The sequence below is a fragment of the Lethenteron reissneri genome, chromosome 25 (genome assembly GCF_015708825.2).
Source record: "Lethenteron reissneri isolate LAM-NWPU_2019-01 chromosome 25, ASM1570882v1, whole genome shotgun sequence".
Classification (NCBI taxonomy): Eukaryota; Metazoa; Chordata; class Hyperoartia; order Petromyzontiformes; family Petromyzontidae; genus Lethenteron; species Lethenteron reissneri.
Genome location: NC_083803.1, coordinates 12,664,496 through 12,778,763, shown reverse-complemented (window position 1 = coordinate 12,778,763; position 114,268 = coordinate 12,664,496). Strand labels below are relative to the sequence as shown.

General features: G+C 45.0%; 2 protein-coding genes across 7 annotated transcripts; both read right to left on the bottom strand.

The window, feature by feature from the left end:
- Positions 1–387: 387 nt before the first annotated feature.
- Positions 388–24,676, bottom strand: LOC133347253 (calpain-9-like). Of its 5 annotated transcripts, none has more exons than XM_061559370.1 (21): positions 24,044–24,676; positions 21,887–21,956; positions 20,295–20,413; positions 17,091–17,224; positions 14,809–14,980; positions 13,832–13,900; positions 12,989–13,074; positions 12,366–12,440; positions 11,557–11,717; positions 10,835–11,010; positions 9,765–9,958; positions 8,551–8,590; positions 7,712–7,789; positions 6,934–6,991; positions 5,700–5,764; positions 4,747–4,815; positions 3,857–3,935; positions 3,636–3,752; positions 2,730–2,788; positions 2,330–2,385; positions 388–446 (listed from the first exon to the last, which is right to left on the bottom strand). In XM_061559370.1, the coding sequence occupies exons 1-20, from the start codon at positions 24,413–24,415 to the stop codon at positions 2,359–2,361; spliced, it is 2,220 nt and encodes a 739-aa protein (XP_061415354.1). In that variant the 5' UTR covers positions 24,416–24,676; the 3' UTR covers positions 388–446; positions 2,330–2,358. The 5 variants fall into 5 exon arrangements, with proteins under 5 accessions (XP_061415354.1, XP_061415353.1, XP_061415355.1 ...); XM_061559369.1 differs by lacking the exon at positions 388–446 and adding an exon at positions 538–1,456; XM_061559371.1 differs by lacking the exons at positions 388–446; positions 2,730–2,788 and adding an exon at positions 538–1,456.
- A 4,541-nt stretch (positions 24,677–29,217) lies between these two features.
- On the bottom strand, positions 29,218–97,924 carry LOC133347252 (calpain-1 catalytic subunit-like). Of its 2 annotated transcripts, XM_061559364.1 has the most exons (21): positions 95,622–97,924; positions 69,704–69,773; positions 68,531–68,649; positions 66,470–66,603; positions 61,496–61,664; positions 59,564–59,647; positions 58,605–58,637; positions 58,310–58,395; positions 57,354–57,431; positions 56,449–56,612; positions 55,316–55,476; positions 54,587–54,795; positions 53,672–53,708; positions 50,875–50,952; positions 45,075–45,132; positions 39,436–39,500; positions 36,183–36,251; positions 34,910–34,988; positions 34,478–34,594; positions 33,399–33,457; positions 29,218–32,993 (listed from the first exon to the last, which is right to left on the bottom strand). In XM_061559364.1, exons 1-21 carry the CDS (start codon positions 95,904–95,906, stop codon positions 32,967–32,969), a joined length of 2,181 nt encoding a protein of 726 aa, XP_061415348.1. In that variant the 5' UTR covers positions 95,907–97,924; the 3' UTR covers positions 29,218–32,966. The 2 variants fall into 2 exon arrangements, with proteins under 2 accessions (XP_061415348.1, XP_061415349.1); XM_061559365.1 differs by lacking the exon at positions 58,605–58,637 and having other exon boundaries at positions 29,219–32,993.
- Positions 97,925–114,268: the final 16,344 nt, after the last annotated feature.

Sequence of the window (114,268 nt, the reverse complement as noted above, 5' to 3'; positions counted from 1 at the left end):
ATGACCACTGTTTCATTGCTTTCATGGCTTTATTTTGGTGATTTTCGAAAAGTTTTTTGGTTTGGCCATGTTTGTTGTAGTACAGTTATACTGATGGCCTTGATCTAAGTTGTCTTGTGGTTGTTGTTGTTTGACTTGCATCCCACTGGGATTTTTGCACAGTGTTGGTGTACGGTGATTTTTCTGCAATATTTTGCTGTCTTTTCTTGGATTTTCTGTTTGCACATAGTCACTTTAAGATGTTTTCTTGTTCATGTTTTTGTTTTCTGTTTGTTGCGGTTGCACCCGATTCAAGAGCCGAATGGCTCACAGGGCTATACCTAATACATGAACTTGAACTTGATGGCGCAGAGCTCATGGTGGGGGCCTCGAAGGCTGCGTCGTGACTCGGTTAAATGACGTTGCAGGCCACTGTTGGGTGCACCAATGGGAAGCACAGCACACGACTGGGAAGCACAACACAATGGAGAGTAATAGGCAAGCTCCGAGGTTTAATAATATAACCGACCGCGTGGTCGCAGCAAGATCACGGCCAAAGATAACGCGACACGAGCGTCAGCGAGTTGTGGCTCTCGGCAAAGACGACGCTCTTCTGACTGACGCAAGGGAACTCTGATGGTGCGCCCAAAATTCGTTTTGGGGAAAAATCACACAGAAATTAGTTTTGGTCGAGCCTACATCATCGAAATGGTTTCGTGTTCCCAGTCCACACAAAAAATGTAAGGTTAATATCTCAAAGATAGATTTTTTTTTTAATAAGCCTTGGCAGAGCACACAGGGTTGATTTCCCTTTTTATCTTCCCTATGGGAGAGAGCGAGTGATGCTTGTGTTAATTGCAGGGTAGCGGATATGATTTAGACTGCTCCAAAGCGGTAAAGGATCCCCCTTGATGAAATGGATAAAGTAGCACTTGGTCGAGATCACCATATTTTAAAAGTGTTACCTACGGGAGGGGGTGCGGCGTGCTAATAAAAGTCTTATCTGTACGGTCAAGACACACCCAGCAAAGATACTGAACAGCCATTGTAAGCTCCTGCCATTAAAATCATTCGATTATGTTACCTTGTCTTTAAAACTGTAAAGCGAATGGACGTGGGTGCTGTTAAGATTGTTGAACCCATGATCTCAGCAGTGTCGACCAATTTACAAAAATTCTACACATTCAATAAACTGCCGTAACAGGTTCACTTTGTAGAAAGATATTGCATTTATTAAAGCTTTTTTCAGTTGTGTTAAATGGAGCCCCAACACATGTAATTTGTGTGAAGAAAGGTGAAATACAACTCTTGCTCAAACCACTTTAACTGAATGCCATGCATTTAAACTTGAAAAATTACATATTTTATCTGCGAACATTACTATACATTATATGGCGTTTTGTATATGTCGAGTATTTTTACATTTATACTCATTGTTTAGCAAAAAAGCATTTCATGCAGGGACATCCTGGAATGGCTGGAGGGTGAGATGAAGAAGAGTTTGCCTTTGTTAGTGTTAATCATTCACTTTGAAATCAGATCGAAATTTGCTAAATTATTTTACTGATAGTTAAGTCAAGGCTTCAAAAACGAATTCTCACAATTCAATTGAGCGGTTTGTTTACCAACTTCAATAAATACACAAACATATTTTTTATTGAAAAGACTGATGACAGTAATAAGGTAGATCAAGGTATGGAAGCGAGTTGAACAATTGTCACATTTTTTCCAAAGGCAGCTCATGTCCAGGGCTGCCAGATTTGTTCGTAAATAAGTGTCTAGACCTCTAGACAGAAGAACCTAAAAGCCCCACACAATTGCCAACATTGGAGCCCAAAAAAAGGGCACGCATTTTTAAAACGTTTATTTTTCTTTCCATTTCACAGCTTTAAAAGAAAAACGACGAATTTGTGCACGAAATTCAATCTGGCAGCCCTTCCCACGCCTGCACCATTTTCCGATCAGAACTTTAACTCGCATTGACAATGAAGCTGTAATGATCTGACATCAGCGGAAATTGAAAATAAAGACTCGCCACAGTGCGACTGGCCATGCAAACCAAACTATGGGCGATGCAGTAATCCACTATAGTATGTGCTCCTTCAGTGGAGGAATAGCAATGCGACACATACTCTCCTGAATCTCTCATGGGTAGCAGACCTCGACAGTGGCATTTTAGCTCATTAATATATTGTCACATGCAAGAATAGAATATCATCGGTAGTGTAAAGTGGTGAAATAAAAATCAGCCCAAATACTGGTAAAAATTGCAATCCAATTGGTAACACTCGTCTCCAACTGGTGGTCGGATACTTTTATTTGAACAAACTTTCCCAGAAACAAGACACACCTGGCAGCTGTGGGAGTGACTGTGCGAGATCATGTGTACATGGTACAGATGAGCCACTGGGGGGAGAAAAAACGTGAACATTAGGAGGGCTGGCATTTAAAACAGTGTTAAAATCGTGATCAGGAAAACCACTTTGTGGGCTGTCATCAGTCGAGAGTGACCTATGAGGAAGCCTTAGAAGTGTGGAATTCCTAACAAAGAGCTGCCAAACAGATACAAATATCACCCACGCTCATTTGAGAATGGAAAATATTTGGCTTTTCAATGCGCCAAATGCAAAACTTCTAAATATTCCCAACTTATGTTTGTCTTAACTTTGTGGCGTATAAAAAATGGGACTATACAATATATCCTTCAGTTCCAATGGAATGGCAATCGCCAATGCGTTAAGGTGTCATACCTGGGCAATCGTCATGGTGGCCACCCCAGCCTGTGCAGTCTGTAGAAACTGGAAAGCCTCTGCACACAACACAATTCAGTCTGTGACAAGCATTCACATCTGTATACTTTGCTGTCTAACATATAAAATAAGTGTGTTACTATATACTGGGTGTAATGGTTGGATACAATTAAAAATGTGACATTTGGTCTCAGGCAATGGGGCCCAATGGCCATAATATTGTGATAGGGCCACTCACATGAATTATAGTGGATATTGGCCTAGAGTTAGAATAGAACCATCGATACAAACTGGCTCAAGAGGGAGTGTGCCTAACATCAAGCTGTCCAGCCTCCTAAAATTAATAAACTTTTGTACACACATTGAGAGACTGGCTCCTTCCACAGCAATGTGGATTTTTCACCGTTGGCACAGGATCATCAACAGAGAAAATATGCCATTGGAACCTCATTTGCCAGTATATAATATAATTGTTTTTTTACCCTTTATCTGGCAACAAAACTGACACCTCTTTTTTTTACAAGGAGTCATGTTTGCATAGACCACAATACCTGTAGTCATAATGCAAACAAAAACATAACTCTGATAATGTATGCACTTGTCCAACACCATATGAGACTAGGCTCTAAGGAAAGCTGTCTCGGGTGTTGATCAATCAACTTCATACATTATCAGAGTTATGTTTTTGTTTGCATTATGACTGCAGGTATTGTGGTCTATGCAAACATGACTCCTTGTAAAAAAGGTGTCAGTTTTGTTGCCAGATAAAGGGTAAAAAAACAATTATCAGAGAAAATATGATTTACGCAAGGAGACGCTGCGATGTTGTTGATCTCGCATTTACATCCAGAGAAAGCTTCTAAATTACGTCACTATGGCTATGGCGGCATAGGATAAGGAACTCACTGCAGGTGGCCTCAATCTTCAGCAAGCAGCACACAAATTTGTCCCAGCAAAGCTGCATCGATTGGTCGGCGTATCGCAGCACCAGCACTTTGCGAAGTCGATTGTTCAACGGGAACCCTGCACGAAGAATCGTGAAGCGAAGGTTACGTAATGTGTCAGGTGAGCAGAAAGAGAGGGTATGCATGAGAACCACCGTGTTTTAAATTTGAGACACAGGCTACCTGCAGAATTGAGGGCAGTGTGCAGCTCGTAAGATGACATCATGCCTGATCCATCTTGGTCGAACCTCCTGAAAATATCCTATGTGGAAAGAACAATTGGACATTGAAAGGCATCACCGATGTGTTCTGCTACTCTGATGCTACATCAGGTACAAAAAGGCCATTTACTTGTTTGTGATGTTATTACAAAATATATTTCAGCACATTAGCTCATGTATATTGATGTTAATATACTACAAGAGGCCAGCTCCAGCATCTGTAAGTTACAATTAAAACCCTCTGATGGTCACACACCATTCATTAAACAATGATAGTATTTTTGTATAATTTAACAAAGGGAGGGTCAAATCTTCTCTCATTTACACTGATGTGATTATCAAATAATGTTTTTAATCATCCCTTTTCACCATGTGGTGGTTTGTTTAGTAAAATCTCTCAGTAGAAACTGATAACATAACATCTCCAAATGGCAGCAGTCTTCAATCCCTAAATGCTGTCAAAACGTCCAATTTCAACTTTTTTTGTGCTGTGAATAAAGGTCATTGTCAAACATATTAGCACGTTGTTTGTTTTTTGGGTTTAAAAGACAGTGATTATGAAAACAAAGTTGAGGTATTTTTAATTCATGCCTGTAAATCTATGTCAACACCACCCCTGTATCATCTTTAAATTGAGAATTCATTAAGTTATTGATGAGAACAGCGTTGGCAAGTCAATGCATGTGACCAGTTGTATTATCAATGCACGTGACCAGTTGTATTATCAATGCACGTGACCAGTTGTATTATCAATGCACGTGACCAGTTGTATTATCAATGCATGTGACCAGTTGTATTATCAATGCACGTGACCAGTTGTATTATAGCCCTAATCGTGGCCTCGTGTTCAACCTTCCAGGTCTTGATCTTGGCCCACAGAACCTGGAGCTCTTCAAAGCCCAACCGTCCTGACAAATGTGTCTGGTGGACACAGAGGGTTAAGGTTATATTTGTGGATATCCAGCAGGCATGAAATACTGTAAATGTCTGGACACGGTGGATGGCTGATTATTGATAAATTCTTAATTTGATGGAATCCATGAGCATTTCACGTAGTGCAACAGTTAAGTTGGTGAAAGCAAGTCTCTGCAGGGTTGTGTGATATGTATGCATGTGTGGCTGTATGTGTGTGCACGGTGAAGATTGGTGGTGTAGTGGTTAGTGTATTGGACTACCATAACAGATACCTGCTTGAACTGCTTGTCATGCACATCAGCAATAATTGTAATCTGGGCCTCTCATAAAGGCATATCTAGAACAGGATGCCACTATCAGCACTGGGGGAGAGATTGTGTGTGTGAGCATGTTGCTGGGAAAATCTCCCCTCTTGTGCTGTCTGTTTTCATAGGTGTTCACGAACAGAACAAGCTTTTACAGTGCATAATGTGAAAAGGGGGATATTTGAATCGTGTGTGTGTGTGTGTACATGTGTGAGATCCAGTCACAGTCCCTTCCTACAGACGAGGCTATATTGGCTGGGTTATGTGGCTCCCATGCCTAGTCCAACAACAACAACAGAGGGCGGAGGAGCAACGCTCACGAGTGGAGCACCGGCCGACTAAAACGGAGCAAGTTGTCACAGTGGGGGGCATAAATGGTGCCTTTGCTAGCCATTTCAGTCAGTCAATTCATAAGACCTGGGTCTGTCCCATGACCTGCCAGCGAAACTTCAACACTTCACATGGCCTCAAGGTGCACCTAGCCTGGCACAAACGCCATAGTGACATCACCACCGCTTAATGGTGCATTGCGACTATTGTTGCTGTGTGTGAGAGGCTATGGGGGGGGGGGGGGGTCGTGGATACATCCAGCAATGCGACCATGCTGCGACATGTCTCTATGCTGAAACTGTCTGTCTGCAATGCCTTGCCTGCAAACACACACACACAAAAGAACTCGTCACACTTACAATGTAAATAAGCCACCACTTTTATATTTCACGTGATGCACGATGAATGTGTATCGCCATCATCACTTAATGTTTATACCGTGCCTTCCTTGCAGTACGTCTCAAGGTGCCGAGGCAAGGGGGGTGGTGGCTGTCCCAGTGCAGCACCAGGTGAAGGGAGCACCAGCTAGCAAGTGGGACATTATTCTGCCAGTAGGTGGTGATAATACTATGTGGCTTCCCAAGAAGTAATTTGCGAGTAGTTTTGTCAAATTTGGACCATGATGCCAGCAGCTGTAGCCGAGATGACCTACTTTTTTAAATCCTTTATATTAAGTTCACTTGCTTGCTTGCGCGCTTGCTTGCTTGCGCGCTTACGACCGTGCAAATCTTTCGGTCGTTTTTTAACCCACTTCCTGTGATCCAATCGAGCTGACATTTTCCACACAGACTCGTTGTGCGTGACAATACATTTTCGTGAAAATTTTTTTCCAAAATGTTACACTTTATAGGACAAAAAAATATATATTTAATTACCAATTGCTTAATGGTGGCAGGCAATCATCTGACCCATAGGTGGCAGCCATCTCAAGCCAGAGGACGAGAGGACTCTAGCCGCCACGCATATAAAGGATTTATAGTGAAAAACTTTGTTTTTACGGGTTAATTTTTTTATACCAACACAGTATTAACCAGGACGGTCCATGGGCTCGACCCATGAACCTTTGCAACGAGCAGCACACGTGCATCCGTTGGGGCATGTCACTCGCCCATAATGTGAACAAAACAAATATTGCAATGCTCAGAGAAAGTATGTGTTCAAGTTCAGCTAGTTCAATGGAGTCATCTCAGGTAATGACAGTTGCATAAATATGATCAAATTGATCAACAGTTTATTTAATTGGATGTATCTCTTTACACTTCCTATTTAGATTGGTAGTACTGTTGGTGGAGTGTCAGATTCACAATTGCAAAGCTCTGAGCTCAAATCCAGGTCAGATATCAACTCAGTTCATCACCCGAACAGGGTCAGTAATATGAGCAGAGTATCGCTGTGCGGGAAATCAATAGCAGTGGCAAAAGTAGCTCAGAGCCACCATAACAGCTACGCACCACCCAAACACTCGTGATCATAGAAGCACTTAACTCACTTGCGTTTAAATGACTATTAAAAATCTTCAGCAGGTCATTTGGACGCACCTCCATTTCCTGCAAGTGAGAAAAATGTACACAGTTTAACCATCAATCCCAATAAACGTCTAATAATGTTGACTGTGAGCAAGTGACTGACATCAATTACAGTTATAGAGGGGCTAGAAACTGAAACTTGGCACAAATATAGATGAGCATGGCTATAGATATATAACAATCCAAAAACAAAACGTTTTAAATCTTTGCCCCCCCAAAATTGTGTGTGTGGGGTGGGGGGGCAAATTGAATAGTTTTGTTTTCAAATCTAGGCCTACAAAAGTTTGTATCTGGAGGTTTTAACCTACATTTGAGATAGCATTTCGAAAAAAAAATCAGGTATTTTAAAGAAAGTACGATGCTAAAGTCAATAGAAAGTGGGCAAAGCCCACTTGCAGTTTATACTCTATGTTTATCTGGGAATGCATCAATTTTCCAAACTCTTTTTCAGGGTCCTGCTTTGGGACACTTAGCTAAACAGTACTGACCAGCAATGGGAGTTTTACGAAGCCTAACACACTACAGTTGAAATACTTAATAGAAAGGCAGAGCAGTGTTTTGTGCCATGCAATTTGCAGGGCAGATATGTAGACCTTTAATTTATAATGAGCCAAAATAAAATAAAAACGAGGCTTCAGCTAATGAGAAATTATGGGGATGAGAAAATATTGTCAGCATATGACCACACGTGAAAAGCTAAAGTCATGGTGTTCAGTAGCGTATCTAGGTAGAAGATCCAACCTCTCCTGCCACCTCTGAGAAGACCATGAAGAGCTCCGCTTTCTCCTGCTCAGTGAGCTCCAGGGAGGGCAGTCCCATCTGCAGAAATACAATTATTGTTGTTTTTTATTGTTTTATTTTTATTAATTTTAATTTAATTTTTTACCTACGTGACTTTACCGAAAGAACTAAGAGTATGAATCCTTGCAGTCACGAAAGCTTCAAATCTAGAATTAATACAATTATTGTGTCCGAGCTTTAAATATACTCTGTAACATAACGCATTGAACAACCTTGCATGACCGACACACGTATTGGGCGATGTCCTTTTAACATGTATGGCCAAATGTCACAAACAGAAAATACAATAAGAGCTTACCGGGTGCCTCAAGGGACGAATGTTAGTGTCAGAGTTCACAGCCAATACTGCTCACATTTTGTTACGTTTAGCTATCGACAACAGTTGAGGCCACGTTAATTTGTGTGTGTGTGTGCGGTAATTGGTAACGGGACCGAGACTGTATATTCGCACACCAGAAAACCTGATTATTGCAACAGCATGCAATCAATGGCATTTAATTTGCATGGATTTTAAAGAATCAATTTCCATCCGTATGAGTTGAAGCATATATTGTGATCGTAACAATGGATCAGAACTTAAAGCTTTCGTGACTGCAGGAATTCATATTCTTGGGTCTTTCGGTAAAGTCACGTAGATAGGTTCAAAGAAAATAATAAAAAAATAACATAAAACTACAATTATTTTTGATTATTTTCTTTGTACCTATCTACGTGACTTTACCGAAAGACCTAAGAATAATGGATCTTGAATGTATGCGTAAGAATGTTTAAAACTGCACCTTTAAGGGAAGGTCTGCTGCTACTGTACTTTCGTCTTCACTGAAAAAACCCACACACACACGGTGTCATACCATGAAACAACACATTCAAAAGGCTATGAGCTTCTTAAGTATGCAAGTTTTACATAAACAATCCTTTTGGACATATAAAACTAATTATTTGGTAATGCTGCGATTCAGCCAATGGCTATGAAGAAGGGTTATTACCCAAAACATCACCGATTATATATTTTTTTTTATTTTAAGGCCGTGTTGTTGACAAGTGTGTTTTTGTAAATATATGCTGGCATGCCTACAACAACAAAACACTGCAAGGTCAACCTGTACTCACGTGAAGAATGGTTATCTGGTGAGAACACAGCCTATGAATGTAAATGGATGATATAATAATTGTCATTGTTTATTTGGTTACCCAGGAAAGATTAACTGAATGCCTGTAGGTTTTCTTTGTATGATGTTTGGCCAGTTCCAAAATAAAGATAATTGGTTAATCCAGAAAAAAAACTCGACGTTGAATATACAAGGGATGAATATTAAACCGCAAATGATTTCACAACCTAATTGTTGCACTGCCTCCTCCAAGCACCATCAAACTTAATCCGGCCCTGCCGACGGGACCGTCCGCCGATGCCTATTTTTATTAAATCCTTTATATTAAGTTCACTTGCTTGCGCGCTTACGACCGTGCAAATCTTTCGGTCGTTTTTTAACCCACTTCCCGTGATCCAATCGAGCTGACATTTTGCACACAGACTCGTTGTGCGTGTCAATTTATTTTCGTGAACATTTTTTTCCAAAATTTTCCACTTTTTAGGAAAAAAAAAATGACATATTTTATTTAAAATACCAATGTGATAAAAATGAAACTCTTACTCAAGAAAAACAGAAATTAATAATAAAATAAAACCGATGCCACGTATATAAAGGATTTATAGTGAAAAACTTTGTTTTTACGGGTTAATTTTTTATTTTACAAGGTAAGACCCACTGAGCTAGAAATAGCTCTTTTTCAGAAGCAACTTGGCCACAAAGTGGCTTATTATGTCGAATTTACAGCTGCCAAATACTCTCAATGCACGTTTCTATAAAGATGTATGCGACCGTGGGGAGAACATGCAAACTCCAAACGTACAGCCGTCAGGGTCGGGATTGAACCCACGACCTCTTGTATACCAAGAGAGGTAGTTAACATCTTGCCACTGTGGCACCCTTACCTCATGGAGCTGAGCTTCTCAGCGAGGATGCGCAGCACGAACCCGGCCTCGTGGTGTGGCTCCCGCGTCGATGGCACCACCGTGTAGGTGCCGGGCGGGAGACAGAACCGTACGAACACCTCCCGAGCCTCCACAAAGTCTGCCGTGCCGGCCACCGGGAGCCTTTCCCACCTCCGCTCGGCATCCTTGTCCTCCTGCTCAAACGAGTACTCAACTTCAACCAATTGTGGTATAAGTTTAATATTCTCGTGATCAGGGCCAATCATGCCAAAGCATGAACACCGTTGACTTTGGACATAGCGATACTGTAATTTTTTTCTCACGCGGATGGATAATGGACTGAGTTGTTCCCCGGATAAGGAATTTAACTTTGCAACCTTTCAGTTGTCAAATATTCAAAAGCCACATTGCCAAACAGACCTAATCCTGTAGGAATATTCACTTAGCTACGTGGACAGATGTGATTTATATTCAAATACCGAGAAACACTATATTTAGGTATATAGATACATATGTAGCAAACTATTAACTTTGAATGAGGATAAATACATTGTATTTGAATAATATATTTTGCACATATAGAAAAGACTGTAAAATATACATTGTAGGTATAAGTACATTTGGGGTAAATGGTCTGCGAACATGATTTGGATTGTTATAAACATAAGTGGCGAAACAAGTGGTGAAAAAAATACGTGTCAGTAAATAGGAAACATGTGGTGAGGATTAAGCAAATGAAAGCTTACTAATGGAATGTTTCAGTGGTCTGACACATACACAAAACTCAAAAGCACCATCACATCGCAGTATGGACGATAGATTCAGTTCAACTGAGTACGTCTAATGCCATGGCATTGTCTAAGCATTTCTCGCTGAACAAAAATAGACAGATTTATTTTATCTGCACTAAAGTCCAAATTTAGTGATATACTATGCCCAAGTAGATTAACAGCAACTTCATCATTATACAAATGATAGTCCACATATTTAAAGTGTCTGAAACGTACGTGAGATATCATGCAATTATCCAAGTTTATTGTTGCAGAACTGGAAATGTTAAGACCACTCACCTGGAAGATACTGAATCCAATTGGCAATAGTTGAGTTCTACAACCATGTGCAGAAAATCTCTGTGATCTTGTCTGAATCAGGGAGACAATGAATGAGCAGTCCACTTCACCATCAGTGGGGTCATCATCTTCTTTAAAGAGCTGAAGATTAAACTGTGGGTTGGTCCAGAATGTGCCTAGATGTGGGCACACACGCACACACGTCCCCAGTTTAGACAAAATACTGTTGAGGAATGTAATGTAAGAAAGTACCGATAAAGGCTGCCATGACTATAGGGGCAAAGTGGTCAGTGCCATGCCTGATCATCATCATCAATATCATCGGGATCAACACTGTAACTCTTACCCGTTTTAATGCTTTAATGTTCCACTTGAAATAGTTTGCCTAAGCTATAGACCCTGTGCACTCACCTTCAATTCAAGATCAAGTAATCGTCACGGCCAAAGCCATTGATGCCACTACACCTCACCACCCCTTTCCAATCTGCCATCTCCCACAGCTGCTGCACAGTAGACGGGCGACTTCCACGATCTGCCATAACAGCCTCCCACCATCTGGTCCTAGTTCATCCCCTCGGTCGCCGGCCTCACGGAGACCATTGGTCATATTCAGTTCTAATTAACGTAGACATTATTAGGCAGGTGTGCTTCATGACTGTGCGCTATAGAGTATGAATGGTATATTATCGATAAGGGGTGCACAAGGGAGATGCATGGGTGACCTGGGAAGGCAGAGCCCCCACCAGCGGAGCATCCGCGCACCCAGCAGCCCCGGTGCACAGTGAGAGAGCCTCTCTTGCATGTGTTCTCTCCCAGGTCAGCTGGGGTCAGGTGGCACAGTTGCATCTGTGTGAATGTGCTCCTGAAGTCCTCTAAAGACATCCTTGAAAAACAGAGGATTTGGGATGATGGGCAACCGGAAATTCTGTTAGCTGGATCCTATAATACATTTCTTACGAGCCAAGATAAAACAACCTCTAAGTCAAAGGTCAAAGCGTCTTCCTGCTCCAATGATTATGCAGCAGTGTTTATCTATAATGATGGCCCTGAGTCAGCGGTAGGAATTCCACATTCTTAAGAGAAGATGTCAGTCTTTCCATAGAATTGTTGATTTCCCACCAAAAAGCATTGTTGATTTTCCCACCAAATAGTGAGGCATCATCAGCCGGTACTCATTTTGCAGACCCTTGAGGATAGATGATGAATGCCCAAATTGACCTTAATAGGGGTTTTTATTGAACAAATCCTAAAGAAAACATAAGCACACTGATATACTGCAGAGACAAATGTTTATATATAAGGTTGTAAAATATCCCGTAACATTGTTTACAAGAGCAGAAACACAATGTAATTTCCAGACTTAGATCATTATTCATGAGAGCAGATGTTTATCAGAAACATTGAAAACTATGACCAGCATTCTTGAGGATGATTAGGAATTTATCCTGACCACCGTGCCAACATTCACCAATTGGCACATGGTGATGATGACGATGATGGAATTGTGACACATCCCCAAAATGGCACTCACCAAAATTCCTCATCACTGACGAGTGACAAGAGGGCTTTTCTCTCTGGTGCCGCTATCTGCCGCCACTCCTGTGAGCTGTCGACAGAAAATACATCGGGCACACAAAACACATTCGTTTTATATTTTTAGAAAGGTTTCATGTGATTCAATTAAGTGTTCATTATGCTTACAGGTGTACGTAATGAAAATTATAAAGAAGATATAATTAGCAGCTCTTTGGAAATCCACTCCTGGATGAAGGCCTCCCCACAGTGTCAATAATGGGAGTTGTTTGACCATACGGGACCGTAATGGTGGTCAGTGCGAGTTGATTAAAAGGGGAACTAGGACTGGTTGGGATCTTACTCGCTACTGACGTGAGCCGTGGCGACCTGAGTTCTATTTCTGGCCATGACTAACATCAGTGGCGAGTGATATCCGAACCAGTCTTGGAACCCCCCCCCCCCCATTCACCACCCTGCCGCCACTCTACGTGTAAAAAAAATATCATCAAACAACCTCCACGACCAACACGGTACGGCAGGCCTTGATCCATTGGGGTAAATTATTATTCACGTGTAATTATTAAAGAGAGGTTAGGGAAATCCTAAGCAGCGATATATATTCTGCAGATGCACACTCACCGGTGTCCCCAGGGCCCCTTCCAGCGTGACTGCGCCCATGGATCCTTAAGTAACATCAGCGGCACTTTCTGCTTGGCCACACACGCCTGGACAGACGGCACAACACAATGCGTGTGAATTACATATGCGCTGTCAAAATGCAAATCTGAATCTGGGTAACACAAACGACTTAAGACCCAGGAGGACAAGCACCATAATTGGTCAGCACAAGCAAGAAACCTGAGATGAATTCCTGGGCCTCTAAACCAAATTATCATATATACTGAGTTTTTGGTCACAGCTCAGGTAACAATAATTGGAGAAATACATGTAATTCTTTACGTGTAAAAATATATATAATATTAGACTATATTAGTTATACATATATGCAGGGTTTGTTCAGAACTCAAAAAATACTTTGAACAAGTGCCAAAAATCAGCTGAAGGTTAGTACATTTTCCACACTAGACTACACTGCAGTCCAAAATGTCACTTTGAATATATATACAGCCTATATATGTATTGCAAAATTTAAAGAAAAAAACTATTATCTGCATTGAAATTTCTACAGCTGTTTACGGACACCACGTGAATCTGTGGATAAACACTCGGTCACTTTCCCCCCTTTGGCTCCAATTCTGTTACCCGCATCATCCGTGCACAGGCGCTGGAGAGTAATTGAGCATGTACGCACACACGCTGCACAACAATCGAGCGCACGCGGGCGCGTATGTACCGCAGAGGAGGCGAGCGGCTAAGCACGTGTGTGTGCGTGCGTTGCACGGCAATTGAGTTCGCATGCTCGTGCTGCAGACCATCGTGGTGGGAGTGGACGAGGTGTACGCAAAGGTCCAGTTCGTGTACCTCCTTGATTCCTGTCACGAAGTACACGTGCTCCTTCTCCAGGCCAGATATGGGCTCGGGCTTCTCAACCTGCAAGAAATCACCGCTCTAGGGTGGGTTACTGGTAAATATGGAATTGGTGCAATTACAGATGTCAAGGCGCCGAGCTGCTGGTCATCCTCAATGCTTCGTCGCGTCATAGTTGTAGTGTGAGAGTATAGAGTGTGTAATATTATAGTACACTAAATCAATAATAAGATATTTCTGTGAAAACCAGCATTCATAGATCAATTATCGATGCAAATAAATTTGACTGTACAATATATGCACGTGCGTAACTTTTTTTTCAGTGAAGACTTTTTCCACTGGGTTGACAATAAAATGAATACCCGTGCTCACATTTGATTAAGCAACCAAGATGTGCAATTTATACCGTTATGAGATCAAAATGCAAACTAAACAACAGTACACACATTAGCGGACAATGCAGCCATGTTATATGCAGTTAAGTGAGTTGCAAGGTAGCCAGCAGATGGCAGTACAATAAATAAATGCTTGATCATTCTGTGATTACTTTTGTGTGTTCGCTTTTCATGTTTGTGGGGTTTCATTGGATAACCTGATTTCCATCCACATGAAAAATATTCATGAAGTAATGGCCAAACATCCCAATGTAGGACCCTCATTAACAATATTTTTTTAAATCAGAAAGCATATTTAAAAGTATATGATAGCGCTGAGAAAACTGACCATGCTGATGAAGTATGGTTAAACAACCCCATGACCGTGGAAAGGCCTTCATCTACAAGTAGATTTACAAAGGGATGAAAATTGCAATTTTTTCTAGTATACGATCACTTACATTTCTGGTAGGTATGATTAAGCACGGTGGGTTTACCTACACAGACGCGACAAACTGTACGGCATGCAAAGCAGGACATACAGCACGGTCATTGTGTCAATTGTCGTTCCAACGATTGGCGAAGTAATTCCCTCACGTCAACGGAGCAGGCAAGGAAGGATCCTCTTCGGAAGGCGGTCCTCATGTTTCGGTACAAGAGCTCAGGTGACTCGTCGGTCAGTGGCAGGGACTCCATGATACCGCCCGTGAAATCTTCCATCGCCTCCCACGCACCCACGTCTCTCAGGGCTTCGTACGAGCCGTGAAGCCTGGGCAAGGGACAACACATCAACGCGGTCACTTCTAGCCAATGCTCAATTACGAACACCGGGACCCACTAGCAGTCTCTCGACTGCACCATGAGTTTAAAAGATGCTCTTGTCATGAAAGTGAATATATGAGACGCGTTGAGATTAAATCATAGGTGGCGCTGTGATCAGAGTGCTTGATTCACATGTGGAGGATCGCTCGTTCAAATTCCTATTACGGGTCAACCCAGCTCATCTTCCCTAAAGAGTTTATAAAGTGAGTATCAACATGTACGAATACAACAGTGGTTTTCCCATTGGGAGACAGGTGCCTACTTTAGGAACGCTTCTAAATTTGTGTTCAGAGCCACTGTCGGAGATGAACACTGTCAACCAAAATATTTTGAGATATATACTCTAGGGCCTAAGCAGCTCAAAAGTGCTTATTGGTCTATACATATCAACTGAGTGTTGTCTCCTCTTATAAGCGGGTATTCTCCACTCATTTTTTTCCTACCTCACTTACAAAAAATTAACCCATAAAAACAAAGTTTTTCACTATAAATCCTTTATATGCGTGGCGGCTAGAATCCTCTCGTCCTCTGGCTTGAGATGGCTGCCACCTATGGGTCAGATGAATGCCTGCCATCATTAAGCAATTGGTAATTAAATATAAAAAAAAAATTCCTAAAGAGTGTAAAATTTGGGAAAAAATTTTTCACGGAAATACATTGTCACGCACAACGAGTCTGTGTGCAAAATGTCGGCTCGATTGGATCACGGGAAGTGGGTTAAAAAACGACCGAAAGATTTGCACGGTCGTAAGCAAGTGAACTTAATATAAAGGATTTTAAAAAGTATCAATGGTCAAATATCCCAATGAGGCTTTCTAGGATAAAAAAAATCTTGCAACATGGTTTCTATAACGTTATCCTCTATGAAATAATTATAATGAGACAATTTTGAGCTAGATCAATAAAACGATACACCGCCATTATTCAAATAATGAAACATTTGTCATACACATCCACGTCCACCAGGCATTGACGACACACATCATATCGGGAATTGAGAGTCCCACATGGCCACCAACCCCTCAGCAGTGATTATTTTACTGGTAGGAACCTCCTGGTTACACCAGCCCACATGGGATTATTGTGTCCGTCCGTCCGTCGTGAAGGGAGGGGCTGGGTGGGGAGGGAGGTGATGGGTGGGGAGGGGAGGGTGGGGAGGGGCTGAGTGGGGAGGGGCTGGGTGGGGAGGGTGGGGCTGGGTGGGGGGTGGGAGGGGTGGGGCTGGGTGGGGAGGGACTGGTCACCCCGTGGTGCCCTTATAAAACTCAACGTGTAACCTACTCACGCCGGCTTGTGCCCGCCCTCACGTTCGGGCATATTTGCGGAATACACCACGCCGCCGTTCACCCTGGCCATTGACCGAGCAACCCAACGTTCCTACCAGCTCCCTCCGCAAGAATGTGTTTTAATTATTCTGTTATACTCGTAATGCATTTCTCGAAGGGCCTGCACTCATTTCACACAATAACGGTGCAAGTTGAAATGCTTTTGTGAACTGTGCTCCGAAGAATACTGAGTTCCAATGTGGAATTGACTTTGAGACGACATTACATCGCTGCTTTGACATGTTCAACAGTTTCCCGAGACAGCGTGGTAATGCTAACATGTTATTTGATTTCATTTCAATGTGTCTCATAATTTTACGTTGATGATCGGAGCACAACATTCCTCACCATCCCAGCAGTGGTTTGCTACACTTTGGAACTCTCATTTCACATGAAAAACATGTCAAACCTAACTAGGTACACATTTTACTTTCTCTTGTAAGGAATTCCATTTTGTTGGAGGGTACTCATCTCACATCGAGCGGTACAAAAAAAACGACGAAATAAAACGCAAATTTTGTCAACATTTCAACCCCGTAGCTGAAACTGCTGTCAAATTAGAATTCGTCGGCAATCAATGATCCCTTTACGGACACTGTGTTTTTATGACGATAATAATGACTCATACACCAATGAGCAGTGTAATGGTTAATACATTACCATTAAAACGATATAACGAGAACTGAACGCGTTGACACGAGTGTGCCGCTGGCTGCACGCTTACTCCCGTACTTGGCGTAAGCCTTTTCCAGCAAAGCTGCCCAGAACTCATTGTGCTTGGGCGAGTGCACGAACACCAGCTTGTTGTTGTAAGTGGGGAGGCGGTCATCCACAACCACGTCCACCCACTCTCCAAACTGCCAGAACTGTGAAGAGGCAAGAGCGATGCACAGACAACGGCGAATCTTGAGAGGTCTTCGAGTGATCAATTGAGAGGTGTCCTACCGGGAATATGTGGAATTTTCGCAACCGGCCTAGGACTGCCAATGGAGGTGAACAAGGAGATGCTTTGATTTGTATTGATTTATAACTCCACTGGGGCAGTGTTGGGCTTTCAACGGGCTGCAAAAACAGCTAATTAAAGTGGATATTCGATCATTCATAGTCAGTCAACGATACCAGTGATCAGTGGCGGCTCCTGCAAAATCTCTCAGGGGGGGCAAATGTCTGGATGATTGATAAGGATAAGGTCCACCCATGCAATGAATAAATTAACAGCTTAAGCATGTAAAGGCAACTTCACTTCTTTAATATTAATGAAAAATAAAGTGACTCTTACAATACATCTTGTTTGTTTATATACTCACTATTAAAACAAACCACTCAAGTTTATTTTATTAAAGATTCCACTAGGTAGCGATAAATTATATTGTTGGATGAAACGTGCTTACGTATGATGACGTTAGCACGTATGATGACGTAAGCACGTTAGTGCATGCCCTCCCGGAAGCCATAGAGAATGCATTGGAGCGCCCCCGTTCGAAAAAAACATCTTTGAATGTAAGTCTATGGGGCCACTCGGGGCGATTCTCAGCCGTAGTGAAATCGCCCCAAAAGAGGCGGTACTCCACAGAACGTGACATGACGCTGATTGGACTATATCCAGAGGCTGACAGTGACGGCTAACGTGACTCTGTGGTTGAATGACATTGGTGGTGCGTCGCCCAATCGCCCTAATGAAGAAACCGCCCCTGCCAGTGATCAATATGTTCTGAAACATGGCCAGAATACAAGCACCAATCAGCATGCTGAAATTACTTTAACACACTGTGAACCACGTGTCACGTTATGGGCACATTGCAAATGTAAGTTGACGTAATAATAGGTTACGACTTTGGTTTCTGGGTGACATTACCGACAGTACCATTAGCGACCCAATCAGGGCAGTTTACCTGCTCCAATGAATGCCTCTGCCCTGCCCGACTCTCATTTCAAGCACTGTTGTCTTTCTCTTCCTAGTCAATTCGGCAGTGCAATCACTGCCAAATATCACCTTTTACGGAGGGACTTGCCAACATTCTAACGCTCAAAGCGTGGGGGAAATTTAGTCTCGGCAAGCATGACCTGCATTCTTGACCTGCATTTTCCCCTCACAAAATAGTCCAAGGATGCCACACCGCTGTTCGTTGGAGCAATAACAGCGCCACAAGACACCGTACGTGACCTTTACGAAAAATGCGGCAAGAGAACATGGAGACGGTTTGTGTGCTAAACATTGCATAGATTCGCAATATCCTGAAGACAACCTATCTGTCGTATCTCCATGGCCAGGAGAAGCATTGTTAGCACACGCAACACAGACAAACAAACGACCTAATGCATTTTTACCTTAACCTCTGGCCTTTAGAAAAAAAAACACTGATAAAAGACTGCAGATGCCAGCGATGGCTTTACAGTGTAAAATCACAATGGGCTCCAATCAGATTTCAAACACAATAACTGGATTCTTTTATATAAGTCAGCAAGCAACAACCCGTGCTGTGATTCTTTTTTTTATTAAACCAGATCCTTGTTAAAACTGCATTGCATGGGTGACCTGCATCCTAATGAGTCTTCGCCCTTCATCACCTAATGAATTAACACCATGAATGGAAGCTGCACTTTGCATCTAAGTGACCCCAATAATCCCTGTAAATCTTTACCTGTCAGTTAGGACGTGTTTTTTTTTCTCGCTAGATGCTACGAGTGGCAAATAAAGTGTTGAAGACTCCACAAAGATAATTTAGCGCTAAACCTGCATTCTTTGCAAAATGGTAAAAGAGTGACACACCACGAAGAGTCTGTGGAGTGGTAGTGGCAACATCTTGCATCTATTAGAAGTGACGTTACAGCTGCACAAAGCAGCCGAGGCTACAAAGCAGTCTCGTGGTTCCCAACCTGTGCTATGCGTTCCCCCGTGGGGTACCGGTACATGTGACATCGCCAGGAAGAATGCGAGGAAAAGTCACGGACAGGTAGTGGTCACATGGGTTATGGTCAGGCAGCGTTACGAAGCAGTGCTGCTGTGTGTTTGTCTGCTAGTAATTATACAGCTATATACCTTATACTGGTAGTAACCTCCTGGTTACACTAGCCCACAGGGGATTATTCTGTCCGTCCATCCGTCGTGTATCCAAAAATGGGAGGGGTAGGGCTGGGTGGAGAGGGGAGAGTGGGGAGGGAAGGGCTGGGTAGGGACGGTGGGGAGGGGCTGGGTGGGGAGGGTGGGGAGGGGCTGGGTGGGGAGGGTGGGGCTGGGTGGGGAGGGGAGGGTAGGGAGGGGCTGGGTGGGGAGGGTGGGGAGGGGCTGGGTGGGGAGGGTGGGGAGGGGCTGGGTGGGGAGGGTGGGGCTGGGTGGGGGGTGGGAGGGGTGGGGCTGGGTGGGGAGGGGCTGGTCACCCCGTGGTGCCCTTATAAAACTCAACGTTTAACCTACGCACGCCGGCTTGTGCCCGCCCTCACAGTCGGGCATATTTGCGGAATACACCACGCCGCCGTTGACGCTGGCCATTGACCGAGCAACCCAACGTTACTACCAGCTCCCTCCGCAGGAATGTGTTATGTTGTATAGCATTGAGATAACCTCTGCACTTGGATGCCTCAGCCATTCACACACTCTGCTTTGTGCAATTATGTCTTTAGAGAGGTTCATACATTTTCTTTCGTTATTTTACATCAAGTTTCTTTTCGTGTACATTTTTGTTGTTGCTGCTGCTATTTTAGTGGTTGCTTTAAATAAAGACTTGGCCTCGCCATAGGAATATGGAATTTCCACCACCAGTCCAGGGCCACCAATGAAAATGAACACCGGCCCCACCTTCATTCAAGTAGTCAGACACTTTGACCTGACCACAGTTATTGAAGCGCACATTTTCATCGTATCTACGTGGAAGCGATATCTACACGTGGGTGTTTTCGCCACGAGTGAGCCGTGTTTAAAGTGGACGTTGGCGTCACCTGGAAGTGGAAGATGCCGGCGTAGCCGTCGCTGAAGCTCTGTCCTTCTGGCACCACGCGAGCCAACAGCCTGGGGTGCAGGGTCAGGGATGCAATGGCTGCCAGCAGCCAGCAGTCGCCTGCTCTCACACATTCGCACATCATCTGACATGCTCTATCCAACGTTGGATAAAGGCCTCCAGAAGCTGTTTCCATCTCTCACGGTCACGCAATGCACGCGAGCTGATCTCATTGCGCCATCTCTGCGGTTGCTGCTCAGTCGTAAGTCTCAACCACCAGCCACCATCCCTTCTCGCAACGTATCCTACCCATACCCACTTGTATTTCTTTACAGTCAATTTAATCTTTGTATGTTGAATGATCCATGTGTTATCTTTCTGTCTCTCATTGCAATTCCACGAATGCAACTTTGCATGCTTCTTTGCGCACTTTTCAGCTTTCTGGTCCATTTTTTCTCAATATCTATGTTTGTACACTTTCAAAAATAAAAAACACAAAGATCCTAGTCATACATACTACATTAGCAAGCGTGATGAGTCCTTTCAAAGGAAAAAACAGTCCAACACAGTACACGAGAACGTGGGGATCTCACCACGTTGCGTGTGCCTGACATGGTGCACTTTGAAGCCAAGAAACTTCCTGGCAGGTCGCGGGTCAAACTCGGGTATTGGAGGTCAGCAGACACTCTGACAATGGGTCCACCATCTAGTCCAGGAGTGGGAAACCTTTTTTCTGCCAAGGGCCATTTGGATATTTATAACATAATTCGCGGGGCCATACAAAATCATCAACTTAAAAATTAGCCCGTTATATTTGGTCAAACATTTAATTAACTCACCCCTAATGTGATGGCTGTAACAAACCAAATGATTTTGCGGGCCTTATACGGCTGACGGGCCGGACGTTCCCCACCCCTGAATTCTAGTCTGATAGGCTATAGATAGAGGCAAGTAGCTTTCGCGAGCACCTATAAAAACCAGGAAAGCACACAAGTGGGCAGAGGGGTGAAAAGCTTTCCTGGGCATGCTTGTCTCTTTTGAGTGTAGCGTCACCAACCATGCAGCCATCAATGCAGAGTGCTAGCATTGACTGGCAGAGGGAAATACACCCTCTATCGATCTGTGTCTCTTTCAAAGTAATGCCTTCATCTGGCATGCACAGTTTATTTTCATTCTGCGTTGCATAATACATGAGTTCCTCCTGTACACTGGACAAAAAGGCTTATGTTAAGAGCAACTTTCGTCACTCTCATATCAACACAGTAAAGTATTAACAGCATCTACAGTGCAGTGATGTTGATATTCAGCAAACGTTTGCGGAGTGAAATCAATTTCGATAGGATTGTAGATGTAAGATCCTTGAAATGATTCATGCAAGAGCAACGCACTGTAAATTCAGAGAGGCTGTTCAATGCCATAGGACAAAGCGATGGTGCATGTATATGACAAGAGAATAAAATGATTAGAATGTGGCCTTAAGAGGAGTTGCTTAAACATGAATAAGGTTAGTATGTAGAAAGACAGGCAGATAATATTTACAAAGCAGTATCACTGAGAAGTTGTGGTCACGTCGTTTATTCTGGGTTTTCTTACCAAAATCCCCTTGCTTCATGTCAGTGCAGTCCAAGCTGTCGACCATAAACACTGCATTCTGGGAGATCTCCTGCCAGCACATTGCATCATTAGAAAACATAACTTTGTTGAAAACACAACATTTATTACTGATTTGCTAACAGTGCTACTGAAATAAACACTTTAACAGTGGCAAGCCCATCTGAAGAGTGATATTTTTCTCACTAGCAGAAACATCACATGTTGTGGTTAGTTAAGTAGCCTCCAACATAGTTCTGAACTGAGTGCTATTTTTGGCATCAACAGCGATGCTAAAAAAATATGGTGAGAAATTTAAAGCTTCCAAGTATCTTTGCACTCTTCTAAACATGAGTCATTGCTATGTTCCAATGGTGATCCTGAGCTACTGGTGGAATATTCACATTTCCTATTATTGGGGGACAATCTCTCTTTCAAGGGCTCCTCTGCTTAGGAACGTTATTCGACTTAGGAACTTTCAGAGATAAGACCAAACCTGTTCGTAGCGAGTTTTTCAAAAGAGTAGAGAGGAAACACGAATACCAAAGGGAGTTAGCATCCACATCTACACAGTATGATCAGGCAAGAGGCACCGTCAGAGGTCGCAAACGGGTTTTGATTCCTTACCCATACCCGTAGCCGGCTGGGTACGGGTTCCCATTCCCTACCCGTACCCTACCCGAAATGAGTAAAAAACGGTTACTCACCAGTGACTCACGGCCTACCCGTACCCGGCCGCACCAGGGTCGCAAACGGCTACCCGTACCCGTACCCGGCCGGGTACGGGTAGCCGGGTATCGGGTAGTGTACGGGTATCGGGTACCCGGTTGCGACCTCTGGGCACCGTGCAACTTCAGCCGAACTGTTTTAGCTCACAACTTGTGATAATGATATGCTGAGTCTCGATAGGGTCTATTCATGTCATGCTTTATTTCCAATGCAGTTATCCATCATTACTTATGGGGTAACATATTCAATTAGCCTGAGCGAAAACAAATAATGTTTCTGTTACATGTCTAAATGTGTTTAAAGTGATTTGCATTACAATTATTTTTTTAACATCCTACATGTAACATATTTATTATTTTTAAAATAAGGGGCCGTCTATAAATGACGTCACGCGATTTTGGACGATTTTTGACCCCCCCTTCGTCACACGGCGTCACAAAAAGTCACCCCCCCCCTCAAATATGACGTCACAAAGCTCTGCCCCCCCCCCCCAAATTATTGTCATTGTAGTGCGTATTTAATTTGGCGCTGCACTTTGATGTTGTAGGAGAAAACATTTATTAAAAAGTATTTAATTAAGTAGAGCGTGTTGTTTATTTAAAGTTGCGCATATTAATGTGACGTCACACATCGTCACAAATGTCTGACCCCCCCCCCCCAGGTGTGTGACGCCATTTATGGACGGCCCCTAATTGTATCAAAATTATAACATTTTCGTACCTATTACAAACAATATTATTTTCTACATACTTGTAATTTGAAGGATTCTGTTAAAACTGTATAAACCATATTATGGTATTAAACTGGCCAACACTATGCAGGCTATTGGGATTTGGCCCAATTCAAAGGTGAATAATTGATTAAAAGTTTACATTTGATAACAATTGCTGCAACTTGCTTAAAGCAATGCAGCCATGTAGTAAAGCAGCAGGCTCCCAATAACAAGACAATGAGTTTGAATCTCAGCTTGAGCCAATTCAGCCCATCATTTATCCACGGTCATAAAATAGGTACTATCCGATGAGAAACACTTTTCGGGAAATTTGAGGTTGTCATTAGGCAATGCCTAGTACCACTGAATTGTCCTAATTTGGTAGGGAGAGTGACTGTTCTAATTAAGGTTCGGGTCTACTGTGGAAATATCATATTGACACCATATGGTCCAGTTGTTAACAGAGGTCTCCTTACTCATACCCTTATGCCTGGTCACTAAACTCACTACCACAGGGATATACAGTATGTGGAGTGCTCACGTGATTAAAGAAAAGTGGCTCCTGTTTTTTAGGCAATATTTACATTTCCACCACTTTACCAACCCAGCCCATCAATGTCATCCATCTAGGCGCCAGGTACTGGTAGACAATTGTGATTTCTGTGGCAACAGCAAGTCAACGGCCAGGGCATTTTGTTGTTTTGTGTGTGTTCACCCACCAGTGGTCGCCTCCACATGACAGTCTTGAGCTTGCCCAGGTCCGCAGGCAGCCGCCCCGAGCCCAGGGATTCCATGTCCGCGTCGAAGAGCGGATCTTGGAAGAGGTCTCCCCGCTCCGTTGTCGCCCGGCGCAGGGCCTCGTAGTCCTGGCGTGGCGTGGCACCCAGCTCGGCACGGCCACCGCTGCCCCCGTGGCAGCCGTGACCTGGCGGACCCTCGGTTCCCATGACCAGGACCGACCCTGCCCCGTTTTGCTCCGACCTTGAACTCTGCGCCGAGACTTGACCTGGCCCTGACCCCGATCCGCACGCTCCCGCAGTGACCCCACGGGAGGACTCTGATGCCGCTCGCTGCTGCTGCTGCTGCTTCATCTCAGCAGCGAGCTACGGGCATCGAGAATCGAGGTGCAATCCCTCTCAAAGAGCAACCGCCACCACCATCACCATCATTATTATTGTTACGAGCGCTGCCTCGCCTCTCACGCTTTGCCTGCCGCTATCTCCGGTACTGCACGGCGGTGATGACGAGGAGGGTTTTGGTATGATCACAAATAAAGACGGGCAATGGCGATGAGAAGAATTGGGATAAAGACGACGACGTCGACGGTGATGATGGTGGTGCAGCCCTTGCTGCTTGGTGCTGCGTGAGATTCACGGATGTGGCAGTCGCTCTTGCTGCCTGCAGGGAGGCTTCTCCCCCCCCATCTCCGACTGCTGATTAACACTAAACCGCAACCCTGCTCTGAAATAGCATGATGTGTTTGAGTTTTGTTGTTGTTGTTAAATGTATACGTTCAAATATCGACAGTGTATTTGATGAAAACGTATTTAATGCATTCCCAATTAACGACGGAACGTTTATGTTTGATAATCGACAACATATTTACATATACAGGATTTATGTTTGATAATTATCTACACTATATTTAAACGCTGAATACGTATACAGTGTGTTTAATTTAACCTGACCTCGATTGTGAAGCATAATGTAAAACAAACGTAATAAAAAAAATGAAAATAATAATGAATTAAGAATCAAACAAATGCAACAAATATCATACCATCCCCGGCAAACCTCCACCATTGGAATTAGATTCGCAGGTTTAATGTACATCACTCGGACTGGTATTTTACAAGTTTCGTGGGCTTTGGCAGTGACCGACAGTCTAGAAAAAAAACGACTGCCGGATCGGCAGCCAAAGGAATTTAATTCGTCACTAGAGGACGCACATGGCGAGGAGATTGGAGCAAGGTACTTAAAGTTGGATTGCTAACAGCGTAAGATCGTGAGACTGTGGTGGTTTGGGGAGGCGTAGACCCAGTGCCTAATTAAGCTCGTGCGGGGTTTGTAGAATATGTTATAAAGGGGCCCTAAATAAAAAAAATATTAAAACACAAATTTGTAACTTGCGCAGTAAAGTAATTGTAATTTTTCATGTGCTATACAGCCAGATATGACAAATCGCTAACCTTAAACACCCAGTCGTTCATTAATGTAGAAGGCGGTATAGTACTATCGTATTAGAGCAAGTGCAGAATCACTGAACCGGAATTAACAGCTTGAAAGAATTTAGCACGGGGCCTTTGGAAGTGCGGGGAACGTAGCATATTTAGCGACTTTTGCTACGAGGATAATCCGTCATTGCTTAGAGCGGTGGATTTGCCGTGGAAGATACCGATGAGTATTGTTTATAAATTATCAGCATGGTCAGGATTGCTAACATAATATCACACCATTGTTGCCTGATATTATAGGCCACAGCCCATCTTCGACAAAAACGAGCCCTGGCAATCACAGAAGGCAATATTGTCCAACATATTTATCTGGAAAGCCCATAGAGACTGATAAATTGAAATCTGGTCTTTTTAAAAAATATAGAGATGACAAAGAGATGAAAACGATTGTATTTATTTATTACAAAATGTTCCGCAAAAGTATTTTTTATACCACTCGCTGCAATGTATGAAACTGACGGTCCGATTTTGATTTAAAGCTTTCGTGACTGCAGGGATTCATATTTTTGGTTCTAAGGGAAATAATAAAATAATAAAAATATAAAACAATAAAATTCTCACGACGTTTCGACTGCAACACAAGCAATCATCATCAGGTGTAAATCCACAGCAAGACAATTTGAAAACAGTGGCGGTTTTTGTGTTGCAGTCGAAACAGTCTTGAGAATTTTATTGTTTAATATTTTTATTATTTTATTATTTCCCTTCTACGTGACTTTACCGAAAGAACCAAGACTATTACGGCCCGATGTCAAATCGACTGCTGGGTGCAACCCTTCTCCTCTCCGTTTCGTGAAAACACTTCACTGCAAGGTTCCCAACCCTTATTCACGACGTATATCTCTCTTTGGCCTCTATGTGCCATGAAGAAGGGTGCATTTTCCCAAAACGTCGCCTATTGTATATTTATACTTCACTCGCTGATCAGTGCGGGTTAGTGAGAGGGGATAAACTGGTAGCGTTTCAGATATCACTGCAGCGAGTGATATCTGAAACGCTCCTGGCGAACAAACTATCTTTAAAAATATACTCAGCCCGCCCCGTTTAACCGACACATCAGGCAACCCAATGCCTTGTTGCCACCATCACTTGGATGCTCTTCCAATGTCATGCCTAAGGATGCTGCTATATCCTTGTGCACGGTTTGGTTCTAGCTCATGGTCGTGCAATTGCCAATGTATTAACCACAAATGCCAATGCACAATCTTACTTCCAAAAGCTTACAGCTTTTGGATCATGGGTTCTCTGTTACTACCAGAAGCCCAGATCCAATGTCACAGAGATGGGCACTCTGATGGGTTCATCAAAGTTCCAAGGGCAATTGCCATGAGCCTAGAAAATTACACTCAAGCAGGATTTTTAGGGGTCAATGGTAATGCCAGTACCCGAGTTGGGTAGATGAATACACAATATTTTTTCCCAGGCAAAACCAAGGTTCCTTTCAAGGTTCTAAATACAGACGTATTTCCCAAACGTTTTTTTTACCCCTTTGAATAGTAAATTGCTTATTTCACACGTATTACCTTTTACACAGACGTATGTGAGTAGGGTAGGTGCCAATACTTATCCATGTTAACACGGAGGAATTGATTTTACACAATTTAATGATTCGCTTACCATGTTAATATTTTTTCATGCTCTCATTACGCTTCACTTATGTATACAGCAGTGACTATAACAATATCGTGTAATGCAATAAAAATTGATAGTCATTGAATGCTGAAATGAAGGTAAATTGTACATTAAATCTTGACTTAAAGCTTTCGTGACTGCAGGAATTCATATTCTTTGGGTGTGTCGGTAAAGTCACATAGATAGGTTCAAACAAAAAAAAAACTACGACGTTTCGATCGCAACACAAAATGTTCGTGTGTTGCGATCGAAACGTTGTAGTTTTTTGTTATTTTCTTTGAACCTATCTACGTGACTTTACCGAAAGACCCCAAAAAAATGTACGTTAAAGCTTGTTAAACATACCTCTACCCCTGCACAAGTATAATGTGTGGTGTTACTAACCAAGACTGTAATGCTATAGCTTACTCCTGCTTTTAAAAGCGCCCCAGTGTAATTTAGGGAATTTAAATTTGGCGTGATGAACACGGACACCCAGCGCAAACAAGCGCAGAGTGTATAATCAAAAGTGAAGAGGGCGCTAATGCAGAAAATCCACGAGGTGGTGGTGCTCAGCTTTAGACGGGCTTTAGCCACACTGCCTTTTGATGGTCTGGACCAGGCCCAGAAAGTCATTTGGGCAGGGATTCTCAAACTCTCAAACTTCTCAAACTATTGTGGTATGGCGGCCACCCAATCAAGAACATCGATCCCCGACCCACCACTTCCCACCACCACCCTCCTAATTTCCACCCCCCAACCTCACTCAAGGCACTTGCAATCTCTATTTGCGTGCGTGCATTTGGCTGAACATCATCAAACTGCAGTGGACATTCTCTCGGGCGTGTTCCCTCCTTTGGTTTCCAAACCAATTGTAAAACTCAAACAATGACCATCCATCCCTTCCAGCGATGTGTCCCTGCTCAACGCCAATTACCTTTTAAAAAAATAATTTCATATTAAATATTCCTTAATGTTAACTGGAATTGGCTGCAATCACCTTTCTCCAAGACGAACAGTGGGCAGGAATTGTGGCACAATACAAATCGTGGCCACGAACGAGGAGCTGGTTATTAACCCTGCACAAGATCTTCTGGGGTAGGACCTACCCATGAAACAGTGGTCTGAACTAAATCGATTGGCAGAGCAGGGCATGGCAGACGTGGTCACTTTCATTATCAATTAAAAATGAAAAAGAATGTCCTCAATGGTGACTGCGGTCACCAGCACCAACCCATCGATTACATAATTAACACTGCCCGTGCCACCTATTCAGGGGCAAAATCACCGGCATACACCAAGGCACCACAGAGACAACTGAATGGGTTAAAAAAACTTGATACATATACAATACACATGTTGCTAATTTCACCTTGCCATATGAAAGAAGATTTTTTTTTTTATTAAAAAAAATACCAATCCATTTTTTAAAAGTAGCCCTTTACTTTTGAAAGGAGGCACCTCTGTTCCAGTCGTGGCCTCGAAGCAGTTTTGGCCAAGAGACAACCATCATAGGTTAAAATGTAAAATGGTGGCATCTGCTCTGGGCGTTATGCTAAAGTCTAGAAATCATACTACCATACTTGTCAACCCATACGGTGTACCCGTATTCTTGTACAGGGAAATTGACTTTTCAGGTCCATACGGCGTGCAGCCGTTTGCGATGGGACTTTGCAGGATGAACGTTGAGATTTGCAAGGGGAACGGAGTGACCAGTAAGGTCTGAATTGGTCTGTAATAAGGTAGGCACTGATGAGGAGTTGACATGCATGCACTACACACAATAGGAGCACTGGCTGCGTAGAAAACTAAACAGTGTTGTGGTAGCTCTCTGATAAACTCCAAACTCCATATGTGGCTCAATCTTGATCTAACGAGGGATGTATTTTAGTGACACACCATTAGTCCTTCAGGAGGCTACTGGGCCTCCTTTTACGAATTTCTCCTGCACGGTAACCCACGGCACAGCCTGAGCCCACCCCCTCCCCTGAAAAGACAACTGCGATGATAGAATAAAACATTTGATTTTTATTTAGAAATTTTAATGGAAGCCCTCATATTTATTGTATGACTCACAACGCGTCATAATTAATGGCGCAGTGGTGTGTGCGTTTGTATATGAACCGAACGAAGCGAGATACGGGGTGTGAAGGCCTTCATCCAGAAGGGCATTGACAAAGGGCTCTAAAATTATATATTCTCCACAAAAGCACATGCAAATATATGGTTTGTGGTGAACAGAGCCCTGTATTAAAGATTGCCCGTAACATGTCAACCGGAGCAATATTTATTTAACAAGCTTATTGCCTGGTGACACGCAAAAGGTCAAACCCCGGTCCTTAGTTTACTTAAACAAATTATGTTGAATGATATTGGTCTGGAAAGCCCACAGACTGATTGATGAAAACATCTTTCATATCAATGAGGCGAGACAAATACGCAGAATTTAAGTGGTCTCCCCAGAAAGGCCTTCTTACAATGCTTCGTTCCATGACTTCTGCTCATGTTGTCTGGAGTTCTCTTAAACTTCGTGCACTTGATTATCTGGCCCTTGTTCAAGACTTGAGGATTGTCTGTTCTCATGTGCATGTAGCTATGGTTTGTTTTTTCACCTGTGAAGCATCTGGAGATGCGATCACATAAAAACATAATGTCAATTGTATTCTATAATTGTGATAACATAATTCGTAATTCTTTTCTTTGTCCATATTTTTCTCGTTCAACAAATACATGGTTCCTGTAAGCAAATTGATGGTGGAAGTAGACGTGTTTAATTTTTAAAGCCTAGCATTAATATTGAATAGTAAACATTTAAACAGTCACTCAGTACGGTTCTCTTGAGCTTTAGACATCAACATTGATCCACAGAATCCAGTTACACCCCACAGCTCGCTAAATCGCAGTTTTCAAAGTTAACTTTAAATATCACACCCAACTTCATGTCCAGTGTCTCACTGCGCAAATGAGGAGCATTGTTCATCTCTATTGTCAACCAGAGACAAGTTGTGGAAATTCAACATTCCTATGCCAAGAGGCAATTTCACCAAATGAGAACCACTGTTTCCAGTAATGGTACTTATTTTGTCAACCTTGGAGGAACAACAGAATTAGTTAAGCTCTGATTGGGATTTGAACTCCTCAATCTTACTTTTCTGAAACTAGCGCTCGGTCACGGTACCATCCAGCCGTCTTAAAAATGTCAACATTCAATGTTTGGAGACGTATATATATAGTGCATAATGTGTCCATTGCAATATTTTCCAAAAGTTAAACTAGTCATATTCGGGTTTTTTGTGCGTCATCTTCCATAACCACAAAACTTGCAAAAACTCCTGGGGCCATCTTATTCACACATACAAAAACATTTTATTTTCCCCATTTATAAATACACACGTACAGTATTCAAAAGGCAAATGCTAATTTAAGCAACGATTGGCACAACTGCGTGCTCGCAAGTGTCGTGTCCAACTGTAATACAACACAGCTCCCCTCCCGCATGGGACCACCTGGCCTAAGGTCACAACATGCCCACGCTTGAGAATGAGCCGCTGAATGCACCCTTGAGATTGCTCGAGTCAAAGGCAGGTTAATAAACGAGCCGATAAGACTGCCCGACTGGTGCGAGGTCTCGCAGCATTACGAGAACCTTGTCAAGTTAACGTCTCATTTCGCGTGTGTATGTATTGCACAAACATTTGCATTTATATAAGGACCGTCAGTGGGGGTAAAATTTATTTTCTTAGCTATACACTGAGATTATTGCTAAAATTGTTTCATGCGTTTTCCCTCTCACAAAGATCCCCCGTATAGCCTGAACAGACTGTAGGGGCAAGTGCTGTTAGCGAGCACCTACGAAGGCCGGCACGACACACGAGGAGGTGGATGACCAGCACCACGCCCGGCCGCCTTTGTATCCCGAGTGGCGATGTTTACACACCGCACCAGGTACTCATTTGAGGCTGAGTCGACTTAGGGCAGGCCCAGGACCCGTTCAGATAATCGTCACTGATGTTGGCCATGAGCAGGAATCGAACTCGGGCCGCTGGGTTCATAGCGCAACGTAGCGCTGAACCACTACACTACTGCTCCCAACAAACACACACACACACACACGAGTAATTTACCTTTCTGTGAGAGTTGAAATAAATCTACATAAGTTTAACATTTTAATAAAAATGACCACTCGACTTAAAATGTTACATTTGCATTATGTTTTGCCTTCAACTATGTGTTGGACAAAAGTGAAAATCTTTTCCTTGCTCAAACAAGTCTGAGGCAGTACTCACCTCCATTTATCACCCTGAGCCAGCGGTGACATTCTGACCAAAGGAAAAACGCGAACTTCCGACAAAGTGGTTCATCAAACCAAATCGTGAGCCATTTGGCTCTGTCCCACCACAATCCGACTGAAGAGCAGTGTGCGGGCACCTGACCTTAAACCAAGTGGTTCCGTTTGGACGCAAGGTGCACCCGTTATGGACGGCTTACGACAATAACGCCACCGGAGAACACTTTGTAAACCCATAGCTTCACAACAAAAAACAATGGCGCAGATAGCTTTACCATCCCCTCCTGCTGCCATGCCTGCAGGTTTTGCAACTTCCGCTCCATGCTTTTTTTGACCATTAAGTAATGCCACTGGTGACTTGCAGAAGAGGCCACAGCTGGAGCAGGGAGGATGAATTAAACGTTACATAAATCATCATGCACAATTCTCCAATGCAGACAATTCCAATACTTGTCCACAATCTGCACACACATGTATAGCATTTTCACTTGAAGCGGAACAGTCCAGTATTAATGATCCAATCCTGTATGTTGATCGAATCATTTACAACATAATTTTCTTTACTCCCCTGTAAAAAAATGGCAATATAAATGGTTCACTTTGACTTTGCGCCATCAATGATCTGACCAATTACTCCTATTAGAAATGTTTACCCCTATGTAGACAAACATACAACTGATTAAGAAGACATTTTGTTTCGTCAGTTATTCTACTGGAAGTACATGCCTTTATAAAAGTCCGGCTGGTTTCTTTTTTCAAACGAGTGAGGCTACTGGTGGCCCTGGACCAGTTTGTTAAGATTCCGCGTTCGTTTGGAAGGGGCCAGTCCCTCAATATGACACCCACTGTTGAAAAGTACCGTTGTTTATAGAAAAGTACCGTTGCTGTAATTCTCAGTGCACGAACTTATAATATTGCTCCTTTACATGCCAAGCCCCATTTAGCAACACACATCTGAGGGATCTGTGACTCAGGAAATTCAACAGCAGTTCACAGATCAGCACGAAAGCCATCGAAATGTTCCCATCCTCACACAATCCAACACCAGGCTGCCCCCGAACAACCAGATCACTTTACAAGACATATTTTAGATCCCCTTACCAGGGGGGGCAGAAACATACCTTCAATCTCTTCTAAATAATACCAGCTCCCCAATTAACTATATCACATGGCCACAAGTTGGCTACACATGCCTGCTAGCTCCATACAATTTAAACAGATACCATGCATATTATCAATGCACCGATCAATGGCGTAAAAACACAACAGTATTCTCATACACGAGGGTGTACCAAAATTTGTCAAACTTAAAACTGACGTCTCAGCAATGTAATAGAAATGTAACAGTACTGCCGGTGCTAAAAGCACCCTGCTGAAGGCTTCACTTTGACACTCAGCACGATATTCAACTCGGTGAATATTTTTCGTGGCACATTTTCATGCACATGCTTGCTTCTGATTGGTGCAGGCTCTGCTCTCCTTGCTCCTGGTGGCCAATCGGTGAAGACCTCATGCGTACATGGTCAACTGCAGCCACTGTAAAGAGATGATGGGTTGTATTTACACAGTGCTTGAATGCATGTTACTTAAAAATGTGCGTTTTAGTGGAAACATCTTTGCAAGAACGGATACTTTTAACTTGTTTAATTCGGTGAAGAGCTTCAAGTTAATGCTGAAACCTATGGTGGTTGTGTTGGCTTTGCCTATAATGTTCAATTGTGTAGCATTTGTATCTTGTTGAGGAGTGAATTCAAATTCCAAGATTATTTTGATGCACAATTTACAATTGAAATAAAAGCACTTGAAAGTTATGTTGGCTAAAATGTGTTTTTACTCATTCCAGTGATTACTTTTTTCCATGTTGCTATACACTAGATACTGTTATATTGTCATCATTTTCCTTTCAGTGTATCGTGTGTTTGTGGTGGGTGTAAACCTTACCAAACCCAGTCCCAGTCTGATAACGCCACGTTTGTCTTTGTCAAGGGCATGGAATATTCCTGTGGCACACGGGAGAAGTGACCGCACAACATTTCAGCCAACCAAATTGACAACCTGTGAGTTTTTTGTTCTCAGCGGTGCTGGAAGTTCCATGCTTTAATTGTTAACATTTTCCATGAATTCATTAGTAAAGTGCGGTATTGAAAGTATCACCAGCTGTAGCTGCCCTTGTGTAAATAAGTCAATCGTTTTTTTTGTCTTATTTAATTGTACAACTTTTAAAATTTACAATTGACTATTGATGTAATTCACGTGAGAATATATTCCACTGTAAAGGTAATTTAAACATTTACCTACATTTTCAGGTTTTTGTTTATTAAGTATATTTATTTTAAGTCAATGTCTATGCTCAAATGAATGTGGGGCAGCACTCCTTCACTGGTGGCCTTGCACCAATGTGTCGGTGGTGTTAATTCCACCAACTGTTTCATGATACATAGTAATTATCTATGACCAACTAAAGAAACCCTTTGAAGTCGAGGTATATCTCAAATTGTTGACCTGTTTTCTTTCACAATGCGATATCCATTAATCTCGGTAGAAGTGAGGTGCTATTTTGGTGATCGTGGCACCCAAGCTATGGAACGTCTCGCCGTTTAAAATCAGGCAATCAGAGTCGGTAGATATATATATGTCTGTTTAACACGGAGGCTTTTGCGACCAATATCATCCATAATAGAGGTTTTTGGGTTAGATCACGATCTAACCCAAAAACTTCTTTTATGGATATATAAGTCTGCTTTGAAAACCCATCTCTTTAAACTGGCCTTCCCTCTTGAGTTTAGTCGGTTGCCCTGGTTCTGATTTTTCCCCTTGCTTTTGATGCATTGCGCATTGCGATCCTAGGATGGAATGCGCATTAGAAATTAGAATTATTATTATTGGACCCCTGAATAGGATTTTAACTTTGAAATTTCTATGGCAGCAACAACAGCTAGATTAGACATGACACACACACACATTTAAAATAAGCATGTAGCAATGTAAACAGTCCAAATAATTCCCTGGATAATACTCACTGAACATGGCCTCCAATCGCACCATACAGGTAATGTAGTCATTAAACTTGATGGTCATACTCTCGTCGGCGTAGCGCATGGTGATCAGCTGATACATCTGGTTGTTCAGGTGGAATCCTGTGTGAATTGTGGTGTTAGGAGGTAAATGCACAAACATGGGAATGTAAATTCAGTATACATATTCATTTGTCGACTATCAGTGCCAAATATGTGAGATATGAATTAAGGTGACATAAGACATTCATGAAACGTTACATAGACAGCCTTGGGAATATGCACGACGCCACACTGGAAAGTTCAGTAACGTAGCCTCTAATTCACCACATGTGAACCCATTAAGTGTAAGAAGGTTTATGAACCTCCGGTTGACCATCCAATTCCAAATTGGAGCAGCTGCCCAAATGTCCCCGCGCCCATATCTATCCATCTCACCTGCTGCATTGAGAGCTGCTCGCATTTCATACGACGACATGGTACCCGAACGATCCTCATCATACTTCCTGAAGATTGCCTGTAGGAAAGAGTAAATAAGATCAGTGTAAACAATGGCTATGCACACGGCTGGATGATACGCGGTTAATGCTCGTAACAAAAACCTGAGGTGAATCCACCTGCTTAAAATGAACATGCGGTAACGTTTACCTTCATTGGGAGTCCACATTTTTTTTATAGCAGTGGCCAGTTTTTTTCCCATGACATCAACTGTTGATTCCCTATTAAGTGGTGCACTTTTATTTTATTGAATCCAGAGAGATGATGAGTAATGTTGGCCCCTCAGCCAGGATATTAACTTATAGCCTTTTCCATTGCGAGTGGAGTGCTCTTGCCACAGGCTTGTTTAAACACCACTGCGGTTCCTTATTCACAACACCGCAATCTTGGCTAACAATCTGAACAAAACAATTATTGTATGGTAAATTTGATGGTGTCAATCAGTCACCATTTTCTGAAATATGTACCGCAATTGAGTCCAGTGTCTCCAGGCGGTGCGAAAATGTATGGATCCAACATTACTCAACGGGCCATATGTAATTCTATATGGGTGTAATGTAAGTCTATTGGCTCCATGTAAATCTGCTCTCTGAGAGGTCTGAATAGATGTGACGCTGATTGCACAATTAAATACAACGGGGAATAAAAAAAACTATATTTTCTCCCCACAGTTCACCCAGCCTTGCACCTCACCCTCTTCTCATCTAAATCGCCTCTTCTCCAATCAATACACTTTGAGCAACAAACGCTGGACGTCATGCCGAGCGACACGTGGCAAAATTATAATATGCTTCCCGCTAAACTTTATTCTCTTACATCACACGGGTCTACCCCCTGCTATATACTGCCATAGACAAACCCAACATTAAATTATATACCGTATTACTATACACCACACTATGTATTATTCTACCCACCTTACTGTATATCACACTGCTGTATATTCACTATACAATTACGATACTATATATTACTTCATACATTGTATTAAACATTACAATTTTATACTATTTATACAATATGCTATACACTATACCATTGACCATCGCGTGAAAGATACTAAAAGGAAGCAACGAAATATGTCAATGGGAGAGTGGTGGTAGGAGGCTTGCAGCGGAGCAAAGAAGACATTCCCTGCGGAGAATACAAGATATATTGTCAATGCCAGTGAGTGGACTGCGGTAAAGTGAGCGAATAAAGAGTGTCACTTTACCTGCCACATTTTGATTTTCTCCCAGAGCAGTTTAAATTCGGGAAGGCCGAGTTTTCCGCTTCCATCAGACTGGAGTGTAGCAGCAAGGTGAGGAAAATCATCACTCATAAATGCAACGCTCTTTCAATGAGTAAAGAGACAAAAAAGGTATTGTTCAGAGAACATCTGTGACCATAAAGCAGGGGTGGGGAACGTCCGGCCCGCGGGCCGTATGAGGTCCGCAAAATAATTTGGTGTGGCCCTACCAAGGCAACCGCAGGCGGGACTCGAAATTCAATAAATCTAGGAGCAAACCTGGAAAGGCAGTTGCGAGTAGCAACATCATCAATACCTGCTAACATCACACACCTCACCAAAGAGAAGCAGTTCCAGCCATCACATTAGGGGTGAGTTAATTAAATGTTTGACCAAATATAACAGGATAATTTTTAAGTTGATAAATTTGTACGGCCCGCGAATGATGTTATAATTATCCACATGGCCCTTGGAAGAAAAAAGGTTCCCTACCCCTGCCACGAATCATGACAAACTATTTCTCCAAGTAGTAACTTTCTACTAAAATACAATTCTTCCAGTTTCCTACTGTTATCAGCATAGATGCCTTTAGGTTGAGCCTTAAGCCATGGACTTTCAGCACTGCTTTCGTAACCTTGTCCCCATCCAACCTGGGGGTTTATATACAGACCTCTGATCCTTGGGGCCTGGCTCAAACTTATGGATCCAAGTCTCATTGTTGGTGATGACGTGTGAAAAAAACCATGCACCGCCATCATTTGGAGGCATCTGGCTGATATGGTGACAAATGCCAATCCTGCGTGATTTGTGGTGTTCTGTTAGGCCATATGTGACCCAACATACACGTTACACAACTTCCAAATCGTCACTAAGAAGTGATTCTCATGAAATATAGTCGAATTTAGCTGTCACTGAAATCAGGAACACACCACAATTGGCCTCTCATCCCCATGGGGCGATGAACCCCTTTAAAAAAATATCCTCTGCAAAGAAGCAATCAAAGATGTAATGTGAAATTAAGTGACACAACAAATGTAATTATTTTTAAACAGTGTAAAGTTAACTAGGCTGGGGCCATCAACTCACCACTTAGCCAGCTTGTTACTCAAAAACGGTGTTGGACATTACCGTGATGTCAGCTTACTACTCTAATAATTAAATTAGCTGCTTGAGACATCCAGACAGATACCTTGAACTTGCAAAAATCAAATCATGTCATGAGCCACTTATTTTTATTTAGGGTTAGAATCTTTTTTTTTTCCAGCGACTGCATTTAATTATCTTAAGGGTCCAGGATTGGGTAATGTCAAGGCCAGGAGGGGTCATACACACTGCACTCCCTTCCAGGGAGTATTTGTACATGATTCACACCCTGTGGGATAATCAAGACTATTCAGGGACGCAGGTAATGAAGTAACCATGTTAGAATGTCCTTGCCCTTGTTTACTTCACTGACAATAGCAGCTCTGAGGAATTTCCCCAGTCACTTGTAACAATTAAAAGTACATTGCAGGATTCAGTGTACTTTTAATCAAACACAGAACAACATACGTCCTATTCTGTATGTGGTAGATCAGGGATATGTGACTTAAACTCAAGTACAATCGCTTATCTTAGCCAATATTATAATTCAAAGTTACCTTTTTTGGGTTAGACCACAAGACCTTACCAAAAACTGGAATTTGTTCTTGAATTTATTTGAAATATAATCCTTCAGCATCTTTTATTACACAGCATGGGGAAAACTTTATCCAGGGCTGAAAAATAGCTGTGCAGTATCTTTAAATTTTTGCTGTCAGAAAAACACAATGAAAATAGGTCACAGCACCTGAAATCAGTTGTATTAATCATAGTTGACCGTTCTCCCCTGTGTGTGTGTGAGCTATTTTCTGGCCGTATACAAGAACATTTTATAATTTATAAACAACCCAAGCAGGAAATATATGTAAACTCAGTTGAGACTTTGCTGGACAATTCGCATTTCAATTCACAAATTACTTCAAGAACTGACTGGCAGATGACAATGAGAGGAGTAAAAAAATGTCACGATACTTTTATCCGGGTTAGATCGTGTAAATATAAATGTGTCGTTAAACCTGCCACCACCCGACACAGCCAATTAGTAAGGTTTGTCACGTGAACAGCACGTGCCAATTCGTTACTAGTACAGCACACCGGTGTGTTGGAGAGCAAATCCACAACATTTACAATCTGAGTACGACTTTTCGCCAGTAATTACAACTAGCTTCATCAGGCGGACAGTGACATTTAATGTTGTGGCTTGGCTCTCCAACACACCGGTGTGCTGGACTAGTAACGAATTGGCCACGTTCTGTTCACGTGACAAACCTTACTAGTTGGCTGTGTCGGGTGGTTGCAGGTTTAACTACACATTGATATTTACACGATCTAACCCAAAAAAACCTATATTATGGATGATATCGGTCGTGAAAGCCTACGTGTTAAACTCATATTTTTTAAAAATGACAATAGCATTTTAATTAATAGCTTTTTGTCAATTCGCCGCTGGATTGAGTCAAGGGGGGTTTGTGTGACCTTACTTTACTCTGCTCCTCAGTGCCAGTTATTGAAGGGGAATGCCCAGGATTAGTCCAGACATCAATATGCCACTGAAGTTAAGTCACGGGCCAGCAATGAAACTCAGGCCGCCGGGTTCGCAACATTCCCTCAGAACTGATTGTTGTGTTGAGTTTGTTGTCCTTCCCCCGCACCTCCGATTAGCGCGGTTGGCTACGTACGGTGCAAAAGAAGTTGGACACACATACAAACCACTTTGTCAGCGCAACCACCTAAGCCCTTTCACAAATTTCAATGTCACTGAACGCACATATTCACTTTAAGATGTTTTTTGTTCATGTTTTTGTTTTTTGTTTGTTGCGGTTGCACCCGATTCAAGAGCCGAATGGCTCACAGGGCTATACCTAATAAATGAACTTGAACTTGAACATACCGAGGCTTTTCCCACAAAAGCTTTGGAAAGGAATTGGTTAACACAAGCAGGAGTTTTTTCCCATTCAGGTTCAGTTACATGGGCAAGCTATTAATTAAGCGATCGATTCTCCAAACATCGGTGTGAAAGGGCATCCGTTTGGGAAAACAAGACATTTCCCCGGCTTGTGGCACGCAAGCCAAGAGATGCAATTTAGCGACACGTCCACTGCAGGAAAAATAGGAGGATTAATGTTCACATAAACCAATTACAGTCGCCAAAGGATACATCCATGAGGGCAACCATGCTCTGGCAGGCGTACAAGCTGAATCCGTCGGACTTGAGCTCGCCATCTGGCCCACACAAAGACAAAGATCCCCCGTATAGCCTCAACATGCTGTTGTGGAAAGTGCTGTTAGCGAGCACCTATGAGAGCTGGCACGGCACGGGAGGGGGTGGGTACGCCAGCACCACGCCCGGCCGTCTTTGTCTCCCCCAGTGGTGATGTTTACACACCGCAGCAGGTACTCATTTGAGGCCGAGTAGACACTAGGGGAGGCCCAGGACTGGTTCAGATAATCGTCGCTGGTGAGCGGGAATCGAACTCGGGTCGCCGGGCTCATAGTGCAGAGCGCGAATCGCTACACTGTCGCACACACACAAACGCCACCACAAACCCATCATCTTTGGCCAGCAAAACCCTTGGCATATCTATAATTGCAGACGTGTCGCCGTTATTCACGTTAATTTGGACCGCCATCCACCCCCCCCTACCCCCATAAGAGCAGCGGCGGGCTGAAGAAAAATTGCCGAAATGATTGTGAATTACACGCGGTAACAAAGCATTGTAAAAATACAGCACGAGATAATAGTGTGGATGTACATATAAATTGCGCCAGAGATACCAGGATTGATCATATTTTTTAGGTGTATTCCGTGAAACCTATTTAAACCAGACAACTAGATAGCTTGCTTCGTCGCAGTGAATGCTGTGCTGTGTTGATACCATTTGCCTCACATTACACGAAGAGCGTGAAATGCATACCGCTTAACTAAATAATAAACACGACTCCGTGTGTTCATTCGCAGCTTTGTCAACACTTAGGTATAAGGGCATATGCTTGAGCGGTTTAAAATATTTGCATGTACATATAATGTACAATAAGATCATATTTATACGTAGTCAATGATCAACGATAGGTGTCGTACAATCATAGTGTGCACCATTGCGATAATACCTTAGGCCACACTTGAACTGGTCATACGCATGATGTCGAAACAAGCACGTGCAATGTGATGTTGTTTTACGAGGCACATGCATAACATGCCAATCAATTGAGCCTCAATGGCATAGTTCATCATCTTCATCATCAGCAGCAGCCCTTTGTCAATCCACCGCTGGATTAAGGCCTCCCCACACCATGTCAGTTGCGGAGGTTGCTTGACGACACTGAGTCACTCTGGTCAGTGTGGATCCGTCAATGGGCGGGGGAGCCCAAGACCAGTTTAGATACCACTCGCCAAATGATGTTAACCGTGGCCAGGAATTGAACACAGGCTGCCAAGTCCAGTGGGTAGTGCGTCGATGACTGCGCCGCCACTCCCCACACGCACATCGATTATACTGATGCCAATCTGGTACCGAAGCGTAATAAGTACATGGAGTTGACTATGAAATATACAAGCGGTTTCAATTAAGCTTGCACTCTTTAGCATTGATAGAATAAGATGTAATGCAAATATTTCAATTTTTAAAAGGGGGAAGCAATATTCTGCCCATAATGTTTAGTAGTTATGCAGGCTTGTGTGATTGCAGTGGACGTAATTCTTGGAATGTCCGAGTCAGAATGAAACGCTGTGTTGAGTGATGAATACTTTTTGTGAAATAAATACATCAGACTCACCTAAACCGTATAGATTTCTACACATCAGCAATTACAATAGCCAATTGGAATTGCGGTTGTTTATTTTTTTATTAATATGAAAATGATAGTGAATTTTATGCAGATAATGTACGTGCATTTTAAGAATTGGCTGTTATGACACCCACAAACATTACAATTTTTGCGAAACAAAAATCCATCCACATTCAACTTGCAATACAATTCTAACATTGAAAGCATCACAGAAATACGTTTACATCTATCGCAACCTGAAAAGTGAGTTATCCCATATGGACACATATGAACTCGCAATATTATTACAAGGTACCACATGCGGCAATAGTTTGTGACTCCGCGAACATTATAAAAAAACACACAGGGATCTTTTCCTTGAAAGCATTGCCCATAACTTCCCTCCAGAGTCGAAGCGATCAACCCTACCAAAGGTGGCAATGATATCCATCTGCAGGGGCGGTTTCTTCATTAGGGCGATTGGGCGACGCCCCACCAATGTGTGAAAGGGACTTTTTCAATCACATTAACAATCTCATTCAACCACAGAGCTATGCTAGCCGTTACTGTGCCTCTGGATATAGTCCAATCAGCGTCATGTCACGTTCTGTGGAGTACCGCCTCTTTTTGGGCGATTTCACTCCGGCTGAGAATCGCCCAGAGTGTTCCCATAGACTTACATTCAAAGATGATTTTTTTCGAACGGCGGGCGCTGCAATGCATTCTCTATGGCTTCCGGGAGGGCTCGCACTAACGTGCTTACGTCATCATACGTAAGCACGTTTCATCCAACAATATTATTTGTCGCCACCTAGTGGAATCTTTAATAAAATAAACTGAGTGAATTGTATTAATAGTGAGTATAGAAACAAACAAGATGTATTGTAAGAGTCACTTTATTTTTCATTAATATTAAAGAAGTGAAGTTGCCTTTACATGCTTAAGCTGTTAATTTATCCATTGCATGGGTGGACCTTATCCTTATCAATCATCCAGACATTTGCCCCCCCTGAGAGATTTTGCAGGAGCCGCCACTGTCCATCTGTCTCACTCTCCTTAGGAGCACCTTGCGAAGGATTGAAAAGTCACGGTAAAGTCCGCAGTCCTTAAATAGCTATGCAGCCATCCTAAACACCTCCTTGCTGCTGGAATTTAAAAAAATCGCTTTTCTTTCATTGAAGCAGGTAAGAGCCTACTGATTAACAATGACAAATTTTCAATGCTTTCAATGGATTACTATGGAAGAAATGTTCTAATGTTATTATTTTGAAAAATGTTGTTGCTGTACTGTAGTTGGGGTCATGTTCACTTTAGGCATTTCACTCAAATGAAATATGGGGTGGCAGATGACCATTCATGATGAGTGCCAATTTGTCCACTGGATGACCACTAACGATTTGCCACGTTATCCCGACTGTGGAATCAGTGTCACCTCATGATACAAAACAATCAAATTTAGATATCTCTCAGAGCAGTACAAATCTCTCTGTTAGAAAACACATACAGAAGCAGATATCATGTAACTATTTCTCAAATTTATTTTAACTACCTGTGGTTCACACATTCTTGCCCACCCTGCTGCAGAGTAGTGTTTTTTGCACGATAGTTAATCCGATATTTTTTAATTATTAGAGGTGAAATTTAGCCAAATTAATTAAAGACTGAAACTTAATGTGTAGTCATTGGTGACCTGGATGAGACCATCAAATTACTACACTTGATAACTCAGTTTAATCACAATTGAATGCTGAATCTCAGTAGCGTTCGTTCAGAAATCTGCTCTTGGCGCCATCCAGCTACCTCAAGTGGGTACTAATTTTATCTACCATGAAGAGATGATAGGCTAAGTTGACCCCCAACCAAGATATGAACTTGAAAACTTCTGATTTAGACCCAAACACATTAGCCACAAAGCTAACCAGCATGCATGACCTACCATATATAGTGCAACAACATGATTACAGCTTTGAGAATCCATTCATTTAAAAAATCTGTCAACTTTGCCCTGCAAACAGTTTCGCACAAATTAGTAGCGCTGCAGTATGCTAATTGCATATATTCCAATATTGCAGATGCACAACGTGCACGATTGTATAACACAGCACCAAATGCACAGCAACAAGCGGAACAATCCCAAGGAAAAGAGGATTCGTACAGGCAATTAAAAAATGCACGTCCATTCCCCCCCCCCCCTCACACATGCAAATTATTTAAATTTCCAAACAACTAAAGAATCATACGGGGCTGTGAAATATATCAATTATTTAAAGCCACATCCAAATGTTAAATAAAAAAACGCGCTATATCGTGTTCAAATAAAGGACACCGAATTGAAATACATGAATTATACATTTTGGGGCCAATGAGATATATAAACTTTGTTGCCACCGCGACGGGTGTGAATGGTGCGACCATGAAATTGTAACCACGCCAACGGCCGTTTCTCACCATTGATTACCATTCTGGCCATGGACATGGGTGGTGTACATGTTTATCGGCCAACATTTTGGCACGAGGATGTACATCGTTTTTACGAAGCAGCAATGAGTATGTTTTTTAAAAAGAAGCAGGTACTGGCAGCCTGGCATCACCCTTCAATTGAGATTCAAAGCCAGGTTTTCTGTTCTTTTGCACATCCATTGATTCACGTGACGATGTTTTTTTTCTCATTTATAAACATTTGTTAATGTGTCCAAAAAAGGGGGATTAGATCGTCGGTTATCGTGAGACCAGCAGCAGTAGTGGCAACCGATGCAAATAAAACATGTTATAATCATTATATTGTGCTGTTATTTATTAAGTTTAAATGAGCTCGACATATAATATTTTGAAGAGATGGAAATCACTTTTACTTGCAATGTTTTATACCGTGAGAACAATTATAATATATTTCTCATCATTTACAGTACTTTGTTAATCCACTGCTGGATGAAGGCATCCCCATGCCGTGTCGATCATGAGAGTCGTTTGACCATGCTTGGCGATCCAGGACCAGTTCAGATGTCGTTCGCCACTGCTGTTTGCCGCAATCGGGAGTCGTACTCAGGTCGCCGGATTCAATCGTGCAGCGTGCTTACCACTGTGCCAACATTCCGCCCAAATGCAGTGTAGACACTGAAACGGCTAAAAAATTTCAGCGAGGTATTTTCTGAAACTTGTGACTGGCACAATGCCCAGGAGATGTCACGGGGTTCACAGCCGATCTATCAACTCTGTAAATTATGAGATGCCCAATGGTTGTTCAAATTACGTCATATTGCTCATATCAAAATAACAAAGTCAAAATGGCTTCCACATAAAATGAGCCCAGGCTGGTGATCATCTCTGCAAATCACCCCGAGTAGGTGGTGCAAATTCTACATTCCTATGGTGGGTGGCAGTTTAACCATGAGGACTAGCAATGTTGATTGACCACAAAGTGTTGACCCCAGATGGGACGATGAAGTGAGTCAAAATGCCGGATGGAATTTTAACTCTCATCCTTCAGATTTGTGAGTCGGCTGATCTAATCACCGTGTCCACATGGCCATAGAATTTAAATGTAATTTACTAATTAGAAAAATTTATTGCAACTTCTGTTCCCTGTGGAGAATTAAATATTTAATGTGCATGGGGTTGGGTGTCAAAAGACAGAAATTACCGGAGCATTTGCACACTTGTAAATATTATAATTCATACTGCTATGCTTGTAGCCATCGAGTAAGTAAAACAATATCAATGATTCATTATATTTCGACACCATATCTCTCACAAGGTGACAGCATATATATATTGCCAATCTGGATTAAAGATAACCGCGTGACCTATTTAAATAATTTAGCAGTTGTAACTGAAATAAAGTCATCGAAAATCCAGACAAAATAGGTCAGAGCATTTCACGACGGCATTCATCTCTGGCATCTCTGCTGGGGCCGCGGGAAAGTAAAGGTCAATCCGCGCAAAACAAATCTGATATTTCCAGCAGTCAGCTTGGCACCGTGCTGTGAGATATATTGCGTAACGTTTAGAAAAAGGATGCATCGGTAAACTCACGTTTGGCAGTAACTTTGTTTAAGAGGTCCTGCAGTTCCCTGGGGCTGATCTCCATGTCCTGTGAGACAAGACAACCGGGGGCGGGCGAACGACGATGAGGGCAGGCATGGCGGCATGGGGCCAGAACATGCCCTACTGGCGCGCCCATTACAGAAAGAGTCTGAAGCGCAGAACGAATTAGTAGTGCAAGCATCTAGCAGGGTTTCTGAAACTCGTGTGGTGAAGAAGAGGGCAGTGTTCCCCAAGCGCCCTGGCCCGTCTGCGTTCACCATTTACGTGATCCGACGTTTGTTCAATTATTTAAAAAAAGAACAATTGTGATTCTGGTGCACAAGCACATATGAGAAAATATTAACCCGTAAAAACAAAGTTTTTCACTATAAATCCTTTTTATGCGTGGCATCGGTTTTATTTTATTATTCATTTCTGTTTTTCTTGAGTAAGAGTTTCATTTTTAAATATGAAAAAAAAAATTCCTAAAAAGTGGAAAAAAATTTTGACGAACATAAATTGTCACGCACAACGAGTCTGTGTGCAAAATGTCAGCTCGATTGGATCACGGGAAGTGGGTTAAAAAACGACCGAAAGATTTGCACGGTCGTAAGCGCGCAAGCAAGCACGCAAGTGAACTTAATATAAAGGATTTAATAATACAACACGTTCGTCAATAACTCTGTGGCCCTAACAAGAAAAACAAATATAACAGGTGAGGTTCCGGACAATGACCCTTCTCCAACGATGTATCCCGTCCAAGGCCACTTACTTTTCTTCAGTAGATTTGAATTCGTTTCCTAAAGTACAAGCATCCCTTGGCATGTCAGTGTCATTCTGATCATGCACCTCCCCACACTTCTTCGTGCATGTTTAATCTCTTGTTCCATTTTCTTTGCCCGTGTAGCGACGTTTGTAACAAATAAGGAATAAATGGCAATACGCAATGATTGAAAACTTTATTCTTCAGAAACGTTGGTATTCTGCCCTTCATTGTCAAATTCAGCTTTCCAGAGGTGGCCCAATTGGCTCAGAGATCAGCCAATGTTGTTAAGCATTTATAAATGAATAAGTAACATCGGCTGGCTTACAACAAACACCAGCAGCAGCTGGAAACATTATAGGGACTCCTCTACTTATGAACGAGGTATGCTCCAGAGGTCTGTTTTTAAGTCGATTTGTTCGCAAGTCCAAATTTACTCCTGTCGATTCCAAACATGTTGTACGGCATGTACACTAAACACGGGGAATGGATTTAAACGTTTTATAATCTCCTTTAGATGTAGATGCCACTGGTTCGTCATTTTCTGCAGATGTAGATGCCACTGGTTCTTTATGTTCTGCAGATGTAGATGCCCCTGGTTCTTCATGCTCTGCAGATGAAGATGCCGCTGGTTCTTTATGTGCTGCAGCTGTAGATGCCACTGGTTCTTCATGTTCTGCAGATGTAGATGTGGATTCCCTTTGGTGCTCGTGTTTCCTCTCTACTCTCTTGAAAAACTTACCAGGAGATGTCTGCACACTTGCTCTCTTCTTCTCTTCATAAATCAACTTGTAACAGGCAATAGCATCGTGAGCAGCTGCCGACACCTTAGTAAACCTCTTAGTGTTTGGGTCCTGAGACTCAAAACAAGCCGGTGCTTGACACCGAATAACCACCGCCATCTATTGCGCGGCGGTTGAACTTATGTCTCACGGTCCGAACAGGCAACTGGATAGACAGATTTGTTCGTATCTCTGAAAGTTCGTAAGTCGGGTGTTCGTAAGTAGAGGAGTTCCTATATATAATCGAGCGAAAACGATGGATACCCCTTTCAGTCAATGGACATGCAGTTAACGTCGGATGGCATGCCGAACAACATGTGGTACAACCCAAAAACAAATACAGTATGATTGTTCAGATTTCTCAATACACTCCATTACTAAGTACTCTTTATTTTAAACAGCTAAGTCTGTTGAGATGCGTTACCTCGACAAATTGTGACATGACAGCCCATAGACCCTAGAGGGAATGGTGGGCTGTCAACCCCATAAACCAATCTTTCAATTGTTGGTTTAGAACTCCAACCATAGTGTCACCCAGCCATCATCATACACTCAGAAAATAAACACAGAGTAGGAAAAAAATCTCTGTGCGTTTTCGTACTGTATATTTGAAGCAGCACATTGTGTGTTTAAGCCTATAATGTGAGCATCGGTAACCACACAATGAGGCTACACAATCTCGGCTCAACATACACTGCCAAACAATACTCCCAAATGGTCTCCTGAAACCAAATGTGGGACCTGCTCTCAAGTAAATAAGTGACAATGCATGCAGTTGAGAATGGTTTAAGACGAGTCGTGGGGTCAACAGAATACACACACACTTACAAAAATCTATTTAAACGAGCACTATTTAAACTAATTCATGCATTGACTTCCTAATATAATGGAGCCGACGGTCTCACTGGCATTTGGCTAATGTTGCAAGCACCCTCGTTTGAAATACTTTTGCGACTGACATGCAAATGGGACAATGCACAAGCACACAGAGGCAGATTTGTGCACGGCGTGTCACTCTAACCTCTTGCCTATTCCCACTCAAGTGAGAGAGAGATGTCTCCTGTTTTTTACAATCACCGCTCGTTTACAAATGGCTGAGGCAACGTGCATTTCGGTTGAATATTGAGCTTCAAGGAGAAATAACGCTCAGGATCCACCAGACCCTTTGTTGAAGGGCCTGTGTGTGTGTGTTTTTATGGAAACACTAACCAATTCTTGCCATTCCCACCTGGGAATTACCCGAACAAGAAGGGTGACAGCGGCAAATTAACCCGCTGCACATGGGGGTTAAAGTAACAAGGCAGCGTGCGTTCGTCTTACGGGTACATTCGTGAGGATGTTGCTTAACGACAACAAAAAAACCGAGAATCACAGTTGAGATTTACATCGCAAAGATTGAACCAGAGGTGTTATTGTTCTACAAACTGCCAAGGTAAGCCCGCAGTGTTATATAAACCCTCAACGATGAGAGGAATGGTGCTCATGATGCAATGTACTCAGCATTGCATGTCACCTTTAAAAAATAATAAACATCACAAGCATTGTTAACTTTCGTCACATTTAACCCGAAGATAGCGAAGCACGTCGTGTGACTGCATTCTCCTACTCAAGCCAAGACGCTGCCAGTTACACACGCAATCACTTGCAAGTTTAAGTCACGTTAACAGTAACCTCTAATTACAAGTAGCAACAATTACAATTACATTCTAACTCGGCATTAATGATGTTTGTGGACGTATTTTCTAAGTGTGAAAGTTAATTATTCTAGCGAGAGTGACTAAAATTAGAATTGGTATAATTAGCAATTAAAGAATGTGACGAATACTTACGTCAACTTCAATTAGTTTGTTTTACGTGTCCAAAATTTTGAATTCTAGCGACCAAAATAAATGCCACTTCGCCACCCCACCCACTCGTTAGACTCTGACTGTCAGCAATGACTACAATACACGGGAGTGCAATCAACCCCTAACAAGTCAAACGTCAACGTGTCTGCGTGTTGCTTCATCTCCTTTGGTGGAGGTCCTGAGCCATCAAATACAAATGACAACTGCCGTTGACTTCTACCAAGCAGAAGCCATTCTATTCAACGCAGGCTAATGTGGCCGAGTCAACCACAGTTTGAACTTTCCACCTGAACTTTTAGTGCAGCTGTACTTGGCCCAATGTGTTGTCAGTAGGACTGTGTGTATGTCTGGCAGAGTAAGGCCAAAGACAGCTCCCTCAAGAGAGGGTATAGGTATAGTGGAGGCTCTTGAACGAGAAATTGCAGGGCTGTATTTTTACATTTAACCCGAAGTTAACATACTTCGTATGCAATTTAAAACACCTCCTGGAACACCGTGTCAAAAATACATTGGTGGATCTTTTTGTTTGTTTAATTTTTTCACTTCCAGCTTGGTGCACGCCGTTTTAATTACTCTCCATTCAGAAACGCTCACCTGGCGTTAAACGGAATACGATTTTTAGCTAAGCAAAACACTTTGTGTGGGGGCCCACACCCCTCCCTACTGCCATGACACGATATTGGAATTCGGGACGCGAAATGTGTCGCTGTGCTCAGAGTGGCGAAGCAGCGTTTATTAAAAAAACACTCTCTACATGGCGACGATTAAGCAGCAGATGCGATGAGTGGCTGGAAGTCAGCAAGGTCAAGGCTGCAGGCTCATCATGTCTTTGAGCGTTGCTTTCCTGGCCGACTTTAATTAGCAACCAGACTGTTCGGACACAGTAGATGTAGCAGCACGCTTGGGCTGTCCGGCCTGTGACCATACCAAGTCATGCAGATTATCTCCAACAAAAGAGACATCATTATTTATTTAAGGCAAGTGATAGCAGCACATTGCTTCCCAACATCATTGCCAGCCATGGTCTAGCCACCGATGGATGAAGGCCTACCCCACACCTTAACTGTCCCTCACAGGCTTGCAATGCCACAATTGATTTCATCCCCGCACCTGAACCAAGCTCACTGCTCAATTTGGCTGGCATTCAGTCATCAGGCTTGCCGACTCCTTATTATCCTTACTGGATATGTGTCCTGCCCAAATCCACTCATTTTGTTTCATCATGTTGATCCAAATCTGCTTTCTGTAACTGACCTAGATATAAATATAGCTGTGTTTTCTAGTCATCTTTAAAACAATTATTTAATTTTGATTGGCCAACTTTCTGAACGTTAGGTTTGTTCCATTCCTATTTGAATGAAACAAAGTCTAACTCTGGTGCCCTCTTTGTGAAGTTTCTCAATTGTCAAAAAAGCAGGACCAGCTGTTGAAACAGAATTATTGGACCAAGTTACGAAAACTTTAGTACAGAGATGTAATGCCTCGGCCATGGAATGGTGCCTCAATCAATCTTCTCTTGAAAAAGGAGGCAAAAACGGAACTGGAGATATATACGGACCCATTATTCTCCTACCACACAAACTGTACATATATTATTCATAAAGATTGTGGGGGGGGGGGGGGGGGGGAATAAGTGTACATTTTACAGGCCAACCAAGCATGTCAGTAAGCTGGATTTATTAAAGGGTTTCTACCATTGAACACTTACTATCAACCAGAGCCTGGGAAAAGCACACGACTATGAAAAACCATAATACTCGGCTTTCATCTACAGGGCTCTGTAGGCACTGTAACAGCTCATGCAGTTGTGTAATCATTGTATCCAGCACCAAATCTACAAAATAACGTGCATTTCTAAAGCATGTGAATGTGACCACAATGCAAATTGCTGAACATGTGTGTCATGGAGTCTAAACTATTAAAAAATATTTTTTTATTTTACCAGGTAAGGCCTACTGAGCTGTATGGCTCTTTTTCAGAAGCGACCTGGCCACAAATGACAGCTCAACAAAGTGGATTATCATATGGACATCTCCAGCAGCCAAATACTCTAAGGACATGTTTCTAAACGTAGAGGGGAAAGGCGGAGGACCCGGAGAAAGATCCACGCGACCACGGGGAGGAGAACGTGCAATCCTCCAAATATACAGCGGGTGACAGGGTCGGGATCGAATCCACGACCCCCTGCATACCAGGCGAGGTCATTGACATCTCGCCAACGAAACAAGGGAGAGAAAAACAACACTACTGCCAAGGTGGATTTAAAAGGAAATTTAGTGTGGCGAGGGAAGAAACATGACTTTACAGAAATTAACTACAAACAAGGGGTGGGGTACGGAGAAAACAGTTGCAGGCAGATGAGAAGAGGAACAGGTCTCGGGTCCGCGCGGTCTCCTCTTTAAGTGCGATGTACCCACCTCGCCGGCCAGCTTCTTGAAGACCTGTGTAAACCTCCGGTCCTCGTCCGTCTCCACCAACTCCACGGGCATGCTGGGCTGCACCGCCAGCACAGGACACACAGGTGGACAGTCTATCGTGCAACAAAAACACAACACCACCACTTTCGTACGGGGGACCTCGTGATGATGGCGGAAAGGGTTCCCACGGAGACGCAAACGTTGAGAGTTGGAAATTACAGCGCGGTCACCGATCGGTGGGGGCAATGAGATGTCGCGGCGGTTCGCGAGTCAGCGCCATGAACGCGGAAATCTGAGTTCGATGCCTGGCCACGGCTAACATCGGTGGCGAGTGGTATCCGAACCGGTCCTAGGTCTCTGCACACTTCACCAATCCGCTCTGAGCTGCGTAGAGTCAATATGGCCAAACGTCCCCTGCCATCGGCGCAGCAGTTGTTCATCCAGCAGTGGTTGAAAAAAGGCCGTAACTTTAGTTTTTTTTATTTTATCAACGTTCTTTGTTTTACAGTATATCAGATCAGCGTTTTCTTATAGCGGAGGCCAGCCTATTCATGGGAAAACCATTGTCAATATGAGGTGATTAAATTATGCATTAAAAAATCCCTTTAGTGCTATGAGCATCTGTTAATTGGATTTAGAAAATATATAGGCAATGTCTCCATGCACAACAGAACATTTGGCAATGTTCAAATCTCCTTTGGTGACCCCGAGTTATCGGTAGAGAAACCAAGGTGCAGTACATGTACCTGTGTACATGTGTACATGTACAGCAACCTTTATGTCAATACACCTCAAAGTGAGGGCCTTCCCACGCCACGCGGGTCATGGAGGATGTGTGACCATACTCTACCACGATGGTCAGTGTGGGTTGGCGGAGACAAGGAAGGGAGCAAAGAAGTAGAGTACAACAATGGATTTTGCTGCACTTCCCTCAATGCTGCCCCACATCGTATAAAACCTGCTCTGCATGGTGGTGTTTGTTGATCCGAACACTATCCAGGTTCAACCCTGCTTTCACTTTTAATAATCTGATAAGTAATGTGCTCAGCGACAACACGGCAGCAATTAGGGCCACAACTTGCAAGGAACAAAACACCAGGGACATATCATGGGAAGAATACAATCTTCTAATAGCAGGAGAGGGGAGTACTCCACGTGAATGCGTTGTCTTAAGTGGTGGCTCATTTTGATTTAAAGCTTTCGTGACTGCAGGGATTCATATTCTTGGTTCTTTCGGTAAAGTCACGTATGAGGTGATGAATTAATTATAGTTTTATATTTATATAACTTTATTATTTCCCTTCTACGTGATTTTACCGAAAGAACCAAGAATATGTTGGCTTATTATGCAGCTGACAAAACGCAGGGATTCTAATGTCCTGGGAAGACTGCCATATATAATACAGGATAGCTGTCTCAAAAAGAGGACAATCATGGGAAAACCAGGAGAGATGGCAACCCTCGTATCAAAGTCGACCACTAACAGGCTGACTGTTTTTTATCATTTGTACATGCATAAACCAAGGTCTTTGGCATCTATTTTTGCATCTCGGAAAGGCTAATGAGACACACGAGGAGGGGGGGGGGGCGGTCGGGGCACAGAGGGCATATGGGTGGAAAAGAGAGATGGTAGCAAAAGTGAAATTAGAACCGAGATCTATCCATAGGACATACATTTAAAAAAATATTTCCGTCTTGACTATAAACAACTGGATGTTAATAAATGTGCTGCACATGTATATCAAGTTAATTACACCACTATTACCAGTAGACCTGTTTTACATCCAATTATCCGGATGACTTGTCTTCGCAGTGTAAAAACTAAAACTAAAATATCAGTACGAGAGATAAGCTAATTGGGACATGACTGAAATAGTACATATATACATTTTGCATACACATTTCATAGTGTTTATGTACATACTATGTAATCTGTGAAAGCCAGACATGATTAATTTGTGATGTTTGATGAAAAAAAGCAAATCAACTCAGCGGTACAAATGCGCACATTAATTTTGATTCAATTATGCTGTGCATCGATTGGAAGTGAGGCAGGTCAAATTCCAGATGGAGGTTGACATAGGGCACCATCCCTTTGAGGTTGATACAAAAATACTTGCCGCTTGCTCCATAGGAATCCAGAACATTAGTGAGGTGGCTGAGTGGAATTGCGTTTGCCAATGCCCCCGGATATTACTGTCGGTCCGTTCAAATATACGCGCCCTCCGCATCAGCGGACGTTAAATTAGAGTAGGCCCAAAGAGACTCGTCACGGTCAAATTACTCGCAAATGACTTAACTCGAATAACCTACTGACAAACGAATGATCGCTTCCAGGCCTGTGCTCCTTCACCGTTTCCACACACAGGGACAGCTGTCATCAGCGGGGCTTCCTAAGCTAAGAAAGAAAATAACTACAGCTGGACATTGGAATGATGGAGATGTGATGCTATGTAATGCTGGAGCATTTAAGTTCCTAAGAGGTCAAAATCCTGATTCCTTACCACTGGCCCAGGGCCACCAACAGCACAGAATTCATTTGAATCTTGCTTATGGACACACTGTCATATGGGAATTGTTTACGCAAGTCAAATTGTCCCTATACTCGAATATTTGGCAATCCTTATCTCTATTTCCAGAATTCAGTTCACTCATAGGACGGACGAATCGCAGTTGAATACAGACCACATATTGCTATTTTTCCATACATTTTAAACTATACCATTGTAAACAACACCATTGTTCCAAACATTACAAAGCATATTCATCACACGAAGAGATAACACAGAACCCCCACCTCTTCAATGTTGGCACCAATTCTGTCGTCCGACTCTCTGTTGGGAAACAAAAGCAGTGGTTATGATCGTTGGAGCTGGGCACTGTTCCCAGGACCATCTGTCCTGTGAATGTTTGAGCGAGTGTCCAACCCAGGAAGCCTCTTCGTGTAGCAATGCTTTCAGTGTGACCATACACCTGGCTTATACAGATGCCCGGAGTTTCTACTCTCAATACGTTTGTTCAAAGCATCTCCTCTGACCTGCTTGAAGGCGCCTCTGAATATTGGCCTTCCCTAGCCGACAGAACTGTGTTGCCCTCCCGCGTGGTGCTCTTTTGTTCAGTTTCACCCGTAAGGGGGAGAAACTACTCATTCCAGTTGCGCAGAGGACCTACCAATTACAGTCGTGATTGTTGTCGTTATTACGAAAGCAAACTTTAATTACAGTCTTAATGGTTGTAATTAATATCCATTCTTGTGACGAAAGTCATTATTACTGTCCTGAAATGTAATTGCAGTATTACTGTACCATCGAATTTCTTACGTAATTGTTGTCATCATTACTGTCACCGTCATCATCATAGTAAAAATAATCATCAGCCACGTTCTATCCATTGCCGGATGAAGACCTCTCCACTTCGCAACCACCCCCGCACCGTAACTGGGCTGAGACCACCAACTCGTTACACTTGGGAAGCTGCTTTCATCACAGATGACCGAGGTCAAGGTTCAAACTCAGGATTCTAACCAGCTCCGACTTAGTGTCCAGAGTCACTCGCCTACAGCACAGTGCTCACGTTTTGCAGATGGACTGCTCCCCCACCCCGCACCCCCACCCCCCCTGTGCAGGGAACGTGTCCTACATCTCACTGCTTTGCTTCGCAGGAGGGGAAAGCACGCTTCCCAACGCAGTGTTTGCTGGGGCTGGCCACGCACCTCGATCTGTTCATCTTCTCGCAGTAGACCCGGAGCAGGAAGTCGGCCTCCTGATGCGGCTCGTACGTGGACGGCACGATGACGTAGTGGCCGGGCGGCAGGCGGAAGCGGTCCGACACCTCGCGCAGGTTGATGAAGTTGTGGCTGCGGGCGCGCGAGGAGTTCCGCACAAAGAATTCCCCCGGCAGGTGCGTGCACCCGGGCGGCGCCTTCAAGGGGATCGGGGACGGGCGCGGGCGTGGGTGGGACCGGAGGCCCGAGATCGATTCAGCCGTAACGTCATCAACCTTACGTATGTGTATTTTAATTTCCAATGTTTTTTTTGGTTTGTGACTTGCTTACCTTTCCTACACGCTGTACTCCTGTGCGTTTTTGTATTGTTGATGTGACTTTCTGGCTCACCCCGGCTGGACATCTGGGAAAAGGGGCTTCATAGCTCGTCGGATGCCTCCGGCAGTCTAAATGAAAATTCTGACTCTGAATCCCGCTCACGGCCAACGCCAGTGACGATTATTTGTGCCGACGCCGGGCCTCCCCCTAGGTCGACTCAGCCTCAAATGACTACCTGATGCAAAGTGTAAACATTGTCACGAGGGAGACAATGGCGGCCGGACGTATGTTATGGCCACCCACCCCCTCGTGTGCCGTGCCAGCCATCATAGGTGCTCGCTAACAAGGGGATCTTTGTCTTTGTGTGTGTCTGTGCATCTGTGCGACCGAGTGGCTCACCTCGTAAATGGCGTAGCCGATGGTGAGTAGGTCTCGCTTCTGACGCCGCATGTTCTTTTGCATGAGGGCGACGATGAACGAGCAGGCCACCTCATCGTCATCCGGGTCATCGTCCTCCTCGTGCAATCGCAAGTGGAACTGTGGGTTGGTCCAGAACGTCCCTATGGGTGGTGACACACACACGCATACCAGAGGTGTGGACTCGAGTCATGTGACTTGGACTCGAGTCAGACTCGAGTCATGAATTTGATGACTTCAGACTCGACTTGGACTTGCATAACAATGACTTTGTCCCACCTCTGAGATGTGGACTCGAGTCATGTGACTTGGACTCGAGTCAGACTCGAGTCATGAATTTGATGACTTCAGACTCGACTTGGACTTGCATAACAATGACTTTGTCCCACCTCTGACGCATACACACGCAATGTCTTTGTGCGTGTCTGTGCATCTCTATTTAAGGAACAAAACGGGAGAATTTCTCCACAAATCCGCCTGATGAAGCTAGTTGTAATTACTGGTGAAACGTCGTAACCAGATTGTAAATGTTGTGGATTTGCTCCCCAACACACCGGTGTACTGTACTAGTAACGAATTGGCATGTTCTGTTTACATGACAAACCTTACTAATTGGCTGTGTCGGGTGGTGGCGGGTTTTATGACACATTTATATTTATGCGATCTAACCAAAAAAACCTATAGTATACACATAATGTCGTCTCATACACACACACACGAGACAAAAATCTCCGGCCACACTCCTCGTAAAGTGAGGCATCAGAGTGATGTATGGCGTTTTGAAAATTCTGGTGGCATAAAAACGGCCAATAGGTCCATATCCTTGTTTCTTATTCGCAACATAAATGATCACGGGTGCAAACAGAGATAGTTGGCATGACACATTCAAGTATCTCCCTGCTCAAAGGAGCATGGGACGGTGCTCATCTCTACTGGTAGCCCTGAGCCAATGCTGGACATTGCACATCGCCAATGGTGTGGGGCAAGTCTCTCGCAGCGGGACGACCCCACGGTTGGGTTTAATCCCCCCCCCCGCCCCCCCATCCGAAGCATGGCCGGAGTAGCACGGAACCACCGCCCGGCCGCGTTGGGAGGCGCGCTTTTTCAAGGTCGACCTGCGTAGTTGCGGCAGCCCCCGGCGGTGCAGCCGCGCAGCCAGCGTCCCTCGTGCGCCGTCACCGTCCAGTGTCGCGAGTCGCTCTGCGTGCGCAGCGTGTCGGGCGACAGGTTGCAGATCTCCATCTTGGAAAAGTTACGCTTGAAGTCCGAGAAGGACATCCTGGCACGTGGCGGGGAAGGCGGTGGTGGGGCGGAAGAGACGGTAAAACTAGCTGGCTGGTAGATGGAGTACGAGCGGACGCGCGTACATACGCACGTGTAAATAGGGCGAGGCGGAGAGACGGACGGGGGTTATCGCGGGGGAGTCATGAATCCAGTGGCGTTTTATGGGAAGTCGGCAGAGGTCTTCCTCCGGGTGACTCGTGCCCGCCAAGGTAATATAAAATTCCTGCCACCGCCTCAGGGCCAACACCTTTTCTCATTTCGGCATGGAGAAACGTTAACTTTTATTCCACTTGAACAGTGTAAAGGCCTGCTCATGCTACTGCTGGTATAATGTGCTTGACCTACTATTCTCAACTTGGAAGGAGGTGGTCGTGCCTACACTTTACACCCACCACACTCGATCTGCCAATCCACTTCACCTTTGTTAACAGTGTAAAAGTGTAGTAATTTCCAGCCATGTGGCACGGTCAGCAGAGTGGTCAACTCACAAGTTGGAGGTTAGCGGTTCAAATACTCGTCATTTGGGGTTAACTCACCTCAACACCTCTCCGGTATCGATAAAGTGAGGACCACTTTGCGGGACGTTATAAGTTGTCATCCCGGGAATAGACTGGCCACCATCATAGGAATGTGGAATTTTCACCACTGGCTCAAATCGAGTTGAGCGCCACCTCAATACTGCTCTGGATTAGTGGAGTCATATAATCCAGGACTAAGACGCGATTGTGACTCGTACCAGAATTCTCCATCCTCCGCTCGGACCTGCTCCAGTCGACGTCTCTCCGAAACATCTACGACCCTCCACTCCCATGAGCTGGGGCAGGGGTCAGAGTGCAAAATTACAATTGGCGACCGTGATCAAGTGATTACCATTTTCAGTGATCAGTCTTATAAAATCTATTCAGAGTTTTGACCAAACACAGTTGAATATGAACAACACCAACAACCGATTTAGATATGTACGCAGTATGTGTTCACTCAGTTTATCAAGACTTAGCGAGGAGAAGCCACCTCCAGATATTTGGTCATTTCCTTATGAAGAATATGTTGAGGCGAGGGAGGAAACCTGATTGCATGGAGAAATCCCACTGAGCTATAAGTTATTTTCAGAAACGACCTGGCGACAGATGATAGCTCACCGAATCAGTTTACCACGTGGGAATTTATAGTAGCAGCCAAATGCTCGCATCACGTGATTTTAAATTTGGAAGGTAAAAAACTACAGGACCTGGATAAAAATCCGTGCGACCACGGCCAGGACACGCGGACTCCAAATATACCGGCATCTTCAGGGTCGGGATCGAACGCACGACGTCCTGTATAGCAGGCAAAGGAGAGAACATCTCGCTCCCACGGCACCTTAAACCAGTACACGACTCAATTTCCATACACACAGGTCAGCAAACCTTACTCGTTCTACTCCTACCTACTGGCCACCGTGCGTACATCCCCGGAGATGGGCATCTCACGCACACGATTTCCAAACCCTTGCTACAATGGGTTGTCCTACAGGCGTGCGCCAATACGCCTACAAACGATGACAACCTAACGAGAATTGCAGGCGATGGTTGCGATGAGATTCATAAATCCAAATGAGATGGAACACCGAACACGGATCGTCTCAGTCCATGGGAAAACGGCGATTTCAAAGCCACAATTTGGCATAACAAGAAATGATCACACTGGACTTACTTATCGCTCCAGGCCCCATTCCACTCCACCTCTCCCCACGGATTCCTGATTCGCACCAACCTTACATCTTGTCCCTCAAAAAACACCTGCAAATTAATGAGCGATAGCGTTTATTTTTAACCAACTGTGACCCATTGAGACGTGACATCCATGTGCGTAATCATTTATTTATAAACGCTGTGAAAAAAAATCCGAAAGGTTTTTTTTTAAAAAGGAAGAACTGCGGAAACACCAGAAATAATGAATGAAAAAGTAAAAATCGATAAATATTGCATTAAAAGAAAATATTTCTCACATCATGAGCAATGCACAATGTTCCTGAAACAATCTGAAAAAAATTACAGTTAAAAGCAAAAAAAACTTGGAAAAAACATAAACCAACAACATGCAATTAAATAACATTTATTTTCTTGCATACAAAACCCAGAAATACGCCAGATACAGTAGAAGTAAAAAACACAAAGGTGCATAAGCCACAAAATTATTTATTACAAAAACAACGCAATTCCAAATTGTCTTCGCCAATATAAAGCGGTGCAATAATAACTACCAATTAATGTAGGTACGAAAATCTAAGTAACAACAACAAAACAACAACCACACTTGGCCAGGCATCTCAATATTCTGTCCCCCCCCCCCCCCCCCCATTGCTTAAAACACAAATCCAAAATATAACTGTGGATGAGAGTTTATCGGTCTTCTACAAGATCACTCGAGCAATATAAAAGTCAGGGGCCTTCAAAATTAAATAAAAATGATACGATGCTACAATACGGGGATAGAGTTTGGTTTCCCTGAAGCAAAAGCCACATAGTTTAAGTCCACTGGGGCTGTCATCTGCTGTGTGGAGGAATTGAGATGGCAGCACTGGCGAAATTAAGAAATTGTTGCCAAGGTTGGTTGGAACTCCCTGTACGAGTTATTCGGATCAACGCGAGTAAAAAAGCAATGTCCCGGCCAGGTAAGATTGTGTAAACAACGCTTGTGTAGAGCTGGGACGATTGGACAATTAAGCCTATGAATCAACAAAAAGTGGTTACTCATTTGATGATGAGAGACGTCACCGGTAGTTATCCTACGGAGACTGGCCCCTACTTTACAGAAGAAAAATGATCACCATCGGATCAGGGCGACCAACGGAGATGAGCACCGCTCCAGTGCTCATTTGAGGAGGCAGGGGGCTTGATTATGCTGAGGCGACGCCAACAGAGCTCACGTGAACTTCAGAGCGCTGGAGTGGTGCTGTGCACTTACCTGGTCAAGGCCCGTGATGGAGTAGGCGTGGCCTTTCACCAGCCCATTGGGCAGTCGTGCCTCCAGGTCAAACATGCTTGTGATCTGGCAACAAGGAAAGCCAGACCGAAGACGGACGCTTGTGTTGCCTCCGAAACGTCGTGATTTTTATTTTATTTTTTATTTTATTTTACTTTTATTAATTAAAATTTACATTTTTTTACCTACGTGACTTTACCGAAAAAAACCTAAGAATATGAATCCTTGCAGTCACGAAAGCTTCAAATCTAGAAAGAAGCCAGACCACCTACGGAGGCTTACACTGCTATAGCTCATGCATATAGGGTTGCCACATGTCCTGATTTTCCCAGTACAGGTGGCAACCTCGTTTTGAGGTTGCCACCTGTTCTCCTGGGAGATTTGTAAGTCTTACCGAGACATAACAAGTCAATTGAATAACAATACACCACTCTGGACAATTCAATTACATTAATTTACACCTCAGAGGTGGCAACCCTACGTGCAAAGGAACAGGACTTGTCATGAATGTATTAAGCGATATATAAAGTATGCCATTGAAATTCTCCAACACGGCACTGTGTTTAGTTAGAGTACCACTTACTAAAAGGCACAGTTATATTGAATTAACTTTAGTAAAAAAAAAACAATTGGCAGTAAATACGGGTTTGTGCTGTGCTCTTGAGGTCAGGTGACGGCTGCGAGAGGTGAAACTTAGGGAACTCGTTCAGCAAGGGGCATCACAAACTCGGGAAGGTGACGCGACAGACGCATTTCTGGCATCACTTCAGGAAGCTTCCCCCCACCTCAACCAACATTGGACGCAATATTAACACTTATCTGGCTTTTGCTCTAAAGTAGCATCTGTTTGGAAAGTACTGTAATGGCTTGCGGATTGCAAATCAATCCTTGAATGAACCGCGTGCAACGAATGCAGATCCACTTAAACTTCCAAAGACGAATGTACTCGAGGCATCACTTAAATTCCTGAAGATGCCAACAGTCGTGCGTGTCCGAGTCTTGAGGGAAGAAAACGCTCAGCAAAGCGGCGTATACCGGAAGACCACGCTTGGAACGTATCTCCGTTACGTAGCGGTCATCTTACTCACGTTAATTGCCCTGGGAGTAGACTTGTACTTGAAACTTGATTAGAGCAATGTAAGTCACTGACCTTAAGTATCCATGAGTTAGAACCGATTCTCTTAATTGTAATAAAACAAGCCGGCGGTTGAAATTCCACATTCCCATAGCAGAGACTTGTTTATGTATTGCACAGCCACTGTTGACTTCCCACAAGGTGGTACTTAATGTATTGGCCCTGGAGAGATGAATTAGCTGCCAAACCCTACATAGCATTTTACTTTGGACCTTTCAGCTATGAGAAGAGTGCCCTAATCAGAGCACCAACTAGCTGATTGACGGGAGAATGAAAGCTATCAATTTGGTCAACAGGGAGACATCCTGAAATGAACGTGTAGAGTTGTTGCAATTATATTAACGGAGCTCTACATGGGCAGCACTGAAGGTTGGTCACTATGAGTGTTAGAAATTATGCACTTTCTGCAATTGACAGCAGAGACACCCAAGAGATTCATTAAACTCCACTTTGATTAGTAAAATGAGCCGGGCAAGGGTCTTCATATTCCATGTCAGGAGTGTCCAACAATGTTAAGTAATTGAAAGTTTTATGTGCAAATCATATTTCCTTTCTTTTTCACCTAAAAATATGCACGTATGCATGTGCATGAAATGATAATTATCTACGGCTCCTTGCCAATTCACTGCTGAATGAAGGCCTCGCTATCCTATACCTTCATGGAGAAATAAAGGCGGCCAACATTAACAGGCGCTCGCTAACAGAACCTGCATTAACAGTGATGTCAATGGCAGCTGTTGCTGTTGCGTGTGTGGTGCGTATGGGACAGTGATTCTCACATCAATCGAGCAGCCCATCATAGACGCCTTCTCTAAGCCCTTGCGCATGATGCGGTAGAGATCTGGAGGTGCCTTCTTCAGGTCGTAGAACTCGAACACGCCGCCCGTGAAGTCCTCCATGGCTTCGGCAATGCTGCCACCCTTGAGGGCCTCATATGAGCCATTGAGCCTGATGCACAGGATGTCACAAGATGCAACGTTCAGCTTGTGGCACGTACCACTTAACACGCAATGTTCAGCATGTGACACCTGGAATCAGCACATTGTTACATTTTTAATTGAAAACTAATTTATTTAGAACTATTTTTATGTTTAGTTTGTTGTCCTTCCCCTGCACCTCCGATTAGCACGGTTGGTGACGGACGGTGCGAAAGAAGTTCAACATGCATACAGCGTTCTATGCTACATGAATATACGTGTACCCAACATAGTTGTTCATGGACTGATCTATGCATTTGACAATGTACACTTGGAGCGGTCAGTGCAGTGGTTAGTGCATTGCACTATGAACCATGCGACCCGAGTTCGATATGAAATCGTTGAAATCCCAGCTTAGGGCCCACTCAACCCATCATCCTCCTGCAACCAATAATAACCACCATTGAGTGGAAAGACAATTGCAATCGTTCTGTACATAGACAGGACTCCATCATAGTAATGTGGAATGTTTTACCACTGCCTTAGGACCACCAGTGGAGGTGGCCGCTGCTCAATGCCCATTTGAGCCTGGAGGGGGGACACCGACTTTGTATTTCACACAAAGATTACATTCAAGGAAAAACAATTGTTGCCCTTTGCTTATAAACTAGAGCTTTCTCCTCCAAGCCTTAGCTACAGGGTCCCTTATGACCGAATGTTTAAAATAAGGAAGTTAAAAGTTAATGTATTAGGTATAGCCCTGTGAGACATTCGGCTCGAATCGGGTGCAACCGCAACAAACAAAAAACAAAAATATGAACAAGAAAACATCTTAAAGTGACTATGTGCAAACAGAAAATCCAAGAAAAGACAGCAAAATATTGCAGAAAAAAATCACTGTACACCAACCCTGTGCAAATATCCCAGTGGGATGCAAGTCAAAAAACAACAACCACAAGACAACTTAGATTAAGGCCATCAGTGACAGCCACCGTACCTTCACTGGCCTATCACGTTCTGGTTTCGTCGTCCATTCACTGGCGAATTATGCCACACACATCTGCCATGTGCATGGCATAATGGCTTATGTCTGTGCGTAGGAACACGTTGGTATGGCTACATGAATTCACAATTACCATAATTTTTACGTGCATCCAATTAGCACCTCTTTTGTTCGCTCGTGAAATAATCGGGTCATTATAAATGGAATGGTGCGTGTGCCAGTGTGCACTATGGCAGGAGAAAAGACAAAATGAGTGCCCATTTTCAACTGGTGGTCCATGAGCCAGATTCAGCTCATGCCAGCTTTTGGAGTGGCCCGTTGCACAATGTCCTGCCAGGAAATTGACTAAGAGACAGGCTGGATCTGATTAGTGAACGAATTGACCGGAGACGTGCCGCATTTCAAACACGAAGCTGATATTGGGTGCAACCAAATTAATTTGTAAAGTCGCAAATTGAGAGGGCGGGAGTAGTGAAACCTGTCCAACTATCTAATGCTAACGTTTTTAAGCTGCCCCAAAAAAAATGCAGAGTTGTAGAATCCTTCTGTTGGGTATGAATTAATATAATGATCCATTTAATGAATTAATATATGAGAGTAAAAGTGTCATGAATACCACAAGGCATCACAGGAAATTCCACAGTACGTTGCACGTCCGAGGGAGTGATTGTAAATTATATGTGCAGCAGTCTTATACATCGTCAAGTTAAAGTTTTTTTTTCCCATGAGCATGGGGTGGTGATTATTTTCATTCATGGCCCTAAGCATAATAAGTAAATTCCACATTTCTATGACGGGGACAGTGTTTCAGTCATTGCTGGTTTGCCACAAAGGGTTCTCATTATTTTAACCCAAAGGCATAACGAGTTGAACCAACATTTTAATGACATATCCGTTTTTTAGTTCAATGCTATGCAACAACGACACTCATTGGTATAATTATTATTAATCATCAATACAGTACTGACCTTTAACCCTCCTGACAAGATTATGAATTTTGTAAACAACATTAGTTGTTAGGTTAATGGCATGCCCTAATGGCTCATTAAACACACTAAAAGTTGTCCATATCATATTGCACTGTATGGATGTTTTCCATGGTGATGGGGATTCTTATGGACTCGAGGAGATATTAGATTATTAAAATATAACAATATTTTAGTTATCCAATTAACTGAATCTTAAGGGGGGTTTTTCAGATGGTGATATATATACATAGAGATGTTTGGCCATTATCTTTATTTATTTGAGGTTTTTGTGTGGGAGGAAAAAAAACTATTTTGTCCAAAAAAAATCTCACTTATAAAACACCGCTCAAATGCTATAACGCAATCGATTGAAAACCGACTTGCTGCGCCGCTTTCTATAGGCATCACTTTTTTTCCCGTACATGCGGGTTGCGCCTCAGCGTAAACCACCAAGGAAACGATATTGAAACCCTCAGACCCACTTTCTTCATAGCCTCCGATGGACACCAAACTCGCCCTGCGTGTCGATTCCCTCACACACACAATGAGACCTCCACGGTCCACCAACCCCAACTTCAAAGAGCTAGATGATTAGATAAGCAACGTTATGGCAGGTGTAGTGCAGGTTGGTTCGGTAGCCTGAGCACACTCGTTGGTTGGTAGATCTGGCAAAGTAGGGCACTCTCAAGCATGACGTTGAAAGTCACTGTTTAGCAGTTTTGATAGTATCCCGAGAACAGATCCAGAAGTAGGCATTTGCATATTTAGCAGCATCTAGCCTCGCACTTTACCGTGTACACCTAGCCTGGCACATGTAAAAAACTAAAATTATGAACGAAACTATTTTTCTTTTTTCTTCTTCTTGGTTCTTTCGGTAAAATCACGTAGAAGGGAAATAATAAAATAATAAAAATAAAACATGATAAAACAATTCTCACGACGTTTCGGCCACAACGCAAGCAGCCGTCCTCAGGTGAAGAACAGGTCTGTCAGACGCTGTCTTTCCGACAGACCTGTTCTTCACCTGAGGACGGCTGCTTGCGTTGTAGCCGAAACGTCGTGAGAATTATTTTATTATGTTTTATTTTTATTATTTTATTATTTCCCTTCTACATGACTTTACTGAAAGAACCAAGAAGATGAATCCTTGCAGTCACGAAAGATTTAAATCGATATTTTTCTTTTACCAGGTAAGGCACGCAGAGCGATGTAGCTATTTCTTTCAGAAGCGACCTGACCACAAATGACAGCTCAACCAAGTGGCTTTTTCTGCGTGGAAATTTACAGCAGCCAAATACTCTAAACGCGTGATGTTGACTCTAAATGTGGAAGGAAAAACTGGAGGACCCGGGAAAAAAATCCACGCAACTATAGGGAAAGAGACACGCAAATAAAAAAAATATACAGGCGTCATCAGGGTCGTGATCGAACCTGCGACCTCCTTCCATACTAAGCGAGGTGGTTAACATCTCGCCACTGTGGCGCCCCTATTGGCCACGGTGATTGGCACTGCCACTTGGCATTTCAGTGCAAGTAAAATATGAATGGCCGTGATGACAGAGGTTTTATTATTCCTGACATAAATCTTTCATGTTATGAGATCCTGGAAAATATACGCATAGATTATGAGTGGAATTACATGTTTTGTCGAAATCTATAGTTTAGCATGCTTCAAAAATGTTCCGATTAACATTGGTGTACATTGTACGTTTGCATAATGCAATGAGGGGGAAAATGGTTGAACCAAAAGCTCCAAACTCCAGTATCCTACAATGCAACAAGTCACATCAAAGTGCTTCGCAGCACAAACAGTAAATATAAACGCACCTGTTGAAACAAAAGGGGGACATTTTAGGAAGAAAAAAAGTTCAAAAGATGAGTAACAAATGTAAAACATTGGACGATAACCCACGCACACCAACAAAGCGGGGCAAGGCCGCACCCGCATTCAAAGAAGAACGCTCCGTTCTACAAGGGTGCTCGCCCAACTGAGTAAAATCACACCGGCCATCTTGGTCCCAACAAACCCCACCACCCCCATTGGCCATTGGACCAACTTTACCGCAGGCTGACCTCCCTCACCGGCACGACACGCCTGGCCACGACGGAACGGCCCTTCTGATCCCAAAGATGTAATGTGCCGCAAGAAGAAAAGGTGTTTAATCGGTGTGCGCCGCCCGCCACGGACGCATGGTTCAGAAACGTGGTCACGAACGCCACCTCCAATTAGCACGGTCTGCTACGCACGGCGCGAAAGAAGTTCGACGCACACACGAGTTCAACGTGAATACATACGTGAACATTTTTTTTTTACAAAAGATGAAAGGTGTGAAAGGAAGTGCGGAGGGTGGTACGCTTGGAAATGACATTTCGAGACAGAGAGTGGAACACACGGATTAAAATCACACGCTGGTTAAAGAGATCGCCTAAACTGTTGAAAAGAGCAAGTGAGCTTGGTAAGGCCACGGCACGATAAGGTACGATCACCGATGGTCAAGAAAAGCGATGAAATGGCAACCCAGGAATTCAACGCGTCTGAAAGTACGTCCCTTGAGGAAATGGAAAGTGATCAAATCAGCCCGTGCGCAGGTTGCTATCGGTGCATTGATACATCGCAGAGCTGTGAGAGACGGCGACGACCTGGGGAGGCCTCCTTGCAGCAGCAGCAGCAACAGCAGCAGCAGCGAATAGACAACTCTTTGTAATTTGACAAACACGTGCTGGATAGGTGCAAGGTGCACGGGGTTCGTGTAACACACACGGGGCAATGGCAAAGTGTGTGTCGGGAATGTTCGTGGCATGCCGAGCGAGTGGTACACGTGCACTGCACACGCAAGGCGAGGGTCGTGCTTGCAGGGGTTGTACTTTGCATATGCCTTCTCGAGCAGCGCACTCCAGAACTCGTTGCGGTCTGTGGAGTGCAGGAAAGCCAGCTTGTTGTTCTGCGTGGGTAGCAGGTCGTCAATAACCACGTCCACCCACTCACCAAACTGCCAGAACTGAGAAAAAAAGGCGAACGGCGGAGGGAGTGGGAGGGGAATGGGAGGGAGAAGGGAAAGCAGAGGGCTCAGCAGTCAACGCACGGATAAACACCAAGAGCTCCTCAAGGGTGAGCGGAGTGTGGAGATACACCCAGGCAAGTTTAACTCCATCCATTCTCGATCTGTTTGTTTACCCCAGCCAGAGGGCATTTGCAGGAGGGAACGGGCAAAATAAGGTTGCCCAGTGTGGAATGTGCGCGTGTATGTTCATGCAGGACCGTTCCGGCCTTCATAGGTGCTCGCTAACAGCACTTTTCCTCAACAGTCTGTTAAGGCTATACGGGGGGGATCTTTGTCTTTGCAGGATGGAGCCGGGGCCAGTTGTCGAGATGGGCACCGGAATGGGTCTCCACGAGTTCCGGCGACCAAGTCTCCCACCACCTGGCCGTAGGCCTTAGGCCTTATGCCAGGTGGTGGGAGACTTGCTCGGGCCGACGTTGGAGGTCGCGCGTCTACTGCGCAACAGCTGCGGGATTCCGGCACAGGGCGGAGAGCGTTGGCCGAGGTGTGATGGCATCAACTGGCTTGGGACATGATCACATCTTGATCTTTAAACAGCTTCTCGCGCTGTGCGAGCTGATTGCTGCAGTGAGGAAAGTTATTGGGAAGAGACTTAACACGGAATGGGCTCCATGCGACAGCTATTGTACACGGGCTGCATTTAAAGAGTGCGCTTGCAAATGACTGCGGTTAAGGTAAATTCAACGCCTCGCTGCTCAAATAAGCGTGGGGAAGTGCCCATCTCTGTTGCTGGCTCTGAGTGAGTGGTAAAAATTACGCATTCCTGTGATGGGGATCAATCTCTCAACCCTCACAACCTTTATAATTCCCTCAAAGTGGTACCCAATTATCAAGCCCTTCAGGGATGATGGGCTGTTCCGAGCCGCAGACTGGAATTTTCAATCCGCAACTTTCTAATTGATAGTCTGAGTGCTCTACCACATCGACACCAGGTCTGATATTCATACACACGCTGTAGATTTATACATTTTACAAGCCATTCAACTATTGTACTGAGCAAGGGTACGCTTTAAATTAACTCTGTTACTCTCAGACACCACCAAAGGCAAATTCATCATCTCTGATTACTCGATTGTTTTAATTTGTTTATGAAGGTAAAGAAACATTCAGCCTCAAGCTGATTTACAAAGACTGATCCGTAGACGGCCTTGTTGCAACAAAGGATGTTACAGCAGGGAATACATTTAACATTGCAGACTCTGAGTAGTGAGAAAAACAGCATTCGGGTCATGCACCATTCAATTGACATCTTAACATCCATTGTCACATTATTTTCCCCAATACTATATTCAACGCAGCAGCACACAGAGAACAATGGAAAAACATAACGGAGACGTCGCCAGAGACTGTGAGAAAAGTGCGCGGGTGCTAATCTTCTTTCCTTTTAAAATTTACAAGATTGTAGCCACAATTGACCGTGGCTTAAATTTTAATTCAAGGCATCCTATAAAGAGCCATGAAGACAAGCCTCTGGCTTGGACGATAACGCGACGCTCACCATTGATTTCATTGTCGTCTGTGTAAGCGATGGGGAACATGTTTTATCGTGCAATTTTGCCTTTAAGAGAGGCTCATTCGAAAGTCTCTTTTTCTGTCGTTTTTTTTATTAACATAGGTTAAGTATTTTGTTTGCTCTTTCAGCGCTTGCTCTATAGGAAATCCTGGGCCCAGCCATTGCAACGTGGAGTTTTCACAACCGGTTCAGGTCCACGAACGAAAGCGAGCAACGTGGCCACGCCTTCGTCCAAGTAGCGTGACACTTTGACTTGAGCACAGGTTTTTTTTATCTTCCGAAGAGCACATTTTCGTCGTAACTACGTGGAAGCGACGAGTGAGCCGTGTTTAAAGTGGACGTTGGCGTCACCTGGAAGTGGAAGATGCCGGCGTAGCCGTCGCTGAAGCTCTGTCCTTCTGGCACCACGCGAGCCAACAGCCTGGGGTGCAGGGTCAGGGATGCAATGGCTGCCAGCAGCCAGCAGTCGCCTGCAACAAATGCAAACGTTTCCTATTTGGTCTTGAGACAATTAAAAGCCGCCAGCGAGAACCTAATGAAGCCGGCACAGCACACGAGGGGGCGGTGTGGTTAGAACCGTGCCCGGCCGCATTTGTCTCCCCGGTGCCAATGTCTAGACAGCACACCAAGTTAACTCATTTAAGGTGCACTCAATGCAGTGGAGGCCTCATAGGGTGTGTACAGATACCAATTGTCACTGATGCTATCCATGGGTGAGAATTGAACCCAAGTCGCTTGGAGAGCAATGCAGCGAGCGAACTGCTGCACCACTACTCCCCTTCATGCACAATTTCATACAACAGCAGCTCTTATTTGCTGCTAAGACGTAGCGATGTCGCCGCGGTGCTTATGCTAGACTTAGGTACACTCTGAGATGATGTGGAGTGGCAAAGGCTTACTGGCAGGTCACGGGAAAGACCCAGGTGTTATATGGCTTAACAGATATCCGAACAGACACCCCATGCTTACGAGCACATACACAATGGATACACTTGGGAGGTTGGGTTTTAGGAGAGGTAATAACGTATTTATAATATTCTGTTTATCCAGGAAAGCCTCAACGAGCCTCTCCATGTTCTTGGTTCTTTCGGTAAAGTCACGTAGAAGGGAAGTAATAAAATAATAAAAATAAAACATAATAAAATAATTCTCACGACGTTTCGGCCACAACGCAAGCAGCCGGGGGTGGGTTTAATTATGGGAGGCTGCTTGCGTTGTGGCCGAAACGTCGTGAGAATTATTTTATTATGTTTTATTTTTATTATTTTATTACTTCCCTTCTACGTAACTTTACCGAAAGAACCAAGAAGATGAATCCCTGCAGTCACGAAAGCTTTAAATCGAAATTTGAGCCTCTCCGTGCTTTTACAGGCAACCTCTGCTTGCGACGTTCATTTCGAAAGCAAAGCTCGCCGCACGGCATCGCGTTGATTTCGCCACGGACACGCATGCGTTGGTGAATGTGAGCGGTCGTATTCTCCCTCGAAGGTTACGGTTTGAGAGCTGTGCTATCGTTCAACTTACCCAGAGCCCCCTGCTTGATGTCGGTTCTTGTGGCTCCATTCACAATGAACTGTGGGTTGTAGCATATTTCCTGAGGTGCACGTGGGGGTAACAGTGCGAGTAAACAGGACGATTAGACCTTGGTGCTCCGCATCACCCCTTTCACTCTGTTGCCTGCAGTAAATTGCATTTGGGGAAAATTACTAAATCCAAAGAGGCAAAATGTCTCTAAGCTCTAATAGTTTAGAGGTTAGGAGGTGGGTTTAATTATGGGAGCATGTGGCAAGTAGCCAACAGGGCCCAGGAAATATTTTTTCAAGGGGCACTGGCTATGGCTTGCCCCGCTGTCCAATACTGGGTGGTGCAGCACCTGCTCCAATATCCTCGACGTTGCCATGAATAGAAAAAAAATATATCAAACACTGCATTGCAAAAAGCACATCTTTCAGAGACAACATCCCTGAGAGACATGAGGAGGAGCACACAGATAAGAGAACATGTGCAAGTTAGAGACGTCAATATATGCTTTTTAAGAAAAGTGGACTTTGAGCGGAGAAAGATTAACGACAGAGTGGCAGCCAGGGAAGGGAACGCGCCTCAGTAGAGGTCCACCGTGCAGACGGAGCGATGAAGTCAACGCGTGTGAAAGCAACTCGATAGATTGTTGCAATTGCAGGACAGCGAAAGATGACGATGCCTTGGAAATATATTTATCCAGCAGTAGATAGATGGTCTGCTGAATGAAGGTCTTTCATGATGATGATGACGATGCAAAGAGTGAAATTATATACGGTAACAAACAATTTAAGGGCGTTCCCGTACTCAAACGAGCATTGGGTTAAACTCATCTCCACTGCCAGTCCTGACGCAGTGATGGAAATCGCATGCTCCTATCCCCGCACCTCCGATAATGAATCACGGTTGGTTCCGTACGGTGTGGAAGAGGCTCAACAACAGACAACAAAAGGCAACGACTTTTGCCTTTACACTCGGTGGTACTCTTGTTTTTGTTTTAAACCACTGTAGAAGGATGATGGACGGATTTGACTGACCACCGGCCAGCATTTATAATCACGACCTTTCGATTGTGTCGGATGCTCTAACCGCAGCGTTATCCCACGAGGTGTGTGAGAGAGAGAGAGAGAGAAAAACGCAGAGAAAAATAAAGAAATATAAGCAGCGACGGTCACCACGGATGGCGAGACTTGCTGAAGAAAAAACAAGTGCACGGCAGGAGCCGTGTCACGATGTCACGTTTCATCTTCTTGGTTCTTTCGGGAAAGTCACGTAGAATGTAAACAATAAAAATAATAAAATAAAACATAATAAAATAATTCTCACGACGTTTCGGCCACAACGCAGGCAGCCGTCATCAGGTGAAGACCGGGGAGACAGCGTCTGAATGAATGTTTCCATTCTACGTGACTTTACCGAAAGAACCAAGAAGATGAATCCCTGCAGTCACGAAAGCTTTAAATCGAAAGATGTCACGTTTGTGTCGATCCACTGCTGGATGGGGACCTCCCCCCCACGCTGGGCTATTTGGTCAAAGGCCGCTACGTTTCAATTGTTAAATTTATTATGAATACCTTTGGGCCCTTTTTGGAGGAAGAGTTAAAAATCAATAAGCTTTGCCAATATGCCATGTGCAACGCTGGTGGACTCCCCCAATCCGCCCCAGAATGTCACTCAGTATGAGGCCACTGCGCGGGCAGTTGCTCTGGGCACTCACACTGGCACTGCATTAAACCCAGCTGATGAAGCCGAATTAGCAGACGGCAGCAAACGCACTTGCATGCTGCACGCCTCATTGACGCGGCGCCACTTAAAATGCATCAACATCGCCCGCCCGTGATCGGCGTACGCCTTGTTTACATCACATTTCTCGGCACATCAATCGAAAGATAGGGGACACAAGATAACGATGCACGCCTTTGTCCCTCTCTCGTCTAACTATTCCCTGAATGTTGTTGTCGTTGTTCTTATTGTTCAAGGACAATACCAAGTGGGTGTGAGACAGTGCTCAGAGCCATGTGTACGTGTGTGTGTGTGATTGAACATGGGTATATGTCAGGCTGCATACCCAAGTCCGTGTATGTGACAAGGAGCGGCAGCCGAACTGGTCAGCACACTGCGGTAAGTACAGTCGAGGCAAACCTGGACTCAATCTTCATGCACTATGCATAACATTATTGGCACGTTACATCTGGCCATGCGCTGGGCCTCCCTTAGGTTGACTTGGCCTTAAATATACATGTAATGATGCGTACATTAATTGATTACAATCGCTCCTTGCATAATGTACTCATCTATCAAGGAAAGCCACACTACGTCACAGAGCTCTCTTTCAGGTGGATCCTGCTGCATTGCGTTTTTATTTTAAGATGTGTTCAGCCAAATACTCATGAGTCTTTATGATACACGTGGAAGGAAACCGGAGCAGAAGGAGACAACCCACGCGCACGAGGGGGCAACACTCTATCCCTGTACAGATGAAAACAGATGGCGATTAGTCCATTCGCTGTACTGCCTTCTCCTGGCGAGTCGGGGTATGCACCTCGACACCCATGGGAAGGGAGTTTCACAACATTTTGTGCGATCCACCAACTATTGCTTTACACGGCGCTGGATTACAAGCCATCTGCATCGCCATCACCGCCCTTGCATGTACTGTTCCAAACGTCACATTGTGCGTATGATTATCAATTATTTCTCATTTAGATCACATGGCAATAGACTGAATATGACTTGACAATAAAGCCAGGTTAAACAATGAAATAACAATACAAACGGGACGAAATAACAACCTTTTTGTCGGATTCGGTATTGTTCGAGATGTGAATCGATGCATGCCCAGAGCCTGGTTTTCAGCATGTGCTGATACTCTCCAATAGCCCGTGTTTACGCGTGTGTGTGTTTGAGTTGCTGTCACAACACTGTGTGTAGAACTGGGCTCTCTGGGGCCAAATGAGTATTAAATTACTCCACCAATTATCAGTTCAGTTATTCGACTAATTAAAAAATTACAATAATAGTTGGGGGAAGAAAAAAGGTCTCACCTCTGTTCCGACATGTGCCGCTGGACGGGAAGTGATGGGCGAGGCTTGGGGATTTTTTTACTTTCAGGAGGTAGGAAGTTTAGTGGTGCGGGGGGGGGGGTGTGCTAATTAATAAGGGCCTAAGTAAACAACCACAAAAATGTAGTTGATTAATTGACTTATCGGACTAATCGTCCCAGCTATAATTGTGTGTGTGTGTGTGTATCGCCATGCTGTATATATTTGTTTTATCAGTGGGGAACGGTAGTGTAGCGGTTAGCGCGCTGCGTTACAAATCCGATGGCCCGAGTTCGATTCCCGCTCATGCCCAACACCAATGACGATTATCTGAACCGGTCCTGGGCCTCCCGTAAGTCGACTCGGCCTCAAATGAGTACCCAGTGTGGTGTTAACATCGCCACTGGGGAGACAAAGGTGGTGGGGCGTGGTGTTGGCTCCCCGGCCCTTCGTGTGCCATGTCGGCCTTCATAGGTGCTCACTTACAGCACTTGCCCCAACAGTCTGTTAAGGCTATACGGGGATCTTTGTCTTGGAGTTGTTTTTATCGCCGTGCTGTTGCAGTACTATATTCCAAAAGCACACGAGCTTTTTTGGCATTGTATAAGAGAGCCAGTCCATATTGACATCAACTTGAAGTTATTTACCTCATTGCAGAGGCTGGGAAGACGAGAAAATGAAAATCCATTCAAAATAATTTCAATACCCGGGTCCAATTTTTTTTTTACTTTGGGATCCAATATTGAACCGTGGATATCAAATACACATCAGAGCATTTCCAAGACGTTACGTGAAAATGTTGCGCATTTGACCAAACCATAGCTCAAGCGTGTGTACATTTCCAATATTGTGCATATTTACAATTACACTAAATACGAATCTATTGTCAGCGAAAAAAAATACCATCGTGAGAGACATTCTTAATTAATCAACACAATGCCCAGAAATTCTAAAATGTTATTTTAAAAAAACCCTGCAGATAACTGTAAATGTAGGAAAGCACGCATGTGCATTCTGCATTTCAGAGTAATGAAAATAATTACAAGCCGCCTCAGTGCATAATTGGTAATAATAAATAAATAATCCAGTAATGGGATTTGTTTAAGTACTGAAATGAAATTTAATCTGTCAACCTTCAAAATCGATGTTTCTCAGTCGCCTTTGTGAATACAGCGAAAGGCAAACCTTGGGTTTGTTTTGACTTCGGTGATTCTCGTCTGCTCTTGCCTATCGCATCAGGTCACCCAGTAGATATTCTTAGGTTTTTTCGGTAAAGTCACGTAGGTAAAAAAATGAAAATTAATACAAGTAAATAAAAGTAAAATAAAAAAATAAAAGTAAAATAAAAATAAAATAAAAATCACGACGGTTCCACCTGAAGACGGAAGCTTGTGTTGCCTCCGAAACGTCGTGATTTTTATTTTATTTTTATTGACCTTATATTAATTTTATTTTTTTTACTTACGTGACTTTACCGAAAAAACCTAAGAACTAGAATCGCCCAGTAGAATTGGTATGAAGAGGCTGACGGTACTGCTGATGAGACCCTCAAAGAAGCTGCAACCAGTTCAGCTGATAAATGCCTATTAAGAATTCAGGATTTGTCGAAGAGTCAAGTCAAAGCATATCTTTCACATGTCAATGAATAGCCTATCCGAAAGACAACCATTTTTGTCTGTTGCACTTACTCATTGTATGATTTTGATGATATCAATTGAAGAGAGAATATAGGACATGAGTGAGATACCATATACTACACAAACATGTTATTGCTACTAGATTAATTACCACGTAAAAACTAAGCAAAACATTGCAACACAGTAAAATATTCCAGCAGTGATGTATGAATATAAGCTACAGTTGGAAGATTGAAAGCATAATTGAACTGTATGAGCTCGGCTAGACTCTTAATAGGCGATTCCCAGCCTCATGTATTAAACATGTTTTCGAATGAAAACATTAGACCAGACTCTCATTAATTAACTGAACCCCCCAAATCGCTGCAGGTAATTTATTTGAGGGTGCCCGAACTTCTTGTTACGGTTTCCATTTCCCAACCGACCCACTTTTAAAAATGAACGTTGCCCTCAGTGTGTGTGCCATGCTGCCGGTGATGTGTGCCAGCATCGTGTTGGCACACATTAATTTGTCTTGTCCCAAAATAAATAAATAAAAAAGCGTTCCAAAGGGTGGCCAACAAAGCGGCAAGTAACTTCTTTGTAAGCGATAAAGAAGCGGGCACAATCGAAAACGGAATATAATTAAACTTGTCTGCACCGAGATGGACGTCCGTAACATCAAACCAAACTGCATTGTATTCTTGATGGAGGTGTTCCAGGACTTATTGCACACGCAGTACAACAAATGGTGGCTCGGTTACAGACCTGCAACCGCTTGCTCACGCCACCAATTAATTACACTGGTCAACAACAAAAGTTTTTTTCTGGCCTGGACTTTTGCAGCTGTTTTAGACTACTTTCAGGGTGCTGATTTCAAATCTGATCTCAGATTTGCTCTATCACATCTAATTTTTATGCTATCGGCATACCCCATTTTCATTGATTTTACCCGAAATTAACTCTGTCACTTATGATTGCAAGTTGTTGCGAGTCAGTGACTGCTTTAGTGTAAAAATATGGTGCTGCATTTTTAGGATAGTGTGTTTATAATATCATTTTATGTAGATATCCACATTTATTTAATATTTTTCTTCTGCAGTTTTTATTGAAAATGCAATATTTGATGTCTCAAAAACCTGATGTGATAGACAAAAACTGATGCCAGATTTGGAATCACCACCCCAAAATTACCTTAAAACCGTTGGAATACCTTATGCCAGAAAAAGTGTGTTGACCAGTGTTAGCGGAAGGACCTCCACGAGAGGAAGCTCTAGAGAGAGCGCCTTGACGATATATATCGGACTAAGGGGCCGTCCATAAATCACGTCACGTGATTTTGGACGATTTTTTCCCCCCTCCCCCCCATCGAGCACACTCGCATATGGGATCGTTAATCTGACCGCGCAGTCTCCTGGCTGGCCCTGCTTGTCAGTGCGCCTGTTTGTGCAACAGAGTCGACGCTTCCATTCCTTGCAGCCGCTCAGGAATTTCTGTGGGGAAATAACGAGAAGCGTTTACATGAATCCAAAGTTGCTCCCTCCGAGAGCGGTTTGTTTGTCCTTCCTCCCCCCCACCCAGCGCACCTAAGATTAGCACGGATGCCTATGTACGGCGCGAAAGAAGTTCAACATACATACACACAAATAGATATTATGTTTGTTGCATCTGACAATCGATCACCTCGTGACCTTCATAAATGTATGAACCAATCAAAACAAACATATTTTGTTTGCAAGGAGGCATGGGATACAAAGACAAGGAAGCAAAGTTCACGTTATCAGAAGTTGAGTGCGTGGCACTAAAACCAATCGATGTAAATTAAACCTCAGTGAGCATTCGTAATCAATAAAACAAATTAATCTCGCACATAGTACCACAACTGAAAAAATGCGTAAGGCAAGACATTCAATTACAATAATGTTAAATAATCTAAGCCTATACATTTCTGAAATGTAATACCGTAATAATAATACAAAATACGTTGTTATAACTTATATTTAAAATAGTCGTTAAAATTCCCTCATTAACTTCTAAAACATTAAAATCGACGATTGCCAATTGGTGACTCGATACGTGAAATTAATTTAAAGTGATAAACTTCACGTGACAAATGAAGCACATGTGCAACATCATTCCATGTAGGTGAAGAATCACATGTAAATAAAACTAATTCCCAAACACAGTTTGGTGAATAGGGGGGGTGGGGGAGGATGCAGGGCCAGGTCAGCTATCACTCTGCGCTGACGGTAGCCGTGGCTGGGAATCGCGTCTCTGGGTGCGTAGCATAGTACACTCTGAACCCGGTGACCCGAGTTGCTACCACCACTTAAATATCACCGCCACTTAAGAAGATTTCTAATTAACATTGCATTTATTTTTATAATGGGACAGGCATTTTTTTTTAGTCCGGTGCCAGCTTGTCACTTTTTCTTTTCCTTTTAGACGGAGTAACCGTGTTTAATGTGATTGAAGCCACAGGTTTTAGCACCCCAGGAGGCATTTGCAGTAACGATCGATAACAACTCAAGGGTCAAAGAATCTCCCACCTCAAATGGGCGATGGGGTGGTGTGATCGTGCCCAATTGACGACCATGAACCAATTGTTGAGATTCCACAATCGCAGTCTATGCGTAGCACGACCACTGTTGACTTCCCCGCAAAGTGCTCCCGGAGGGAGGGTGATGGGCTTTAGCCGACTCCCAGGGAAGGATTTGAAACCTGCAAAAGCTCTCAACTGTGTGTCAAGTTCTCCGATTACGGCGCCATCCGGCCAGAATAATAACTGATGTCGCACAAATGAGAAATGTTGAGGGTCAATGACCGGCAGTTTTATAGAGGAGAAAGACAGAGCGATGAGAAATCCGCCAACGTGGCACAGCTAGTTCCCCCAAACCCAGTGCCAGTTCACACAGCGAGCCCCACTCAAAAGCACTTATCATAATTATAATTGGAATGTGGCAATACAATTATATATATATTTTAAAATCCGGGCAAGAAAATACAGCGGGTGCTCTCAAGAAGAAACGTACGGGCGTGAACATGTCCCAACGGTACACAAAGGTGATATCGTTATCTTTATTTTGTTGTCATTCTTTTTGGTTTTCATCCTCGCAAAACTAACTCCATTGAAGCTGCTGCGGGTAATGTAGCAAACAAATAAATTATGTTTGCAATTCATGTAATCTTAACAGCATGACAGCCACAGCAACAGGCAAGCATGTTCACACATGCTCACAATGTCCTCTATACTGTCCCGCAGTAAATAAGTGTGGCTTGAACCTGCGAGGCATGGAGCATATTTAAGACCATAATTATTTGATTATACAATTTTCGGCGGGCGGGTGGGTGGGTGGGAGAAAGAAAGACGTGAGTGTCGGAGAGAAGAGTGGAGGAGCAGGCGATGAGATGTGCACAGGACAGGAGAAAGGCAAGAGTGCACAAGACCGGGAACATATTTGTAAAGCCATTGACCACCGTGGATAGAGCCCTGATCGAAGATCAGCGAAGAGAGCCTATGTCCTAATTAGACAACTCATTCAAGTTATCCAATGGCTTCTCAGCTGCACATATTCCCTGCATCTCCGATGAGCACGGTGCACAAAACGAAACCGCAGGAGGCAGCTATCGGCCAAGTAGCGAACACAGTACACACACAGTCCACACACACAGCAAGCACACAGAACATGCACAACACACACGCAGTGTCGCCTCACATCTGACCGCATTAGCCGCATGCGAGTGAATTAGATTCGAAATTGCACAAACCGAACCAGCGTAAAGCAAGGGAAACCTGTATCTGTTTCTTTACAGCCCTTTGTGAATTCAATGTTGGAATTAGGGCCTCCCCATACTGTGCCAATCATGGGGCTTGGAAGCCACTGATTTACATCAATGCGGCACAACTCAAAATATTGGCCACCGCTGGGCTCTCCTCGTGTCTACGCCCCTGGTTTGTACTCTTCCACGCGGGATTGTGCTTCCAGCACCACTGCTTGCACCCCGAGGGCTAGGGACAGCCAAATCAAGGGAAAATACCACTTAGGAAAGAGCTTTTTGTACAATCGCTCCATTGCCTTTCAAAGTCGCTGAACACAGGAACCCTTTTTACTCCGAGTGGAATCCTGAGATTGGTTTTCCTTAAGCCAGAATTTCGGGAGATTCTGACTCACCACCCTGACATGAGCACTGTCACACCAACTGGTGCCACACTAGTACAAGATGGCCTGCAAACAAAGATAAAATACTTCTGTAATAAACGCAATCAAATGCACAATGCTCGTGTCGAGAGAATGCCCACCGCTTTGTACAAAATGTCTCCGAAACAAACCATCCTCTTGTGGCAGCGTGACCTGCACCGTGCAGTTGTTAGACGGTGGATACATGCGGTACTTGTACCAGTTTGGCACTCGCTGTTTATTCCACACACTTCTGAAGACACCATATACCTAGTGGATGCTACAGCCAGCGCCGCATGGCACCTGTGGTAACAGCCACAACTGTTTTTCTTTGGAACCCAGGGAGGAGACCGCCATCGATGCAACAATATACATATACATTTTACAATATACATTTTAAGCGGGAATCAAAATGCTCCGTTAATAAAGTGGCTTTTTTTTGCTTGCCGGGCATAGAAGTAGACAGCACATAGAGCTTCGCAGCCGATATAATGATTTGTTGTTGTTAGGTTACGTCCTAGTTTGATGTCAAAGTGCTTGCCCTTGTCCCTCCATCACTGAAGAATAATTGTCATAGTTTATAAGGAAATTCTTTATTTATATATATTTTGGTGTTTAATCCACTCATGAACATTTTTAAGCAACCGGTGGGAATTTTACTGGTCAGAATTTGATCACTACGTTGGCAAGAAAATGGGACCATCTTGTCAGGTACTGGAGGGTTCATGGCAGGAATTGTCATAGAAGGACCACGCAACTAAACCCAAAAACAAATATGCAACTAGAGTTGCTGAAATATAATTTACCAAGTTACAACATTAAATATTGCGATATCAGTTTCCCATAAAACTTTGTAATATTTCTCATTTTTATTGTGTTGTTTTTGTACTTTGCTGAAGTGTACTTTCGATGAAAGTTTACTTTAACGTTTTTCAGCTGCAGGTCACTCCAAATGGGCCTACCATAAGTTGTATAACCATTATCACTCTCTCACCTAGTATACACATTCGGTATTTCAAAAGATGCCATCACATGATAGCCACGCCATCAATTCTTCTGGAAAACATTTAGCAAATAAATATTTTTAATCCATAATAGCGGTCTTTACAAGTTTATTTCAGAAATATTTATACAGGACTAATATTTAAGAAAAAAACTTGAGCAATGATAATCATAATATAGCAATGCAGCATTTAACTAAATGGATGATACGATGATCGTGGATACTGTCTTGTACGATATATAATATCATATCATTGCCATATTACGGCCACGACACTTGTAACTCAGCACTTGGAAGCAGTACTGACAGGTGTATTGATATAATCACCCGTGGTGGCCTGCAGGTCTCAGCAAATTAAGTAGATTGTTGAACGACCTGTATGGATTTTTGATGGTAATCCCCAATTATGCATAGGGTATATTCAATTGCTTTGCTTTGCCGATTTCCTGACACAAGCAAAGTAATCAATAATAAAGCAAAACCCTGCTCAAAATAAGTCATGAGCTGAGGTTTCTCTCGGTGAGGAACGATAATTATTCACGAAAGCTTTAAATCGAAATTTATTCGTATACATTTAAATTATACCACGACATATTTGGGGTTCAATCCGTTTTTTTTCTAGTAAATATTAAACAATGTAAAACATTTATTTTTAGTACTTCAATTTTGTACTGCTTAAACAGCATTGCAGAATGCTTTACACAATCACTGCCAGCATAAACTGTAGCTAGAGGGGGACATCCACCACATATCATTTCTGCCCGCGGTGGATGTATTTATTTGCAATGTGAGAAATGAAATAAGAGGCGGCGGCTGCAATGCCCAGCAAGGGTACAACGCGCCAAAAGCTTTACAATCCACCATCTGCTGGCATTCGCACCTGACTCATGAGCGCAATGTGGGCCATTAAAATTCGAAACAAGCACAATGCTCCCGAGCACCATTTAATTGATGCTGCACTTGAGGAATGCCAGGATGTGAAAAAATTGAACGTCTTCATTAATCTGCAGGAGAATTTGCAGCGATTTTTTTCAGGTCAAAACTCAAAGGGCTGGGTTTTTTTTGCCAATTGCATTGCACAAACAATACGAATGCAGGAATGTATAATGCATTTGAAAAGTATCTCTTAATATGTTTATTGCTTACTGAGCAATCTTCCCAAATGAAGGCAGTTTCCATTCGTCAGTGCTGTAATAGCATGCAAATGTGAATTTCAAATTCCTCGTGAAGACCGAATGGCTGCAGGGAGAGTTCGATGTTACTTACAACAACATCTCAAGGCATTATGCCGAGCACTCTTACCAGGCAACAGTTAAACTGCTTAAAAAGCAGGGGACACCACACGCCATTAGTGACCCAATTAGACAAAAGCTTTAAATAGCCCATTTCTTGGCTTAATGCGTCTGTCTTTTACTTCATCTGAACCGGAGTGGCAAGGCCATGGAAAGATATTGCGATGTCAGGAGGCGAAATAAAATTAACCCGTAAAAACAAAGTTTTTCACTATAAATCCTTGGGAAAATGTCAAAACTGGGTGGTTTTTAACTTTTGCCGACAAAACTGGATCCCAAATGTCAAAACTGGGTGGTCTTGGAAAACGACAGGCAAAACAGGGTGGTGCTTTTTGATATGACAAAACTGGGTGATGTTCAATGTGGACAAATGTCAAAACTGGGTGAAGAAGGTGTACGATTTAATGTATCATTTTGTACACGTTTAGGTCCTTGCGTTATTCATCCATATGTCGCCACAGATTTAGAGCGTTCCAAATGATGTTTCTCGTGGCTCATGTTCCATACCTTGCACCACAACTTCCCGTTTGCATACTGGCACAGTGTGCCAGCTTGCAACTACAGTAACACTTTCAGCTCGCGAACATACACGTACTTGCCATTTGTATACTGGCACAGTGTGCCAGCTCGCTTACTTGCCGTTTGTATACTGGCACAGTGTGCCAGCTCGCTTACTTGCCGTTTGTATACTGGCACAGTGTGCCAGCTCGCTACTACAGTAACACTTACTTGCCATATGTATACTGGCACAGTGTGCCAGCTTGCAACTACAGTAACACTTACAGCTCGCGAACATACCCTAACTTGCCATTTGTATACTGGCACAGTGTGCCAGCTCGCTTACTTGCCGTTTGTATACTGGCACAGTGTGCCAGCTCGCTACTACAGTAACACTTACTTGCCATATGTATACTGGCACAGTGTGCCAGTATACAAATACAAAGTGTTTGGATGAATGGGGTGCTGGCACACTGTGCTAGTATACAATCATCAAGTGTATTTGACAAATGTCAAAACTGGGTGCACCCTGAGTGTCCAAAACTCAAGTTTTTGGCCACCCAGGGTGCACCCAGTTTTGACATTTGGGATCCAGTTTTGTCGGCAAAAGTTAAAAACCACCCAGTTTTGACATTTTCCCTAAATCCTTTATATGCGTGGCGGCTAGAGTCATCTCGTCCTCTGGCTTGGGATGGCTGCCACCTATGGGTCAGATGATTGCATGCCAGAATTGAGCAATTGGTAATTAAATATAATATTTTTGTCCTAAAAAGTGTAAAATTTTGGGAAAAAATTTTCACAAAAATGTTTTGTCAACCACAACGAGTCTGTGTGGAAAATGTCAGCTCGATTGGATCACGGGAAGTGGGTTAAAAAACGACCGAAAGATTTGTACGGTCGTAAGCAAGCAAGCAAGCACGCAAGCACGCAAGCAAGCAAGCACGCGAACTTAATATAAAGGATTTAAACAAGTAAACCCGTAAAAACAAAGTTTTTCACTCTAAATCCTTTATATGCGTGGCGGCTAGAGTCCTCTCGTCCTCTGGCTTGAGATGGCTGCAATCTATGGGTCAGATGATTGTCTGCCAGTATTAAGCAATTGGTAATTAAATATTTAATTTGTTTTCCCTAAACAGTGTAAAATTTTGGAAAAAAAAATTAACGAAAATTAATTGTCACACACAACGAGTCTGTTTGGAAAATGTCAGCTCGATTGGATCACGGGAAGTGGGTTAAAAAACGAGCGAAAGATTTGCACGGTCCTAAGCAAGCAAGCGAACTTAATATAAAGAATTTAAAATATATTCGCCTGTGGAGGACGCGGGGATCGATCCCGCGACCTTTGGCATGGGAAGCGAGGGCGCTACCAACTGCGCTACTCCGCCACAGCCTGTGGAGGGGTTACGCTCTGGGCTCCTATACTGTGACGTTCAGCCAAAGCCATGAATGAGTTCTATTTGAATAAATGTAAAATAGAAAATTTTTGCCTAAAAAGTGTTACATTTTAAAAAAAAATTTCACGAACATTAATTGTCTGTCACAACGAGTCTGTGTGGAAAATGTCAGCTCGATTGGATCACGGGAAGTGGGTTTAAAACCGACCGAAAGATTTGCACGGTCGTAAGCAAGCAAGTAAGCGAACTTAATATAAAAGATTTAAATAAGTAATAAAATGTTCACCATCACAGCAATTTTGGCAACTACAAGAATTCCTAAAATGCAATTTGGATTGCGAGCAAGGCGACAAAGAGATGCACACATTTCAACTTCCTGGCAAATATATTCAACACATCGGACAATCTTTAATTAAGCAGTCGTCGTCGTATAAAAGACTGGCTTCCCACCATAGCAATGTGAAATTTCCAGCCTTTACTCAGCGCTGCTCATTGAGATGCGCACTCCTCACCTCGTAAAATGTGCCCACGTGCGTGTGCGCGTGCGTGTGCACGTGCGCGTCCACGTGCGCGTGTGTGTGCGCATGGGCAACACCAGTGACGATTATCTAAACCGGTCCTAGGCCTCCCCTAGGTCGACTCAGCCTCAAATGAGTACGTGGTGCGGTGTGTCAACATCGCCACTAGGGAGACAAAGGCTTTCGGGCGTGGTGCTGGCCACCCACCCCCTCGTGTGCCGTTCCGGCCATCATAGGTGCTCGCTAACAGCACTTGCTCCTACAGTCTGTTGAAGGCTATATGGGGGTTCTTTGTCTTTGTGTATTCCCGCACGTGCATGCCCTTGCCGCAGGAGTTTTTATGGCTACACACAATCGTCGTCATTCATTGTGAGCATGCATGGAAAGCAAATGTGGAGTGGTTAGCTCTATAAGCTGCGATCTAGATGATTTGGGTTTTATATATGAAATCAGAGTGGACGTGGTGCCTGGTTGACTCAACCACAAGAGAGCAACCAGTACGGTGTGTAAATATCGATTCTAACTAATTATAATACAATTTTTCAGAACCTTTGTCCGTCTTACTGCTGGTTGTAAGCCTCCCCCTGCCATGCTGGTCATAGGGGTTGTTTGACCATACTTCACCACGCTGGTCAGTCGGGATTGGTGAAGAGGAGGGGCCCGACATGGGTCAGACATCACTTGCCACCGATGATGGCCTTTGACTGGGAATCAAACTCAATTTGCTCAGTGCTCACCAATGCACCCACTATTCTACCCCCAAAATCAATACTCTGTAGAAAATAGATGGTTGGGTTTGTGCTTGCCACAACACCCTCTTGAATGCCATTGCGGGCATTAAGCTTGTCTCACTAATAGCACTTACCCTCATGTCTGTAAAGGTAAACTGGGGATTTTGTCCTTTTTTTGTATTTCAGGATTGAAAAGCAAAAATTATTGGCCTTTCATGAAGTGTAGTTTTAATTGCGTGTCCCTGGTTAACTGCCAACTGCGCTATTAGCAGCCACTCCTGCCCGAGCGTGAGGCTCTCCTCCATCACTGGAAGCCACTGATTGACACATCCTGGCAGAACACAGCTCAAGATATTGGCCACGGCTGGGCTCTCCTCGTGTCTACGCAGCTGGTCGGTACTCATCGACAAGGGATTATGCTTCCAGCACCACGGCTTGCATCCCGAGGGCTGGGTGCAGCCAGATCAAGGGAAAATACAAATTAGGAAAGAGCTTTTAGTACAAGCACTCCGTTGCATTTTAAAGTCGCTGAACAGGAAAACCCTTCTTTTTACGACGAGTGGAATCCTGAGGTTTATTTTTTTCAGCCCAGAATCTCGGCAGGTTCTGACTCACTACCGTGACATGAGCACTGTTAACCCCACTTGTGCCGCGCAAGCACGAGATGGCCTGCAGGGAAGGGGAAATATGGGCAGTGTCGGCAATGGTAAGATATCTGGATGTCACAGGGGTTAATGTACGTGTATGCGTACAGTGATTTGTCAATCTGGATAATAAATCTGTTTTTGTTTTGTCAAGCTCCTTTCATATCGAAATATCTCAAAGTGCCGAACATAGACAAAACTGGCACTCACATTTATCGATAAAATCCAATCGAAATACAATAAAGGCTGATAACAGTAAAAAATAACGAAGGCCTTCTCATTATTGATGGAGGCCTCCCCACTTTGGGCGGGTAGTGGGGAATATTTTACAAAGCTTCGCCACGCTACTCAGCGCAGGTTGGTGAAGGCAGGGAGCAGAACACACGGGAGCATAGAAATACAGTACAACAGTGCATGTTGCTCCAATGCCCCCCGCTGCCAATCGTTCAGCCCCGTGTTGTAGAAGAACCTGTCTGTGCAAAGGTTGGTGACGCAGCATCCAAATGCTCTCTCGGCTCACACCTGCTTTAGGGTCCAAGATCTGATTAGGTCGGGTGATGTTTGGTGATAAGAAACAAGGGTTAATGTCGAACAAAAATCAAAGTATCTGCCTGCTCAACGAAAGCGCAGGGACAGCGCTCATCTTGTTTTAATGATCCTGAGCCTGTGGTGGAAATTTCCGTAATTCCTATCGTAAGGACTGGTCTGAAAAAAAAGGGACAATCGCTGTGGCTTTCCCAATGAAGTGATATCAAACACGTGAACCCGTAAAAACAAAGTTTTTCACTCTAAATCTTTTATATGCGTGGCGGCTAGAGTCATCTCGTCCTCTGGCTTGAGATGGCTGCAATCTATGGGTCAGATGATTGTCTGCCAGTATTAAGCAATTGGTAATTAAATATTTAATTTGTTTTCCCTAAACAGTGTAAAATTTTGGAGAAAAAAATTTCACAAAAATTAATTGTCACACACAACGAGTCTGTGTGGAAAATTTCAGCTCGATTGGATCACGGGAAGTGGGTTAAAAAACGAGCGAAAGATTTGCACGGTCCTAAGCAAGCAAGCGAACTTAATATAAAGGATTTAAAAATATATTCGCCTGTGGAGGACGCGGGGATCGATCCCGCGACCTTTGGCATGGGAAGCGAGGGCGCTACCAACTGCGCTACTCCGCCACGGCCTGTGGAGGGGTTACGCTCTGGGCTCTTACACTCTGACGTTCAGCGAAAACCATGAATGTGTTCTATTTGAATATATGTAAAACAATTTTATTTGCCTAAAAAGTGTAAAATTTTGGGAAATTTTTTTCACGAACAATAATTGTCTGGCACAACGAGTCTGTGTGGAAAATGTCAGCTCGATTGGATCACGGGAAGTGGGTTAAAAAACGACCGAAAGATTTGCACGGTCCAAAGCAAGCAAGCAAGCACGCGAACTTAATATAAAGGATTTAAACAAGTAAACCCGTAAAAACAAAGTTTTTCACTCTAAATCCTTTATATGCGTGGCGGCTAGAGTTCTCTCGTCATCTGGCTTGAGATGGCTGCAATCTATGGGTCAGATGATTGTCTGTCAGTATTAAGCAATTGGTAATTAAATATTTAATTAGTTTTCCCTAAACAGTGTAAAATTTTGGAAAAAAAATTTCACGAAAATTAATTGTCACACACAACGAGTCTGTGTGGAAAATGTCAGCTCCATTGGATCACGGGAAGTGGGTTAAAAAACGAGCGAAAGATTTGCACGGTCCTAAGCAAGCAAGCGAACTTAATATAAAGGATTTAACAAGTAAACCCGTAAAAACAAAGTTTTTCACTATAAATCCTTTACATGCGTGGCGGCTAGAGTCCTCTCGTCCTCTGGCTTGAGATGGCTGCCACCTATGGGTCAGATGATTGTCTGCCACCATTAAGCAATTGGTAATTAAATATTTAATTTGTTTTCCCTAAACAGTGTAACATTTTCAATTTTTTTTTTCACGAAAATTAATTGTCACAGACAACGAGTCTGTGTGGAAAATGTCAGCTCGATTGGATCACGGGAAGTGGGTTAAAAAACGAGCGAAAGATTTGCACGGTCCTAAGCAAGCAAGCGAACTTAATATAAAGGATTTAAAAATATATTCGCCTGTGGAGGACGCGGGGATCGATCCCGCGACCTTTGGCATGGGAAGCGAGGGCGCTACTAACTGCGCTACTCCGCCACGGCCTGTGGAGGGGTTACGCTCTGGGCTCTTGCACTGTGATGTTCAGCCAAAGCAATGAATGCGTTCTATTTGAATATATGTAAAATACATTTTTTTTGCCTAAAAAGTGTAAAATTTTGGGAATTTTTTTTCACGAACAATAATTGTCTGGCACAACGAGTGTGTGTGGAAAATGTCAGCTCGATTGGATCACGGGAAGTGGGTTAAAAAACGACCGAAAGATTTGCACGGTCCTAAGCAAGCAAGCAAGCACGCGAACTTAATATAAAGGATTTAAAAAGTATTAACTCACGAAAGGGATTATGAGCTGAAATTGACCACCAACGTACAATTTGTTGCCCACCAAATGGAATTGAGCACTCCGCCCGCTCGACGCGAAACATGTTGGTCATTCAATCGGATCTCCTTTACGGCCTTCGTGCTTTATGTGCACGACAGCATTGGGGATTCAGAAAATACCCTCATTGATTCACATTAACCAAAAAGGTTTTAAATGGGCATAAATCGGCGATCTTTTGTTGAACTGGCCTATCGAGTTTGATCTAAAATTGGGCAGAAATGTCATGAAATGTGATTGGACGACCAGAAAAAAATCTTTAACAAAAAATGGTCGTGCATTTTCAAACATAAACAAGAACAAATGTAGATTTTGTTGTTGTTGTTGTTGCGTTCTCTATGGGACTCTTTCTCATCTTGACAAACATTTTGACAAAAGCAATGCATTTTCATTAAAAATGTAGGGCGTTCCCACCAATCGACAATTCTACTATTGAAGAATTGCGATCAACGCCCCCTCGAGAAAGGCCCCTTTCACCCGCAGAACCTTTGGGATCACCAAACGGCGGCTGGGATGAAATCAGCAGAGGGATTTTGTCTTGCCCATTGTTCTTTGTGGTGCATGGTAGCAGAAAATGCATCGTAAAGTTTGAAGAATTACAAAATCAAATGGCCGTGCTGTAAACATACACGACCCTCTTGTTTTATGATTGTCCAGAACGGGCTACTGAGTGCCGATGTCATCTTCCACATCTCAAATAAAAAAATGACTGCCACCTATGAAAAAATGTGCCATAAAACTACAGCATTTCTGTAATAATGGTGAACCTCACTCTCTACACACACACACGCCATTTGTCTCGTGCAGAAATACTACTGTATTAGCCAGCTCTCCTTTGCAAAAAAACCCCACCAAGAATGACCTCTGGCTTCGTACCTGTGTAAATAAAGACACAGAATGACTACTGCTCTTTCTCTCCGTCACCTTGAGCGTGTCATTGATGTCGGATTTAAGACAACAGACTGACAGAGCAATATTCCTTTCCGCAGCACGAGCACCTTAAACGCCTGCATGAAACGAGCATTGTTCTTTTTGTTGCGTTAAACTGAACAGCTGAACAGCATTCCCCGTGCATATAAACAGGGAGCATTCCTAGAATACCATCAACAACATTACATCATAGCGTCACGTGGTCCGTGGAAACATTTGGTTAGAAATGTTACGAGGCGTTATTGTCGTGAGAAAACCAAGAGGCTGCTACCAGTGATATCGTATTATCACAGTACAATAGTCCACTCACGATTGCTCAGCATGAATTGTGTTTTCGTGTTTACATTTCAAAACACGTGAAATTGCAGAAACAATAAAAAAGCGGCAGCTGATGGCGGAAGGCAGCTCCGGTTAGCGCTTGGACAGCAGCAGGCAAGTCCCAAGTTAAGCATCTTTCTACTTAAAACGACATGGATACGATCATTATAATCTTGTTGCTGGCCCTCAGGCCGCGTTCGATGGCAGCAAGTTTTTCATCCTCGACAAACCCCCTCAATGGGGGGAGGGGGGTGGGATCCGTCGCCTCCCCTCCGAGCGGGATTTGAAACCCTGCATAGTTTTCCGACTGCCAGCCGAGAGCTCTAAGGACACACGGCGCAACCCGTGTCACGGACGTGGCGAGGTCGCCACCCACTCGAACCGGACCGGTGGACTTTGACTGCTGCCCGTCACGGCGATATGTCCGCCGGCGCCTTTAATCATCATCATCATCACCACCACCGCCGCCTCTCTCGCCTGCGCCGTCTCCACAGGCAGCGACAAGTGGCCACGCCGCCCTTTGTGCGCGTAGATTTATGGCAACACATTTACATCGGATAGAGAAGACGAGAGGGGGGGGCAGGAGGAGGAGGGGGGGTCACGCGTGACATTGCCTGACATCACCCTGCTTCTAGGAAGCAGGGGGATGTTATCTGCGCCGGGTTGACGTGTCTTCGAATTTCACAACATCTAAACACTTGTTTACGCTGTACTATATATGTAGAGCATGTATACATTATTATATATTTTGTATTACATTTTATATAACAACAAAGTGTTTTTTTTTACATTTATACTGTACGTGTGCTATTTACACTATTCACATTTTACTTTGTGCGTTTGAATTATGTTCATTATCCTCGCCTAATACAATGTAAATTCCTCATTAATTCTAAATAAATCACCACCATTGCCTTACCACATAGCCACGCTCATTTTTTAGACCCCCCCCCCACACACAAGGTGATGATTGGCTAAGTCAATCTTAGGAGGACCGGGATTGTGAGCCAAGCGTTCAAATCACAGCACCACCTGGCCCAGCAGACGTTAAATAATAATAACTCCCTGGTCACAAACAATCAGCGTTACCCGTCACCGAGATCGCATGCGGGAAAATGCAGGATACCAAAAAAATCCCCCAAAAAAACAGACGCGTTGAGAGGGTGGGGAAAAGAATGCGCGTGCATTCATTGAGTCACGAACGACTGCGCCTCTCACTCAAGGCGTAACAAACAGCTCCCTCCCCCTCTCCCTCTCTCTCCTGGGAGTGGAGTCCTAAACCTCACTGATGCACGCGCCGTCAGATTTTACTGCTGGCTCGGTGTTGGAAGGGCGGTGCGCTGCGGCCGTGGGCGTTGTTTGGACGCCACGGTGGCTAGGAGATGTTAACTACCTCGCCTGGTATACAGGAGGTCGTGGGGTTTCGGGTCCAGACCCTGACACGCCTGCTGTATATTTGGAGTTAGAATGTTCTCCCCCCCCCCACCGTGGTCGCGTGGATTTTTTCCGGGTCCTCCGGCTCCCCCCCCCCCCTCCACGTTTAGAAGCAACGTTACGCATTTAGAGTATTTGCTGCTGCTACACATTTCCACGACGATGATGATGATGCTGATAAGGCAGCCACTTTCGTTGAGCTATCATTTGTTGGAGCCAGGTCGCTTCGGCACAAGAGCTACTACGACATATTGCTCAGCGGTGCCTTGCCCGGTGAAATGCAACAACACGAACAGAACAAATGTGAGCGCTCGGTCGTGGTAGGGCGCGCGAACGGAGCGAGCGGGAGATGTTGTTGTCGCGCGCGTGCGCACGTGCGCACCGGAGGGAGGGAGGGGAGGGAGGGAGGGAGGGAGGGGAGGGAGGGGTGAGGGGAGGGAGGGGGAGAGGGGAGGGAGGGGGAGGGGAGGGAGGGGGGGAGGGGAGGGAGGGGGAGGGGAGGGAGGGGGGAGGGGGGAAGGGGAGGGAGGGGTGAGGGGAGGGAGGGGGGGAGGGGATGGGAGGGGGGAGGGGAGGGAGGGGTGAGGGGAGGGAGGGGGGGAGGGGTGAGGGGAGGGAGGGGGGGAGGGGTGAGGGGAGGGAGGGGGGGAGGGGATGGGAGGGGGGAGGGGAGGGAGGGGTGAGGGGAGGGAGGGGGGGTGAGGGGAGGGAGGGGGGGGAGGGGAGGTAGGGAGGGAAGGGGAGGTCGGGGAGGGAAGGGGAGGGAGGGGTGAGGGGAGGGAGGGGGGAAGGGGAGGGAGGGGAGGGAGGAGGGAGGGGAGGGAGGGGAGGGGGGGAGGGGAGGGAGGGGGGAGGGGAGGGAGGGGGGTAGGGGAGGGAGGGGGGAAGGGGATGGGAGGGAGGGAAGGAAGGGAAGGAAGGAAGGGAGAGGGGAGGGAAGGGAGAGGGGAGGGAAGGGGAGAGGGGAGAGAGGAGGAGAGGGGAGGGAGGGGAATGAGGGGGTAAGGGGAGGGGAGGGAGGGGGAGAGGGGAGGGGAGGGAGGGGGGGAATGGAGGAGGGAGGACACGGGGAGATCCTCACGTGCCGCCGAGCAGCCGCGCACATCTCACCGTCCGTGCAAACGCCACATGCGGGTGGGGTGCGGGTGGGGGTGGCGGTGGGGTGCGGGTGGGGTGCGGGTGGGGTGGGGGTGGGATACGGATGGGGGTGGGGTGGGGGTGTCGGTGGGGTGGAGGTGGGGTGAGGGTGGGGTGCGGGTGGGATGCGGGTGGGGTGCGGGTGGGGTGCCGGTGGGGTGGAGGTGGGGGTGCGGGTGCCGGTGGGGGTGGGGTGGGGTGCCGGTGGGGTGGAGGTGGGGTGCCGGTGGGGGTGCCGGTGGGGGTGCTGGTGGGGGTGGGGTGGGGGTGCCGGTGGGGTGGAGGTGGGGTGAGGGTGGGGTGCGGGTGGGGTGCCGGTGGGGTGGAGGTGGGGGTGCGGGTGCCGGTGGGGGTGGGGTGGGGGTGCCGGTGGGGTGGAGGTGGGGTGCCGGTGGGGGTGCCGGTGGGGGTGCGGGTGGGGGTGGTAATCTCCCCCTGCGCCCGGCGTGCCAAGTGCGGCGGCGCGTCTGCGCTGCGCCTTGACCCACATGTCATCACCGAGGCCGATCGATGGCGCTGCGCTCACTGGGTTCCCCGTGCCGCTCCTACTGGGCAGTCCGCAGGAGCGGCACCGAGATATGCGGAGTCGGCTGCCCATGATGCTGCTGCTGATGCTGCTGCTGTCACCGTCGGCGTGCGTGCACCACTGTTGGTTGCCCCACGATAGCCATAGACCACGAGACGTTATGGGAATAGACGATAGGATAAGGGGGAAAAAACCCCCAGTTCTCTACAACCGCGCGTTGAACATTTCCTCAAGGATTCTAAGCGGTGTATCGTTTACAGCTCGTGTTTACAGCTCGTGTAAACATCAGCAACTGGGCGCAAAGACCCAGGTCAGCTCCTGGAGCCTCGGCTGGATACCGCCAGTTTTGCCCCGAGCTCTTTCCCACAACGATTTTCGTCCCCCCCCCCCCGCCTGCTTTGTGTTATTACAATTAAATGTCGATGACACATTTATGGATCATTCGCTTAATTTTAAGATGTAAATCACCCTCACAGTCCCTACGTGTGGTGAGATTTCATTGTCCGCACAGAATTAGAGATGATTTAAAAATATATATAGCAGTTGTGCAAATGATGTATCTACGAATTAAGTAGCAGCAATACTGAAATATAACATTCATATCCAGGTGTACCATGGGATCTCAAATATCCACGAAGTAAAAATGTCTGTCAGGGATGGAGTGGTGGTGCAGCGGTTGGCACACTATGCGATGAACCCGGCGACCTGAGTTCGATTGCCGTCCACAGCTAACATTATCTGTACGAGTGCTGGGCTCTCCCTTCACAAACCCGCAATGACCACCGTCTGTGTATGTTGAACTTCACTCGCACCGTACGTAGCCAACCGTGACAATCTGATATTAAACCTTTCTCCTCTGCTGCTGTGAGTCAAAAAGTAAACAATTGTTTTCCTGTGTCTAGCCGATGCAGACACTGGCCCCCTGCCAAAGGAATAAGCAATCTCCACACTCCAGGCTCAGGACTACCAAAGATTGGGGCAGGGAGATATTTAGAATTTTTTAAATCTTAAAATAATAATGCACCACCCCCTCCGTCAATACAATGATGAATGATGGCTTGCCCAGACCATGTTTGTCATTGGGGGTTGTTTGATCACACTTAGCCATGCTGGTCAGCGCCGTTTGGTAAAGGAGAGGACCCATAATCGATTCAGCCGTCACTCGCTACTGATATTATCCGTGGTTGGGAATCAAACTCAGGTTGCTGGGGTTCACAGTGCAATACCCTAACCACTGCGGTACCACTTCCCCATACATTTTGAAATGTAGTGTTTTTTATTTCACGATTTTTTCCAAATAAATTCATCACGATGTCGAAGGGAGTGTGACTTTAGCTGTGTGTTTAAATTGTGCATTGACACCTGTGCCAAAAATTGTACATGTAAAATGACGATAATAAGTGGTGGTGGTGGTGATTGTGTTCCATTGTGGCAATGCCAGACACTCAGCTTTCCCAATTCTGCTTCACACAGAGACTGATTTCTACACCTAAGTGCTGTCTTTAACCCAGCCTCGTACCACCAGCTACCGAGCTGTGGCAATGTTAAGGACACACAATTGCATGATCATCATTATTACTTGTAAATGCAATGCATTATTTAATCAGTGGTCTCTGAAAGATAAAGCCCCTTACATCTCCGCATAGAAAATATGCAGCACGAAGGTTAGCAAAAAAATATTACGTAATGCGCAGACCAAAATAAAATGTTGATTTCGGAATAACATGCAGATAAATAATGCAGCTTTAGTGCAGAAACACAGACGGGGAACATATGTAATGGCGCTAATGGAATACAAATGTAATATCCTGGAATTTTGTGCGGGCCACAATGACTTCTAATATAATTGCAGTTCCTAAAAAAACACACAAGTTGCCGTATAAAATCAACGTATTCCATTTCCTCTCAGCCTTTTCATTTCTCCTCTGCACCGCAAAACATGCCGGCGATAAAATCAGGCATTGTCGTACGCTTTAAATTTAGCGGTGCAAAGAAGGAAGTTATTTTTTGTCCGAAACAGATTTCACGTTCGTTCACTTTTTTACACATACACTTTTTTGTGGATTTTCTTCTTTTAATTCCAAACAGATTCATCTTTACAAGTGTGCCTGTTCCAAGTCCCCCCCCCCCCATCTCCTTTGGGCTGTTTCAGAATTCCACGTGTAAGTTTTATCTGGGTGTCTCTCTCTTTCTCTCAGGCTATGTCTCTCTCTCTCTGCGTTTCTATTAGTGTCTGTCTCAAGCTATATCTCTTTGTTTATGACTATGTCTCTCATTGCCTGTGTGTGTGTGTTGTGTGTGTGTCTCTCTCTCTGACCGTATGCAAATGATAGTGTCTGTACCTGGTGCTTCTTTTGTTTATATCTCTGCATCTGAGTGTCTCGTTTCCTCCATCTCTCTCTGTTTCTGTGGCCCACAAATCCCCAATTGGTATCGAAAACTCCTGAGTGCCTTACAATTATAATTTACAAAATGCTCACTCTCTCTGTCTCTCTGCATAATCGTGTACAAAACATCACGGTGTTTTTATGCAAAATAATATTTAGCAAGGCAGCTCTTTTGATCTCAGTGGGTTCTCACCAAGTTCACGTACCTCTATAACGCCAACATGCTGCCAATGGATGCACGGACACTCGCACCGATTGCGCAATAATAATTCACTGTGTAACAAAAACAATATTTTGTCCCTGGTAGTAAGTGTTATTTCCTAATTGGTTATGCCTCAAAAGTGCAGAAAATGGCTATTATTCCCCACAAACTTTGCTTCTGTGACCAGGACAGTGATCTTTTGAAATGTACCTATTTTCAATGAGAAAACGTGGTGTGCATTTGTGTCATTCCTTCACATAAAGTCCTGGTTACAAAAGCAAAGTTTGTGGGGAATAATAGTCATTTTCGATACTTTTTATGCATCAGGTCCTCATTTGAGGCTGAGTCGACCTAGTAGAGGCCCAAGAACGGTTCAGACAATCGTCACTGGTGTTGGTCGTGAGCGGGAATCGAACCCGGGTTGCCAGGTACCTAGCGTAGCACGCTAACCGCTACACTACCGATCCCCACACACACACATTGACCCACACATTGACCCACACACTGACACTGACCCAGGTCAAATAGACACAATGGCATAATATGCATCCTCGCAAAATGTTGCACACATTGACACAACGCTGATATTGGCATGGTAACATAATGTAGGCTACACGCTTTAACAGTGACACACAGAGTAACCTATCAACCCCGTATAGCCTTCAACAGACTTTTGAAGTGCTGGTTGCGAGCGCACCTTTTAAAGCCGGAACAGCACACGAGGGTGTGGGTGGCCAGTACCACGCCCGGTCGGTCACCTTTGTATCCCCAATGCCGATGTTTACACACTCCATCAGGTACAGGGCTCATTCAAGGTTGAACCGATCTCGGGGAGGCCTAAGACCGGTTCAGATATTCGTCACCTATGTTGGCAGGAATGTAACTCAGGTTACCAGGTTTGTAGCACAGTGCGCTGATCACTGCGCCACCGCTCCCCACTAACTCTAACTAAGGCACCTCACCCTAACGCACACTCAAATTATTCGGTGGCAATGCATTGGCAGTGGTCCGCAACCACAAATAAAAACAAAAACTCACATCCGTCAATAACATTGCCTTTAAAGAACTAAATAAAAATAGACGTCGTTTCGGGCAATGGCCCATTTTCATTAAAACATTAATCAACTATGCATGTGTGGTGGCTATTCGTCATTGCACATACATCTGAAGAAGGCCCATTGCCCGAAACGTCGTTTTATACGTTTTATTTCCAGAATCTGAATATTTAATACCGGAGGAATCTGAAGCTCTTTTCCAACACACAATAAAGTAACACACCCTATGCACCCACCACCAGCACCCACCACCACCACCAGCACCTACCCACCACCAACCACCACCAACCACCAACCACCAACCACCACCAACCACCAACCACCACCAACCACCAACCACCACCACCCACCACCCACCACCACCCACCCACCACCAGCACCCACCCACCACCACCACCACCACCCACCACGCACCACCACCACCCACGCACCACCACCACCACCCACCACCCACCACCACCACCCACCACCTCTGACCGTGGGCCTGCGCCAACTGCACCGCTGGCCGCACAGCGAGGGCCCCAGCACTGCGTCCCCTGCGAGGAAGTCGCGGTCCACGTAGAGGGAGCCGCTGCGGAGGCAATCGGCGCGCAGCTCCGCGAATCGCCGCGGGTCGCGCCCGGGGGGCTCCTGAAGGCGCTCGGCGCGGCTGCGGATGGCGCTGGCGCGGTACTGGCGGTGGTGCTGCTGCTCCACGAAGTGCTCCAGCCGGGGCGCGCACGGCGACTGGGGCAGGTCGTCCACGATGTAGAAGAACGGCATCGTCTCTTCCAATCTGGGTGCCGCCTACGCCGAATTCTGTTGCTGATACCACGGGGCTCGCAGTGTCTCCTTGTAGCCCCCCCCCCCCCCCCGCTGTGTGCTGTGTACGAGTACTAGTTGGTACGTGCGTGAGAGTTTGTGTGTGTGTGTGTCTTTGTCTTGTGTGTGTATGGAAGACTGGCCACCACCACCCAACCCTCTTTGATTGCCGGACTGATCTTAATAGGTGCTCGCCAACATAACTTGTCCCAACAGTCTGTTACAGGCTATGGGTGTTGTGTGTCTCGCGAGCTGCACTTACCCCAAGAGTCTGTTAAGGTTATAGGGGAGGGGTCTTCGTAATTTGAGAGTATGATCGTGGTGCAGATGATCGACCTCAATGTGTATTTTTGTGTATGTCAAAGTGTGTACGTGTATTTCTTGGTGTGTGTGTGTATCTATAAGCTCTCGACCTATAGATTCGTGTATTTATTTATAGAATGGGTACCATCAGGAAGGTGTATTTTGCCGAGATTGATGTGTATGTAGTTTAGCGCACGTGTGTATATCCCAGATTGTACGTGTCCTAGAATTGATGTGCATCCATATACTATGCCTGTGTACGTAGTCGATTTGCCTGACGACTTACTATGTATGTGTGGTTGTTAATAGTTGCAGACCTATCGATCGCACGAATTATGCAGCTATCGATACATTGTCGCGGACTGCCTGTTCACCCAGATTGCCGAGTGTTTCTCGGTAACCTCCCTATGTTGTTGTTATTATATGACAATGCGTGTTTAAATTCGTATGTAATTAACGTGCAAGTGCACCGTGCAAGTATAACAGGTCTTGCAAGGTTGCATTTCCAAACGGAGCGGTTTCTCAACGCACGCATCGCCAACGAATACATCTGACGCTATGTAATTTCGGGTCTGTCATCGAGTTACAACACAATGAAGTATACGTTCGTACGTCTGTGACTCTGATTTAAAAAAAAATTATATAAAAAAAGTCTCGCCGCAATTCGGTAAACGACTTAATCTGGCCACCAACTCGCCACGATTGTGTTCACACATTCTGACGGTGTTGGCACGGACCTCTTGCGCGCTGTGGTTGCCCTCCACGTGACGGAGTCGGAGTCGTCGCCTTCGACCGCGGTATTCAATAATCAACAACCCAGCCTCGGCGGCTTACAACAATAGCCCACACGCCAGCCCGTGCTGTCAACGCTATCGCCGCCCAAGGAATGGAAGAAGACGAAGGGGGGGGGGGGGGGGGAAACCCCCACGCACAACTGGCGTACGCTTCAGCTGTCTACCTACATCGGGGTAGGCAACGGATTCACAAATAGTCACTCTTGAGCGTCACCGTAACCCGCGCGCGTAGCCCGGTGTGATCTAGACCGAGTGCGTGCATCCTACCATCTCAACTGGTGCCGTGTTGTTCATTTCCCTGCCGCTGCTGCTGATGCTGTGTGTGTGAATCGTGTAGAACCCCGAGAACTGCACGCCTTATAGCCCCTACCTGCGCGCATCGGTGTGCGTGTACAAGCCGAACGCATAGACTGTTTGTCTCAATGTGTCTCTCTGAACTGGTGCGCCTCTATGAAAACAACGCGTTAGCATACCTATGGCCGCGTGCATTGGGTGCTCGTGAATACATAGCCTCTGTCCTATGTGAGGTTTGCGTGTCGTGGTCGCAACAGCCCGTGCAGGAGACAATGACTGCTCTCGGCTCCCCGTTGGTGTTGTAGCAGCAGCAGCAGCAGCGGCAGCAGCTTCTCCTGCAGCGCTCCCCCGAGTGTCGCCGTGCTGGTGCTGGAGAGGGGGACGAGCGCTTGAGAGACGGGGGGGGGGGGGGGGGGGGGGTGTTCGCTGCTCCGGCCACTTGCGAGTGAAATAAATAAATACTGGGAAGAGAGAGAGAGGTGGGGGGGAGAGGCAATAAAGAGAAGCCCTCGCGCTCGCTTCTCATCCAAAGGAGGGCGGGAGGGGTGGCACCGCTGCCTCCTCCTCCTCTTCCTCCTCCTCGTCCCCCCTTCGCGGAGGCTCCCGCGTGAGAGTCTGGAAGGCAGCCAAGTCAGACGAGGTTCTAAATATAGAGCCGTGTGTGGTGTAGCCTGGAGCAGTGTGTGTTGTAGCCTGGAGCAGTGTGTGGTGTAGCCTGGGGCAGTGTGTGGTGTAGCCTGGAGCAGTGTGTGGTGTAGCCTGGAGCAGTGTGTGGTGGAGCCTGGGGCAGTGTGTGGTGTAGCCTGGAGCAGTGTGTGGTGGAGCCTGGGGCAGTGTGTGGTGTAGCTTCGAGCAGTGTGTGGTGGAGCCTGGGGCAGTGTGTGGTGGAGCCTGGGGCAGTGTGGTGTAGCCTGGGGCAGTGTGGTGGAGCCTGGGGCAGTGTGGTGGAGCCTGGGGCAGTGTGGTGTAGCCTGGGGCAGTGTGGTGGAGCCTGGGGCAGTGTGGTGTAGCCTGGGGCAGTGTGGTGGAGCCTGGGGCAGTGTGGTGGAGCCTGGGGCAGTGTGTGGTGTAGCCTGGAGCAGTGTGGTGTAGCCTGGGGCAGTGTGTGGTGGAGCCTGGGGCAGTGTGGTGGAGCCTGGGGCAGTGTGGTGTAGCCTGGGGCAGTGTGTGGTGTAGCCTGGGGCAGTGTGGTGGAGCCTGGGGCAGTGTGGTGTAGCCTGGGGCAGTGTGGTGTAGCCTGGGGCAGTGTGTGGTGTAGCCTGGGGCAGTGTGTGGTGTAGCCTGGGGCAGTGTGGTGGAGCCTGGGGCAGTGTGGTGTAGCCTGGGGCAGTGTGGTGTAGCCTGGAGCAGTGTGGTGTAGCCTGGAGCAGTGTGTGGTGTAGCCTGGAGCAGTGTGTGGTGTAGCCTGGGGCAGTGTGTGGTGTAGCCTGGAGCAGTGTGTGGTGTAGCCTGGGGCAGTGTGTGGTGTAGCCTGGGGCAGTGTGGTGGAGCCTGGGGCAGTGTGGTGTAGCCTGGGGCAGTGTGGTGGAGCCTGGGGCAGTGTGGTGGAGCCTGGGGCAGTGTGTGGTGTAGCCTGGAGCAGTGTGGTGTAGCCTGGGGCAGTGTGTGGTGTAGCCTGGGGCAGTGTGTGGTGTAGCCTAGGGCAGTGTGGTGGAGCCTGGGGCAGTGTGTGGTGTAGCCTGGGGCAGTGTGTGGTGTAGCCTGGGGCAGTGTGGTGGAGCCTGGGGCAGTGTGGTGTAGCCTGGAGCAGTGTGGTGTAGCCTGGAGCAGTGTGTGGTGTAGCCTGGAGCAGTGTGTGGTGTAGCCTGGGGCAGTGTGTGGTGTAGCCTGGCGCAGTGTGTGGTGTAGCCTGGGGCAGTGTGTGGTGTAGCCTGGGGCAGTGTGTGGTGTAGCCTGGAGCAGTGTGTGGTGTAGCCTGGAGCAGTGTGTGGTGTAGCCTGGGGCAGTGTGTGGTGTAGCCTGGCGCAGTGTGTGGTGTAGCCTGGAGCAGTGTGTGGTGTAGCCTGGAGCAGTGTGTGGTGTAGCCTGGGGCAGTGTGTGGTGTAGCCTGGCGCAGTGTGTGGTGTAGCCTGGGGCAGTGTGTGGTGTAGCCTGGGCAGTGTGTGGTGTAGCCTGGAGCAGTGTGTGGTGTAGCCTGGGGCAGTGTGTGGTGCCACAACGACGGGGCCGCTCTGCCGAGCCAGGGAGCCGCCCGGCTTCCACCACTGCACTGCCCCCCATCACCCCCCCACATAAGCACGCACCCGCACCCACGTAGGGCCTTGTGGTCGGGTCACCTACCCTGAGTTTTCACCCGAGGGCCCCCTCAGGGGGTTACCCCACGGTTTCTCAGGGCCAGGGAATTGGACAGGACCCTTCCCAGGCTAAGTAACACTGCGGCGCCGTGGGCGGATTTGAGATCGCACGACCACGGCGAGCTCAGAGAGCCCCGCAGTTAGAAACGCATACAAACACAAACACGGGTCAGCAAGGCAGATAGCTAGGATCAGGACCCGGGGCTGCTGCTTAGCAAAAAGGTCAAAAGGCCGGCGGGATCGCAAAAGGGCGGGAAATCCTAGGCTCAGGATTGGTCGAGAGACCAAGGCGGTCGGGACGGGGGCGCCTAGCTTTGATGTGGATAGTTTAAAAGAAAACGCAGGGGCAGTAGGGGACTCTCTTCTTCTGGAGTAGTGACACGGGGTCAACGACGAGGGAGTCATCGGGCGAGCCGCAGGATCGTCTGCAGGACGACCTGAGCGCCGCAAGGTCACCCAGGACTACAGACGGTATCGTATTACGCGCCTTACAACACCTCAGAGCGGAGAGTAGGATCCGTAGGAGAAGGTTAGTTCGGGGTAAGGACGAGTAGGAAAGCGGTGTAACAGAGAGCGCAGCATAGAATAGGGCTGCACGCCACTAGAGAGTGGGTTGGAAGCGCCTTGCTGGCTCGTACACACACACGGGTGGCTCGGTGAGTTAACAAGGGTTAATAAAATCTCGAGCGTAGTAACAAAACCGTGTTGTTGGGTGTTTTTGAACGTGGTATTAGCGTGCACTGCATTCGCGGGTGTGTGGTCGTTGTATGCGTAAAGGCCGTGGTCTCTGTACGATGGTGCGGGTACGGAGGTGTGTGTGTTAACGCCCGGGGAGAGCACTTTTGTGTGTTGGCGTGCCTACGCAGCCGTGTGAGAGGAGAATCGTCCTTGCACGATACTTGTGTTGACGTGCACGCGCGAGTGCGGGAGGGGACGAGTCGTCGTGTCGGCGTGCACCCCGCTCGCGTGTGCGAAACCGCGGTGCGCAGTGGAGCTGTTAGCTTTGTGCGAGCTTGCGTGTGCTCGAGCGCGTAATCGGCTGCGCATTGTTGTACGGTGTATCTCGCGCGCACGGCGGTGGCAACTTGAGTCGTTGTGTCGGCGCGTGCCCCGCTTGCGTGTGCTCGTGTGATCCCGTGTTATAAGTGTGAACGCGTGTGGTACGGGGTATGCGTAAGCTCTCGTCGTGCGAAATCGGCGTACCCCAGGTGCGCGATCGTAACGTGAGCGGCCAGCGCGGCGCAGAGCGGCGCAAGAGTGAGTGCCGTGCAGAGCTGTGTGTGTGGGAGTGCGCATACGTTCGTTACGTGTCGGATACGGATGCGCATTGGTAACGTGCCGCACAGGGCTATACTGCGAGCACGGCGTTTGATTGATGATGATGTGCGCACGTATGCTCGCAGCGTGGGAGCGCGGCGCGAGGCTGTAAATAGTAGGGGTGTCGCGTTCGAATGCCGGCGAAACCGTAGCGGGTAATAGGGAGGTGGGGTAACGTAAACGAATAGGGGGATGCAGGCGGGAGGGACCCCGGGGGCCAACGGCCCCCACAAGTGTGTGGTGTAGCCTGGAGCAGTGTGTGGTGTAGCCTGGGGCAGTGTGTGGTGTAGCCTGGAGCAGTGTGGTGTAGCCTGGGGCAGTGTGTGGTGTAGCCTGGGGCAGTGTGTGGTGGAGCCTGGAGCAGTGTGTGGTGTAGCCTGGGGCAGTGTGTGGTGTAGCCTGGAGCAGTGTGTGGTGTAGCCTGGGGCAGTGTGTGGTGTAGCCTGGGGCAGTGTGTGGTGTAGCCTGGGGCAGTGTGTGGTGTAGCCTGGAGCAGTGTGTGGTGTAGCCTGGGGCAGTGTGTGGTGTAGCCTGGGGCAGTGTGTGGTGTAGCCTGGGGCAGTGTGTGGTGTAGCCTGGAGCAGTGTGTGGTGTAGCCTGGGGCAGTGTGTGGTGTAGCCTGGGGCAGTGTGTGGTGTAGCCTGGGGCAGTGTGTGGTGTAGCCTGGAGCAGTGTGTGGTGTAGCCTGGAGCAGTGTGTGGTGTAGCCTGGGGCAGTGTGTGGTGTAGCCTGGGGCAGTGTGTGGTGTAGCCTGGGGCAGTGTGTGGTGTAGCCTGGGTGTAGCCTGGAGCAGTGTGTGGTGTAGCCTGGGGCAGTGTGTGGTGTAGCCTGGGCAGTGTGTGGTGTAGCATGGGGCAGTGTGTGGTGTAGCCTGGGGCAGTGTGTGGTGTAGCCTGGGGCAGTGTGTGGTGTAGCCTGGAGCAGTGTGTGGTGTAGCCTGGAGCAGTGTGTGGTGTAGCCTGGGGCAGTGTGTGGTGTAGCCTGGGGCAGTGTGTGGTGGAGCCTGGGGCAGTGTGTGGTGTAGCCTGGGGCAGTGTGTGGTGTAGCCTGGAGCAGTGTGTGGTGTAGCCTGGGGCAGTGTGTGGTGTAGCCTGGGGCAGTGTGTGGTGTAGCCTGGAGCAGTGTGTGGTGTAGCCTGGAGCAGTGTGTGGTGTAGCCTGGGGCAGTGTGTGGTGTAGCCCCAACACCCACCAACACAGCACACATCGCTTCGCGGAGTCACCATATGGGTGTGCTATGAAGAAGGGCCATTTGCCCGAAACGTCGACTGTTTGTTTTCTATCGACGAATGCGTCGTGTTGCCTTTCTTTGTCAATTCTACTTGCGCACCACTGCCAACCAAATGATTTGCTTGGTAATAAAGGGCCGTCCATAAATGACGTCACGCGATTTTGGACGATTTTTGACCCCCCCCCCCTTCGTCGTCACAGGGCGTCACAAAAAGTCAGATCCCCCCTCAAATATGACGTCACAAAGCTCTGCCCCCCCCCCCAAATAAAACATGCTTCACATCGCTTTAAACTTTTGTCATTGTAGTGCGTATTTAATGTGGCGCTGCACTCTGATGTTGTAGGAGAAAACATGTTTTAAAACGTCTATATAATTAAGTAGAACGTGTTGTCTATATTCATTTAAAGTTGCGCATTTTTATGTGACGTCACATTTCTCAACCCCCCCCATCGTCACACATCGTCACAAAAGAACAACAACAACCGCCATTCGCCACGAAGTGGCGGTGACGTCTTCACGGCGCTTGTGCCAGGCTAGGTGCACGTTGAGGCCACGTGAAGTGTCGAACGCCCGCTGGCAGGAGGTCACGGGGCAGACCCAGCAGGTGCCACGGGTCGACTGACTGAGATGACTAGCAGCCTATACAACCACCCACTCATACAATTATAATAATATACAAAAAATGAGTGATACTGCACAACAAAAATAACAAAGCAAGGAAATTAAATATACACTCTGCTATGAAAAAGGGTCACTGTCTGAAACGTCGCCTATTGTATATTTTTCACCCCGAGGGCAGTGTTATGCACGAACGTGTTGGGTTTTTTAGTTTCATATATATAAAACGAGCAGCGGTCGCATCTAAAGAACCGACCGTCCGTTTGTCCTTCCCTCCCGCCAGTCAGCCAGCAAAACGTATTGAACATAGTGTGATACATGAGAGGCGCTGTTTACACCCGTAATGATGCGATACACCGATGTGGCACTGGCACTGCGATTACCTGCGCAGGCGCACATGTAACACATCATCATTCATAATCTGCAGACCATTGTCAGTCCACTGCATAATCAATGCCTCCCCACGCCATTGGAGTCATGGAGGTTTTTTTTATTACTATATTTCACCACGCTGCGAGATGTTGAAGGCGGGGAACATAGACGAACAGTACAACAACTGATTTGTCAGTATCGATGCATGAATTGTCACCCATCGTTGCTAGCAGATTTCGACATTGGCATATCGATCGTAATTGATGTATATTGTAGTGATATTTATAAACAAATACTGGATATAGAAAACACACATGAAGAGTATATGGATCAATAAACATTGAAGTGATGTCCTATGTTAAACCATAACCTGTTGGTATCATTGACGGTCCCCAACCTTTTTGGCACCAGAAACCGGTTTCGTGGAAGACAATTTTTTTCACGGACCGGGGGTGGGGGGGGTCATCATTGGGTCTTTCCCCCTTTTCAAAGAAGCTCTCCAGCGACGTTTGTTTTTTTTACTCATTTTGGCTACTTGGGGTTAGAGCTTGTGGGCTTACCAAAACTGTGACTGTGACAAGTGCGCAGTGCGGGAAAGAGGCGCGGATGGAAGTGGTAAATAATAAAATAATAGGGGCGGGCCACGTGCGGACTCACCGCTTTCACCTCCTGCTGCTGTGCGTCCCGGTTCCTAACAGGCCACGGGCCGGTACCGGTCCACGGCCCGGGGGTTGGGGACCCCTGTTCTAGAAGGTCTAGAAAGCTGAAATTAAATATAATTTAGTCTTTGGATATTACTGGCAGATTTTTTGCATGAAAAGGATAATTTTTTGGCAATGACAGAATTGGAGTGCGCAAAGATTTTGCCCACTCCCGTCGACAAAATGATTTACATGAAATGTATGTACACCTCAAAATGAAAGGTGTTGAATCCAAATACGTAATCAATATGTGATCAATTGGTTCCCCAAAATTGAAAGCAGAAATATTAAATTAGTTTTTTTTTAATCTAGGCAATTCAAAGTTTATCTAGGAATTTTGAAGGATGTAAACTCCAAAGATGAAATACGATTAAAAAAACGAATCTTTTGATAATGTGTTTGTTGCAATCTGTAGAAGTTGAAGGGTGCTGAATCAACATACGATACATGTTTTCATAACTCAATTCCTCGGGTTTTTTTTTATTTTAAAGAGGGGTGACGTTCAAGCTCAGAACTGGCCAAATCCCGTTACCAATATCCTCGTCCAGTACCTTTTACATGCACATCTATACTGCATGCCATTACTGTACACGCATTGGTATTCAACTGCATGTGCAGCCAGTTTACATGTGTGCGCACAAAGAATCGATAGGTGGACTCAGCCTCAAAAGAGTACCTGCTGCAGTGTGCAAACATCGCCAATCGGGAGACAAAGGCGGTCGGGCGTGATGCTGGCCACCCACTCCCTTGCGTGCCGTGCTGACTTTCACAGGTGGTCACTAACAGCTCTTGTCCCAAAAGTCTGTTAAGGCTATACGGGGGAGCTTCGTCTTTTGCACGATAGATCTCCATTTGCCAAATGTATTTATTTTTAAATCCTTTATGTTAAGTTCGCTTGCTTGCTTGCTTGCGTGCTTGCTTGCTTGCTTGCTTGCGTGCTTGCTTGCTTGCTTACGACCGTGCAAACCTTTCGGTCGTTTTTTAACCCACTTCCCGTGATCCAATCGAGCTGACTTTTTGCACACAGACTCGTTGTGCGAGACAATTAATGTTCGTGAAAATGTTTTTCCAAAATTTTACACTGTTTAGGGAAAACTAATTAAATATTTAATTACCAATTGTTTAATACTGCAGACAATCATCTGACCCATAGGTGGCAGCCATCTCAAGCCAGAGGACGAGAGGACTCTAGCCGCCACGCATATAAAGGATTTAGAGTGAAAAACTTTGTTTTTACGGGTTATACTTATTAACCCACATCGAATGGCTCTACAAGAGCACTGCTGTTTCCAAGTGCATTTGTTCTACAATGTTTTAGTTTCATACTGCAGTGACATAACATGAATAGGTATAAATATTTACGTATAGAAAAAAACATTGCTGCATAATACATGGGGCATTTCTATTCCCAGGTCCTATTTTGGAAATGGGAGCGTTCTGTTTAAATTTTGACATGATTTAAAGTTAAATTTAAACAAACGACACTACAGTATCTGTGCGTACATGCATGTATATACACGGAACCATTAAAACTCTTCTTTTTAACAGCGACTTAATATGGCCACTGCAAGCTCGTGCTCATATTGTAAGGTTACTTTAAATTCGAATGGTTATGATCTGAAATATATGATGAGTGCATTGATAATAGCTAGGATAAATTGAACGCAACCACATTTGCGGGAAGACAACAGTAGTTTGTCCTCGAGTGATGCTGGCTTCCACCTGAGCAATGTGGAATTTATACCCATTGGCTCAGGGCTGCCAAGAATTTAGACTTTTAAACAACTTTTATTGTCGCCAGCAACAGAAGCACTGGAGGCGATTTCGATATGAAATACACAAAGTCACCAGCAAAAAAATTAAAATAAACGCTACAAATCCACGCGCTGTGGCGCTCAAAGCACCGCGCACAACAGGAAAGAAAAGTCAAGTGGTTGTGGTGGTCATCGTGCACGCCACGGTGACGAGCGAGCGCTTCAGAAGGTGAACATGAGGATGCCGTCCACGCTGGTACAGAGGGCTTTTCCGGCTCTCCAGCGTTCGAAGAAGACGTGCACATCAACGACATGTGTGTGGTACATGGCGTGCTCCAGCCGGAGCCGTGCCTTAAGCAGGCCTCTGAACACTGGAAGCACAGAGCAGCAGTCAGTGTCACCTTCCAGCATCTTTTTTGTCGGCTGGCAAGAGAGAGGAGGAGTACCATCCTGCAAACGTTTGACCCACAGAACCACTTCACCTTTTCAGCGATAATAAAAAAGACCTACGTGTATGAAAACAGTTGCCCATTTGGTCGTGGCTATTAACAAACATCGCACATGAGTCCCCAGTTTCCCTTGGAATTGTCGCGATTGGAGCATTGTGGGAAACTGAATTGACTTACCACAACACTGTTTGTTCGCTGGTTATTTAAATAAGTTATGTATCCAGCAAGGCCTCTCCGAGTCCTCAGGCTATCTTTCAAAAGGGGGCTGCGTTTGGGATGTTTGGTTAATTCTGTAATGAGTGTACCTGCACATACAGTGATACCTCGGTTCACGAACGCTTCGGTTCACGAACAACTCGGTTCACGACCAGAACATTTCATAAAAATATGCTTCGGTTCACGAACTCCGCTTCGGTTCACGAACAGGAGCCGCGCCCATTTTTATGCTAATTCCAGGCTGTCACATGGTCGTGACTTCCTGTAGGAAGATCGCGGAGAGGAGAGACACAGAAAGAAGTACTGTACTGTACTGTGAGTACTGTGAAGACACTTTCAGTGACTTTTTGATTTTTGGTGTGCTTTTTAGCACATACAGTACTGTACTGTACTACCGTACTGTACAATACTGTACTTACTGTATTGTACAGTTCACCCGTTTGAGTGCTTACTGTCTCCCACCCGCCTCCCACCTGCCTTCCTCCATGCCAGAAGTAATCTCAAGCAAGGTTAGTGTTCTCTCTTTATACATTACTATACTATACAGTACTACAGTAATGTGTATTGTCATTTGTTTCATATTTTTGTGCTTCAAAAACCAAAAAAAAAGGTCAGAACGGATTAACCGGATTTACATTGAACCCTATGGGAAAATGTGCCTCGGTTCACGACCAATTCGGTTCACGACCAGAGTCATTTCACGAATTAAGTTCGTGAACCGAGGTATCACTGTATAGGTCACTTATTAGATTTCCCACTCACGGCCAACAACAGTGACGTATATCCGCACCTCCGATGAGCACGGCTGGCTACGTACGGTGAGAAAAAAGTTCAACATACGTGCATCTATAAGGCAGCTCTTATCACTGTTTAGCGAGTCTGCTAAGTGAGCTACTTGATAAAGGTGCCCTCAGCGTCGGCTGTTGTGCACTGAGCTGCAGATACGTCTATCATTACATATTGTAAACACAAAAAGGCTGGTTAGAGCGACACATGCACACAACGTGGAGATTCAAGTCCACACAAACATACACGATAGTAATTTACCTGTAAATCCGAGTGCAGTACGTACTTGCAATGTCAAATCGGTTGATCACATTCATATGGAGCTATTTTGTGAAATTATCAGTGGAATGCAGTATAGCAAGTAGGGTTTGACATTTTTTTTACAGTGGCGCTTGATTGTGCTTTCACCAATATGGATTTATTGGGCCATCTGGCTCCCACCCACATGACCACAGTACACGGGGCTTAATTTGTCAGTGAATATGTCCAGGTCCCTGGTGAACTGGACCAGGCATGTGCTCGTAGACACAGGTATAGGAGCGAGAGGTATGATGGATGTGGTGTGTTGGGTACAAACATAATATTTCACAGGTCGCCGACCCAGACAGATCCAGATGAGATTAAGTTCTGCATGTAAAGCCCTGAGGTCAGTCTTTTGCTGAATAAAGGCCTTCCCTTGCCGAGTAGGTTGTGGGGGTTATTTGACCATACTTCACCATGCTGGTCAGTATGGGTTGGCATAGAAGAGCAGTACAACAATAGATGTTGCTGCACTGCCTATCCAAGCTCAAATCTGCTTAGCTTCCCAGTTCTAATGAGATCGGGCACATTCCAAACGATTTGGCCATAGGCTCATCTCCATATATCCATAAGTTGACTGGCTGCACGCAATTCAAACATGAGGACTCGTTTTCTTGACGCTAGAAGATTGTTGAGTTGGCTCTAAAGCCTAACTGGCTGGCAGCCATCTGAGTGTAAGTTTATTTCACGACAACAACAAATGCCCACGCACCCTCTCAACAATTAATAATTCATAACACGTGCATGCAAATAATCTATGGTATTTACCCTGAAATGTAATATTAACATTGCATTTTGTTGTTTATCCATTAAGTCTCTTTCTCTCTGCGAGGTACTTTATTTGTGTCTATTTGTTTAGTTCCACGTGCTATGTTCCAGTTGAGATGTGGTTTTTACTGTTTTCGCCTATGCCACTTCGACCAATTAATCTCAACGGGGGCCCGATGCAGACACAAAACAAGCATGTGCCCGTTTGCCGCCGGCATGTGGCGTAATCCACCGTCCTATTCATTATTATTCTCTGAGCGACCAATGATGTAAATCAGCCGGGTGACAGAGGCAGAGTGTTTGCCTCGCAAGCAGAGTTCACAAGTTCAAATCCTGTTTGGCATTCACTCAGCCTGTCATCTCGAGGAGGGTCACGACATTGATAACCATTCGGCACTTTGGAGGAAGTCAGCATTCGTCATCCTACGCAGGGCCGGCACGAGGTGTATTCGCGCCTCTTGGCATTTGCAAAGGTGGCTACTCAAAGCATTTCCATAGCCATCCCCTGCCCTCGTAGTGCATCTGGAGGTGCCCTCCTCTTCAGCCGTGGCATTTCCAAAGGTGCCCCCCACATCTCGCACGTAGATCCCCCAATGTAAGTTTCATATTCTTGGGTTTTTTCGGTAAAGTCACGTAGGTAAAAAATTAAAATTAATAAAAGTAAAAAAAAACAAATCACGACGTTTCGGAGGCAACACAAGCTTCCGTCTTCAGGTGGAACCGTCACAGCACGCTTGCTGTATCAAGTAAATGAGAATTCCAAGAGATCCAACCCCGTATATATACTGGTTGAGGGGGGAGGAGCCAGGACAGGCCCCCTTTTCTCATTTACTTGATACAGCAAGCGTGCTGTGACGGTTCCACCTGAAGACGGAAGCTTGTGTTGCCTCCGAAACGTCGTGATTTTTATTTTATTTTTTATTTAACTTTTATTAATTTTAATTTTTTACCTACGTGACTTTACCGAAAAAACCCAAGAATATGAATCCTTGCAGTCACGAAAGCTTCAAATCTAGAATGTAAGTTTCTCTAAAAATGTATTTTTTTCTCACATGATTCCATTCCATTTCTAGCCTAGAAAATTGGCTTTGTCGTCGACCCTGACTGCGACCACTTAATCTTTTGTGGAGAAACTGGCCCCGTGCCACGGGGATATACATTGTGTACCACTGGAAGCTCAAGGCCACCTGTACAAGTGAGGGAGCTGAATGGCGTAGGGACAGATGAGACACGAGGACATGGACTCAGGCAAGGTCGCAGATCTTAAGGAGGAATAAATAATCTTCTTGTGTCTGGAGGAGCTGTATGCGAGGGGATACGACTCGAGATGACAGTTTAACGTGAGAATAACCCAGGTTTGGATCCCTGCCTCTGGTTAATGTTTTTTTTTTTAACTCACCCCTTGGCTATATCGTCTCTCCACGCTGTTACGCTGTTTGAACACGAAATGAAAACCGACGTACGTAACATTTCCATTGTAATGCGTTGTACATTAAACAAGGGCATCTCATTGCTGTGAAAGTTCGAGTTGGTCAAGGAGGGGGGAGACCAGGACCAGATAGCACTCACCACTGACGTTCGATCTGGCCAGGAATCGAACTCATGTATACAGGTTTATCGCACGGTGCGATTATAATAACTGCACCACTACTCCACACAGACAACCAGTGAAATGTGTTTGACTGCACTGTACGTCCACATTCTGTAACAAAGGAGATTAAAATGGAGACATTGCATAAACACAACCACGACCTTATTCCTCTCCTCGTCCAGGTTTTGACAGCTGCTTAGTTTATATAAATCAGCCAGCCACAAACTCTGGTGGTGCCTGTGCCCTACTTCTGTCTCAGCTGGCAATGTTCGACTGCTCTAAATAACCTGATATGCTTGTGCACGTCTGTTGTAACCCAGTGCATTCTACAGGCAGAGCTGGTGGCTCATTTCGAAGATCCTCATGTTCTGTGAGACTCCCAAACTGCCAGGATTTGATGTGGCCCGCTGATGGCAGTACGGCAAGTGGTTTTCTGGTGCTGAACATTACTCCCCTCATATGCGTGGGGTTTTCTCTGAATGCGGTGCTCGAGTTTCGTGCCACATGCAAAAAAAAGACACATTTCTGAATTGGCCAAATGCAGTCTGTTCTGTAACGCGGCGGTAGTTGCGTTCCTGCAAAATCGCGTTAGGGGCCGTCCATTAATAACGTCACGCGATTTTGGACGATTTTTGACCCCCCACCTCGTCACAAGGCGTCACAAAAAGTCAGACCCCCCCCTCAAATATGACGTCACAAAGCTCTGCCCCCCCCCCCAAAACCATATTTCCATTTTGAAAAGAAAACATGCTTCAAATCGCTTTAAAATATTGTCATTGTAGTGAGTATTTAATGTGGCGCTGCACTCTGATATTGTAGAAGTGTTGCTATAACAATTATTGTTGTTATAACAATTAAATATTTCTCAACCCCCCCCGCCCTCGTCACACATCGTTACAAATGTCTGACCCTCCCTAGGTGCGTGACGTCATTTATGGACGGCCCCTTACAATAAATAATAAATAATAGAGGGTGTTGCTATAACAATTATTGTTGTTATAACAATTAAATATTTCTCAACCCCCCCCCGCCCTCGTCACACATCGTTACAAATGTCTGACCCTCCCTAGGTGCGTGACGTCATTTATGGACGGCCCCTTACAATAAATAATAAATAATAGAGGGTGAAATCATGGTTCGTGATAACACGTGGGATTCATACGCAGGCTGAACAAAGAACGAGACGAGTGGGTAGTATCCAGAATCATCCAGAAGTATCCCGCCCTGTGTGATGCTACGCCGATGCAGCCGTACAACCGCTTATTCCTACTCGCTCGACGTAGTTCCGCTCACTTAATCACGTTATATCCAATTCGCATCTGCCATATATATAAAAAAAATATGTTCCCTAATACATTTATCGCGTTATTTCCAATTTGCGTCATGAAAACTTGCGTAATAGGATGGCAGACTCTATCGCAGTGTCGTAGAGTACAACGTCGCATATTTCACCATCACATTTTCGCCCTGGACAATTAACCAGCCACACACAGTGCAGTATTTGTGCATAGGTGTAACTGTAATTTTCTGTCTATACAACTAGTAATGTGATCTTAATGCCGCATACATATATTAATTTACTTATAAAGTAGAGTAAAACATTCTGCAGTTTGTACTATATATATTTTATCCAACAACCAATGTGCGTGGAGTAACTTTCACTTCCTATAGATGCTCATTTTCACACATCTCCCTATTATCTCTGTCCCCAGCGAGTCAAATACGCAATTGATACTCGGCGACGTTACTCTCGTATGAAATAAAACTGACACTATTACGAGCATTATCTGTCTGAAAATGAATTGGAATGATTGAATAAATGAATACATAAAAGCTTAATTTGTGGATTTTTGAGAAAATATATTCAGCATTGTTGTATTATAGACCTGATCACAGGTTGTCAAACTTCATTCTTCCTTTTCTTTCTAACAGTTTTTGTTCGCTTCCCAATATTGTCCATTCATGCGTTTCATTCTGCAAAAGGTCACCACATTTAATGATCCAGACACCACAATGTGAACAGCTGTTTGCCATTGAGTATGGTAAGTCTAACTTGGACGATTGTCATTGCTCATCTGGGAATTCCCGTAACAATACCCGTGGTTCCATATTTTCCACAGAGCCATCGTGCTTAACGGGACTGCGCGTGTCCTCTCTGCCGAGGCTATATAACGCGCGATCATTTTAATTACCAACCCACGATTATTTGTAATGATATGTCCCCAGGTGGAATGCCGAAATTATATCACCGTGCCCACAAAGCAATCGGTGGTGATTAAGAGCAGACTGCGTAGTGAGCGATACTGTGACCACGGAACGGAGGAGAGCGGGACATCACTCAAGCCCACACACCGTGCTAGGGGGTACAGCCGAGTGGCCCTCTTGCAGACACTCGACTCACAAATAAAAAGGCTGCAAAATTTTCGATTTAAAGCTTTCGTGACTGCAGGGATTCATCCTCTTGGTTCTTTCGGTAAAGTCACGTAGAATTAAAATAATAAAATAATTAAAATAATTCTCACGACGTTACGGCCACAACTCAAGCAGCCGTCCTCAGGTGGAGAACAGGTCTGTCGAGAAGGCAGAGTCTGAATGCTTCTCGACAGACCTGTTCTCCACCTGAGGACGGCTGCTTGCGTTGTGGCCGAAACGTCGTGAGAATTATTTTATTATGTTTAATTTATTTTATTTTATTATTTCCATTCTACGTGACTTTACCGAAAGAACCAATAAGAAGGCTGCAAAAGCTTAAATCATTGGCTGTGATTTGCTTATTTGGCCCATCATCTGCTCCAGGGTTGATACAAAAATAAAATACCGCTTTGTGAGAAGTCATTAGTGGATTCTCCAATCCAGAGGCTAGCATATTTCAATTGGAACATGAAATGTTCACAATTAGCTTCGGGACGCAAATCGACGTGGTCACCTCCCACAATGCTCGATGGATCCAGGGAGACTTTTTTAGAAATGTTTTATTTTATTGTATTATTTCTAACTACGTGACTTTACCGAAAGAACCAAAGAGTATGGATTCCTGCAGCCACGAAAGCTTCAAATCAAGATTGAAGGCAGAGAAGTTAAGATTGCAGAATGACCAACAAACATACCTGGGTGTCAGAATGAAGAACACGCATCCCGAAAACACCCCATCATCCGCACCACACTCCGAAAACCCAGCCACGTGCTGGCAGAGCCGTGTGTGTAAACAAGACGAAGATTCCTCAGTATCGCCTCGACAGACTGTTGGGGCAATTGCGAGCACCTGTGATAATGTCGGAACGGTGCACGAAGGGTTGCCACGGCACAGGATTAGCACACTGCCCACAAGGCGACATTAATGAGCATTTCCATCTGCAACTCCCTGCCATTAAAGATGCATTGGAAGTAACGGAAGACATTTGAATTACGAGTTGTTGGTTACCGTCCATTTGTCATCGACTTTGTGCTTTATAAAGACTTGTAGCCTGGAGCTAACGGGGGGGGGGGGGGGGGGGGGGGAGACTAAGTGGAATTCATGGATAGTGGAGTGAATGGGCAAGGGTTGGGGCACATACTTTGACATTACGTGGGCGTCATTCGTATCCGGCTATGTTGTCGTAGTAATTACAGTACCTGCCTTGTGTGGCCCCAGCGGTGTAAAGTTATTACAATGAAGCAGGGGGAATAAGTAACATTTGGAATTAAGTGATGCAATGTTGGCCTCTAAAGCAAGAAGAATGTAACCATAAATCAGATCTCCCGGAAAGCTAAGTTCTGGGTCAGTTTAAAGGCGCCTGGTTGATGTTTTTTTTCTTCCATAGCGTGAAGTTACGGCACAAGTGTAAACAAATATTTATTGTCAAAGGAAATCTGTTACACAACAGCTTTTAAAATGCTAGGATGTACAGTTTATGACACCGCTAAAACAAAAATATAAACCCAGAGTGGTCTGGCCATCTGAGCTCAAATTCTCTCCGATGAGAATCTCCGTCAACTGGGAAGCACATGCGTGCAGGTGGAGATAAAAAAAAACATAGAGGCTCTATGTTTTATACTGGAGATATTGCGGTTGGGTTTGCGCGAGGCGTTCGTAAGAAAATTGGCTGGAGTGATTTCTTTGCACGGGCAGAACTCCAATGGCTGGGTCATGTAGCCAACGATGCGGTTCAGCCGGCAGTGGGAGAGGTGCCACCGTGGTTAATGCGCTTTGCTACAATCCCAGAAACTGGGATGCGATTATTGACCATGCACAACACCAATGCAGCATGGTGTTGAATCCTGGGCGAAGTTTATCCATGATCAACTCAGCCATAGGTATATTGCAAACATTTTCCTCGCGGTGTTCCGTTGGTGGTCACGGTGTCGTCTTCAATAGCCTGGGTGGGAACTCGAACAGTGTCCTGGGTAAGTATGAGGACCATTGACGAGATTTTAAGTAAAACAATTGTAAAAAAATCTTTTTTATAATATATGTGGCACATCAGGAATGGATCACTCGTTTAAGTGTGTCCTTGTGCAGCAAGGGAGTAAAGTGTGGTTCTGTGAAAGTCCTGATGT

What these genes read in the sequence shown, in the direction of transcription:
- LOC133347252 (XM_061559364.1), bottom strand. Translation starts at nt 95,906, where the DNA reads ATGCCGTTCTTCTACATCGTGGACGACCTGCCCCAGTCGCCGTGCGCG. An exon ending in TTGGTGCCAACATTGAAGAG is followed by an intron (nt 50,953 to 53,671) that starts GTGGGGGTTCTG and finishes CTGGCGGTGCAG; the next exon opens with CCCAGCATGCCCGTGGAGTT. An exon ending in AAACAAAGTTACTGCCAAAC is followed by an intron (nt 39,501 to 45,074) that starts GTGAGTTTACCG and finishes TGTGTGGGCCAG; the next exon opens with ATGGCGAGCTCAAGTCCGAC.
- LOC133347253 (XM_061559367.1), bottom strand. Translation starts at nt 24,415, where the DNA reads ATGAAGCAGCAGCAGCAGCAGCGAGCGGCATCAGAGTCCTCCCGTGGG. An exon ending in CAGCAGACCTTCCCTTAAAG is followed by an intron (nt 7,790 to 8,550) that starts GTGCAGTTTTAA and finishes GTATTTCTGCAG; the next exon opens with ATGGGACTGCCCTCCCTGGA. An exon ending in GAAGATTGAGGCCACCTGCA is followed by an intron (nt 2,386 to 3,635) that starts GTGAGTTCCTTA and finishes TTCTCCCCCCAG; the next exon opens with TGGCTCATCTGTACCATGTA.